Raw genomic sequence first — 144,179 nt, 5'->3', positions numbered from 1 at the left:
GTTTCTGGGTCCCCGGTCGCGACTTTGAAAATTTGATATGAATTATCCAGAATGAATTAGGAGTCATGGCATATATGTGCAGATTCCTTTTTGAGTCTAGTTTCATTAGAAATAAACGGCACCAGTATTAAAGCCCTGTACAGGGAGATATTCAAGTTGTAACGCGCGAAGGTCAGTGTAGTTGACCTCTATAACATGGGTGACTTTAACTAATAAACTGTACCAATTGGCCCGACCAAAAATTCTAGATATAAATCCATGGAATAATATATGAGTCTAAATTCAGGGAAAATTTACGGAATCAGTTTCTGAGTTTTGAAACTCGAGATATGATTTTTAAATGACAGTGATGCAGTTTTCCAGCTGTCTGAAATGCCAAATTGGTCGATACTTTAAGAGGACTTGGCTCGTTAACCCCTCGTGTCCGACACCGGCGATGGTCTCGGGTTCGGGGTGTTACAATTTTATTGGTATCAGAGCTATGGTTTAGTTGATTCTAGGACTACCGTGATATGTTTGGGGTCTAGCTATACATGCCATTAAATGATGAATTGATAGTGTGGTGATTTCTGACAATTTGACTTTGTGTTTGTTTATAGCAATGGATCCCGATCCCAACCGAGCAATAGCTGATGATGTGGAGAGTGTGGCGCCTGCTCCCGCGCAAGGGACAGCGCCGACGGACTCTCAACCTATGGCCAGCAATCCGAATGATGAGGCTAGGCAAGCCTTTTATAGTGTGATGAATGATTGGTTCAACCAATACATTCGAACTAACACGGCTGTTCCACAACCTCCATTCCCGACTAATGCAACCCCCGCACCTACAATACCTCCAGAATCGACCAAATAAGGTCAAGTAAGCCCCCAGTCGACAGGATTCGAAAACATGGGGCCACTGAGTTTAAAGCTACGGATGATGACGATGCCGAGCAAGCTGAATTTTGGTTAGACAACACTATCCGGTGCTCGATGAGCTATCTTGTACACCGATGAGTGCTTAAAGTGTACCATCTCCTTGCTACGCGATTCCGCCTACTATTGGTGGAGTACTCTGACTTCTGTGGTGCCTAGAGAGCAAGTGACTTGGGAGTTCTTTCAAACCGAGTTCCGAAAAAAGTATATCAGTTAGAGATTCATCGACCAAAAGCGAAAGGAATTTCTTGATCTTAAGCAAGGCTCTATGTCGCCATCGACTCACGAACGAAAATTTGTGAGGCTTAGCCGGTACACGCGAGAATGCATTTCGTCCGAAGCTATTATGTGTAAACGCTTCGAGGATGGGCTGAATGATGATATAAGGATGTTCGTTGGCATTCTCGAAATACGAGAGTTCGTAGTACTTGTTGAGCGAGCTTGTAAAGCCGAAGAGCTTAGAAAGGAGAAACAAAAGTTGATGTGGGAACCAGGAGAATTTGAAAAAGGTCCTCGGAAAGTCTCTTCAACAGCATCGAAGAGATTTCGAGATGATGTGAGCCGGTCTAGAGGCGCCGGGCTTTTCTAGACGAGATCGCGGTCGACCCCTGTGACCACACGAGTCACTTCGATCGCCGATGGCGGAAATGATCGCCGAGAGAGAGCGAGTGTCTCGCATTGTGGCAAATGGCATTCGGGAGCTGTAGGTTCCGTGATCGCTCTGCTATAAGTGTGGATCGGCCGACCACTTTATCAAGGACGCCCGAGGTTGCTTGAACAAAATGTAAGTCAAAGTGGAAACCCGGTGCTACCATCGCCGAGGTAGGCCATCCAGGAATGCGGGCAATGCTAGTGGCGGTCGAGAGGGTCGAGAGATGCTACAACAAGACACGAGGCTCGTGGTCCCGCTAAGACTTATGCCATACGCAAGACGCGAGGATCTTTGCCTCACCGGATGTTATTACCGGTACTTTCACTCTTTTCGATACTAATGTGATTGCTTTGATTGACCCTGGTTCTACTCATTCTTATATATGTGAAACCTTAGCATCCAGTAAGACTTTGCCTATTGAGTCTACTGAGTTTGTAATTCGGGTGTCAAACCCCTTGGGTCATTACGTGCTTGTCAACAAAGTGTGCAAGAAAAGTCCCCTAGTATTCCGAGGTTCTTGTTTTCCGGCGGACTTGATGCTTTTGCCGTTCGATGAATTCGACGTTATTCTTGGTTTGGATTGGTTGACCATGCACGATGCGATTGTAAATTGCAAAAGCAAGACTATCAATTTGAGGTGCGCGAATAACGAGATAATTCGGGTTGAGTCTACGGACTTAAAGGGGTTGCCAGCTGTAATATCAGCAATGTTGGCCTAGAAATATGTAAGAAAAGGGCGCGAAGCGTACCTTGCGTATGTGCTCGATGACAAGGAGTCAGAAAAGAAACCCGAATCTGTGCGGTGGTTTGTGAATACCGGATGTTTTCCTTGAAGAATTGCGGGTTTACCACTGTTCGGAAATAGAGTTTGGCATCGAATTGGTACTGGTACCACTCCAATTTCGATAGCTCGTATCGTATGGCACCAACGGAATTAAAGGAGTTGAAAGCTCGATTGCAAGAATTGGTGGATAGAGGTTTTGCTCGCTTGAGTTTTTCGCCTTGGGTGCGCCGGTGTTGTTTGTGAAAAGAAGGATGGAACCATGAGGTTGTGCATCGACTATCGTCGACTTAATAAAGCGACGATAAAGAACAAATATCCGTTACAGCGATCGATGACTTGTTCGATCAACTGAAGGAGCCTCGGTGTTCTCGAAAATAGATTTGAGATCGGGCTATTATCAATTGCGAATTCGAGATTCGACGTACCCAAGGCGCCTTGAGCGAGATATGGTCACTACGAGTTCCTAGTGATGCCGTTTGGGCTTCCTAATGCCCTGCGGTATTTATGGATTTAATGAATCGGATCTTCGACCATATTTGGATTGGTTCGTAGTCGTGTTCATTGATGACATCTCGGTCTATTCAAGAAATGAGACCGAACATCTTTGAACACCGAGGTTAGTCTTGCAAATTTTACGGGATAAGCAATTATATGCTAAGTTCAACAAGTGTGAGTTACGGTAAGAGAGGTTAGCTTCTTGGGGCATGTGATATCTGCATCGGGTATTCGAGTCGACCGAACAAAATTTCAGCCATACTTAACTGGAAGCCTCGAGAAATATTACCGAGGTTCGAGCTTTTTGGGGCTGGCGGTTATTACCGACGATTTGTAAAGGTTTCTCAACGATAGCCACGCCAATGACGGCTTACTCCAAAAGGATGTAAGATTGAATGGTGGAGAAATGTCGAAAAGTTTCGATCAACTGAAAACTTATTTGACTAAAGCCCCAATTCTAGTGCAACCCGAATCGGCAAAGAGTTTGTCATCTATAGTGACGCCTCCCTACTTGGGTTAGGTTGTGTGTTGATGCAAGAAGGTCGAGTTGTGGCCTGTGCGTCGAGGCAATTAAAGCCACATGAGAAAAATTATCCGACCCATGATCTCGAATTGGTCGCCATCGTATTCGCCTTTAAAGATTTGGCGACATTACTTATTTGGTGAGAAGTGCCATGTGTATTCGGATCACAAAAGTCTCAAATATTTGATGACTCAAAGAGACTTAAATCTGCGACAAAGACGTTGGCTCGAGCTGTTAAAGGATTATGAGCTGGTCATTGACTATCACCCGGAAAGGCGAATGTGGTTGCGGATGCCTTGAGTCGTAAATCATTATTCGCTTCTGAGCGATGAATGTGCACTTGTCCGTTCGATCCGACAATGTGTTAGTAGCTGAATTGAAAGCCAAACCATTATTGATACATCAAATTTGTGAAGCTCGAGAAAGTCGACGATGAGTTGGTTGCAAAACGGGTGAGTGTGTTCGAACAAGGAATCGGAGTTTTGGATCGATGATGACGATTGTTTGAGGTTGAGAGTCGTCTGTGTGTTCCAAAGAATTGAAACTTATTTCGATATCTGAACGAAGCCCATTGTAGCCGAATGGCAATCCACCCGGGGAGTACGAAGATGTACAACGATTTGAAACGTCGGTTTCGGTGGTATGGTATGAAACGAGACATCTCCGACTTTGTTTCGAGGTGTTTAATATGTTAACAAGTGAAAGCGGAACATCAAGTGCCTTCAGGATTACTTCAGCCGATCACGATACCCGAGTGGAAATGGGATCGAGTCACAATGGACTTCGTATCCGGACTGCCATTGTCAGTGAGTAAGAAGGATGCGATTTGGGTCGTTGTAGATAGATTGACTAAGTCGGCTCACTTTGTCCCTGTACGTACGGACTTTCCAATGGACAAACTAGCCGAACTGTACGTTTCTCAGATTGTGAGATTAGAGGGGGTGCCTATTTCCATCGTGTCGGATAGAGATCAGAGATTTACCTCGCGATTTTGGAAGAAGTTGCAAGAAGCTTTGGGTACCAAGCTACATTTCAGCACCGCTTTTCACCCCCAAACCGATGGTCAATCCGAGTAGATAATTCAGATACTTGAGGATATGTTAAGATGTTGCATCCTCGAGTTCAGTGGCTCATGGGAACGATATTTGCCTTTGATTGAATTCGCTTACAACAATAGTTTTCAATCAAGTATTAAGATGGCACCCTACGAGGCTTTGTACAGTCGTAAATGCCGTACACCATTGTTTTGGTGAGCTCGGTGAAAGCAAAATTTTCGGTGGATTTGATTAGAGATCTTTGAGCAGAAAGTGAAAGTAATCCGTGAAAGTCGAAGATAGCCTCCGATCGAAGTAAGTCGACGCGGATCTGAAACGTAAAGACATCGAATATCAGGTGGGAGATAAAGTGTTTCTCAAGGTTTAACCTTGGAAAAAGATACTCAGATTCGGCCGTAAGGGCAAGTTGAGCCCGAGGTTCATTGGGCCTTATGAGATATCCGAGCGAGTCGGTCCAGATGCATATCGTTTGATTTTGCCCCCTGAAATTGAAAAGATTCACGATGTCTTTCATGTTTCGGTGCTTCGACGCTATAGATCTGATCCGTCGCACGTAATTAGTCCATCAGAGGTTGAAATTCAAGCCAATATGAGTTATGAGGAAGAACCGATTCGTATCTTAGCACGTGAAGTGAAAGAGTTGCGAAACAAGCAGGTTCCGCTAGTGAAAGTGTTATGGCTCAAACACGGGATAGAAGAAGCTACTTGGGAAACTGAGAACTCTATGAAAGAGCGATACCCAAACCTATTTACCGGTAAGATTTTCGGGGACGAAAATTTCTTAAGTGGGGGAGAGTTGTGACAGCCCAAAATTGACCCTAGTCGGAATGTGGTCTCGGGACCACAAAACCGAGGCATAAAAATAATTTAAAATTTATTTTGATGCCTATAATATGTGTGTGCTCATGTGTGACATTTTTGATGTTTCGATTTAGAGTTATAAAGGTAAATTTCACTAGAAAGGACCTAGTAGTAAACTTTGAAAGTATGATGGGAGATGTGTGATGACTAATTGATCATGCATGCAAAAATAAAGGATTTGCATGTCAAATTTCCCCAAAGGAAGCTTAGTGGCCGGCCATGACATGGTTTATGGGCAAAGAAAACATGTTGAAACATGTTTTGTTAATGCATGATGTATTAAATGATAAAAAATTAATGATGTTGGATGAGAAACAAAAAAATCAAAAAAATTGCTCATCCTTTCCCCCCATTGCCGTGTAACTAAGAAAGAAAAACAAAAAATTTGTTCATCTTTTTCCCTCCTTCCTTTGGCGAAAATCCTAAGAGGAAGAAGAGATTTTGCTTCATTTTCTTTGTTTAGAAGAGATCTAGAAGGAGATTTGGCTAAACTTGCATCAAGATTAAGGTATGTATGAGGTTGTGACATGAGATTCATGCATGTTTTAGTTGCTAACTTGATGTTCATGTTAGCCATGGTTCAAATCCTTGTTATGCCATGGAAATGGTATTTGGCCAAAGTTGATATTGTATTAAAGCCATTGCATGCTAAAAGTGAAGCTTGTTGATGATGCATGTAATGATGGATTGACTACTCTTGAAATTTCTTTTTAGTATTCTTGAGTGGGGCATTGAGTCCTTTGTTTAACCATGACCAAAAATTGAAAGGGTGTGATGTGTGATGTATTCGGCCATGGTAGGCACATGAGCATGGTTTATGCTTCTTGCATGATAGTTAAAATTTATGTTTTGAAGGGTTATGAACACCTTGAATTTCGGCCTTGCACCTATATGTGTATATATGTTTGCACATGATGATTTGGTTATGAAATAAGTGATAAATATGTTTGTTTAAAGAAGAAATTGTTGAAGAATGTTTGAGAAACTTGCATGTACATTCGGCCTAGTACATATATGGTGTGAAAAACCTTGAAATTTATTGTTGATTGGTGCAAGTATGACTAAGTATAATCGGCCATATGAGTGCTTGATGCTATGTTAAAATTTTTGAGCTCAAGTATGTGAATGTAAGTGTAAAAGCGGCATTATAAGGGCTAAGTACCTTGGATTCCCTTTGATATTCAAACGACTAAAACGATTTATTTGTTAACATAAAGCTCAAGAGCTTAGAGGGCCACGATTGGATAAAGGGAAGGAAAAAGTGACCGAATAGCCGTTGAAGCCGTTCGACAACATCCGAAGTAAGTCTTCAAGAAATGACCCTACTCGAATTATGTGAAATGAAATATGGATGTGTAATGATTATTGATATATGTGTGTATGAGTATTTGAATGATACCGGGCTAAGTCCGAAGGCGATTATGCTAGTGATATGTTTGAGCCTTAGTGTGAAAATGAAACATGGATGTGTAATGATTATTGATGTATGTGTGCATGAGCAATTTAATGATATCCGGGCTAAGTCCCAAGACATTTATGCTAGTAATTATTTCGAGTTAAGACCGAAGGCAATTGTGCTAGTGACTACATCGGGCTAAGACCAAGGCATTCGTGCAAGTTGTTAAATCCGGGCTAATACCGAAGGCATTTGTGCAAGTCGTTGTATCCGGGCTAAGACCGAAGGCATTCGTGCATGTGGTTATATCCGGTTGTATTCGAAGAAGCTTGGGCTGAAGGTGGCGTTGGTTGCTGTAATAAATTTAATTAATGCGCTCGAAAAGCCCAAAGGATAAGGTATGTTTACATGTGCATTGAAAAAGTCGATATGTTTGAGTAACATTCGTTCAATCGACTAACGAATTTTCAGCTATTGAATTGGTTGATATCTTGTGAAAGTATATAATGATGAAGTGTGAAGTAAGTATGATTATGTGAATGTGTATTAATGAAATGATTCATTTGGCTATGTGAATGTAATGCTTTAGTTAAAGCCGATTTCATTGCTTGAGACTTACTAAGCATAAAATGCTTACTCCGTTGCTTTGGCTCTCTGTTTTATAGATTTTGCTCGTTAGCGATCGGATACGGGATCATTGAAGTTGAAGTCATCCACACTATCAAAGCCCCATTTTGGTATAATTTTGGTTGAACTTTGAAATGGCATGTATAGGACTACCCTTGTTGGTTCAAATATGTTGTGATGTACATGTGTACGGCCATGCGAAAATGGCTCGTAAAAGTGAAGTACGAACTTAGACCATTTGTGATTTGTATATATATATGGTTTCATGATGTGATTATGGATTGGAAATGGGAGTGTCGGTCACATGATCAGCCATTGGAATGGCTAAAAATGATCATAGGTGAACCTATGTGTGGCAAGACTAGTTGGTTCATGGAGACTACAAAATAGGTAAGACCTACCTTAAAAACAGATGCTGCCAGCTGCAGTGACGTGAATGTGAAAAATCACCAAAATTTTTAGGGATGGTATTAAATAGTGAAAGAATTATGTAATCAAACCTTGATGAATCTACTTTCATATGAAAGTAACGAAATGATCATATGAACAGTATACCGAGAGATATTGAAGTTCTCGTGAGACAGGGCCAGAATGGTTTCTGGGTCCCCTGTCGCGACTTTGAAAATTTACTATGAATTATCCAGAACGAATTAGGAGTCATGCCATATATGTGCAGATTCCTTTTTGAGTCTAGTTTCATTAGAAATAAATGACACCAGTATTAAAGCCCTGTACAGGGAGATATTCAAGTTGTAACGCGCGAAGGTCTGTGTAGTCGACCTCTGTAACATGGGTGACTTTAACTAATAAACTGTACCAATTGGCCCGACCAAAAATTCTAGAAATAAATCCATGGAAGCATATATGAGTCTAAATTCAGGGAAAATTTACGGAATCAGGTTCCGAGTTTTGAAACTCGAGATATGATTTTTAAGGCGACAGTGATGCAGTTTTTCAGCCTGTCTGGAAATGCCAAATTGGTCAGTACTTTAAGAGGACTTGGCTCGTTAACCCCTCGTGTCCGACACCGGCGATGGTCTCGGGTTCGGGGTGTTACAATCATAACTTTTCAATAACTTCAGCCACTGTCGTTGTCTCAAGTTAAATTCTTTTTGAGTTTTCAAATATTTCAGGCTTTTGTGATTCATATATATATATAACGTTTCTCATAGTATAAATAGTGTCACCAAATCTTCAAAGCAAAAACAATTCCTCTGTAACATGGGTGACTTTAACTAATAAACTGTACCAATTGGCCCGACCAAAAATTCTAGAAATAAATCCATGGAAGCATATATGAGTCTAAATTCAGGAAAATTTACGAATCAGTTTCGAGTTTTGAAACTCGAGATATGATTTTAAGACGACAGTGATGCAGTTTTCAGCCTGTCTGAAATGCCAAATTGGTCGATACTTTAAGAGGACTTGGCTCGTTAACCCTCGTGTCGACACGGCGATGGTCTCGGGTTCGGGGTGTTACAATCATAACTTTTCAATAACTTCAGCCACTGTCGTTGTCTCAAGTTAAATTCTTTTTGAGTTATCAAATATTTCAGGCTTTTGTGATTCATATATATATATAACGTTTCTCATAGTATACATAGTGTCACCAAATCTTCAAAGCAAAAACAATTGCAACCAATTCTAGATCATGAGTTGGGTAGTTTCTCTCTTATGGCTTAAACTAGTTTCAAAACTCGGAAACTGGTTTCGTAAATTTTCCCTGAATTTAGACTCATATATCCATCCATGGATTTATTTCTAGAATTTTTGGTCGGGCCAATTGGTACAGTTTATTAGTTAAAGTCACCCATGTTACAGGGATCGACTGCTCTGACCTTCGCGAGGTATAACTTGAATATCTCTCTGTACAGGGCTTTAATGCTGGTGCCGTTTGTTTCTAATGAAACTAGACTCAAAATGGAATCTGTACATATAAGGTATGTCTCCTAATTCTTTTTGGATAATTTATAGTAAATTTTTAAAGTTGCGACAGGGAACCCAGAAACCGTTCTGGCCCTGTCTCACCATAGCTTTAATATCTCTTAACATGTAACTCCTATGACCATTTCGTTTCTTCCGTATGAAAATACACTCATCAAGGTTCATTTACATAGCTTATTCACTATTTAATTCCATTCCTACGAATTTTGGTGATTTTCACATTCACGTCACTGCAGCTGGCAGCATCTGTTTTAAGGTAGGTCTTACCTATTTGGTAGTCCCCATGAACCAACTAGTCTTGCCATACATAGGTTCATATATGATCATTTTAACCATGCCAATGGCTGATCATGTGACCAACATTCCCATTTCCAATCCATAGCCACATCATGACACCAAATATATACATACAAACCACAAATAGTCTAAGTTCATGCTTCCTTTTTCGAGCCATTTTCGCATGGTCGTACATATATACATCACAACATATTTAACCAACAAGGGTAGTCCTATACATGCCATCTCAAGTTCAACCAAAATTTATACCAAAATGGAGGCTTGATAGTGTGGATGACTTCGACTTCAACGATCCCAAATCCGATTGCTTCGAGCGAAATCTAGAAAAGCGAGAGCCAAAGCAACGGGTAAGCATTTTATGCTTAGTAAGTCTCAAGGAATATAATCAACTCTAATTACAGCAATACATTCACATAGCCAAATGCATCATTTCATTAATACACATTCTTACTTCACACTTCATCATTATATAATTTCACAAAGTATCAATCAATTCAATAACTGAAATTCATTAGTCGATTGAGCGAATGTTGCTCAAACATGTCGACTTTCCAATGCACATATAAACGTACCTCATTCTTTGGGCTTTTCGAGTGTACTCATTGAATTTATTACAGCAACCAACACTCACCTCCAGCCCAAGATTCTTGAATATAACCGGATATAACCATGTGCACAAATGCCTTCGGTCTTAGCCGGATAGAATGTCTCGCATTTAATGCCTTCGGTTTTAGCCGGATGTAGCCACTAGCACAATTGCCTTGGGTCTTAACCGGATATAATTTCCAGCATAATTGTCTTGGATTTAGCCGGATATCATTCAATTTCCATGAACACATACATCAATTATCATTGGACATACATATTTCATTTTCAGTTACTAAGGCTCAAACGCAATTATAGTCACAAGCATATTCGCCTTCGGGACTTAGCAGGGTATCATTCAATTTCTCATACACACATAAATCAATAATCATACACATCCATACTTCATCTCACATAATTCAAGTAAGGTCACTTCTTGAGGACTTACCTCGGATGTTGTCGAACGGCTTTTTCGGCTATTCGATCACTTTCTCCTTCCCTTGTCCAATTGTGGCCCTCTAAGCTCTTGAGCTAATTCAAACAAATTCAATTTATTAAAACCTCATTGTGCTAACTTATGGCGAATATGACAAGGAGTTTAAATGGTCATATGGCCACCCTTTAGCTTGAATACACAATGGTCATGCACATTTTATACTACATCAAGCAATTCAATACAATTTATTCGAGCATCAAGGAAATGCTAAGGCCTTCAATAGGCTACCCAAGGCCGAATATTCATGTACATGTTGAGGTCAATTTTGCACTTAATACCTCACAAAAACAGCATGCATTTTACTAGTTAATGCTTTGCACATTGTGGCCCAAAACTTATAATATAGCATCAAGCACTTATATGTGTGCTAGGCCGAATTGTGCTTGCAATTTCACAAGCATTCTTCCACATCTTCTTCTTTAAACCAATATATTCATCACTTAGTTCATAACCAAAACATCATGTGCAAACATATATATATACATATATGAGCATGGCCGAATTTCAAGGTGTCCATAGCCATCCAAAACACAAATTTTAACTAACATGCAAGAAGCATGAACCATGCTCATGAATGCATCATGGCCGAATATGACAATCATGCCCCTTTTCAACTTCAATCATGGTTAAACAAAAAGAAAACTCAAAATCTTACTCAAGAGTAGACAATCCATCATTGCATGCATCATCATCAAGCTTCACACTTAGCATGCAATGGCTTTATCACCATAACATCTTTGGCCAAATGCCATTTTCATGGCATAACAAAGATTTGAGCCATGGCTAACATGCACATCAAATTAGCAACCAAAACATGCATGAAACTCCCAACACAACCTCATACATACCTTACTCTTGTTGCAAGTTTAGCCAAATTTCCTTCTAGATCTCTTCTAAACAAAGAAAATGAAGCAAAAATCCTTCCTTTTCCTTAGTATTTTCGGCCAAAGAAGAGAAAAATAGGTGAACAAAATTTTTTCTTTGCTTCTCTTTCACTCACGGCAAAAGGGGGAAGGATGAGCAAATTTTGATTTTTTGTTTCTCTTCCTACATGCTTAATTTTTTTATCATTTATCACATCATGCATTAACAAAACATGTCATAACATGTTTTCCTTGCCCATATTCCCTTGTCATGGCGGCCACTATACCATCTTTGGGAAATTTGACATGCAAATCCCTTATTTTTGCATGCATGCTCAACTAGTCATCACACATTTCCCATCATACTTTCAAAGTTTACTACTAGGTCCTTTCTAGTGAAATTCACATTTATAATTCTAAATTGAAACATCAAAATGTCATACACAATTTAACACATATCATAGGCATCAAAATAAATTTTTAATTATTTTTATGCCTCGGTTTTGTGGTCCCGAAACCACATTCCGACTAGGGTCAATTTTGGGCCGTCACAACTCTCCCCCACTTAAGAAATTTTCGTCCCCGAAAATCTTACCGGTAAATAGGTTTGGATATCGCTCTTTCATAGAATTCTCAGTCTCCCAAGTAGCTTCTTCTATCCCGTGCTTGAGCCATAACACTTTCACTAGCGGAACCCGCTTGTTTCGCAACTTTTTCACTTCTCGTGATAGGATACGAATCGGTTCTTCCTCATAACTCATATTAGCTTGAATTTCAATTTCTGATGGACTAATCACGTGCGATGGATCGGATCTATAGCGTCGAAGCATTGAAACGTGAAAGACATCGTGAACCTTTTTGAGTTCAGGGGGCAAAATCAAGCGATATGCCATCGACCAACTCGCCTCGATATCTCATATGGCCCAATGAACCTCAGCTCAACTTGCCCTTACTACCGAACTCGAGTATCTTTTTCCAAGGCGATACCTTGAGAAACACTTTATCACCCACCTGATACTCGATATCCTTACGCTTCAGATCCGCGTACAACTTCTGACGATCGGAGGCTATCTTCAGACTTTCACGGATTACTTTCACTTTCTGTTCAGTATCTCTAATCAAATCCACCCCGAAAATCTTGTTTTCACCAAGCTCAGTCCAAAACAATGGTGTACGGCATTTACGACCGTACAAAGCCTCGTAGGGTGCCATCTTAATACTTGATTGAAAGTCGTTGTTATAAGCGAATTCAATCAACGGCAAATACCGCTCCCATGAACCACTAAACTCGAGGACGCAACATCTTAACATATCCTCAAGTATCTGAATTATCCGCCGGATTGACCATCGGTTTGGGGTGAAAGGCGGTGCTGAAATGCAACTTGGTACCCAAAGCTTCTTGCAACTTTTTCCAAAATCGTGAGGTAAATCTCGGATCTCTATCCGACACGATGGAAATAGGCAACCCGTAATCTCACAATCGAGAAACGTACAATTCGGCTAATTTGTCCATTGAAAAATCCTGACGACGGGGACAAAGTGAGCCGACTTAGTCAATCTATCAACCACGACCCAAACCGCATCCTTCTTACTTGTCGACAATGGCGGTCCCGATACAAAGTCCATTGTGACTCGATCCCATTTCCACTCGGGTATCGTGATTGGTCAAGTAATCTCAAGGCACCGATGTTCCGCTTTCACTTGTTGACATATTAAACATCTCGAAACAAAGTCGGAGATGTCTCGCTTCATACCATGCCACCAAAACCGACGTTTCAAATCATTGTACATCTTCGTACTCCCCGGGTGGATTACCATTCGGCTACAATGGGCTTCATTCAGAATTATCGAAATGAGTTCCGAATTCTTTGGAACACACAGACGACTTTTGAACCTCAAACAATCGTCATCGTCGATTTGAAATTCCGAGTCCTTGTTCGGAACACACTCAGCCCGTTTTGCAGCCAACTCGTCGTCGACTTTCTGAGCTTCTCGAATTTGATGTATCAATAGTGGTTTGGCTTTCAATTCAGCTACTAACACACTATCGGATTGGACGGACAAGTGCACGCTCATCGTCAGAAAGCTTAATAATGATTTACGACTCAAGGCATCCGCAACCACATTCGCCTTTCCCGGGTGATAGTCAATGATCAGCTCATAATCCTTTAACAGCTCGAGCCAACGTCTTTGTCGCAGATTTAAGTCTCTTTGGGTCATCAGATATTTGAGACTTTTGTGATCCGAGTATACATGGCACCTTTCACCAAATAAGTAATGTCGCCAAATCTTTAAGGCGAATACGATGGCGGCCAATTCGAGATCATGAGTCGGATAATTTTTCTCATGTGGCTTTAATCGCCTCGACGATAGGCCACAACTCGACCTTCTTGCATTAATACGCAACCTAACCCAAGTAGAGAGGCGTCGCTATAGATGACAAACTCCTTGTCGGACTCGGGTTGCACTAGAATTGGGGCTTCATCAAATAAGTTTTCGTTGATCGAAACTTTTTGGCATTTCTCCGTCCATTCGAACTTAACATCCTTTTGGAGTAGCTTCATCATCGGCGTGGCTATCGTTGAGAAGCCTTTTACAAATCGTCGGTAATAACCGGCAAGCCCCAAAAAGCTCCGAACCTCAGTAATATTTCTCGGAGGCTTCCAATTAAGTATGGCTGAAATTTTATTCGGTCGACTCGAATACCGATGCGATACCACATGACCCAAGAAGCTAACCTCTCTTAACCGTAACTCACACTTGTGAACTTAGCATATAATTGCTTATCCCGTAAAATTTGCAAAGACTAACCGCAGTGTTCAAGATGTTCGGTCTCATTTCTTGAATAGACCAAGATGTCGTCAATGAACACGACTACTTAATCGATCCAAATATGGTCTAAAGATCCGATTCATTAAATCCATAAATACCGTGAGGGCATTAGTGAGCCCAAACGGCATCACTAGGAACTCATAGTGACCATATCTCGCTCAAGGCGTCTTGGGTACGTCCGAATCTCGGATTCGCAATTGATAATAGCCCGATCTCAAATCTATTTTCGAGAACACCGAGGCTCCCTTCAGTTGATCGAACAAGTCATCAATACGTGGCAACGGATATTTGTTCTTTATCGTCGCTTATTAAGTCGACGATAGTCGATGCACAACCGCATGGTTCCATCCTTCTTCTTCACGAACAATCTTGGCGCACCCAAGGCTTAAAAACTCAAGCGAGCAAAACCTCTATCCACCAATTCTTGCAATCGAGCTTTCAACTCCTTTAATTCGTTGGTGCCATATGATACGGAGCTATCGAAATTGAGTGGTACCGGTACCAATTCGATGCCAAATTCTATTTCCGAACAGTGGTAAACCCGCAATTCTTGGGAAAACATCCGGTATTCACAAACCACGGGCACAGATTCGGGTTTCTTTTCTCGATTCCTTGTCATCGAAAGCACGACGCAAGGTACGCTTCGCACCCTTTTCTTACATATTTCGGGCCAACATCGGCGATATTACGGTGGCAACCCTTTAAGTCCAGTAGACTCAACCCGAATTATTTCATTATTCGCAAGACCTCAAATCGATAGTCTTGCTCTTGCAATTTACAACCGCATCGTGCATGGTCAACCAATCCAAACCAAGAATAACGTCGAACTCATCGAACGGCAAAAGCATCAAGTCCGCCGGAAAACAAGAACCTCGGAACACTAGGGGACTTTTCTTGCACACTTTGTTGACAAGCACGTAATGACCCAAGGGTTTGACACCGAATTACAAACTCAAGAGACTCAATAGGCAAAGTCTTCTTTGGATGCTAAGGTTTCACATATATATGAATGAGTAGAACCAGGTCAATCAAAGCAATCACATTTGTATTGAAAAGAGTGAAAGTACCGGTAATGACATCCGAGAGGCAAGATCCTCACGCATGCGCAGATGGCATAAGTCCTCAGAGAGCACGAGCCTCGGATCCGATGGTAGCATCTCTAGATCCTCTCGACCGCCAACGACATTGCCCATATTTCTAGGTGGCCTACCTCGGCAAATGGTAGCACCCGGGTTTCCACTCGACTCACATTCTGCTCAAGCATCCTCGGGCAATCCTTCATAAAGTGGTCGGCCGATCCACACTTATAGCGAGGAGCGATCACGAAACCAACAGCTCCCGAATGCCATTTGCCACAATGTGGACACTCGCCTCTCTCGGCAATCATTTCCACCATGGCGATCAAGTGACTCGTGTGGTCACAGGGGTCGATCGCGTCCTCGCCTAGAAAAGCCCAAACGCTCTAGACCGGCTCGCATCATCTCGAAATCTCTTCGATGCTTGTTGAAGAGACTTTCCGAGGACCTCTTTCGAATTCTCCGGTTCCCACATCAGCTTTTTGTTTCTCCTTTCTAAGCTCTTGACTTTACAAGCTCGCTCAACAAGTACTACGAACTCTCGTATCTCGAGAATGCCAACAAACATCCTTATATCATCATTCAGCCCATCCTCAAGCGTTTATACATAATAGCGGACGAAATGCATTCTCGCAGCATCGGCTAAGCCTCACAAACTTTCGTTCAGTAGTTGGTAACGGACATAGAATCTTGCTTAAGATCAAGAAATTCCTCCGCTTTTGGTCGATGAATCTCGACCGATATACTTTTTTGAACTCGGTTTGAAAGAATTCCCAAGTCACTTGCTCTCTAGGCACCACAGAAGTCAGAGTACTCCACCAATAGTAGGCGGACTCACGTAGCAAGGAGATGGTACACTTTAAGCACTCATCGGTGTACAGGATAGCTCATCGAGCACCCGGATAGTGTTATCCAACCAAAATTCAGCTCGCTTCGGCATCATCATCATCCGTAGCCTTAAATTCAATGGCCCCATGTTTTGAATCCTATCGATCGGGGCTTACTTGACCTTATTTGGTCAGTCACCGGAGGTATTGTAGGTGCGGGGTGCATTTGTCGGGAATGGAGGTTGTGGAACACCGTGTTAGTTCGAATGTATTGATTAAACCATTCGCTCATCACACTATAAAAGGCTTGCCTAGCCTCGTCATTCGGATTGCTGGCCATAGGTTGAGAGTCCTTGGCGCTGTCCCTTGCGCGAGCAGCGCCACACTCTCCACATCATCAGCTATCGCTTCGGTTGGGATCGGGATCCATTGCTATAAACAAACACAAAGTCAAATTGTCGAAATCACCACACTATCGATTCATCATTTAATGGCATGTATAGCTAGACCCCAAACACATCACGGTAGTCCTAGAATCGACTAAACCGTGGCTCGATACCAATAAAATTGTAACACCCGAACCCGAGACCATCGCCGTGTCGGACACGAGGGGTTAACAAGCCAAGTTCACTTGTTTTGCCCATCCATTTGACATTTCCAGTCAGGCTGGAAAACTGCGTCACTGTCGCCTTAAAAATCATATCTCGAGTTTCAAAACTCGGAAACTGGTTTCGTAAATTTTCCCTGAATTTAGACTCATATATCCATCCATGGATTTATTTCTAGAATTTTTTGTCTGGCCAATTGGTACAGTTTATTAGTTAAAGTCACCCATGTTACAGGGATCGACTGCTCTGACCTTCGCGAGGTATAACTTGAATATCTCCCTATACAGGGCTTTAATGCTGGTTCCGTTTGTTTCTAATGAAACTAGACTCAAAATGGAATCTGTTCATATAAGGTATGTCTCATAATTATTTTTGGATAATTTATAGTAAATTTTTAAAGTTGCGACAGGGAACCCAGAAACCGTTCTGGCCCTGTCTCACCATAGCTTTAATATCTCTTAACATGTAACTCCTATGACCATTTCGTTTCTTCCGTATGAAAATAGACTCATCAAGGTTCATTTACATAGCTTATTCACTATTTAATTCCATTCCTACGAATTTTGGTGATTTTTAACATTCACGTCACTGCAGCTGGCAGCATCTGTTTTTAAGGTAGGTCTTACCTATTTGGTAGTCCCCATGAACCAACTAGTCTTGCCATACATAGGTTCATATATGATCATTTTAACCATGCCAATGGCTGATCATGTGACCAACATTCCCATTTCCAATCCATAGCCACATCATGGCACCAAATATATACATACAAACCACAAATAGTCTAAGTTCATGCTTCCTTTTTCGAGCCATTTTCGCATGGCCGTACATATATACATCACAACATATTTAACCAACAAGGGTAGTCCTATACATGCCATCTCAAGTTCAACCAAAATTTATACCAAAATGGAGGCTTGATAGTGTGGATGACTTCGACTTCAACGATCCCAAATCCGATTGCTTGAGCGAAATCTAGAAAACCGAGAGCCAAAGCAACGGGTAAGCATTTTTATGCTTAGTAAGTCTCAAGGAATATAATCAACTCTAATTACAGCAATACATTCACATAGCCAAATGCATCATTTCATTAATACACATTCTTACTTCATACTTCATCATTATATAATTTCACAAAGTATCAATCAATTCAATAACTGAAATTCATTAGTCGATTGAGCGAATGTTGCTCAAACATGTCGACTTTCCAATGCACATATAAACGTACCTCATTCTTTGGGCTTTTCGAGTGTACTCATTGAATTTATTACAGCAACCAACACTCACCTCCAGCCCAAGATTCTTGAATATAACCGGATATAACCATGTGCACAAATGCCTTCGGTCTTAGCCCGGATAGAATGTCTCGCATTTAATGCCTTCGGTTTTAGCCCGGATGTAGCCACTAGCACAATTGCCTTCGGGTCTTAACCCGGATATAATTTCCAGCATAATTGTCTTCGGGATTTAGCCCGGATATCATTCAATTTCCCATGAACACATACATCAATTATCATTGGACATACATATTTCATTTTCAGTTACTAAGGCTCAAACGCAATTATAGTCACAAGCATATTCGCCGGGACTTAGCCGGGTATCATTCAATTTCTCATACACACATAAATCAATAATCATACACATCCATACTTCATCTCACATAATTCAAGTAAGGTCACTTCTTGAGGACTTACCTCGGATGTTGTCGAACGGCTTTTTCGGCTATTCGATCACTTTCTCCTTCCCTTGTCCGCCAGGCCCTCTAAGCTCTTGAGCTAATTCAAACAAATTCAATTTATTAAAACCTCATTGTGCTAGCTTATGGCGAATATGACAAGGAGTTTAAATGGTCATATGGCCACCCTTTAGCTTGAATACACAATGGTCATGCACATTTTATACTACATCAAGCAATTCAATACAATTTATTCGAGCATCAAGGAAATGCTAAGGCCTTCAATAGGCTACCCAAGGCGAATATTCATGTACATGTTGAGGTCAATTTTGCACTTAATACCTCACAAAACAGCATGCATTTTACTAGTTAATGCTTTGCACATTGTGGCCCAAAACTTATAATATAGCATCAAGCACTTATATGTGTGCTAGGTCAATTGTGATTGCAATTTCACAAGCATTCTTCCACATCTTCTTCTTTAAACCAATATATTCATCACTTAGTTCATAACCAAAACATCATGTGCAAACATATATATATACATATATGAGCATGGCGAATTTCAAGGTGTCCATAGCCATCCAAAACACAAATTTTAACTAACATGCAAGAAGCATGAACCATGCTCATGAATGCATCATGGCGAATATGACAATCATGCCCTTTTCAACTTCAATCATGGTTAAACAAAAGAAAACTCAAAATCTTACTCAAGAGTAGACAATCCATCATTGCATGCATCATCATCAAGCTTCACACTTAGCATGCAATGGCTTTATCACCATAACAACTTTGGCCAAATGCCATTTTCATGGCATAACAAAGATTTGAGCCATGGCTAACATGCACATCAAATTAGCAACCAAAACATGCATGAAACTCCCAACACAACCTCATACATACCTTACTCTTGTTGCAAGTTTAGCCAAATTTCCTTCTAGATCTCTTCTAAACAAAGAAAATGAAGCAAAAATCCTTCCTTTTTCCTTAGTATTTTCGGCCAAAGAAGAGAAAAATAGGTGAACAAAATTTTTTTCTTTGCTTCTCTTTCACTCACGGCAAAAAGGGGGAAGGATGAGCAAATTTTGATTTTTTTGTTTCTCTTCCTACATGCTTAATTTTTTATCATTTATCACATCATGCATTAACAAAACATGTCATAACATGTTTTCCTTGCCCATATTCCCTTGTCATGGCCGCCACTATACCATCTTTGGGGAAATTTGACATGCAAATCCTTTATTTTTGCATGCATGCTCAACTAGTCATCACACATTTCCCCATCATACTTTCAAAGTTTACTACTAGGTCCTTTCTAGTGAAATTCACATTTATAATTCTAAATTGAAACATCAAAATGTCATACACAATTTAACACATATCATAGGCATCAAAATAAATTTTAATTATTTTTATGCCTCGGTTTTGTGGTCCCGAAACCACATTCCGACTAGGGTCAATTTTGGCCGTCACAACTCTCCCCACTTAAGAAATTTTCGTCCCCAAAATCTTACCGTAAATAGGTTTGGATATCGCTCTTTCATAGAATTCTCGGTCTCCCAAGTAGCTTCTTCTATCCTGCTTGAGCCGTAACACTTTCACTAGCGGAACCCGCTTGTTTCGCAACTTTTTCACTTTCGTGATAGGATACGAATCGGTTCTTCCTCATAACTCATATTAGCTTGAATTTCAATTTCGATGGACTAATCACGTGCGATGGATCGGATCTATAGCGTCGAAGCATTGAAACGTGAAAGACATCGTGAACCTTTTGAGTTCGGGGCAAAATCAGCGATATGCCACCGACCGACTCGCTCGATATCTCATATGGCCCAATGAACCCCGGCTCAACTTGCCCTTACGGTAGAACTCGAGTATCTTTTTCCAAGGCGATACCTTGAGAAACACTTTATCACCCACCGATACTCGATATCCTTACGCTTCAGATCCGCTGACGACTTCGACGATCGGAGGCTATCTTCGACTTTCACGGATTACTTTCACTTTCGCTCAAAGATCTCTAATCAAATCCACCCCAAAATCTTGTTTTCACCAAGCTCATCCAAAACAATGGTGTACGGCATTTACGATCGTACAAAGCCTCGTAGGTGCCATCTTAATACTTGATTGAAAGCTATTGTTATAAGCGAATTCAATCAACGGCAAATACCGCTCCCATGAACCACTAAACTCGAGGACGCAACATCTTAACATATCCTCAAGTATCCGAATTATCCGCCGGATTGACCATCGGTTTGGGGTGAAAGGCGGTCTTTGAAATGCAACTTGGTACCCAAAGCTTCTTGCAACTTTTTCCAAAATCGTGAGGTAAATCTCGGATCTCTATCCCACACGATGGAAATAGGCACCCGTGTAATCTCACAATCGAGAACGTACAATTCGCTAATTTGTCCATTGAAAAATCCGTACGCACGGGGACAAAGTGAGCCGACTTAGTCAATCTATCAACCACGACCCAAACCGCATCCTTCTTACTTGTCGACAATGGCGGTCCGGATACAAAGTCCATTGTGACTCGATCCCATTTCCACTCGGGTATCGTGATTGGTCAAGTAATCTCAAGGCACTCGATGTTCCGCTTTCACTTGTTGACATATTAAACATCTCAAACAAAGTCGGAGATGTCTCGCTTCATACCATGCCACCAAAACCGACGTTTCAAATCATTGTACATCTTCGTACTCCCGGTGGATTGCCATTCGCTACAATGGGCTTCATTGAATTATCGAAATGAGTTCAATTCTTTGGAACACACAGACGACTTTTGAACCTCAAACAATCGTCATCGTCGATTTGAAATTCGAGTCCTTGTTCGAACACACTCGGCCCGCTTTTGCGACCAACTCGTCGTCGACTTTCTCGAGCTTCTCGAATTTGATGTATCAATAGTGGTTTGGCTTTCAATTCAGCTACTAACACACTATCGGATTGGATGAGATAAGTGCACGCTCATCGTCAGAAGTTAATAATGATTTACGACTCAAGGCATCCGCAACCACATTCGCCTTTCCGGGTGATAGTCAATGATCACTCATAATCCTTTAACACTCGAGCCAACGTCTTTGTCGCATGATTTAAGTCTCTTTGGGTCATCGATATTTGAGACTTTTGTGATCCGAGTATACATGGCACCTTTCACCAAATAAGTAATGTCGCCAAATCTTTAAAGGCGAATACGATGGCGCCAATTCGAGATCATGAGTCGGATAATTTTTCTCATGTGGCTTTAATCGCCTCGACGATAGGCCACAACTCGACCTTCTTGCATTAATACGCAACCTAACCCAAGTAGAGAGGCGTCGCTATAGATGACAAACTCCTTGCGGACTCGGGTTGCACTAGAATTGGGGCTTCACCAAATAAGTTTTCATTGATCGAAACTTTTTGGCATTTCTCCATCCATTCGAACTTAACATCCTTTTGGAGTAGCCGTCATCAGCGTGGCTATCGTTGAGAAGCCTTTTACAAATCGTCGGTAATAACCTAAGCAAGCCCCAAAAAGCTCCGAACCTCAAGAATATTTCTGAGGCTTCCAATTAAGTATGGCTGAAATTTTATTCTGCCGACTCGAATACCCGATGCAGATACCACATGACCCAAGAAGCTAACCTCTCTTAACCGTAACTCACACTTGCTTGAACTTAGCATATAATTGCTTATCCCGTAAAATTTGCAGCACTAACCGCAGTGTTCAAAGATGTTCGGTCTCATTTCTTGAATAGACCAAGATGTCGTCAATGAACACGACTACGAATCGATCCAAATATGGTCTAAAGATCCGATTCATTAAATCCATAAATACCGCAGGGCATTAGTGAGCCCAAACGGTATCACTAGGAACTCATAGTGACCATATCTCGCTCAAGGCGTCTTTGGGTACGTCCAATCTCGGATTCGCAATTGATAATATCCCGATCTCAAATCTATTTTCGAGAACACCGAGGCTCCTTCAGCTTGATCGAACAAGTCATCAATACGTGGCAACGGATATTTGTTCTTTATCGCCGCTTATTAAGTCGACGATAGTCGATGCACACCGCATGGTTCCATTCTTCTTCTTCACGAACAATATCGGGCGCACCCTAAGGCGAAAAACTCAAGTGAGCAAAACCTCTATCCACCAATTCTTGCAATCGAGCTTTCAACTCCTTTAATTCCGTTGGTGCCATATGATACGGAGCTATCGAAATTGGAGTGGTACCAGTACCAATTCGATGCCAAATTCTATTTCCGAATAGGTGGTAAACCCGCAATTCTTGGAAAACATCCGGTATTCACAAACCACGGCACAGATTCGGTTTCTTTTCGATTCCTTGTCATCGAAAGCACGTCACAAGGTACGCCGCACCCTTTTCTTACATATTTCGGGCCAACATCACGATATTACGGTGGCAACCCTTTAAGTCCAGAGACTCAACCCGAATTATTTCATTATTCGCGCACCTCAAATCGATAGTCTTGCTCTTGCAATTTACAACCGCATCGTGCATGGTCAACCAATCCAAACCAAGAATAACGTCTGTGACATGCCCAAAATAGACCCTAATAGTAATGTGGTTTGGGACCACAAAACCGAGGCATAACAATAATTTAAAATTTATTTGATGCCTATAATATGTGAGTATTCATGTATGACATTTTTTGATGATTGATTTAGTGTTATAAAGGTGAATTTCACTAGAAAGGACTGTGTGAGAAAATTTAGAATTGAGATAGGCAAATGTGGAAGTGGCCTATTGATGCACACTAGGAAATGTTGTCCTTGCATGTCAAATTCCCCAAATTTGACTATAGTGGCCGACCATGGTGATGAATATGGGCAAAGAAAACATGTTTCAAACATGTTTTGCTAGTGGTGCATGTTAGAAATAATAAAATAAGAGTATGAAAAAAAAAGGAAAAAAAAGTGTTCATCTTTCACCATTGCTCTTGGCCGAATGTCCTAAGGAAAGAAAAGAAAATTTTGCTCATCCATTTTCACTCCTTGGCCGAAAATACTAAGGAAAAAGGGGAGGATTTTTGCTTCATGCTTGGTTTGGAAGAGATCTAGAAGGAGATTTGGCTAAGTTTGCATCAAGATTAAGGTATGTATGAGGTTGTGTTAGGGTTTCATGCATGTCTTGGTTGCTAACTTGATGTGCATGTTAGCCATGGCTCAAATCTTTGTTATGCCATGGAAATGGTATTTGGCCAAAGTTGTTATGGTGTTAATGCCATTGCATGCTAAATATCAAGCTTGATAATGATTCATGTGATGGTAGATTGAGGGTTCTTAGATTTTCTTTTAGCATTTTTGAATGAGATACTAAGTTCTTTGTTTAACCATGACCAAATTGAAACGGTATGGTGTTGTGGTATTCGGCCATGTTGTATCCATAAATATGATTCATGCATGTTGTATGGTGAGTAAGATTTAAGCTTTGGATATGTGTGTATATTTGGATATAAGCCACTTGAGAATTCGGCCATTGCACCTACATGAATATATGTTTGCACATGATGAATTGGTATGACATGTATACTATTTTGAGGTGTCTATTTGCTTGTGATGTTGTTTCGGTTATGAAATAAAGGAGAGATGTGTATAGAACTACAATATGTAATGCGTTAATTAGGAAAATGTATGCTGTTTTTTTTGTGTAGTATAAGGTGTAAAATTTGCCTCCACATAGACATGCATATTCGGCCAAAGGAAGTAGATTGGCGTGCATGTATTCGGTTAGAGGCAACCATATTGAAGCCTTATCTTGGCTTAGATTGTTGACCAAATGAGTAATAAGTGAGGATGGTTGCCGAATATACAAATATACATATGCATGTGTAATTGAACTATAAATGTATAGCAAGATGATTAAACTAGTTTATTTATCTATTAAGCCCGAGAAGTTAAAGAAGGAGAAACAAGCAAGGGCAAAGCCAAGGACATCGAGTAGCCGGGTCGAAACCGTTATACTCAACACAAGGTAAGTCCTTAAGCACTTGTTGTGAGAACTCCTTGATAGATATTTTCTGAGTGATTCTCCTATTTATTATTATGATTATATGTACAAATTGAATTTAGTAAGTTGCTTTACCATGATGAATTGACATAAGGCGCAATGTGTGCAAAGACCATATGGCACTATGTGTGCGATTTACTATGGCACTATGTGTGCGATTTACTATGGCACTATGTGTGCGATTCACTATGGCACTATGTGTGCGATTCACTATGGCACTATGTGTGCGATTCACTATGGCACTATGTGTGCGATTTACTATGGCACTATGTGTGCGATTCACTATGGCACTATGTGTGCGATTTACTATGGCACTATGTGTGCGATTTACTATGGCACTATATGTGCGATTTGCTATAGCACTATGTGTGCGATTTGCTATAGTCACATTCGGTTGTGGAAATAAATTGTGCATGAACGAGGTAAGTGATTGAGTTACTAACTAAATATCGAATTGGGATTGTACGGTGTACGCATAAAATTATCTAGTGCATTGTTGTTCCAACTTGAGGAAACGGATTCAATCGATTGGGCTGACTTGTCGCTTGATTTGGTTGAAGGATTGGGCATGAGATCGAACCAAAAATCTTAGAAATTGCAGTATAGTTTGATATGGCTGGAAACATCTATTTTGTATTATTTGATTATTCACTTATGATTGTTATTGTTGATGGTAGAGTAGTGCTTACAACTTCATCGAGTTATGTACTCATTTGGTGTGCTTATTTGTTGTTTATTTAGGTTCTTGATCCATTTTATGTGTTTCGGGACTGTCATCGAAGTCATCACACCGCCTAGCGACTTTTTGGTATCTTCTTCTTAGATGGTTTAAGAAAACATTTCGGCATGTATAGGCTATTATGTTTTGTTTGAACTCGGTATGTAAATATTGCCTAGCCATGCGAAAATGGCTTATGAATGTTTTGAGCATAATCTTATAATTATTTGGTATGTATATGCTCATTAAGAGGCATGGAAGTGTTTGGCAATGACCAGCCATTAGAATGGGTCATCATGCTTATATTTTGGACCATATATGAAAAAGGGTGGTTGAATCATAGAGACTATGTGTTAGAGAAAGTCTATCCTAGAATATGATGCTGGCAGCAACAGTGACGTGGATGTGAAAAATCACTAAAAATAGTAGGAATAGAATTAAATAGTGAATAAATTATGTAAATGAACCTTGATGAGTCTATTTTCATACGGAGGAAACGAAACGGTTATATGAGTTGTATGTTGAGAGATATTTGGGTTTTAGTGGAACAGGGCCAGAACGGTTTCTGGATTCCCTGCTCGGACTTTGAAAATTCATTATAAATTAACCAGAAATAATTAGGAGTCATACCATATATGTATGAATTCCTCTTTGAGTCTAGTTTCTATAGAAACAAACGGTACCAGTATTGAAGTCCTGCACAGGGAGTTATTTGAGTTGTAACGCGCGAAGGTCAGTGTAGTCGGCCCCTGTAACACGGGTGACTTTAACTAATAAACTGTACCAATTGGCCCAACCAAAATTCTAGAAAAAATCTGTAGACGGAAATGTGAGTCTAGTTCCAGAAAAAATTACAAAACTGATTTTCGAGTTCTAAAACTCAAGTTATGATTTTTGAAGCGACTAGTACACAGATTGGCAGCTTGTCTGGAACTTTTCAATAAGTGGTTTGAAGTCCGTTAACACCTCGTGTTCGACTCGTGACGGTCTCGGTTCGGGTGTTACAATTTTATTGGTATCGAGCCATGGTTTAGTCGGTTCTAGGACTACCATGGCACGTATGAGTCTAGCTATACATGCCTTAATGTTAATGTTTAAACGTGTGATGACTTCTGACGGTTAAAATGTTTTTTTTGTTTTGATTAGTAAATGGATCCCGAAGTAGAGAGAACCTTGGCGGATGACGTCGAAAGTGTAGCGGCTGCTCCTGCACAAGGGACGCCGCCTGTTGAACCTCAGCCATCTGCGAATAATCAAGGTGAGGGGGCTAAACAAGCCTTCTTTACCATGATGAATGAGTGGGTCGCGCAATATGCCCGAACGATCACTTTCTCCTTCCCCTTCCAATTGTGGCCTCTAAGCTCTTGAGCTAATTCAAACAAATTCAATTTATTAAACCTCATTGTGCTAACTTATGGCCAATATGACAAGGAGTTTAAATGGTCATATGGCCACCCTTTAGCTTGAATACACAATGGTCATGCACATTTTATACTACATCAAGCAATTCAATACAATTTATTCGAGCATCAAGGAAATGCTAAGGCCTTCAATAGGCTACCCAATGAATATTCATGTACATGTTGAGGTCAATTTTGCACTTAATACCCACAAAAACAGCATGCATTTTACTAGTTAATGCTTTGCACATTGTGGCCCAAAACTTATAATATAGCATCAAGCACTTATATGTAAGTAGGTAATTGTGCTTGCAATTTCACAAGCATTCTTCCACATCTTCTTCTTTAAACCAATATATTCATCACTTAGTTCATAACCAAAACATCATGTGCAAACATATATATATACATATATGAGCATGGTCAATTTCAAGGTGTCCATAGCCATCCAAAACACAAATTTTAACTAACATGCAAGAAGCATGAACCATGCTCATGAATGCATCATGGCCGAATATGACAATCATGCCCTTTCAACTTCAATCATGTTAAACAAAAAGAAAACTCAAAATCTTACTCAAGAGTAGACAATCCATCATTGCATGCATCATCATCAAGCTTCACACTTAGCATGCAATGGCTTTATCACCATAACATCTTGGCCAAATGCCATTTTCATGGCATAACAAAGATTTGAGCCATGGCAATATGCACATCAAATTAGCAACTAAAACATGCATGAAACTCCCAACACAACCTCATACATACCTTACTCTTGTTGCAAGTTTAGCCAAATTTCCTTCTAGATCTCTTCTAAACAAAGAAAATGAAGCAAAAATCCTTCCTTTTCCTTAGTATTTTCGGCCAAAGAAGAGAAAATAGGTGAACAAAATTTTTTTTGCTTCTCTTTCACTCACGCGCAAAAAAGGATGAGCAAATTTTGATTTTTTTTGTTTCTCTTCCTACATGCTTAATTTTTTTATCATTTATCACATCATGCATTAACAAAACATGTCATAACATGTTTTCCTCCCATATTCCCTTGTCAGCGCCACTATACCATCTTTGGGGAAATTTGACATGCAAATCCCTTATTTTTGCATGCATGCTCAACTAGTCATCATCACACATTTCCCATCATACTTTCAAAGTTTACTACTAGGTCCTTTCTAGTGAAATTCACATTTATAATTCTAAATTGAAACATCAAAATGTCATACAATTTAATGACATATCATAGGCATCAAAATAAATTTTTAATTATTTTATGCCCTCGTTTTTGTGGTCCCGAAACCACATTCCCACTAGGGTCAATTTTGGGCCGTCACAACTCTCCCCACTTAAGAAATTTTCGTCCCCAAAATCTTACCCAGAATAGGTTGGATATCGCTTTCATAGAATTCTCGCCTCCCAAGTAGCTTCTTCTATCCCGCTTGAGCCATAACACTTTCACTAGCTGAACCCGCTTGTTTCGCGAACTTTTTCACTTCTCGTGATAGGATACGAATCGGTTCTTCCTCATAACTCATATTAGCTTGAATTTCAATTTCATGGACTAATCACGTATGATGGATCGGATCTATAAGTCGAAGCATTGAAACGTGAAAGACATCGTGAACCTTTTTGAGTTCAAAGCAAAATCGATATGCCATCGACCAACTCGCCTCGATATCTCATATGTTTAATGAACCTCAAATCAACTTGCCTCTACGGCTTAACCTCGAGTATCTTTTCCAAGGCGATACCTTGAGAAACACTTTATCACCCACCGACTCGATATCTCTCACGCTTCGATCCATAAGTATAACTTCTCGACGATCGGAGGCTATCTTCAGACTTTCACGGATTACTTTCACTTTCTGCTCAAGATCTCTAATCAAATCCACCCCGAAAATCTTGTTTTCAAAGCTCATCCAAAACAATGGTGTACGGCATTTACGACCGCATAAAGCCTCGTGAGGGTGCCATCTTAATACTTGATTGAAAGTCGTTGTTATAAGTTAATTCAATCAACTGCAAATACCGCTCCCATGAACCACTAAACTCGAGGACGCAACATCTTAACATATCCTCAAGTATTCAATTATCCGCCGGATTGACCATCGGTTGGTGGGGAAAAGCGGGCTGAAATGCAACTTGGTACCCAAAGCTTCTGCAACTTTTTCCAAAATCGTGAGGTAAATCTCGGATCTCTATCCGACACGATGGAAATAGGCAACCCGTAATCTCAATAATCGAGAAACGCATAATTCGCTAATTTGTCCATTGAAAATCCACACGCACGGGGACAAAGTGAGCCGACTTAGTCAATCTATCAACCACGCCCAAACCGCATCCTTCTTACTTCACGACAATGGCGTTCCGACATAAAGTCCATTGTGACTCGATCCCATTTCCACTGGGTATCGTGATTGGTCAAGTAATCCAAGGCACTCGATGTTCCGCTTTCACTTGTTGACATATTAAACATCTCAAACAAAGCTCTGAGATGTCTCGCTTCATACCATGCCACCAAAACCCGACGTTTCAAATCATTGTACATCTTCAGACTCCCGTGGATTACCATTCGCTACAATGGGCTTCATTCAGAATTATCGAAATGAGTTCAATTCTTTGGAACACACGACGACTTTTTGAACCTCAAACAATCACATCGCCGATTTGAAATTCGAGTCCTTGGAACACACTCACCCGCTTTGTACCAACTCGTCGTCGACTTTTCCGAAGCTTCTCAATTTGATGTATCAATAGTGGTTTGGCTTTCAATTCAGCTACTAACACACTATCGGATTGGGATGCATAAGTGCACGCTCATCGCCAGAAGCTTAATAATGATTTACGACTCAAGGCATCCGCAACCACATTCGCTTTCCCGGGTGATAGTCAATGATCACCATAATCCTTAACAACTCGAGCCAACGCCTTGTCGCAGATTTAAGTCTCTTTGGGTCATCGATATTTGAGACTTTGTGATCCGAGTATACATGGCACCTTTCACCAATAAGTAATGTCGCCAATCTTAAGTAATACGATATGCTGCCAATTCGAGATCATGAGTCGGATAATTTTTCTCATGGCTTTAATCGCTTCTCGACGATAGGCCACAACTCGACCTTCTTGCGCATTAATCGCTAACCCAACCCAAGTAGAGAGGCTATAGATGACAAACTCCTTGTCGACTCGGGTGCACTAGAATTGGGGCTTCACCAAATAAGTCATTGATCTAAACTTTTTGGCATTTCTCCGCCCATTCGAACTTAACATCCTTTTGGAGAAGCCATCATCAAGGCTATCGTTGAGAAGCCTTTACAAATCGTCGGTAATAACCGCAAGCCCCAAAAGCTCCTAACCTCAATATTTCTGAGGCTTCCAATTAGTATGGCTGAAATTTTATTCTGCCCACTGAATAATTCGATGAATACCACATGACCCAAGAAGCTAACCTCTCTTAACCGTAACTCACATCTGTCAACTTAGCATATAATTGCTTATCCAAAATTTGCAAAGACTAACCGCAGTGTTCAAAGATGTTCGGTCTCATTTCTTGAATAGACCAAGATGTCGCTAATGAATTTACTGAATCGATCCAAATATGGTCTAAAGATCCGATTCATTAAATCCATAAATACCGTAGGGCATTAGTGAGCCCAAACGGCATCACTAGGAACTCAGTGACCATATCTCGTCAAGGCGCCTTAGTACGTCTCAATCTCGATTCGCAATTGATAATAGCCCGATCTCAAATCTATTTTCGAGAACACCGAGGCTCCCTTCATTGATCGAACAAGTCATCAATACGTGGCAACGGATATTTGTTCTTTATCGCTTATTGTTCGACGATAGTCGATGCACGTACCGCATGGTTCCATCCTTCTTCTTCACGAACAATACCGGCGCACCCCAAGGCTAAAAAACTCGGCGAAAGCAAAACCTCTATCCACCAATTCTTAAATCGAGCTCAACTCCTTTAATTCACTGCTATATGATACGGAGCTATCAAATTGAGTGGTACCGAGTACCAATTCGATGCCAAATTCTATTTCCAATGTGGTAAACCCAATTCTTCGGAAAACATCCGGTATTCACAAACCACGGCACAGATTCGGTTTTTTTCCGATTCCTTGTCATCGACGACGCAAGGTACGCCGCACCTTTTCTACATATTTCGGGCCAACATCATTGATATTATAAATGGCAACCCTTTAAGTCCGTAGACTCAACCCTAATTATTTCATTATTCGCACTCAAATCGATAGTCTTGCTCTGCAATTTACAACCGCATCGCATGGTCAACCAATCCAAACCAAGAATAACGTCGAACTCATCGAACGGCAAAAGCATCAAGTCCGGGCGAAAACAAGAACCCTAACAACACTGGGACTTTTCTGCACACTGTTGACAAGAACGTAATGACCCAAGGGTTCCATAAATATGATTCATGCATGTTGTATGGTGAGTAAGATTTAAGCTTTGGATATGTGTGTATATTTGGATATAAGCCACTTGAGAATTCGCCATTGCACCTACATGAATATATGTTTGCACATGATGAATTGGTATGACATGTATACTATTTTGAGGTGTCTATTTGCTTGTGATGTTGTTTGGTTATGAAATAAAGAGAGATGTGTATAGAACTACAATATGTAATGCGTTAATTAGGAAAATGTATGCTGTTTTTTTTGTGTAGTATAAGGTGTAAAATTTGCCTCCACATAGACATGCATATTCGGCCAAAGGAAGTAGATTGGCGTGCATGTATTCGGTTAGAGGCAACCATATTGAAGCCTTATCTTGGCTTAGATTGTTGACCAAATGAGTAATAAGTGAGGATGGTTGCCGAATATACAAATATACATATGCATGTGTAATTGAACTATAAATGTATAGCAAGATGATTAAACTAGTTTATTTATCTATTAAGCAGAAGTTAAAGAAGGAGAAACAAGCAAGGGCAAAGCCAAGGACATCGAGTAGCGGGTTGAAACCGTTATACTCAACACAAGGTAAGTCCTTAAGCACTTGTTGTGAGAACTCCTTGGATAGATATTTTTCGGAGTGATTCTCCTATTTATTATTATGATTATATGTACAAATTGAATTTAGTAAGTTGCTTTACCATGATGAATTGACATAAGGCGCAATGTGTGCAAAGACCATATGGCACTATGTGTGCGATTTACTATGGCACTATGTGTGCGATTTACTATGGCACTATGTGTGCGATTCACTATGGCACTATGTGTGCGATTCACTATGGCACTATGTGTGCGATTCACTATGGCACTATGTGTGCGATTCACTATGGCACTATGTGTGCGATTTACTATGGCACTATGTGTGCGATTCACTATGGCACTATGTGTGCGATTTACTATGGCACTATGTGTGCGATTTACTATGGCACTATGTGTGCGATTTGCTATAGCACTATGTGTGCGATTTGCTATAGTCACATTCGGTTGTGGAAATAAATTGTGCATGAACGAGGTAAGTGATTGAGTTACTAACTAAATATCGAATTGGGATTGTACGGTGTACGCATAAAATTATCTAGTGCATTGTTGTTCCAACTTGAGGAAAGCGGATTCAATCGATTGGGCTGACTTGTCGTTTGATTTGGTTGAAGGATTGGGCATGAGATCGAACCAAAATCTTAGAAATTGCAGTATAGTTTGATATGGCTGGAAACATCTATTTTGTATTATTTGATTATTCACTTATGATTGTTATTGTTGATGGTAGAGTAGTGCTTACGACTTCTCGAGTTATGTACTCATTTGGTGTGCTTATTTGTTGTTTATTTAGGTTCTTGATCCATTTTGCGTGCTCGGGACTGTCATCGAAGTCATCACACCGTCTAGCGACTTTTTGGTATCTTCTTCTTAGATGGTTTAAGAAAACATTTTGGCATGTATAGGCTATTATGTTTTGTTTGAACTCGTAAGTAAAATATTGCCTAGCCATGCGAAAATGGCTTATGAATGTTTTGAGCATAATCTTATAATTATTTGGTATGTATATGCTCATTAAGAGGCATGGAAGTGTTTGGCAATGACCAGCCATTAGAATGGGTCATCATGCTTATATTTTGGACCATATATGAAAAAGGGTGGTTGAATCATAGAGACTATGTGTTAGAGAAAGTCTATCCTAGAATATGATGCTGGCAGCAACAGTGACGTGGATGTGAAAAATCACTAAAAATAGTAGGAATAGAATTAAATAGTGAATAAATTATGTAAATGAACCTTGATGAGTCTATTTTCATACGGAGGAAACGAAACGGTTATATGAGTTGTATGTTGAGAGATATTTGGGTTTTAGTGGAACAGGGCCAGAACGGTTTCTGGATTCCCTGCTCGGACTTTGAAAATTCATTATAAATTAACCAGAAATAATTAGGAGTCATACCATATATGTATGAATTCCTCTTTGAGTCTAGTTTCTATAGAAACAAACGGTACCAGTATTGAAGTCCTGCACAGGGAGTTATTTGAGTTGTAACGCGCGAAGGTCAGTGTAGTCGGCCCCTGTAACACGGGTGACTTTAACTAATAAACTGTACCAATTGGCCCAACCAAAAATTCTAGAAAAAAATCTGTAGACGGAAATGTGAGTCTAGTTCCAGAAAAAAATTACAAAACTGATTTTCGAGTTCTAAAACTCAAGTTATGATTTTTGAAGCGACTAGTACACAGATTGGCAGCTTGTCTGGAACTTTTCAATAAGTGGTTTGAAGTCTGTTAACACCTCGTGTTCGACTCCGGCGACGGTCTCGGTTCGGGGTGTTACAACGTCGAACTCATCGAACGGCAAAAGCATCAAGTCCGCCGGAAAACAAGAACCTCGGAACACTAGGGGACTTTTCTTGCACACTTTGTTGACAAGCACGTAATGACCCAAGGGTTTGACACCAATTACAAACTCGAGAGACTCAATAGGCAAAGTCTTCTTTGGATGCTAAGGTTTCACATATATATGAATGAGTAGAACCAGGGTCAATCAAAGCAATCACATTTGTATTGAAAAGAGTGAAAGTATCGGTAATGACATCGAGAGGCAGCATCCTCACGTGCGCCAGATGGCATAAGTCCTTACAGAGCACGAGCCTCAGATCCGATGGTAGCATCTCTAGATCCTCTCGACCGCCATCGACATTGCCCATATTTCTAGGTGGCCTACCTCGGCGATGGTAGCACCGGGTTTCCACTCGACTCACATTCTGTTCAAGCATCCTCGGGCAATCCTTCATAAAGTGGTCGGCCGATCCACACTTATAGGGAGCGATCACGAAACCAACAGCTCCCGAATGCCATTTGCCACAATGCGGACACTCCGTCCCTCTCGGCGATCATTTCCACCATCGGCGATCGAAGTGACTCGTGTGGTCACAGGGGTCGATCGCGTCCTCGTCTAGAAAAGCCCAAACGCCTCTAGACCGGCTCGCATCATCTCGAAATCTCTTCGATGCTTGTTGAAGAGACTTTCCGAGGACCTCTTTCGAATTCTCCGGTTCCCACATCAGCTTTTTGTTTCTCCTTTCTAAGCTCTTTGACTTTACAAGCTCGCTCAACAAGTACTACGAACTCTCGTATCTCGAGAATGCCAACAAACATCCTTATATCATCATTCAGCCCATCCTCGGCGTTTTTACATAATAGCCGGACGAAATGCATTCTCAGCGTCTGGCTAAGCCTCACAAACTTTCGTTCGTAGTCGGTAACGGACATAGAACCTTGCTTAAGATCAAGAAATTCCCTCCGCTTTTGGTCGATGAATCTCGATCGATATACTTTTTTTGAACTCGGTTTGAAAGAATTCCCAAGTCACTTGCTCTCTAGGCACCATGTAAGTCGAGTACTCCACCAATAGTAGGTGACTCACGTAAAGGAGATGGTACACTTTAAGCACTCATCGGGTGTGTACAGGATAGCTCATCGAGCACCGGATAGTGTTATCCAACCAAAATTCAGCTCGCTTCGGCATCATCATCATCCGTAGCCTTAAATTCAGTGGCCCCATGTTTTGAATCCTATCGATCGGGGCTTACTTGACCTTATTTGGTCAGTCACCGGAGGTATTGTAGGTCGGGGGTGCATTTGTCGGGAATGGAGGTTGTGGAACAGCCGTGTTAGTTCGAATGTATTGATTAAACCATTCGTTCATCACACTATAAAAGGCTTGCCTAGCCTCGTCATTCGGATTGCTGGCCATAGGTTGAGAGTCCGCCGGCGCTGTCCCTTGCGGAGGAGCGGCGCCACACTCTCCACATCATCAGCTATCGCTTTCGGTTGGGATCGGGATCCATTGCTATAAACAAACACAAAGTCAAATTGTCAGAAATCACCACACTATCGATTCATCATTTAATGGCATGTATAGCTAGACCCCAAACACATCACGGTAGTCCTAGAATCGACTAAACCGTGGCTCTGATACCAATAAATTGTAACACCCTCAACCCGAGACCATCGCCGTGTCGGACACGAGGGTTAACAAGCCAAGTTCACTTGTTTTGCCCATCCATTTGACATTTCCAGTCAGGCTGGAAAACTGCGTCACTGTCGCCTTAAAAATCATATCTCGAGTTTCAAAACTCGGAAACTGGTTTCATAAATTTTCCCTGAATTTAGACTCATATATCCATCCATGGATTTATTTCTAGAATTTTTGGTCTGGCCAATTGGTACAGTTTATTAGTTAAAGTCACCCATGTTACAGGGATCGACTGCTCTGACCTTCGCGAGGTATAACTTGAATATCTCTCTGTACAGGGATTTAATGCTGGTGCCGTTTGTTTCTAATGAAACTAGACTCAAAATGGAATCTGTACATATAAAATATGTCTCCTAATTATTTTTGGATAATTTATAGTAAATTTTTAAAGTTTCGACAGGGAACCCAGAAACCGTTCTGGCCCTGTCTCACCATAGCTTTAATATCTCTTAACATGTAACTCCTATGACCATTTAGTTTCTTCCGTATGAAAATAGACTCATCAAGGTTCATTTACATAGCTTATTCACTATTTAATTCCATTCCTACGAATTTTGGTGATTTTTCACATTCACGTCACTGCAGCTGGCAGCATCTGTTTTTAAGGTAGGTCTTACCTATTTGGTAGTCCCCATGAACCAACTAGTCTTGCCATACATAGGTTCATATATGATCATTTTAACCATGCCAATGGCTGATCATGTGACCAACATTCCCATTTCCAATCCATAGCCACATCATGACACCAAATATATACATACAAACCACAAATAGTCTAAGTTCATGCTTCCTTTTTCGAGCCATTTTCGCATGGCCGTATATATATACATCACAACATATTTAACCAACAAGGGTAGTCCTATACATGCCATCTCAAGTTCAACCAAAATTTATACCAAAATGGAGGCTTGATAGTGTGGATGACTTCGACTTCAACGATCCCAAATCCGATTGCTTCGAGTTTAAATCTAGAAAACCGAGAGCCAAAGCAACGGGTAAGCATTTTTATGCTTAGTAAGTCTCAAGGAATATAATCAACTCTAATTACAGCAATACATTCACATAGCCAAATGCATCATTTCATTAATACACATTCTTACTTCACACTTCATCATTATATAATTTCACAAAGTATCAATCAATTCAATAACTGAAATTCATTAGTCGATTGAGCGAATGTTGCTCAAACATGTCGACTTTCCAATGCACATATAAACGCATTCTCATTCTTTGGGCTTTTCGAGTGTACTCATTGAATTTATTACAGCAACCAACACTCACCTCCAGCCCAAGATTCTTCGAATATAACCGGATATAACCATGTGCACAAATGCCTTCGGTCTTAGCCCGGATAGAATGTCTCGCAAGAATGCCTTCGGTTTTAGCCCGGATGTAGCCACTAGCACAATTGCCTTCGGTCTTAACCCGGATATAATTTCCAGCATAATTGTCTTCGGATTTAGCCGGATATCATTCAATTTCCCATGAACACATACATCAATTATCATTGGACATACATATTTCATTTTCGTTACTAAGGCTCAAACGCAATTATAGTCACAAGCATATTCGCCTTCGGGACTTAGCCCGGGTATCATTCAATTTCTCATACACACATAAATCAATAATCATACACATCCATACTTCATCTCACATAATTCAAGTAAGGTCACTTCTTGAGGACTTACCTCGGATGTTGTCGAACGGCTTTTTCGGCTATTCGATCACTTTCTCCTTCCCCTTGTCCAATTGTGGCCCTCTAAGCTCTTGAGCTAATTCAAACAAATTCAATTTATTAAAACCTCATTGTGCTAGCTTATGGCCGAATATGACAAGGAGTTTAAATGGTCATATGGCCACCCTTTAGCTTGAATACACAATGGTCATGCACATTTTATACTACATCAAGCAATTCAATACAATTTATTCGAGCATCAAGGAAATGCTAAGGCCTTCAATAGGCTACCCAAGGCCGAATATTCATGTACATGTTGAGGTCAATTTTGCACTTAATACCTCACAAAACAACATGCATTTTACTAGTTAATGCTTTGCACATTGTGGCCCAAAACTTATAATATAGCATCAAGCACTTATATGTGTGCTAGGCCGAATTGTGCTTGCAATTTCACAAGCATTCTTCCACATCTTCTTCTTTAAACCAATATATTCATCACTTAGTTCATAACCAAAACATCATGTGCAAACATATATATATACATATATGAGCATGGTCAATTTCAAGGTGTCCATAGCCATCCAAAACACAAATTTTAACTAACATGCAAGAAGCATGAACCATGCTCATGAATGCATCATGGCGAATATGACAATCATGCCCTTTTCAACTTCAATCATGGTTAAACAAAAGAAAACTCAAAATCTTACTCAAGAGTAGACAATCCATCATTGCATGCATCATCATCAAGCTTCACACTTAGCATGCAATGGCTTTATCACCATAACAACTTTGGCCAAATGCCATTTTCATGGCATAACAAAGATTTGAGCCATGGCTAACATGCACATCAAATTAGCAACCAAAACATGCATGAAACTCCCAACACAACCTCATACATACCTTACTCTTGTTGCAAGTTTAGCCAAATTTCCTTCTAGATCTCTTCTAAACAAAGAAAATGAAGCAAAAATCCTTCCTTTTTCCTTAGTATTTTCGGCCAAAGAAGAGAAAAATAGGTGAACAAAATTTTTTTCTTTGCTTCTCTTTCACTCACGGCAAAAAGGGGGGGAAGGATGAGCAAATTTTTGATTTTTTTTGTTTCTCTTCCTACATGCTTAATTTTTTTATCATTTATCACATCATGCATTAACAAAACATGTCATAACATGTTTTCCTTGCCCATATTCCCTTGTCATGGCCGGCCACTATACCATCTTTGGGGAAATTTGACATGCAAATCCCTTATTTTTTGCATGCATGCTCAACTAGTCATCACACATTTCCCCATCATACTTTCAAAGTTTACTACTAGGTCCTTTCTAGTGAAATTCACATTTATAATTCTAAATTGAAACATCAAAATGTCATACACAATTTAACACATATCATAGGCATCAAAATAAATTTTTAATTATTTTTATGCCTCGGTTTTGTGGTCCCGAAACCACATTCCGACTAGGGTCAATTTTGGGCCGTCACAACTCTCCCCCACTTAAGAAATTTTCGTCCCCGAAAATCTTACCGGTAAATAGGTTTGGATATCGCTCTTTCATAGAATTCTCAGTCTCCCAAGTAGCTTCTTCTATCCCGTGCTTGAGCCGTAACACTTTCACTAGCGGAACCCGCTTGTTTCGCAACTTTTTCACTTCTCGTGATAGGATACGAATCGGTTCTTCCTCATAACTCATATTAGCTTGAATTTCAATTTCGATGGACTAATCACGTGCGATGGATCGGATCTATAGCGTCAAGCATTGAAACGTGAAAGACATCGTGAACCTTTTGAGTTCGGGGCAAAATCAAGCGATATGCCACCGACCGACTCGCTCGATATCTCATATGGCCCAATGAACCTCGGCTCAACTTGCCCTTACTACCGAACTCGAGTATCTTTTTCCAAGGCGATACCTTGAGAAACACTTTATCACCCACCGATACTCGATATCCTTACGCTCAGATCCGCTGCACGACTTCGACGATCGGAGGCTATCTTCAGACTTTCACGGATTACTTTCACTTTCTGCTCAAGATCTCTAATCAAATCCACCGAAAATCTTGTTTTCACCAAGCTCATCAAAACAATGGTGTACGGCATTTACGACCGCACAAAGCCTCGTAGGTGCCATCTTAATACTTGATTGAAAGCTATTGTTATAAGCGAATTCAATCAACGGCAAATACCGCTCCCATGAACCACTAAACTCGAGGACGCAACATCTTAACATATCCTCAAGTATCCGAATTATCCGCCGGATTGACCATCGGTTTGGGGTGAAAGGCGGTCTTGAAATGCAACTTGGTACCCAAAGCTTCTTGCAACTTTTTCCAAAATCGTGAGGTAAATCTCGGATCTCTATCCGACACGATGGAAATAGGCACCCGTGTAATCTCACAACTGAGAACGCATAATTCGGCTAATTTGTCCATTGAAAAATCCAGACGCACGGGGACAAAGTGAGCCGACTTAGTCAATCTATCAACCACGACCCAAACCGCATCCTTCTTACTTGTCGACAATGGCGGTCCGGATACAAAGTCCATTGTGACTCGATCCCATTTCCACTCGGGTATCGTGATTGGTCAAGTAACTCAAGGCACCGATGTTCCGCTTTCACTTGTTGACATATTAAACATCTCAAAACAAAGTCGGAGATGTCTCGCTTCATACCATGCCACCAAAACCGACGTTTCAAATCATTGTACATCTTCGTACTCCCGGGTGGATTGCCATTCGCTACAATGGGCTTCATTCGAATTATCGAAATGAGTTCAATTCTTTGGAACACATGACGACTTTTGAACCTCAAACAATCGTCATCATCGATTTGAAATTCGAGTCCTTGTTCGAACACACTCGGCCGCTTTTGCAGCCAACTCGTCGTCGACTTTCTCGAGCTTCTCGAATTTGATGTATCAATAGTGGTTTGGCTTTCAATTCAGCTACTAACACACTATCGGATTGGATGGACAAGTGCACGCTCATCGTCAGAAGCTTAATAATGATTTACGACTCAAGGCATCCGCAACCACATTCGCCTTTCCGGGTGATAGTCAATGATCACTCATAATCCTTTAATACTCGAGCCAACGTCTTTGTCGCAGATTTAAGTCTCTTTGGGTCATCGATATTTGAGACTTTTGTGATCCGAGTATACATGGCACCTTTCACCAAATAAGTAATGTCGCCAAATCTTTAAGGCGAATACGATGGCGGCCAATTCGAGATCATGAGTCGGATAATTTTTCTCATGTGGCTTTAATCGCCTCGACGACAGGCCACAACTCGACCTTCTTGCATTAATACGCAACCTAACCCAAGTAGAGAGGCGTCGCTATAGATGACAAACTCCTTGCGGACTCGGGTTGCACTAGAATTGGGGCTTCACCAAATAAGTTTTCATTGATCGAAACTTTTTGGCATTTCTCCAAATCCATTCAACTTAACATCCTTTTGGAGAAGCCGTCATCGGCGTGGCTATCGTTGAGAAGCCTTTACAAATCGTCGGTAATAACCTAAGAAGCCCCAAAAGCTCGAACCTCAAGAATATTTCTGAGGCTTCCAATTAAGTATGGCTGAAATTTTATTCGGTCGACTCGAATACCGGCTGCAGATACCACATGACCCAAGAAGCTAACCTCTCTTAACCGTAACTCACACTTCTTGAACTTAGCATATAATTGCTTATCCCGTAAAATTTGCAAAGACTAACCGCAGGTGTTCAAAGATGTTCGGTCTCATTTCTTGAATAGACCAAGATGTCATCAATGAACACGACTACTTAATCGATCCAAATATGGTCTAAAGATCCGATTCATTAAATCCATAAATACCATAGGGCATTAGTGAGCCCAAACGGCATCACTAGGAACTCATAGTGACCATATCTCGCTCAAGGCGTCTTGGGTACGTCCGAATCTCGGATTCGCAATTGATAATAGCCCGATCTCAAATCTATTTTCGAGAACACCGAGGCTCCTTCAGCTTGATCGAACAAGTCATCAATACGTGGCAACGGATATTTGTTCTTTATCGTCGCTTATTAAGTCGATGATAGTCGATGCACGTACCGCATGGTTCCATCCTTCTTCTTCACGAACAATACTTGGCGCACCCCAAGGCGAAAAACTCAAGCGAGCAAAACCTCTATCCACCAATTCTTGCAACCGAGCTTTCAACTCCTTTAATTCGTTGGTGCCATATGATACGGAGCTATCGAAATTGAGTGGTACCGGTACCAATTCGATGCCAAATTCTATTTCCGAACAGTGGTAAACCCGCAATTCTTTGGGAAAACATCCGGTATTCACAAACCACGGGCACAGATTCGGGTTTCTTTTTCGATTCCTTGTCATCGAAAGCACGACGCAAGGTACGCTTCGCACCCTTTTCTTACATATTTCGGGCCAACATCGCGATATTACATTGGCAACCCCTTTAAGTCCAGTAGACTCAACCCGAATTATTTCATTATTCGCGCACCTCAAATCGATAGTCTTGCTCTTGCAATTTACAACCGCATCGTGCATGGTCAACCAATCCAAACCAAGAATAACGTCGAACTCATCGAACGACAAAAGCATCAAGTCCGCCGGAAAACAAGAACCTCGGAACACTAGGGACTTTTCTTGCACACTTTGTTGACAAGCACGTAATGACCCAAGGGTTTGACACCGAATTACAAACTCAGAGACTCAATAGGCAAAGTCTTCTGGATGCTAAGGTTTCACATATATATGAATGAGTAGAACCGTGGTCAATCAAAGCAATCACATTTGTATTGAAAAGAGTGAAAGTACCAGTAATGACATCCGAGAGGCAAGATCCTCACGCATGCAGATGGCATAAGTCCTTGCAGAGCACGAGCCTCGATCCGATGGTAGCATCTCTAGATCCTCTCGACCGCCACCGACATTGCCCATAATTCTAGGTGGCCTACCTCGAGCAAATGGTAGCACCGGGTTTCCACTCGACTCACATTCTGCTCAAGCATCCTCGGGCAATCCTTCATAAAGTGGTCGGCCGATCCACACTTATAGCAGAGCGATCACGAAACCAACAGCTCCCCGAATGCCATTTGCCACAATGTGGACACTCCGCCTCTCTCGGCGATCATTTCCACCATGGCGATCAAGTGACTCGTGTGGTCACAGGGGTCGATCGCGTCCTCGCCTAGAAAAGCCCAAACGCTCTAGACCGGCTCAGATCATCTCGAAATCTCTTCGATGCTTGTTGAAGAGACTTTCCGAGGACCTCTTCGAATTCTCCAGTTCCCACATCAGCTTTTTGTTTCTCCTTTCTAAGCTCTTCGCTTTACAAGCTCGCTCAACAAGTACTACGAACTCTCGATCTCGAGAATGCCAACAAACATCCTTATATCATCATTCAGCCCATCCTCGAAGCGTTTACACATAATAGCTTCGGACGAAATGCATTCTCGCAGCGTCTGGCTAAGCCTCACAAACTTTCGCTCAGAGTCGGTAACGGACATAGAACCTTGCTTAAGATCAAGAAATTCCCTCCGCTTTTGGTCGATGAATCTCGATCGATATACTTTTTTCGAACTCGGTTTGAAAGAATTCCCAAGTCACTTGCTCTCTAGGCACCACGAAGTCGAGTACTCCACCAATAGTAGGCGGACTCACGTAGCAAGGAGATGGTACACTTTAAGCACTCATCGGTGTACAGGATAGCTCATCGAGCACCGGATAGTGTTATCCAACCAAAATTCAGCTCGCTTCGGCATCATCATCATCCGTAGCCTTAAATTCAGTGGCCCCATGTTTTGAATCCTATCGATTGGGGCTTACTTGACCTTATTTGGTCAGTCACCGGAGGTATTGTAGGTGCAGGGGGTGCATTTGTCGGGAATGGAGGTTGTGGAACAGCCGTGTTAGTTCGAATGTATTGATTAAACCATTCGTTCATCACACTATAAAAGGCTTGCCTAGCCTCGTCATTCGGATTGCTGGCCATAGGTTGAGAGTCCGCCGGCGCTGTCCCTTGCGCGGGAGCAGGCGCCACACTCTCCACATCATCAGCTATCGCTCGGTTGGGATCGGGATCCATTGCTATAAACAAACACAAAGTCAAATTGTCAGAAATCACCACACTATCGATTCATCATTTAATGGCATGTATAGCTAGACCCCAAACACATCACGGTAGTCCTAGAATCGACTAAACCGTGGCTCTGATACCAATAAAATTGTAACACCCCGAACCCGAGACCATCGCCGGTGTCGGACACGAGGGGTTAACAAGCCAAGTTCACTTGTTTTGCCCATCCATTTGACATTTCCAGTCAGGCTGGAAAACTGCATCACTGTCGCCTTAAAAATCATATCTCGAGTTTCAAAACTCGGAAACTGGTTTCGTAAATTTTCCCTGAATTTAGACTCATATATCCATCCATGGATTTATTTCTAGAATTTTTGGTCTGGCCAATTGGTACAGTTTATTAGTTAAAGTCACCCATGTTACAGGGATCGACTGCTCTGACCTTCGCGAGGTATAACTTGAATATCTCTCTGTACAGGGCTTTAATTCTGGTGCCGTTTGTTTCTAATGAAACTAGACTCAAAATTGAATCTGTACATATAAGGTATGTCTCCTAATTCTTTTTGGATAATTTATAGTAAATTTTTAAAGTTTCGACAGGGAACCCAGAAACCGTTCTGGCCCTGTCTCACCATAGCTTTAATATCTCTTAACATGTAACTCCTATGACCATTTCGTTTCTTCCGTATGAAAATAGACTCATCAAGGTTCATTTACATAGCTTATTCACTATTTAATTCAATTCCTACGAATTTTGGTGATTTTTCACATTCACGTCACTGCAGCTGGCAGCATCTGTTTTTAAGGTAGGTCTTACCTATTTGGTAGTCCCCATGAACCAACTAGTCTTGCCATACATAGGTTCATATATGATCATTTTAACCATGCCAATGGCTGATCATGTGACCAACATTCCCATTTCCAATTCATAGCCACATCATGACACCAAATATATACATACAAACCACAAATAGTCTAAGTTCATGCTTCCTTTTTGAGCCATTTTCGCATGGCCGTATATATATACATCACAACATATTTAACCAACAAGGGGTAGTCCTATACATGCCATCTCAAGTTCAACCAAAAATTTATACCAAAATGGAGGCTTGATAGTGTGGATGACTTCGACTTCAACGATCCCAAATCCGATTGCTTCGAGCGAAATCTAGAAAACCGAGAGCCAAAGCAACGGGTAAGCATTTTATGCTTAGTAAGTCTCAAGGAATATAATCAACTCTCATTACAGCAATACATTCACATAGCCAAATGCATCATTTCATTAATACACATTCTTACTTCACACTTCATCATTATATAATTTCACAAAGTATCAATCAATTCAATAACTGAAATTCATTAGTCGATTGAGCGAATGTTGCTCAAACATGTCGACTTTCCAATGCACATATAAACGTACCTCATTCTTTGGGCTTTTCGAGTGTACTCATTGAATTTATTACAGCAACCAACACTCACCTCCAGCCCAAGATTCTTCGGAATATAACCGGATATAACCATGTGCACAAATGCCTTCGGGTCTTAGCCCGGATAGAATGTCTCGCACGAATGCCTTCGGGTTTTAGCCCGGATGTAGCCACTAGCACAATTGCCTTCGGGTCTTAACCCGGATATAATTTCCAGCATAATTGTCTTCGGGATTTAGCCCGGATATCATTCAATTTCCCATGAACACATACATCAATTATCATTGGACATACATATTTCATTTTCGTTACTAAGGCTCAAACGCAATTATAGTCACAAGCATATTCGCTTCGGACTTAGCCCGGGTATCATTCAATTTCTCATACACACATAAATCAATAATCATACACATCCATACTTCATCTCACATAATTCAAGTAAGGTCACTTCTTGAGGACTTACCTCGGATGTTGTCGAACGGCTTTTTCGGCTATTCGATCACTTTCTCCTTCCCCTTGTCCAATTGTGGCCCTCTAAGCTCTTGAGCTAATTCAAACAAATTCAATTTATTAAAACCTCATTGTGCTAGCTTATGGCGAATATGACAAGGAGTTTAAATGGTCATATGGCCACCCTTTAGCTTGAATACACAATGGTCATGCACATTTTATACTACATCAAGCAATTCAATACAATTTATTCGAGCATCAAGGAAATGCTAAGGCCTTCAATAGGCTACCCAAGGCCGAATATTCATGTACATGTTGAGGTCAATTTTGCACTTAATACCTCACAAAAACAGCATGCATTTTACTAGTTAATGCTTTGCACATTGTGGCCCAAAACTTATAATATAGCATCAAGCACTTATATGTGTGCTAGGTCAATTGTGCTTGCAATTTCACAAGCATTCTTCCACATCTTCTTCTTTAAACCAATATATTCATCACTTAGTTCATAACCAAAACATCATGTGCAAACATATATATATACATATATGAGCATGGCGAATTTCAAGGTGTCCATAGCCATCCAAAACACAAATTTTAACTAACATGCAAGAAGCATGAACCATGCTCATGAATGCATCATGGCCGAATATGACAATCATGCCCTTTTCAACTTCAATCATGGTTAAACAAAAGAAAACTCAAAATCTTACTCAAGAGTAGACAATCCATCATTGCATGCATCATCATCAAGCTTCACACTTAGCATGCAATGGCTTTATCACCATAACAACTTTGGCCAAATGCCATTTTCATGGCATAACAAAGATTTGAGCCATGGCTAACATGCACATCAAATTAGCAACCAAAACATGCATGAAACTCCCAACACAACCTCATACATACCTTACTCTTGTTGCAAGTTTAGCCAAATTTCCTTCTAGATCTCTTCTAAACAAAGAAAATGAAGCAAAAATCCTTCCTTTTCCTTAGTATTTTCGTCCAAAGAAGAGAAAATAGGTGAACAAAATTTTTTCTTTGCTTCTCTTTCACTCACGGCAAAAGGGGGAAGGATGAGCAAATTTTTAATTTTTTTTTGTTTCTCTTCCTACATGCTTAATTTTTTTTATCATTTATCACATCATGCATTAACAAAACATGTCATAACATGTTTTCCTTGCCCATATTCCCTTGTCATGGCCGGCCACTATCCATCTTTGGGGAAATTTGACATGCAAATCCCTTATTTTTTGCATGCATGCTCAACTAGTCATCACACATTTCCCCATCATACTTTCAAAGTTTACTACTAGGTCCTTTCTAGTGAAATTCACATTTATAATTCTAAATTGAAACATCAAAATGTCATACACAATTTAACACATATCATAGGCATCAAAATAAATTTTTAATTATTTTTATGCCTCGGTTTTGTGGTCCCGAAACCACATTCCGACTAGGGTCAATTTTGGGCTGTCACATTGGCCATTCGGCCTTATCACACATATGCATGCTCACATTCATCACATTGGCCATTCGGCCTTATCACATATATGCATGTTCACATTCATCACATTGGCCATTCGGCCTTATCTCATATATACACATTCACATTCATCACATAAAATCCTAAATCAAAATATAAATTTTCATGTATCCACATCACAATTATCCAAATATACTTCACATACCACATATACTATCATGTATACACTTTGTCTTGGCCGAATCTACATCAATCATTTTCCAATGAATAATTCAATTTCACGCCATACTATCATTTCATATTCAAATACTCATAAACTTACAATTTCACAAATTTTAATATCAAAGATCCATCTAACACTCATATATCGTTTTACAATATGACGATTTAGAATTCACGTATGGGTTTAATCAATAGCTTATGAGCAACTAAAACAAGTTTTATCCATGTTTACAACAAAATCACATATCCACTACGAGCTGTTTTCCTGAGCAATAGTCACTAAATTAGTTATAACTGGAGCTACAAAACTCCAAATCACTTGCCGTTAATTTTCCCTGAATATAAACTCAGATATCTTCCATCCATAAAATTTCCAGAATTTTAGGTTTGGCCAATCAATACCAGATTTTTCTTAAAGTTTCCCTGTTTCTTTGTTTGACTAATCGACCACTCTTCACTTGAATCAAATTTTTCATTGTACGAATTCAAAATATGTTCTATTTGATTTCATTTGAAACTAGACTCATTAAGGAGTCTAAGCATATGATTTTCTAATGATTTTCTAAAAAGTAAGCAGGGGTTTTGAGTCATTCGATAATGTCCCACACAACTTTAAATATCTCTTTATAGGAAATTTCTTTGCTTACACGGTCTCTTTTATAAGAAACTAGACTAACTAAGCTTTGATTACATATTTTATTCAGCCTATAATTCCACACCAACAATTTATAGTGATTTTCTAAAATCACGTTATCTTGCTGTCCAAAGCAAATTATTACAATTTGCTCTTAAATTTCCAAGTCCAAACACTTATGAACTTACCATTTGAGTTTAAGACATATCATGGCCACATCATATCTTATTAAATCAACTCATTATGTCCTATTATGATTGAATTTACTCAACGTTTAATCACTTAAAACTTACCTCGGATGTGGTCGAACAATTTCGGCGGCTATTCGATCACTTTTTCCTTTCCCTTATCCAACTGTGGTCCTCTAAGCTCTTGAGCTAATTCAAACAAATTTAACTTATTAAAGTCTCATTATGCTAGCTTATGGCCGAATATGACAAGGAGTTTGATAGGTCATATGGCCACCTTTAGCTCAAATACAAAATGGTCATACGCATTTTTAATCACATTGAGCAATTTAATACAATTAATCTAACATTTCCTCATGTGCACTTTTATGACCTAATATCAATTAACTAAGCACTTAACAAATTCTCCTTGAGCCGATTATCTAAGTCAAGATAAAGACATCAATATGCTTGCCCCTAACTGAATACATGCAACTCCAATCTATCTCATGTGGCCGAATATGCATGTCTATGTTGAGGCCAATATATGCTTAATACTTCCTACAATTATGGTTACTTGTATTGACTACATACCATTTTGTTTCAAATTCAAAACTCGGCTAATACACATATATGCATTAGTAATCAAATGCTAACATTTGCACTTCACCTTACTACCATTTCTCATCCAAATAACATGAGCAACAACCATTTTTCTCTTCTACTTCCTACCATGGCCGAATGCACCAAGACACCATACCATTTCAATTTTGGTCATGGTTTAAACAAAGAACTTAATGTCTAACTCAAAAAAAATGCTAAAAGAAAATCCAAGAGTCATCAATCCACCATCACATGTATCATTACAAAGCTTCACATTTAGCATGCAAATGACATCAACACAAATCCACCTTAGCAAACTTAGCTCATCATCATCACATAGCAAAGATTTAAACCATGGGCTAGGTAGAACTCAAGCTAACAACTAAAAACATGCATGAATCTCATGGAACAACATCAAACATACCTCCTCCTAAAACACCAACCAACCGAACATGAAGTAAGAAGACTCCTTTCTTCTTCTTTTGATTTTTCGGTCAAGAAGAACAAGGAGGATGAAGCCTTTTTTTTTCTTCTAGGTACGGCACAATAGGGAACAACCACACACATTTTTTTTTTGTTTCTCCTACTACTAACACTAATATTTTATTGCCCATGTTCTTTATTTTATTATTCCTAACATAAAGCATTAACCCAACATGTTTATGACATGTTTTAGCCATAACATTTTGTCCACCCTCATGCTCATGGCCGCCACTACTAATTGGGGGGGGGGGAAATTGACATGCAAGTCCACCCTTTTGATTTCATGCACTAATTGATCCTTATAGATTAACCTATCACATTTCAAAAGTGTCACACATAAGTCCTATTGACTAAATTCACATGCAATTTACTAAATCGAAGCTTAAAACTTTCACACATTCATATTCACATATTTTAGACAATAAATATCATATTCAAATAATTTGGTGACTCGGTTTAGCGGTCCCGAAACCGCTTTTCGACTAGGGTCACTTTAGGGCTGTCACATTCAGTGGATACTTATGACATATTAAATTAACTAACACACTCTAACCTAGTGGATTTGTAACTTGACCATCAAACTCAGTTGACTTGATAGGTAAATTCTTATCCATTACTAATGTAGTACAAATATACGAGTGAGTTGACCCAGGGTCAATGAATGCATATACAACAACATCAAAGAGATAGAATATACAAGCAATAACGTTAGGCACGACAACTTCCTCTCTAGCTCAAATAACATATGTCCGTACAGTGCTTGAACTTCAGATCGAAAAGCTGTACCTTTGGTTCGATTGCGATTTGCACCCATATTACTGCTCTGACCAAGACGTTTACCTTTCTGAGGTGCCAATATCTATTTATCACATTGCTCTTCATTGTCTACTGCTACTCTTGGACAATTCTGCAAAAAAATGATTAGTTGAGCCACATTTTTTAACACGCACCCAGTTCAGTTCTGCATTCATTGGTGTAAATTTTTTGTAATGTTTACAAATCAACTTAGGATTATTTCAAACACTTCCTACACTATTGACATGCTTAACTGGATTTTTAGAATAATGTTGTATTGATTTGTTTCTACCTAGAAACTTAGATGCTGAAGTGTCATGATTAAACTCTTCTTTTGTTTTATTTTACGACGGTGCAGAGAATGACTTAGAAAAGCCTCTTTTGTTAAATTACCAAGCTTTCATTCTATTTGCTTTTTATTATTTAAACTTCTTCCATATTTTGAGCCAGATTAAATAGAACTACAAACTGTCAAATTTCTGTCCCTCTAATCATCATTCTAATTTTGTCATTTAAACCATCTTCAAAACGGATACCCATTTCTTCCACATTTGTCACAATTTCCCAAGCATAGTTGTTGAGGTGTAGAAACTCTTTCTTGTATTTAGCTACTGATTTATTCCATTGCTTTAACTCAAGAAATTCTTTCTTTTCTGATCCAGGTATCATTTGTTGACATACTTCTTTTTAAATTTAGACTTGAAAAAGTCCAAGTTAATTTTCCCTCAAGACTCTGTTGATAATGTTGACCACGGTTGTAATCTGTGTCCTTAAGTAAAGACACAACACATCAAAGATAATCACTAGGAGAACAGGCCCTTTCATCAAAGACTCATTGAATATATTCGATCCAATACTCACTTTAGCGGATCATCTTTCGCTCTACCGGAACTCTTTAGCACCACATTTTCCAACAACGCGTCTTAGTTGTTTGGGGTAGTGGAGGTATCACAGAAGGTACAATAGGGGGTGGAGGTTGTTGAGCAACTAAGTTGGCTCGCATAAATTCCATGAACCATTGACCCATTAAACCGAAGAAAATGTTTTTAACCTCAATTTTAAACATTTGTGGAAATGTTAAACTATGACTTGCTACTTGTTCATTAGTCGAGATATTACTATTCACTTCATTAGTCTTAAGACTCTAACAAGATCTTAAAAATCTATAAGAAAATTAAGGGTTAGATTAGATCAATAATATCACACTATCACAGGTTTATATGGCATGTAATTTCTACACCTCAAACATGCTATGTTTAGCCCAGGAACGACTAAATTGTAGATTTGATACCACTAAATGTAACATCCTTAACCTATTTTCATCACCAAATTAGGGTTACAAAGTATTACTGTATAATTCAGAACATCTCAATTCAAATTGAAATAATTATACAAATTTCTATTATCATTCAATAACTATTTTAAATCAAGTAGGAAATACATTTATGGACCTTAAATCGAGCGTATAGGGCCCTAAAAATAACTTGAAAATAATTAGGGTCATTTTGGTCGTGTGGCTACTTCACACTCCGTGTACATTGGTTGCATAACTAACTATGCCCATGTAATATAAGGTTACATGGTCGTGCGGCTAGACTGTGTAACTTACTATGACTGTAGCTCAGGGTCACACGACCGTGTCACTAGGCCATGTAAATCTTTGTGCCTGTGTGGACCAACCTACACTGAAAACAAATACTGCACACGACTTTGTGAGCAGGTTGTGTATGACACACGATCGTATGACAGCCCATATGTCCCTTAAAAAGTTTGCTAAATAAAACACATTTTCATCCAAAACTTAGGCACCAAGTGAAATCACAACCAACCACATTCATATATTAAAAACACAGTTAACAAGCCTAAAACATTCATCTTAAGTGCCTAACCAATGTGCCCTCATTGACACCACAATTCAAACACCTAACAATGCACAACCAAAGCTATGTTTCATGTCAAAAGCATTCACAAAGTAGTTTGCATTTAATCTCATAAACTAACTTACATTCAAGTCAAAACTTACCCTTTCTCTACTCATTCATTCATATTCATATGTACCACAACTAAAGCACCTATATAAGGTTTACACCAAGTGCCCAAATAGCATAACAATACTATGAACATACAATGTCTAGAACATGATCACATATAACTATTGCAAACTATAAAAATCACTTCATCCATCTAAACATTACCATATATATGTGTAACGCTCGGGTTTGTGTAAGTGTGCATAGTCGTTATCAAGTAATAAGTAAATATCTAGTTATCGTCTCGATAGGGATTGTATTCGTGCTAAGTCACTCAATTATAAAAATACTATTAACAACTTGGTAAATAGATAAAATTACGTAAAATTAATCTAGATGCAATGATCCCTAATGTGATTTATCCTAACATGCAGCTATATGAATGAAATAGATTTTAGCAAAATTAACACAATAAACAACAATTATAACTTAAATAACCTAGGACAATTACTTTAATTAAAATCAAATTATTATCAACATGCTTATCAATATTCAGAAAAACATTCCATGGCAACTTGATCTTTCATGAGTTTGGAAACCACATTAGGTCCTTTAGGAATCTTTTACTTAGTAAATACGCATTTTTGATCCTTATTTACTAAGGTTTTCTTAGTATTCGTATGCGAGGTAATGAGGACGTGTTAGGTTTGAAACAGTTTAATCACACAAATTGAAAAACTATGCAGATAACAGAGCCTGGTTAGGGTTGTTATGTAACCTGCAATATAATCGGGTTAGGATCTAAATTGAGCATGCACATTTCAATTATTTGTCCATTAGCCATTGTCCGTTAGGATCACTCACTAATTCAGGTGCATTTCAATCACGTATGAACGAAATATAGACTTGATTTTAATTGAAAACATGATCGATTGAGGCAGAAACATTATAAGCATGAATCAAATAATTATTATTTAGTCAAAGCAATCATCCTAACTTAAATAAAATTAAGCTATCATTGTTGTAAACAAGAACAGTAAACACATAGCAAACATTTTTTATTTAAGTTAAAGAAAAGAAAGATTAAACCCAAATTAAAGTGGCTGTCACCTAAGACTCTGACTGACGAGGGCTCCTTCGTTCCTTCGCTTTGCTCCTTTGCTGATGGTTCTCTGAGGCAGCCAACCAATGGCTCTTTAAGAGGATAAGTTGCTAAAAATCCTTATGCAAAGATGATGATAGGCATGAGGGAGAAAGAAAGCTAAGAGAGTTAAGGGAAGAGAGAATGATGAATGAGTGAGGGATGATAGATAAGTGAGAAATAGGGTCTTATTTATAGGGGAGGCAAGATAGCTAGTTTGCTAAAAATAAGAGTGCCCATCATTTGAAACTTCAGCCAAGAGTGGTCGGCCATGATTTGTGGGACTGTGGCTGATTTTTTCTTGATTTAAATGCCACAATTTCATCAGGATCAAGACTCGGTCAATTACAAATCTCTAGGTAAATCGTTGATTTCTTCAACTCTTCAAGGACCTTGTGTGATTAAACCAAAATTTGATTTATGAACATCCACATGCAGCCAAATTTTGGGTTGACTTGGTCCTCCATTTGGATGGTTTTGTAATCAACATAAAGCTCTCAGACCTGTCCAACAATAGTAGATAATTTAGAGGACCAAAGAATATAATTTAACCACTTTAATTAATCAATTTACTTAATTAATTAAGACCCAATTTGTTAATGAAATATATTAAAATAAATTATTAAATATAACTTTATATTTTATTCTTTAACTTAATCATGCATGGCCCACTGTATAGCTTGAAAATATAATATGCCTAAATTAATATAAAAGAAACCATTTTCGCATGAAAACTATATAATAAAGCATAAAATCAAATTTTAATAATTTCTATGTCCCAATTTCTTATTTTCATATATTTCATTAACTTATTAAACAATTACTTGGTTTTAATAATGAATTTAAGTAAAATCCTATATATTTTTTACATTTACGCACCCCCAAACTTAAATCATTGCTCATCCCGAGTAATGCTCATGCACAGCACAAGGTTGCTAAAGCAAAATTGCTAAAAGTGTAAGCAGCATCAACCCTTGCCCCATAATCATGTATTAATAAATTCATACTCATAGATCTTCTTTAGTAACAAGAAAATCATACGCAAACATTTTGAAAATTTTATACCAAGTTTTAAGATATGACAACATGAATCATAGTATGTATATATGTCACAGTCATAGATAATATTCTTCATTCAACATAATTTCTCCTCAATCAAGCAAAACAATCATAAGGCTTATTTATGATCTTCATATGTTGAACTTAGTACTTTCTCTACACTAATGTAAGTGACATAATCATCAAATCCATAGGTCTTTTATAAGGTTATAATGGGGCTCGGCTAGAGGTAAGGTTTTAAGAAATACGACATTTCGATTTCAAAATCTTAACCTTTAACTTTGTATTGGATTTCTCAAAATTCCACCTTTTTCTTTAAGTGATCCCTTGGAATACCCCTAAACTTATTTTGAACTCATGCTCGTACATTTTTCTTTGGGGAAATTAAGCAAACTTTTCTTTGTTCTCTTTTTTTTTTTATAAGCATGAGCACATACATCCTGTAACGGCCAAAATCCCAAAAACCTTGTTAAAATTGTTTTTCATGTGTTGTGGCATGAAAGTATGTCTACTTTAGTGGTTTAGTACTCTGGGAGTATCTAGGAAGCCAGGGGTTCAAGCCTTGGCTTGAGCAAATGTTTTCTTTTTAAGGTTAAACCCCTACTTTTGGTCAGTATGGTTATATGCAGAACTTGTTTAAAGCATGACAAAGTGAGCATGCTAGCCTAGTGGTAAGGGGCGTGTTATTACAGCTATGAGACTTGTGTTCAAGTCCTGCTGCACGCAAAGGGTGTTTATTTTGCTACTATGCCTTGTAAGTGACTGAATGGTGGTGGGACTCCGATTTAGTGGGTAGTTGGAGTGTTTGAGGAAAGGTGGTGTGTGTGGCCGAATGTTAGGGGAGTTTGAAGGGGTTTGAACTGGTCGGTTATGGGATATGTTGAGTGATTTTGGGAGAAAATTTAGGGTGGTTGAGAGGTGTGTGAGTAGTGTGCCGAATATGGAAAATCCTTGGTACTAATTCAGTCTGTGGCATTGATTGTTAAAATTATCTGGGTTTCCTCTCTTCTCATTTATACCGCTAGGTTATTTTGGAGTTTTTCTTCTGTTGTTATCTGTTTGTGCCGATTAGGCAATTTTTTTCTCCCCATTCGGTATCGAAATAATTCTGCTTCACTTTCATTCTAACTTTTCCAAACACTCTTCTCCTCTTTTCTATTTCTCTGATTCTTTTCCTTTTCACGTGGCTACTTAGACAAACACCTATCTCATATCTCTCTCTTTTTGCTTCCGATGGTGGCGAGTGCTCACTGATCTTTTTGGGCTCGGGCACTCATGTCTTCTACTCTCCCTCAATTGTTCTTTGTTGGCTGAATACTGGTAAAGAATCCCTGTCTTCATTTTGTTGTTTCCCTTTCGAGTTTCTCTTTCTGAACATCATTGTTTTATCTCTTTCTTAATACCGATTACCCCTCCTTCTTCTATTTACTCTTTCAGTTTAATTCTCATTTTCGATTTGGAGAACGTTACGATATTGATTTGTATTTAGTTCTATCATTGTGGTAAGCAGTATAGAGTTGTTATAAAGATTCTTATGTTACTTTACAACAGGTGATATAGGTGGTATGAAAATGCAGTAGAGACTATATTATATTTCATATTTGGATGTATTAACAAAAAGGGGTTGTGGTTTCTATAGGTGGTGTTTGAGGTTGTTTTGGCACATCTCCAAAAAGCCAATGGGTTGATTACAGTTTGTTTTGGTAAGAAAATACGTTAGATCTAGGACTTCGTTAGTTGTTTAAAGACAGAAATCAAGTAACTAAATAGGTGTTATGTTGATTTGGTTCAAGTACAAGAGCATTAGGAGCAAGGTTCACTTCAAATGCTTCAGGCGTGTGAACACTGCTATTAGATGTAAAATTGCTAAGGTTGAAAAGCCAAAAAGCTGAAAGACTAAAAAGTTGAAAAGTGGGTAGACGACACCACACGGGCGTGTAGGTGCTGTGTGGCAGGCCGTGTATCAAAACATGGCCGTGTGGTCGATAAGATGGCCATGAGCGTTTTCATGGGTCGAAACGAAATTGGGCCACTTTGGGAGAAACTGGGCTGTGTAGGCCTAATAGGCTGGGGCCCCATACGGAAAAATCGCACAAAGTGCAGTAGATTGTGGGCCAGGTTGTGTAAACTACACGATGAAGGCCATTTTTGGGCTAAGTGGGCCATATGGAAGTTTGGGCCCATATGGGCCCGCAATATGGGTTGAAGGCCCATTATTACTGTTTGACTATTAAGGTTGCATGGGTCGCCTAAGACGACAGTGGACCAACTGTTGGGTCGGTGAGTATACTTAGACCCTATACTAATGAAATGACCATTATACCCTTATGGGCAAATTGGTGAAACACCCCAGTATTATGTATGATTGTTTTTGAGCATGACATTTCTGCATACACGTATGATATTATGTTACATTACATGGGGTCGGATAGATGATTTTGGAGGAAGTGTACTAAAAGGCTACGAGTCAATTGTTTGGCACTCTATTGCAAATCTGTTTTAGTACCAAAATCAGTATGACTTGGTGTGTAGGGTTGCATTGGTGGATTTTATCCCCACATGGTGTGTAGGGCTAGTACGGAGATGGTGTGTGGCGGTTGGATTGGGTAGGATTCTTTGTTTGCATACTGTACTGAAATGGGTTTAGGCCTAGACTGATATTGTTACTAAAAAGGGTGAGGCCCCAACTAGAACTAACGGGCTTAGGCCCATTGTGTTTACTCAAATTGTTTGTTATTTTGGGATTTCACACACTAAGTTTTCGTAAACTCACCCATCTCTGTTGTGCGTAAGGTGAAATCCCCAAGCTTAGACGGATCAAGGTGATGAAGGACTCGAAGGTGGTCTCACCATAGTAAATTTATTTAATATACTTAATTTAGATTTCATTTGGTATTGGGTTTTTGTTATGTAATAAGGCATTTTAAAGCTTATTTTAATTTGGGGTATTTAATTACTTTAATTTTTGCCTGTTTGTAATAGGACTCATATTTTTAAGAAAGTACAAACCAATGATTTTTTTTCTGAAATCATCACGCTTACGCCATATGTTTTAAAAGCTTCCGCAACAAACACTGTTTTAAAATTGAGAAACTAGTGTAATTAATATTTTTCTTAAATAACTTGAGTTTTCACAAGGAACTAGTCATCCTAACCTTTTATTTGGAGTGCAAAGAAGTTTTTATGAAAAATGGATTTTTGTCAATTTGTGTTTTGAAAAACACTCCAATGTCACATCACAGATTCAGCCATAACGTCTAGGCTGGGTTTGGGGTGCTACACAACTTCTGAAATTTTCCTCAAATGTCTTTTACCAAGACAAATTTAGTTAAGACGAGTGCACAAAATTAGGATAACTTCAAAAGATGGAGATATGGCTTGTAATGTAGGTTCATTGCAATAAATAGGCATTTTAAGCTTAAAATTATAGTTTCGAGGGTCTAATATCATAAGGTGGGCTTGAAAAGGCTCAAATGATCCAAAGAAAATGGTGCCTATGTCATATTAGATTTTTATGTCTCCTAGGTTTTCGCCTCAAGAAAGTTACTAAGTCAATTCTAAAGATATAAACCTTCATGTATGTCTAATCTCAAAAGAAACTAAGTTTTCATGGCAAACATTACCTAAGACTAAGATCATATAAATATTCCTTTCTTCGTGATAACATACAATCACTTAGATAAAATCATCATTCATGCTTGCATACAAGCTATCTCATTAACAAAAAATTTCTCTAAACATTCATTTATTAAAACATACTCATGAAAGAAATGATTGAAACATACTTGAAAATTTTAAAGATTTTGAGCTAGTATTTGCCTTACCCCCTTAAAAAGAAGCAATGTGCTCACTGCAAGGACAAAGTAATGATTGAAAACTGAACACCAGGTAGGGTTTAAAATAAAGAGAGGTGTAAGACTGCTTAAATACCAAGTCTTTCCTCATAATCCAATCCTTGACTTGTTCATTCCCATTACCACATCAATTAGTCTTTTTTCTTTTTAAAGAAGCATTTATTCATGCTTGCTATGTTTTATTTTGCAGAAAGTAAATCCTAGTTGCTAAAGAAATAAATTCCTAAAGACCTAAAATAAATATAAAAAGACAAGAATCCCCTTTTTATTTTTCTAACTCATCCCCCTTGTCTTCTTTAGCTCCTTCTCCGCTTGTATAATCAGTATCTTCCAACCATGTCACAAAGATAGCATCTGGGAAGTCAGGAAGAAAAGTGTTAGAGATATTCTTAAAAGTATTTCAAATAGAATCATCTCTAATTTTTTCATATTTCCAGTAAGTTTGTTGTTGATTGTGCATGAACTTGTACATATCCATCAAAATTGACAACTCTGATTTCCTTGAAGTACTTGCAGAAGTTGGCATGGGAGTTGTATATTCAGGTTCAACACTTAGCTTGACTGATTCCTCTTCTGGCTCAACCCTTGGTTTAGAGTTTTCAGATCCTTCAACTGGTTTAGGACTGTTTGATTCCTTATCAAATTCTTCTTCTTCAGTGTCTGTAACTAATTTAGTTTCAGTTTCATTTGTTGACTCTTCAGAATCTGGCTCAGTTGGTTCATTTTGCTCACCTTGATTCAGCTCATGCACCTTCTCTAGTAACCTTTCAAGATCATGACTTGTAATCCACCCTTGGACATATCACCCCTTCAAATTTGCTTGTGCTTTAACATGGGCCCTTAAGCAAAGTAAAGTGATTAATGATGGGAAATAAGCACTTCCTGTCTTCTTTTTAGCACAGTCATAAATCTCCTTGAGAATAATTTTCCTAACATTAATGGACTTTTCTGTCAAGATTGCATATAACAAGAGTATTCGTTCTATTGAGATGGTGGAACTATGTGAGATAGGCATAAAACTGTAGTGAACAAAATAAAATTATACCTTTGCTACTGGTTTTAGGTATCCCCTTCGGCAAGAATGGCTCCCATACTTTCTTATAATCCATTGAGATCTTGGATATGTCACAACATCAAGCACTTGTTGAAGAAAATCCCAATTGATATTATTCATCATAGGGTAGTACTCATTTTCTTCAACATCAGGTAAGTTAAACAAATCATTGATGGACTTAGAAGTAAGAGGTACCTTTTTATTCCAAACGATGACCTTAGTAGCATCTTATGTGGTCAAACTTGCATAAAACTTTTATACTAGTTAATCATCGAGAAGTGAACGAGAATCACAAAATCGTTCCCACTTAAGAGTGTTGATTGTCTTTCTAATTGGCACAGCGACAACCATCAAATCATTACTCCTAAAATAAAATCCTTTTTCCGGCATCATAGGTTGATGCTTGAAAATTGAATCAAATCTCTCTTTTATTCTTCATCAATCACAATTGGGTTTTCAGAAGTAGTCTTTGATGATCTATTCTTTTGCGAGACATGGTATTTTCCTGAAAATTTATTCTTCATCAATCAAATATGTTTGTTTGAATTATGACCCTTTGGACCTAAATTTGGTACGCATATATATTGGAAGTTAGAACCATTTGGTTATGGTTAGTTTTGTGTCATTTATATGGTTTTGATACATAAGAGAAGTGGTTCAAATGGCAAAGTTATTTTGTTATGGTATGAATCTAAATTGTTAAGGTTGGTATGTGTCAAAAGCGGTATGTTTATGAATCTAAATTGGTAAGGTTGGTATGTTTCAAAAGCTGTATGTTTTGGTATGGAAACAAGTTAGTTGCTAAATTGTTAAATATGCACATGTTTAAGTATGTTTAATGTGTGTGATTGAGGTGCCTTTATGGCATATTGGTTGAATGAAAATTGGTCATTTTATGTATAGTTGAACATGTTTCGATACCTTGGTCATATGTGGAAATAGCTTGTCTAGGTATGCTTGAATTAGGTGAAAGAAATGGCTTGAATTTGACCTATTTCTTCTTCACATAGCCTAAGCACTGGCGTGTGTCTCAGTCGTGTATGAAAAATGGCCACATAACAGGGCCGTGTGTCCCCTGTAGGTTTTTAAAGGTTGTATTTCGAGAGTTACACGGCCTAGCACACGAACGTTTGGCTTGGCCATGTGACCCAAGTCAGAGAGTTCTATGGGCACGGACAAGAGATGGAATGCAGCTGTGTATCCCTAATTCGAATGTCCACACGACCTGAGACACGGGCATGCGTCTCAGCCATGTGAGTCACAGGACTTAGCCACACGGCCGTGTAACCCCTATGGTGTGAATTGTTCTGCCTTTTTCCATGAAGTTGTAAAATTGTCAATTAGTCTCGAATCATTTCTAAAGTGTTTCTATGGCTTCAAGGGCTTCTAAAAGGGACATTGTGTATAAGTTTGATTGATTATTACCATGATTTATGAAATGTTTGAAATAAAATGTTTGAAGCTTTTAAGTTTTTGATAATGCTCTGTAACCCTATTCCAATGACAGATACAAGTTAAAGGTGTTACAAAATGTGTCATGATCACCTTCACTTCTAGATTCTAACCTCGACAAGTTATCAGCCACTTGATTCTCAGTCCCTTTTCGATCTTTAATTTCCATGTCAAACTCTTGCAGCAAAAGTATCTGCCTAATCAACATCAACTTAGCATCTTTTTTGCTCATTAGATACTTAATAGTAGAGTGATTTTTGTATACTATGACCTTTATACTAGCTAGATAAGAACGAAATTTATTGAACGCGAACACCACGGCCAATAACGTTTTTTCTGTGGTGGTGTAGTTGCGCTTCCTTAAAGTTCTACTAACATAATATATTTCCCGTAGTATTTTGTCTTTCCTTTACCCCAACACTGTTACCACAACATAATTGCTAGTGTCACATAAGAGTTCAAAAGGTAATGTCTATTCCGGAGCTACTACAATTGGTGTTGCTATAAGTTTCTGTTTTAACTCTTTAAAGGCTACCAAAAAATGTTCATCAAAATTGAAAGGTCTATTTTGCTCCAACAAAGTGCACAAGGGTTTAGATATCTTCGAAAAATCCTTAATGAATATTTTATAAAAATCTACATGATTTAAAAAACTTCTAATGCCCTTGATAGGTGGGAGGTGCAAATTTCTCTATCACTTCAATTTTTGCTCCATCCACTTCAATTCCTTTATGATATCCAATGCCTCAGGACAATTCCTTCACGAATAATGAAGTGGCATTTTTCACAGTGGCACATGACCAACTTTAGGTTTTTCAAACAATCCTCAAAATCATTCCAAAACATAAAAAATTCATCCATGAAGACTTCAAGAAAATTTTCAACCATGTCAGAGAATATGGTCATCAAATAATGTTGAAAAGTTGCCGAGGCATTATATAACTTGAACGGCATCCGTTTGAATACAAAAGTACCATATGGACATGTGAAAGTTTTCTTCTCTTGGTCATTAGGGGCTATGGCAATCTAGTTATATCTTGAATAACCATAAAAAAAATTAGAAAGCTTTCCCAGCTAATCTATCCAACATTTGATCAATGAATGGTAGGGAAAATGGTCATTCCTAGTTGCCTTGTTAAGCTAGCGATAATCCATACATACTCTCTATCTTGTGATAGTGGGAGTTGTTATAAGCTCATTATTATCATTACTTTCCACTATGACCCCTCCTTTCTTGGGTACACATTGTACAGGACTCACCTATGAGCTGTCTGAAATCAGGTAAATAATTTCAGCATGAAGCCACTTAATAATCTCTTTCTTGTCAACTTCTTTCATGATTGGATTCAGTCTTCATTAATGTTCAATGGAATTGCTAAGGCAATCTTCAAACAAATTCTTGTGCATGTATAATGTAGGGCTAATTCCCTTTATATTAGCCCAGGTCCAACCCAATGCTTTCTTAAATCATCGAAGAACTTCTAACAATTTTTCCTTTTGCTCGGGTGTTAGCTCCGTAGAAATTACTACCGGCAAAGTATTATTGTTGCCCAAATATGCATACATCAAATGCTGCAGCAAAGGTTTTAACTCCAATGTAGGAGGTTCCTTTATAGAAGGTTTAGGAGGATTGAATGATCGATTTGATAAATATAAGGATTCAATCTTCTTCCGTGGTCTATCCACTATCTGCTTGGCTTCCATAAATTCACCAAATTCCTTAAAACTTATTGTATCACTTTGCTCAAGTAAGTCCTCGTCATTGTCAAAATTGTTGTGGGCATTCATCATTAACATCAGCACATTTCAAACCATTAAATACATTGAAGGTAACTTGCTGATCATTTACCTTCATGGTTAGCTTGCCTTTTTGTACATTAATTAAAGTCTTGCCAGTAGCAAGAAAACGTCTTCCAAGAATAACTGGCACATCTTGGTCAGCTTCAACTTCTAAAACAAGGAAATCTGTTGGAAAGATAAATTTATCTACCCTTACCAACACATCTTTAATTTTACATTCTGGATGCGCATAGGATTGATCAATCAATTGAGGTCTTACTTTTCCAATTCTTAGCTTCTTGAAAATAGACATAGACATTAGATTTATACTCGCTCCTAGATCACATAACACCTCACCAATATAGTGATTTCCAATTGAACAAGGGATAGTGAAACTATCTAGGTCCTTCAACTTCGAAGGTAGTTTATTCATCAACATTGTTGTGCACCCTTTAGAGAGAGCTACAGTCTCAAATTCTCCCGATCTATTTTTTTACAATAAATCTTTAATAAATTTCATGCAATTAGGCATTTGCTCTAAAGCTTCAACTAGTGGTATGTTGATATGGAGTTGCTTCAATACATCCAAAAATCTTTTAAACTAAATATCATGTTTAGAATTATGAAATCACTAAGGAAAAGGTAGAGGTGGTCATCCTTTAGGTTGCTGATATTGTTTTTCCGTGGCATTCTTGTTCACAACGTGATCTGATCATGCCAGAACATTTTACCGTACACACTTTTTAGGTTTAGAATGTTTTTTAGATGACTCTCGGATCTTTACCTGGTCGTTATTCGAGTTATCCTCTCATGCCGTGGCATCTTGAGCAACGTCATCAAGCTGAGTTATGCTTTTAAGAGTTATAGCCTTGCATTGTTCCTTCTCTTGTGATCTCAAATTCTCGATATCACTTGACAATGCTCATTGTGGTCTTGAATTCAAAGCATTCACTATTTACCCTACTTGATTATCAAGAGTTCGGAGGAATTTAGTTTGACTCTGAATTACAACATCATTTTTAGCCATATATTCATTCAACAAAACTTGAATGGATGATGATGATGCTGATGCCTGACTTTGTTGAACATTTTGCCTCCGCATAGGATGATTATAACCAGCCGGTGCACTGTTGGCATTCTGTCTTACAGCACTGTTAAAATTTCCCACACCTTGTTTATTCCAACAGAAGGTCAGATACTACTTCCACCCTAGATTGTAGGTGTTGGAATAGGGGTTATTATTTTGGTTATAATTACCCATGTAGTATACAGATACTGGATTTGATGGGCATTCACTAAACACAAGATCCTCACCATAATAAACACACGATAGCTCAGCTACTTTCATCTCCTAAACCATAGTGGGTTTTTTCATTGTTTTAATCATATTAGGCAAAGAAGATACATGGGTCATCAACGAAGTGATTGCATCCACTCCATAGTACCAACAAATTGCCTTGCCGCGCCTAGCTCTTGTTGTCGATATTGACAATCATTATTTACAATCTTTTCCAAAATCTCATAAGTTTCGTTATAAGATTTATCCAACAAGTTGCCATTGGTGGAAGCATCAACTACCATCCTTGTATGTGCATTCAACCTATTATAGAATATCTCCATCTAAGTCCAGTGTTGAAATCCATGCATCGGACATTTTGAATTAAATCTTTAAATCATTCCTAAGCTTTATATAGTGTTTCATCCTTCAATTTTTGAAAAGATGTGGTGTCATTTCTAAGCTTGGCATTCATATTTTGAGGATTATATTGTAGGAAAACATCCGGAAAAGAGCGATGCATGATGCCACTATTCTTGATGGTAGAGTATTCACCATGCTCTCACACGATCTCTTAAAGAATATGAAAACATTTGAAGTTGAAGAGCATATTCAGAACACCATGTTGTCTAAACAAGTCACAAACATCTAAAAAGACTTAAATGCGTCTTGGATCTTGATGGGTAACCTACCAAAATGTTCTCTTGTTTGCAACATCTGGAACATTACTGATTTTAGTTCAAACTGTTGAGCTTGTATTTGTGGTATGACTATCCTAGGATTAAGATCATCCTAAATTGACACAATATGCTTTTCAATTGATCTATCTAGGTCATCTATCACTCTATGAACATGAGGATCAGCATCTTGACCATTCAGATTATCACTAATACCAGGTATCACCCTACGAATAAGAGGATTAACATCTTAACAATTTGGATTATCATTGAGACCAGGGTCATTCTCAGTCCTAGCCATTTTTCACAATTCTTTTTGCCTTCTTTGTAAAGTTCTCTTGATCTCTGGGTCAAAAGGATACAATTTGTAGTAGAAGTCCCTCTTCTCATGCACTAATAGTGAACCTGTAGAAATTAAATTAAACCAAGTTAGATAAAACTAATGGAATTAAGTAAAATAACCAAACCAAATTGCACCAAATTGTTGATCTTTGTTAACAGCGCTAAAAACTTGTCGCGTGTAAAATGATATGCAAATTGTCCAAGTATACATGTCGAATCAAGTAATAAAGTGATACGTGAGATAGTCTCCACAGGGATCGGATTAGGTATAAGAGTGGTCAAGTTATTATAATGAATTATGATTATTGTTATGGAAAAACCAAGTTAAGTACGCTATGGTAATTTAAAATAATAAGGATTTGTCCGAAGTGAATACTAACTAATACTGGAAAATGCTAAGGCAAAGCAAGAATGACAATGCAATGGCAATTACGACAGTAATTACATGAATAATTTGTGAGCGAATAAGTAAATAACTAAGAATGTAATGGAAAAGGTACTATGGCAAAGGATAGAAGGTCTATGATGTAGATTAAGAAGGATGGGATTACTAAGAATCTTCCCTTACTTTTAGTAATGCCTCAGTAAAATCTTAAGTAATCTACTACTCAAAAGAGACCTCAAGTTCTTTTGGAAGTTAGATCTCAGGTTACCTGGCCTGTGTCTATAGGCCTTAGCACAGTACCCTGTACTATTTTGTCTTCATTCTATACAAATATTGCTCTATGTCCAGAGTTTACTACACAATTTGATCGAATGTCTGCTTGTATCTTTCAATTTCAGTCCAACTAATCCAACCTTTTCTAAATTAGATTCAGTTTATGAGCATACTGCACACTTGTCTATATCTAGAGAATGTACGCATACAATTGGGAAATTAAAACAATTGAATGAAACTGTAGATTAAATCGAATATATGCTTCAACTATTAAAGAAAGTAAAAGTTTTCATCATGTAATCCCAACCTTATGAGATTTAGCTCATGGGTTGGCAATTAAAGTTTAAGTTCAAAATAACACCCAACATCGTTTCGATCAATTCAATTCACGGGAGAACAAATTAAGAAATAACAAAAGAACTTAGGAAGATTGTTGTCACCAAGTCAGTCCTCAATCCAGTAGTATAGTGTCTTGTGGTGGCTAAGGGAGACTGCTTTTGGTCTCCTCTTCCCATCTCTACTCAGCCACTACCCTCTATTGTTGCCTCCGGATCTCCACACCTTTAGGGTTTCCTCCTTTGGATTTTTATAAGTTTTTCTTCCTAGGGTAACTCTAATAGCCCACAATATCTTCTCCTCTTTTTTAGGTAGATTTTTTTGGTGCAAGTAGAGTTGGACTGAAACTAGTCTATGATGAATGTTGACTCGGTCATATTCCTTTATTTCTTTCTCCACATTATGCACCTACCAAACTACCAATCACAACCATTCCTCATGTAATTAAAGGTATCTAACAAGTAAAAATAGTCCAAGCTCCTAATGCAAGGGTAAAAATACTAATAAAATGTCCTAAAATGAAACTAAATATACCCAGCTACAAGAAATTAGCTAGGTCTAAGGGCATGAAATATAGCTCTTTTCAAGAGTTATCATTGCGAAACAAAGGATTGTCACATGGAACGTTAACTGTAGCTGGCGCTAGTGGATCTTGCATTTGATGCTACAGCTGCTGTCAGTGATTCCTTCAAATTATTGTTTCTGGATATGTGATTGCTACAATAGGCGTGCATCTACTACACGTCGTGCACCAAACCCAGAGAGAAAAGATTAGTAATATTAAAACAAGATGAAATCGTATCTATAACTAGAAAATTGCCTAATTATTCTTTTGGAATATGGAAATTAAAATCAATCCAGTAATGTTGCCTCCCCAGTAACGACGCGAACAGCTTGACCACCTCTAGATGTACTAACATCAAGAGTGTGAATATTGCAATAAAATAGAGAGTTATAAGGCAATATCTACAAGTATACGAGTTGAGCTATAATATAGATTTTACAATGAAGTAGATGAGTACTCCGAGGATTGTACCCTAGGGAGGCGAGTACTAAATCAATCTTAACCTAAACAATTATAGATCTAATTAATACTTTATGTCAATTATAGTACGAGAGTAAAATAAGAAATATCTTTTGGGTTTGTAAAATAATAAAATAAAATAACATAAACAAGAATTAAAATTGCAAGAGATAGAGATAGATAAAGAGAATCAAACTCGAGGATAGGTGATTTGTTCATTTCGCAATCCCAATTAATTGTCGCCTTAGGTTCCTTGTCAATCAACTAGTCGCTACTGTAGTGGGATCTTCGATCTTCCACTAACATAACGAGTCAGTAAGAACTACTTATCTTTCGACCTCATAGCGCAGACTGGCTTTGAGTAAAGGTGTTCACGAATGGACAATACCAATTTTGGGTTAATTCCCACCTTGATAACTTCCAAGGTTGTTGGGCCTAGGGTTTGTTTCATGTTCCTTCTTTTGCAAATAGTTGATTTGTTGTGTACCCTTACGAAATTGTTAAGAGATCATACCTCCAGTCATAAATCCCCTATAGTAGAATTAGTTCCTCATTGCTTTCATAAACAACATGGAAGGAATGGAAGAATTAATCATAGGGAATGAATTGAAATAGAGAGCTTAAGAAAGCCTGATTGATAATGATGAATAGAGAAAATCCACAGATATTGATCTCATTTACAATTAGATTCTTGAAGAAAACAAATACAATAAAATTATAAAAACCTATGAAAGCAAGAGAACAAATCTAAAACCAAAGAAAGAATAAAAGCTAATGGAATGTTGTTTATAACGTGTTCAAGAGAGTTCTATTTATAGCCTTCAGGAAGCCGTTGTCTGTAGCCCTATGCTAGCTGACATTCCCGAGCTTTAGGTTTGATTTTGCAAACCAAAATGCCTTTGCTTCATGTTTTGATCTCGTCATTGAGTCGATGTCCCGACACACCAGGACTTGTGTCACGACATAGCAGCCAGTCTACTCCTCTATAGCCATCTTCAGGGGTATGTCACGAAACCATCAGCCTCTATCGCAAGATTAAAGGCAGTCTCTGACTTTCATTATTTTGCTCTCTATGCTGTGACATAAGATCTCCTATTGGTCTCTTACACACTTAGAAAGTATGTTACCTCTCCCTTAGGCCTCATTTGGCCCTTAAGGTTAATAAAAGATTCAATGTGTATATTTTATTGAATGTAAAAAACTAAAGAAACTAAATTAAACCATAATGAAAATGCTTCTATTCAAGCTCCTTAAACATGGAAACTAGTTTAATTTGCTACACCAAATTACAGTAGATCAACTTCATGAAGTTTACTCCAGAACCTAGATGTGAATCTTGGGTCTCAATCTGAAATAATAGATATTGGCACTCTATGAAATTTGACGATCTCAGACACATATAACTTAGCTAATTTTTCAAGCGAAGAATCTGTTCTGACTGAAATAAAATGAGCAAATTTCGTCAATCTATTGACAATAACCCAGATCAAATCTTTCTTTCTCGGTGATACAGGTAATCCGAATACAAAATCCACCATGACTTGCTCCCACTTCAATTCGGAATCATGTCTTTGTAATAATCTAGACGAGACACGATGCTCGACTTTTACTTGCTGACAAATTAGGAATTTAGCTACAAACTTAGAAATTTTGCGTTTCATGCTCGGCCACCTATACATCTATTTCAAATCACGAAACATTTTCGTACTAGCTGAATGAATAGAGTATGTACTACTGTAAGCTTCAGAAAAAATATCTCATTTCAATTCGAAATTATTCGAAACACACAGTCTCTTGTGAAAGTACAATATACCATCAGCATCAATACTGAACCTATTCTCATTTAGTTGTTAACTTTGGGTCATCATTGTGCAACTCCTTAATTCGCTGAAGAAATAATGGTCTAGCTTTTAATTCTACCAAAATAGAACCATCCATATTTAAAGTTAATTGAGCATTCAATGCTCTCAAAGCAAACTATGATTTCTAACTAAGTGTGTCAGCAACCACGTAAGCCTTTCTCAGGTGATAGTTTATTACTAGATCATTGTGACAGCCCAAAATTGACCCTAGTCGGAATGTGGTCTCGGGACCACAAAACCGAGGCATAAAAATAATTTAAAATTTATTTTGATGCCTATAATATGTGTGTGCTCATGTGTGACATTTTTGATGTTTTGATTTAGAGTTATAAAGGTAAATTTCACTAGAAAGGACCTAGTAGTAAACTTTGAAAGTATGATGGGGAGATGTGTGATGACTAATTGATCATGCATGCAAAATAAAGGATTTGCATGTCAAATTTCCCCAAAGGAAGCTTAGTGCCGGCCATGACATGGTTTATGGGCAAAAAAACATGTTGAAACATGTTTTGTTAATGCATGATGTATTAAATGATAAAAAATTAATGATGTTGGATGAGAAACAAAAAAATCAAAAAATTGCTCATCCTTTCCCCCATTCTGCGTGTAACTAAGAAAAAAACAAAAAAATTGTTCATCTTTTTCCTCCTTCCTTTGGCGAAAATTCTAAGAGGAAGAAGAGATTTTGCTTCATTTTCTTTGTTTAGAAGAGATCTAGAAGGAGATTTGGCTAAACTTGCATCAAGATTAAGGTATGTATGAGGTTGTGTCATGAGATTCATGCATGTTTTAGTTGCTAACTTGATGTTCATGTTAGCCATGGTTCAAATCCTTGTTATGCCATGGAAATGGTATTTGGCCAAAGTTGATATTGTATTAAAGCCATTGCATGCTAAAAGTGAAGCTTGTTGATGATGCATGTAATGATGGATTGACTACTCTTGAAATTTCTTTTTAGTATTCTTGAGTGGGGCATTGAGTCCTTTGTTTAACCATGACCAAAAATTGAAAGGGTGTGATGTGTGATGTATTCGCCATGGTAGGCACATGAGCTTGGTTTATGCTTCTTGCATGATAGTTAAAATTTATGTTTTGAAGGGTTATGAACACCTTGAATTTCGGCCTTGCACCTATATGTGTATATATGTTTGCACATGATGATTTGGTTATGAAATAAGTGATAAATATGTTTGTTTAAAGAAGAAATTGTTGAAGAATGTTTGAGAAACTTGCATGTACATTCGCCTAGTACATATATGGTGTGAAAAACCTTGAAATTTATTGTTGATTGGTGCAAGTATGACTAAGTATAATCGGCCATATGAGTGCTTGATGCTATGTTAAAATTTTTGAGCTCAAGTATGTGAATGTAAGTGTGTGCGGCCTTATAAGGGCTAAGTACCTTGGATTCCCCTTTGATATTCAAACGACTAAAACGATTTATTTGTTAACATAAAGCTCAAGAGCTTAGAGGGCCACGATTGGATAAAGGGAAGGAAAAAGTGACCGAATAGCCGTTGAAGCCGTTCGACAACATCCGAAGTAAGTCTTCAAGAAATGACCCTACTCGAATTATGTGAAATGAAATATGGATGTGAAATGATTATTGATATATGTGTGTATGAGTATTTGAATGATACCCGGGCTAAGTCCCGAAGGCGATTATGCTAGTGATATGTTTGAGCCTTAGTAACGAAAATGAAACATGGATGTGTAATGATTATTGATGTATGTGTGCATGAGCAATTTAATGATATCGGGCTAAGTCCAAGACATTTATGCTAGTAATTATATCCGGTTAAGCCCAAGGCAATTGTGCTAGTGACTACATCCGGCTAAGACCAAGGCATTCGTGCAAGTTGTTAAATCCGGGCTAATACCGAAGGCATTTGTGCAAGTCGTTGTATCCGGGCTAAGACCAAGGCATTCGTGCATGTGGTTATATCCGGTTGTATTCAAGAAGCTTGGGCTGAAGGTGAGCGTTGGTTGCTGTAATAAATTTAATTAGTACGCTCGAAAAGCCCAAAGGATAAGGTATGTTTACATGTGCATTGAAAAAGTCGATATGTTTGAGTAACATTCGTTCAATCGACTAACGAATTTTCAGCTATTGAATTGGTTGATATCTTGTGAAAGTATATAATGATGAAGTGTGAAGTAAGTATGATTATGTGAATGTGTATTAATGAAATGATTCATTTGGCTATGTGATTGTAATGCTTTAGTTAAAGCCGATTTCATTGCTTGAGACTTACTAAGCATAAAAATGCTTACTCCGTTGCTTTGGCTCTCTGTTTTATAGATTTTGCTTGTTAGCGATCGGATACGGGATCATTGAAGTCGAAGTCATCCACACTATCAAAGCCCCCATTTTGGTATAATTTTGATTGAACTTTGAAATGGCATGTATAGGACTACCCCTTGTTGGTTCAAATATGTTGTGATGTACATGTGTACGGCCATGCGAAGATGGCTCGTAAAAGTGAAGTACGAACTTAGACCATTTGTGATTTGTATATATATATGGTTTCATGATGTAATTATGGATTGGAAATGGGAGTGTCGGTCACATGATCAGCCATTGAATGGCTAAAATGATCATAGGTGAACCTATGTGTGGCAAGACTAGTTGGTTCATGGAGACTACAAAATAGGTAAGACCTACCTTAAAAACAGATGCTGCCAGCTGCAGTGACGTGAATGTGAAAAATCACCAAAATTTTTAGGGATGGTATTAAATAGTGAAAGAATTATGTAATCAAACCTTGATGAATCTACTTTCATATGAAAGTAACGAAATGATCATATGAACAGTCTACCGAGAGATATTGAAGTTCTCGTGAGACAGGGCCAGAACGGTTTCTGGGTCCCCTGTCGCGACTTTGAAAATTTACTATGAATTATCCAGAATGAATTAGGAGTCATGCCATATATTTGCAGATTCCTTTTTGAGTCTAGTTTCATTAGAAATAAATGGCACCAGTATTAAAGCCCTGTACAGGGAGATATTCAAGTTGTAACGCGCGAAGGTCAGTGTAGTCGACCTCTGTAACATGGGTGACTTTCACTAATAAACTGTACCAATTGGCCTGACCAAAAATTCTAGAAATAAATCCATGGAAGAATATATGAGTCTAAATTCAGGGAAAATTTACGGAATCAGTTTCCGAGTTTTGAAACTCGAGATATGATTTTTAAGGCGACAGTGATGCAGTTTTCCAGCCTGTCTGGAAATGCCAAATTGGTCAGTACTTTAAGAGGACTTGGCTCGTTAACCCCTCGTGTCCAACACCGGCGATGGTCTCGGGTTCGGGGTCTTACAATTTTATTGGTATCAGAGCTACGGTTTAGTCGATTCTAGGACTACCGTGATATGTTTGGGGTCTAGCTATACATGCCATTAAATGATGAATTGATAGTGTGGTGATTTCTGACAATTTGACTTTGTGTTTGTTTATAGCAATGGATCCCGATCCCAACCGAGCAATAGCTGATGATGTGGAGAGTGTGGCGCCTGCTCCCGCGCAAGGGACAACGCCGGCGGACTCTCAACCTATGGCCAGCAATCCGAATGATGAGGCTAGGCAAGCCTTTTATAGTGTGATGAATGATTGGTTCAACCAATACATTCGAACTAACACGACTGTTCCACAACCTCCATTCCCGACTAATGCAACCCCCGCACCTACAATACCTCCGGTAACTGACCAAATAAGGTCAAGTAAGCCCCCAGTCGACAGGATTCGAAAACATGGGGCCACTGAGTTTAAAGCTACGGATGATGACGATGCCGAGCAAGCTGAATTTTGGTTAGACAACACTATCCGGGTGCTCGATGAGCTATCTTGTACACCCGATGAGTGCTTAAAGTGTACCATCTCCTTGCTACGCGATTCCGCCTACTATTGGTGGAGTACTCTGACTTCTGTAGTGCCTAGAGAGCAAGTGACTTGGGAGTTCTTTCAAACCGAGTTCCGAAAAAAGTATATCAGTCAGAGATTTATCGACCAAAAGCGAAAGGAATTTCTTGATCTTAAGCAAGGCTCTATGTCGCCATCGACTACGAACGAAAATTTGTAAGGCTTAGCCAGACGCAGCGAGAATGCATTTCGTCCAAGCTATTATGTGTAAACGCCGAGGATGGGCTGAATGATGATATAAGGATGTTCGTTGGCATTCTCGAAATACGAGAGTTCGTAGTACTTGTTGAGCGAGCTTGTAAAGTCAAGAGCTTAGAAAGGAGAAACAAAAGTTGATGTGGGAACCGGAGAATTTGAAAAAGGTCCTCGGAAAGTCTCTTCAACAGCATCAAGAGATTTCGAGATGATGTGAGCCGGTCTAGAGGCGCTTCGGGCTTTCTAGACGAGATCGCGGTCGACCCCTGTGACCACACGAGTCACTTCGATCGCTAGTGGTGGAAATGATCGCGAGAGAGAGCAGAGTGTCTGCATTGTGGCAAATGGCATTCGGGAACTCAGAGGTTCCGTGATCGCCTCTGCTATAAGTGTGGATCGCCGACCACTTTATCAAGGACTACCCGAGGTTGCTTGAACAAAATGTAAGTCAAAGTGGAAACCGGGTGCTACCATCGCCGAGGAGGCCATCCAGAATGCGGGCAATGCTAGTGGCGGTCGAGAGGGTCGAGAGATGCTACAACAAGACCCGAGGCTCGTGCTCTGCTAAGACTTATGCCATACGCGACGCGAGGATCTTCGCCTCACCGATGTTATTACCGGTACTTTCACTCATTTTGATACTAATGTGATTGCTTTGATTGACCCGGTTCTACTCATTCTTATATATGTGAAACCTTAGCATCCAAGAAGACTTTGCCTATTGAGTCTCTCGAGTTTGTAATTCGGTGTCAAACCCTTGGGTCATTACGTGCTTGTCAACAAAGTGTGCAAGAAAAGTCCCTAGTATTCCGAGGTTCTTGTTTTCCGGCGGACTTGATGCTTTTGCCGTTCGATGAATTTGACGTTATTCTTGGTTTGGATTGGTTGACCATGCACGATGCGGTTGTAAATTGCAAAAGCAAGACTATCAATTTGAGGTGCGCGAATAACGAGATAATTCGGGTTGAGTCTACGGACTTAAAGGGGTTGCCAGCTGTAATATCAGCAATGTTGGCCTAGAAATATGTAAGAAAAGGGCGTGAAGCGTACCTTGCGTATGTGCTCGATGACAAGGATTCAGAAAAGAAACCCGAATCTGTGCCAGTGGTTTGTGAATACCCGGATGTTTTCCTTGAAGAATTGCGGGTTTACCACTGTTCGGAAATAGAGTTTGGCATCGAATTGGTACGGTACCACTCCAATTCGATAGCTCCGTATCGTATGGCACCAACGGAATTAAAGGAGTTGAAAGCTCGGTTGCAAGAATTGGTGGATAAAGGTTTTGCTCACCGAGTTTTTTGCCTTGGGTGCGCCGGTGTTGTTTGTGAAAAGAAGGATGGAATCATGAGGCGTGCATCGACTATCGTCGACTTAATAAAGCGACGATAAAGAACAAATATCCGCTATCACAGATCGATGACTTGTTCGATCAATGAAGGGAGCCTCATTGTTCTCGAAAATAGATTTGAGATCGGGCTATTATCAATTGTGAATTCGAGATTCTGACGTACCCAAGACTGCCTTCAGAATGAGATATGGTCACTACGAGTTCCTAGTGATGCCGTTTGGGCTTACTAATGCCCCTGCGGTATTTATGGATTTAATGAATTGGATCTTCAGACCATATTTGGATTGGTTCGTAGTCGTGTTCATTGATGACATCTCGGTCTATTCAAGAAATGAGACCGAACATCTTTGAAACACGAGGTTAGTGCTGCAAATTTTACGGGATAAGCAATTATATGCTAAGTTCAGCAAATGTGAGTTCTGGTTAAGAGAGGTTAGCTTCTTGGGACATGTGATATCTGCATCGGGTATTCGAGTCGACCCAAACAAAATTTCAGCCATACTTAACTGGAAGCCTCTGAGAAATATTACCGAGGTTCGGAGCTTTTTGGGGCTGGCCGGTTATTACCGACGATTTGTAAAAGGTTTCTCAACGATAGCCACGCCAATGCCGAAGCTACTCCAAAAGGATGTAAGATTCGAATGGTCGGAGAAATGTCAGAAAAGTTTCGATCAACTGAAAACTTATTTGACTAAAGCCCCAATTCTAGTGCAACCCGAATCTGGCAAAGAGTTTGTCATCTATAGTGACGCCTCCCTACTTGGGTTAGGTTGTGTGTTGATGCAAGAAGGTCGAGTTGTGGCCTATCGCCGAGGCAATTAAAGCCACATGAGAAAAATTATCCGACCCATGATCTCGAATTGGCTGCCATCGTATTCGCCTTAAAGATTTGGCGACATTACTTATTTGGTGAGAAGTGCCATGTGTATTCAGATCACAAAAGTCTCAAATATTTGATGACTCAAAGAGACTTAAATCTGCGACAAAGACGTTGGCTCGAGCTGTTAAAGGATTATGAGCTAGTCATTGACTATCACCCGGGAAAGGCGAATGTGGTTGCGGATGCCTTGAGTCGTAAATCATTATTCGCTTTACGAGCGATGAATGTGCACTTGTCCGTTCGATCCGACAATGTGTTAGTAGCTGAATTGAAAGCCAAACCATTATTGATACATCAAATTTGTGAAGCTCAGAAAGTCGACGATGAGTTGGTTGCAAAACGAAATTTGGTGTGTTCAACAAGGAATCGAGTTTCAGATCGATGATGACGATTGTTTGAGGTTCAGGAGTCGTCTGTGTGTTCCAAAGAATTTGGAACTTATTTCGATAATACTAAACGAAGCCCATTGTAGCCGAATGGCAATCCACCCGGGGAGTACGAAGATGTACAACGATTTGAAACGTCGGTTTTGGTGGCATGGTATGAAACGAGACATCTTCGACTTTGTTTCGAGGTGTTTAATATGTCAACAAGTGAAAGCGGAACATCAAGTGCCTTGAGATTACTTCACCGATCACGATACCCGAGTGGAAATGGGATCGAGTCACAATGGACTTCGATCCGGACCGCCATTGTCGTGAGTAAGAAGGATGCGATTTGGGTCATTGTAGATAGATTGACTAAGTCGGCTCACTTTGTCCCGTGACGCACGGACTTTCCAATGGACAAACTAGTCGAACTGTACGTTTCTCAGATTGTGAGATTACACGGGGTGCCTATTTCCATCGTGTCGGATAGAGATCCGAGATTTACCTCGCGATTTTGGAAGAAGTTGCAAGAAGCTTTGGGTACCAAGCTACATTTCAGCACCGCTTTTCACCCCCAAACCGATGGTCAATCCGAGCGGATAATTCATATACTTGAGGATATGTTAAGATGTTGCATCCTCGAGTTCAGTGGCTCATGGGACCGATATTTGCCTTTGATTGAATTCGCTTACAACAATAGTTTTCAATCAAGTATTAAGATGGCACCCTACGAGGCTTTGTACGGTCGTAAATGCCGTACACCATTGTTTTGGACTGAGCTCGGTGAAAGCAAAATTTTCGGGGTGGATTTGATTAGAGATGCTGAACAGAAAGTGAAAGTAATCCGTGAAAGTCTGAAGATAGCCTCCGATCGCCAGAAGTCGTACGCGGATCTGAAACTTAAAGACATCGAATATCAGGTGGGAGATAAAGTGTTTCTCAAGGTTTCACCTTGGAAAAAGATACTCAGATTCGGCCGTAAGGGCAAGTTGAGCCCGAGGTTCATTGGGCCTTATGAGATATCCGAGCGAGTCGGTCCAGCTTGCATATCGTTTGATTTTGCCCCCGAACTTGAAAAGATTCACGATGTCTTTCATGTTTCGATGCTTGACGCTATAGATCGATCCGTCGCACGTAATTAGTCCATCGAGGTTGAAATTCAAGCCAATATGAGTTATGAGGAAGAACCGATTCGTATCCTAGCACGTGAAGTGAAAGAGTTGCGAAACAAGCGTGTTCCGCTAGTGAAAGTGTTATGGCTCAAACACGGGATAGAAGAAGCTACTTGGGAAACCGAGAACTCTATGAAAGAGCGATATCCAACCCTATTCTGGTAAGATTTTCGGGACGAAAATTTCTTAAGTGGGGAGAGTTGTGACAGCCCAAAATTGACCCTAGTCGAATGTGGTCTCGGGACCACAAAACCGAGGCATAAAAATAATTTAAAATCTATTTTGATGCCTATAATATGTGTGTGCTCATGTGTGACATTTTTGATGTTTCGATTTAGAGTTATAAAGGTAAATTTCACTAGAAAGGACCTAGTAGTAAACTTTGAAAGTATGATGGGGAGATGTGTGATGACTAATTGATCATGCATGCAAAAATAAAGGATTTGCAAGTCAAATTTCCCCAAAGGAAGCTTAGTGGCCGGCCATGACATGGTTTATGGGCAAAAAAACATGTTGAAACATGTTTTGTTAATGCATGATGTATTAAATGATAAAAAATTAATGATGTTGGATGAGAAACAAAAAAATCAAAAAATTGCTCATCCTTCCCCCATTTGCCGTGTAACTAAGAAAGAAAAACAAAAAATTTGTTCATCTTTTCCCTCCTTCCTTTGGCCGAAAATTCTAAGAGGAAGAAGAGATTTTTGCTTCATTTTCTTTGTTTAGAAGAGATCTAGAAGGAGATTTGGCTAAACTTGCATCAAGATTAAGGTATGTATGAGGTTGTGTCATGAGATTCATGCATGTTTTAGTTGCTAACTTGATGTTCATGTTAGCCATGGTTCAAATCCTTGTTATGCCATGGAAATGGTATTTGGCCAAAGTTGATATTGTATTAAAGCCATTGCATGCTAAAAGTGAAGCTTGTTGATGATGCATATAATGATGGATTGACTACTCTTGAAATTTCTTTTTAGTATTCTTGAGTGGGGCATTGAGTCCTTTGTTTAACCATGACCAAAAATTGAAAGGGTGTGATGTGTGATGTATTCGCCATGGTAGGCACATGAGCATGGTTTATGCTTCTTGCATGATAGTTAAAATTTATGTTTTGAAGGGTTATGAACACCTTGAATTTCGACCTTGCACCTATATGTGTATATATGTTTGCACATGATGATTTGGTTATGAAATAAGTGATAAATATGTTTGTTTAAAGAAGAAATTGTTGAAGAATGTTTGAGAAACTTGCATGTACATTCGCCTAGTACATATATGGTGTGAAAAACCTTGAAATTTATTGTTGATTGGTGCAAGTATGACTAAGTATAATCGGCCATATGAGTGCTTGATGCTATGTTAAAATTTTTGAGCTCAAGTATGTGAATGTAAGTGTGTGCGGCCTTATAAGGGCTAAGTACCTTGGATTCCCTTTGATATTCAAATGACTAAAACGATTTATTTGTTAACATAAAGCTCAAGAGCTTAGAGGGCCACGATTGGATAAAGGGAAGGAAAAAGTGACCGAATAGCCGTTGAAGTTGTTCGACAACATCCAAGTAAGTCTTCAAGAAATGACCCTACTCGAATTATGTGAAATGAAATATGGATGTGAAATGATTATTGATATATGTGTGTATGAGTATTTGAATGATACCGGGCTAAGTCCGAAGGCGATTATGCTAGTGATATGTTTGAGCCTTAGTAACGAAAATGAAACATGGATGTGTAATGATTATTGATGTATGTGTGCATGAGCAATTTAATGATATCGGGCTAAGTCCCAAGACATTTATGCTAGTAATTATATCCGGTTAAGACCAAGGCAATTGTGCTAGTGACTACATCCGGCTAAGACCAAGGCATTCGTGCAAGTTGTTAAATCGGGCTAATACCAAGGCATTTGTGCAAGTCGTTGTATCGGGCTAAGACCAAGGCATTCGTGCATGTGGTTATATCCGGTTGTATTCAAGAAGCTTGGGCTGAAGGTGGCGTTGGTTGCTGTAATAAATTTAATTAGTACGCTCGAAAAGCCCAAAGGATAAGGTATGTTTACATGTGCATTGAAAAAGTCGATATGTTTGAGTAACATTCGTTCAATCGACTAACGAATTTTCAGCTATTGAATTGGTTGATATCTTGTGAAAGTATATAATGATGAAGTGTGAAGTAAGTATGACTATGTGAATGTGTATTAATGAAATGATTCATTTGGCTATGTGAATGTAATGCTTTAGTTAAAGCCGATTTCATTGCTTGAGACTTACTAAGCAAAAAAATGCTTACTCCGTTGCTTTGGCTCTCTGTTTTATAGATTTTGCTCGTTAGCGATCGGATACGGGATCATTGAAGTTGAAGTCATCCACACTATCAAAGCCCCCATTTTGGTATAATTTTGGTTGAACTTTGAAATGGCATGTATAGGACTACCCCTTGTTGGTTCAAATATGTTGTGATGTACACGTGTACGGCCGTGCGAAAATGGCTCGTAAAAGTGAAGTACGAACTTAGACCATTTGTGATTTGTATATATATATGGTTTCATGATGTGATTATGGATTGGAAATGGGAGTGTCGGTCACATGATCATCCATTGGAATGGCTAAAAATGATCATAGGTGAACCTATGTGTGGCAAGACTAGTTGGTTCATGGAGACTACAAAATAGGTAAGACCTACCTTAAAAACAGATGCTGCCAGCTGCAGTGACGTGAATGTGAAAAATCACCAAAATTTTTAGGGATGGTATTAAATAGTGAAAGAATTATGTAATCAAACCTTGATGAATCTACTTTCATATGAAAGTAACGAAATGATCATATGAACAGTATACCGAGAGATATTGAAGTTCTCGTGAGACAGGGCCAGAATGGTTTCTGGGTCCCCTGTCGCGACTTTGAAAATTTACTATGAATTATCCAGAATGAATTAGGAGTCATGCAATATATGTGCAGATTCCTTTTTGAGTCTAGTTTCATTAGAAAGAAATGGCAGCAGTATTAAAGACCTGTACAGGGAGATATTCAAGTTGTAACGCGCGAAGGTCAGTGTAGTCGACCTCTGTAACATGGGTGACTTTAACTAATAAACTGTACCAATTGGCCTGACCAAAAATTCTAGAAATAAATCCATGGAAGCATATATGAGTCTAAATTCAGGGAAAATTTACGGAATCAGTTTCCGAGTTTTGAAACTCGAGATATGATTTTTAAGGCGACAGTGATGCAGTTTTTCAGCCTGTCTGGAATTGCCAAATTGGTCAGTACTTTAAGAGGACTTGGCTCGTTAACCCTCGTGTCCGACACCGGCGATGGTCTCGAGTTCGGGTGTTACAATTTTATTGGTATCGAGCTACGGTTTAGTCGATTCTAGGACTACCGTGATATGTTTGGGGTCTAGCTATACATGCCATTAAATGATGAATTGATAGTGTGGTGATTTCGACAATTTGACTTTGTGTTTGTTTATAGCAATGGATCCGATCCCAACCGAGCAATAGCTGATGATGTGAAGAGTGTGGTGCTGCTCCCGCAAGGGACAGCGCATGGCGGACTCTCAACCTATGGCCAGCAATCCGAATGATGAGGCTAGGCAAGCCTTTTATAGTGTGATGAATGATTGGTTCAACCAATACATTCGAACTAACACTACTGTTCCACAACCTCCATTCCCGACTAATGCAACCCCGCACCTACAATACCTCCGTAACCGACCAAATAAGGTCAAGTAAGCCCCCAGTTGACAGGATTCGAAAACATGGGGCCACTGAGTTTAAAGCTACGGATGATGACGATGCCGAGCAAGCTGAATTTTGGTTGGACAACACTATCCGGGTGCTCGATGAGCTATCTTGTACACCCGATGAGTGCTTAAAGTGTACCATCTCCTTGCTACGCGATTCCGCCTACTATTGGTGGAGTACTCTGACTTATGTGGTGCCTAGAGAGCAAGTGACTTGGGAGTTCTTTCAAATCGAGTTCCGAAAAAAGTATATCAGTCAGAGATTCATCGACCAAAAGCGAAAGGAATTTCTTGATCTTAAGCAAGGCTCTATGTCAGTTACCGACTACGAACGAAAATTTGTGAGGCTTAGCCGTTACGCGCGAGAATGCATTTCGTCCGAAGCTATTATGTATAAACACTTCGAGGATGGGCTGAATGATGATATAAGGATGTTCGTTGGCATTCTCGAAATACGAGAGTTCGTAGTACTTGTTGAGCGAGCTTGTAAAGTCAAGAGCTTAGAAAGGAGAAACAAAAAGTTGATGTGGGAACCGGAGAATTTGAAAAGGTCCTCGGAAAGTCTCTTCAACAGCATCGAAGAGATTTCGAGATGATGTGAGCCGGTCTAGAGGCGCCGGGCTTTTCTAGACGAGATCGCGGTCGACCCCTATGACCACACGAGTCACTTGATCGCTAGTGGTGGAAATGATCGCCGAGATAGAGCGGAGTATCGCATTGTGGCAAATGGCATTCGGGAGTCTGAGGTTCCGTGATCGCTCTGCTATAAGTGTGGATCGGCCGACCACTTTATCAAGGATCGCCCGAGGTTGCTTGAACAAAATGTAAGTCAAAGTGGAAACCCGGGTGCTACCACTGCCCGAGGTAGGCCATCCAGGAATGCGGGCAATGCTAGTGGCGGTCAGAGAGGGTCGAGAGATGCTACAACAAGACCCGAGGCTTGTGCTCCTGCTAGGACTTATGCCATACGCGCATGCGAGGATGCTGCCTCACCAGATGTTATTACCGGTACTTTCACTCTTTTCGATACTAATGTGATTGCTTTGATTGACCCTGGTTCTACTCATTCTTATATATGTGAAACCTTAGCATCCAAAGAAGACTTTGCCTATTGAGTCTCATCGAGTTTGTAATTCGGTGTCAAACCCTTGGGTCATTATGTGCTTGTCAACAAAGTGTGCAAGAAAAGTCCCCTAGTATTCCGAGGTTCTTGATTTCTGGCGGACTTGATGCTTTTGCCGTTCGATGAATTCGACGTTATTCTTGGTTTTGATTGGTTGACCATGCACGATGCGGTTGTAAATTGCAAAAGCAAGACTATCGATTTGAGGTGCACGAATAACGAGATAATTCGGGTTGAGTCTACGGACTTAAAGGGGTTGCCGGTATGTAATATCGCAATGTTGGCCCGAAATATGTAAGAAAAGGCGTGAAGCGTACCTTGCGTATGTGCTCGATGACAAGGAGTCGAAAAGAAACCCGAATCTGTGCGGTGGTTTGTGAATACCGGATGTTTTCCTCAAGAATTGCGGGTTTACCACTGTTCGGGAAATAGAGTTTGGCATCGAATTGGTACCTGGTACCACTCCAATTTCGATAGCTCCGTATTGTATGGCACCAACGGAATTAAAGGAGTTGAAAGCTCAGTTGCAAGAATTGGTGGATAGAGGTTTTGCTCGCCCGAGTTTTTCTCCTTGGGGTGCGCTAGTGTTGTTTGTGAAAAAGAAGGATGGAACCATGAGGCTGTGCATCGACTATCGTCAGCTTAATAAAGCGGCGATAAAGAACAAATATCCGTTATCACAGATCGATGACTTGTTCGATCAACTGAAGGAACCTCGGTGTTCTCGAAAATAGATTTGAGATCGGGCTATTATCAATTGCGAATTCGAGATTGGACGTACCCAAGACCGCCTTGAGCGAGATATGGTCACTACGAGTTCCTAGTGATGCCGTTTGGGCTTACTAATGCCCCTGCGGTATTTATGGATTTAATGAATCGGATCTTCAGACCATATTTGGATTGGTTCGTAGTCGTGTTCATTGATGACATCTCGGTCTATTCAAGAAATGAGACCAAACATACTGAACACCTGAGGTTAGTGCTGCAAATTTTACGGGATAAGCAATTATATGCTAAGTTCAGCAAGTGTGAGTTCTGGTTAAGAGAGGTTAGCTTCTTGGGGCATGTGATATCTGCATCGGGTATTCGAGTCGACCCGAACAAAATTTCAGCCATACTTAACTGGAAGCCTCTGAGAAATATTACCGAGGTTCGGAGCTTTTTGGGGCTGGCCGGTTATTACCGATGATTTGTAAAAGGTTTCTCAACGATAGCCACGCCAATGCCGAAGCTACTCCAAAAGGATGTAAGATTCGAATGGTCGGAGAAATGTCAGAAAAGTTTCGATCAACTGAAAACTTATTTGACTAAAGCCCCAATTCTAGTGCAACCCGAATCTGGCAAAGAGTTTGTCATCTATAGTGACGCCTCCCTACTTGGGTTAGGTTGTGTGTTGATGCAAGAAGGTCGAGTTGTGGCCTATGCGTCGAGGCAATTAAAGCCACATGAGAAAAATTATCCGACCCATGATCTCGAATTGGCTGCCATCGTATTCGCCTTAAAGATTTGGCGACATTACTTATTTGGTGAGAAGTGCCATGTGTATTCGGATCACAAAAGTCTCAAATATTTGATGACTCAAAGAGACTTAAATCTGCGACAAAGACGTTGGCTCGAGTGTTAAAGGATTATGAGCTGGTCATTGACTATCACCCGGAAAGGCGAATATGGTTGCGGATGCCTTGAGTCGTAAATCATTATTCGCTTCTGAGCGATGAATGTGCACTTGTCCGATTCGATCCGACAATGTGTTAGTAGCTGAATTGAAAGCCAAACCATTATTGATACATCAAATTTGTGAAGCTCGAAAGTCGACGATGAGTTGGTTGCAAAACGGGTGAGTGTGTTCGAACAAGGAATCGGAGTTTCAGATCGATGATGACGATTGTTTGAGGTTCAGAGTCGTATGTGTGTTCCAAAGAATTGAACTTATTTCGATATCTTGAACGAAGCCCATTGTAGCCGAATGGCAATCCGCCGGGAGTACGAAGATGTACAACGATTTGAAACGTCGGTTTGGTGCCATGGTATGAAACGAGACATCTCCGACTTTGTTTCGAGGTGTTTAATATGTCAACAATTGAAAGCGGAACATCAAGTGCCTTGAGATTACTTCACCGATCACGATACCCGAGTGGAAATGGGATCGAGTCACAATGGACTTCGATCCGGACCGCCATTGTCGGTGAGTAAGAAGGATGCGATTTGGGTCGTTGTAGATAGATTGACTAAGTCGGCTCACTTTGTCCCCGTGACGCACGGACTTTCCAATGGACAAACTAGCCGAATCAGACGCTTCTCAGTTGTGAGATTACACGGGTGCCTATTTCCATCGTGTCGGATAGAGATCCGAGATTTACCTCACGATTTTGGAAGAAGTTGCAAGAAGCTTTGGGTACCAAGCTACATTTCAGCACCGCCACCCCAAACCGATGGTCAATCCGAGCGGATAATTCAGATACTTGAGGATATGTTAAGATGTTGCATCCTCGAGTTCAGTGGCTCATGGGAACGATATTTGCCTTTGATTGAATTCGCTTACAACAATAGTTTTCAATCAAGTATTAAGATGGCACCCTACGAGGCTTTGTACGGTCGTAAATGCCGTACACCATTGTTTTGGACTGAGCTCGGTGAATGCAAAATTTTCGGGGTGGATTTGATTAGAGATGCTGAACAGAAAGTGAAAGTAATCCGTGAAAGTTTGAAGATAGCCTCCGATCGCCAGAAGTCGTACGCGGATCTGAAACGTAAAGACATCGAATATCAGGTGGGAGATAAAGTGTTTCTCAAGGTTTCACCTTGGAAAAAGATACTCAGATTCAGCCGTAAGGGCAAGTTGAGCCCGAGGTTCATTGGGCCTTATGAGATATCCGAGCGAGTCAGTCCAGTTGCATATCGTTTGATTTTGCCCCCTGAAATTGAAAAGATTCACGATGTCTTTCATGTTTCGATGCTTTGATGCTATAGATCTGATCCGTCGGACGTAATTAATCCATCAGAGGTTGAAATTCAAGCCAATATAAGTTATGAGGAAGAACCGATTCGTATCCTAGCACGTGAAGTGAAAGAGTTGCGAAACAAGCAGGTTCCGCTAGTGAAAGTGTTATGGCTCAAACACGGGATAGAAGAAGCTACTTGGGAAACTGAGAACTCTATGAAAGAGCGATACCCAAACCTATTTACCGGTAAGATTTTCGGGGACGAAAATTTCTTAAGTGGAGGAGAGTTGTGACAGCCCAAAATTGACCCTAGTCGGAATGTGGTCTCGGGACTACAAAATCGAGGCATAAAAATAATTTAAAATTTATTTTGATGCCTATAATATGTGTGTGCTCATGTGTGACATTTTTGATGTTTCGATTTAGAGTTATAAAGGTAAATTTCACTAGAAAGGACCTAGTAGTAAACTTTGAAAGTATGATGGGGAGATGTGTGATGACTAATTGATCATGCATGCAAAAATAAAGGATTTGCAAGTCAAATTTCCCCAAAGGAAGCTTAGTGGCCGGCCATGACATGGTTTATGGGCAAAGAAAACATGTTGAAACATGTTTTGTTAATGCATGATGTATTAAATGATAAAAAAATTAATGATGTTGGATGAGAAACAAAAAAAAAATCAAAAAAATTGCTCATCCTTTCCCCCCCCATTGCCGTGTAACTAAGAAAGAAAAACAAAAAAAATTGTTCATCTTTTTCCCTCCTTCCTTTGGCGAAAATTCTAAGAGGAAGAAGAGATTTTGCTTCATTTTCTTTGTTTAGAAGAGATCTAGAAGGAGATTTGGCTAAACTTGCATCAAGATTAAGGTATGTATGAGGTTGTGTCATGAGATTCATGCATGTTTTAGTTGCTAACTTGTTGTTCATGTTAGCCATGGTTCAAATCCTTGTTATGCCATAGAAATGGTATTTGGCCAAAGTTGATATTGTATTAAAGCCATTGCATGCTAAAAGTGAAGCTTGTTGATGATGCATGTAATGATGGATTGACTACTCTTGAAATTTCTTTTTAGTATTCTTGAGTGGGGCATTGAGTCCTTTGTTTAACCATGACCAAAAATTGAAAGGGTGTGATGTGTGATGTATTCGGCCATGGTAGGCACATGAGCATGGTTTATGCTTCTTGCATGATAGTTAAAATTTATGTTTTGAAGGGTTATGAACACCTTGAATTTCGCCTTGCACCTATATGTGTATATATGTTTGCACATGATGATTTGGTTATGAAATAAGTGATAAATATGTTTGTTTAAAGAAGAAATTGTTGAAGAATGTTTGAGAAACTTGCATGTACATTCGCCTAGTACATATATGGTGTGAAAAACCTTGAAATTTATTGTTGATTGGTGCAAGTATGACTAAGTATAATCGGCCATATGAGTGCTTGATGCTATGTTAAAATTTTTGAGCTCAAGTATGTGAATGTAAGTGTGTGCGGCCTTATAAGGGCTAAGTACCTTGGATTCCCCTTTGATATTCAAACGACTAAAACAATTTATTTGTTAACATAAAGCTCAAGAGCTTAGAGGGCCATGATTGGATAAAGGAAGGAAAAAGTGACCGAATAGCCGTTGAAGCCGTTCGACAACATCCGAAGTAAGTCTTCAAGAAATGACCCTACTCGAATTATGTGAAATGAAATATGGATGTGTAATGATTATTGATATATGTGTGTATGAGTATTTGAATGATACCCGGGCTAAGTCCCGAAGGCGATTATGCTAGTGATATTTTGAGCCTTAGTAACGAAAATGAAACATGGATGTGTAATGATTATTGATGTATGTGTGCATGAGCAATTTAATGATATCCGGCTAAGTCCCAAGACATTTATGCTAGTAATTATATCCGGTTAAGACCAAGGCAATTGTGCTAGTGACTACATCCGGGCTAAGACCCAAGGCATTCGTGCAAGTTGTTAAATCCGGGCTAATACCAAGGCATTTGTGCAAGTCGTTGTATCCGGGCTAAGACCGAAGGCATTCGTGCATGTGGTTATATCCGGTTGTATTCAAGAAGCTTGGGCTGAAGGTGAGCGTTGGTTGCTGTAATAAATTTAATTAGTGCGCTCGAAAAGCCCAAAGGATAAGGTATGTTTACATGTGCATTGAAAAAGTCGATATGTTTGAGTAACATTCGTTCAATCGACTAACTAATTTTCAGCTATTGAATTGGTTGATATCTTGTGAAAGTATATAATGATGAAGTGTGAAGTAAGTATGATTATGTGAATGTGTATTAATGAAATGATTCATTTGGCTATGTGAATGTAATGCTTTAGTTAAAGCCGATTTCATTGCTTGAGACTTACTAAGCATAAAATGCTTACTCGTTGCTTTGGCTCTCTGTTTTATAGATTTTGCTCGTTAGCAATCGGATACGGGATCATTGAAGTCGAAGTCATCCACACTATCAAAGCCCCCATTTTGGTATAATTTTGGTTGAACTTTGAAATGGCATGTATAGGACTACCCTTGTTGGTTCAAATATGTTGTGATGTACATGTGTACGGCCATGCGAAAATGGCTCATAAAAGTGAAGTACTGAACTTAGACCATTTGTGATTTGTATATATATATGGTTTCATGATGTGATTATGGATTGGAAATGGGAGTGTTGGTCACATGATCAGCCATTGGAATGGCTAAAATGATCATAGGTGAACCTATGTGTGGCAAGACTAGTTGGTTCATGGAGACTACAAAATAGGTAAGACCTACCTTAAAAACAGATGCTGCCAGCTGCAGTGACGTGAATGTGAAAAATCACCAAAATTTATAGGGATGGTATTAAATAGTGAAAGAATTATGTAATCAAACCTTGATGAATCTACTTTCATATGAACGTAACGAAATGATCATATGAACAGTATACCGAGAGATATTGAAGTTCTCGTGAGACAGGGCCAGAACAGTTTCTGGGTCCCCTGTCGCAAATTTGAAAATTTACTATGAATTATCCAGAATGAATTAGGAGTCATGCCATATATGTGCAGATTCCTTTTTGAGTCTAGTTTCATTAGAAACAAATGGAACCAGTATTAAAGCTCTGTACAGGGAGATATTCAAGTTATAACGCGCGAAGGTCAGTGTAGTCGACCTCTGTAACATGGGTGACTTTAACTAATAAACTGTACCAATTGGCCTGACCAAAAATTCTAGAAATAAATCCATGGAAGTATATATGAGTATAAATTCAGGGAAAATTTACGGAATCAGTTTCTGAGTTTTGAAACTCGAGATATGATTTTTAAGGCGACAGTGATGCAGTTTTCCAGCCTGTCTGGAAATGCCAAATTGGTCGGTACTTTAAGAGGACTTGGCTCGTTAACCCCTCGTGTCCGACACCGGCGATGGTCTCGGGTTCGGGGTGTTACAATCATAAATTTTCAATAACTTCAGCCACTGTCGTTGTCTCATGTTAAATTCTTTTTGAGTTATCAAATATTTCAGGCTTTTGTGATTCATATATATATATATAACGTTTCTCATAGTATAAATAGTGTCACCAAATCTTCAAAGCAAAAACAATTGCAACCAATTCTAGATCATGAGTTGGGTAGTTTCTCTCTTATGGCTTAAACTAGTGAGAAGCATATCCAATTACTTTCCCAGCTTGCATCAACACACAACCCAATTCGCTGAGTGATGCATCACTGTAAACAACATATTTTTTCTCAGATTAAGGCTAAGTCAATACTAGAGCTTCTGTTAACATGTTTTTTAGCTAATCAAAACTCTATTGGCATTTATCAGACCAAATGAACTCAATATTTTTTTCTGAAACAACTTGGTCATTAGTGAAGAAATAACAGAAGAATTCTTTACAAAATGACGATAATAACCTACTAAGTCCAGAAAACTTCGTACCTCTAAAATATTTTTTTGAGCTTTCTAGTTAACAATGGCAGAAATTTTACTCGGATCAGCATGAATCCCATCTGCAGTAATAACATGACCAAGAAATCCTACCTCGCAATGCCAAAACTCACATTTACTAAACTTTGCGTACGATTGTTTCTCACGTAAATATGTAGCACAATTCTTAAATGCTGAGCATGCTCGGATTCTATTTTAGAATAGATCAATATATCATCAATAACTACAACAAAAAATTTATCCAAATGAGGCTAGAAAACCTGATTTATCAAATCCATAAATGCAACAAGGAATTAGTTAATTCGAAAGGCATTAACAAAAACTCACAATGACCATAACGAGTTACGAAAGCAGTTTTTGGCATGTCACAATCCTTTGCTCGCATCTAATAATATCTAGATCCGAGATCTATTTTCAAAAACATGGCTTGATAATTCAACTAATCAAATAAATTGTCAATCTGAGGCAAAGGATGTTTATTCTTTATTGTAACCTTATTTAGCGAGCTTAATCAATAAAAAATCTTAACGACCCGTCTTTCTTTTTTCATAAATATTACAGGAGCACCCCAAGGAGATACATTTGGCCGGATAAAACCTCTGTCTATCAATTCTTGCAATATACTTTAAGTTCCTTCAATTCAGCTGATGCTATTCGATACGACGAGATCGATATTGGAGTAGTTCCAATTGTCAAATCAATTACAAATTCAACTTCACGCTCTGAAGGCAATCCCGACAACTCTTTAGGAAACACATCTATAAATTCTTTTACAATTGGTACCTAATCCAGCTTCAACTCTTAATCTTGTGTATCAAGTATATAAGCCAGAAATGCCTCATAACCATTACAAATCAGTGTCGGTGTCAAAATAGCTGAAATAACTCTGGTAACATTGTTTGATCTATCTGATTCAAGTGAAATAATTTCACCTATTTGACATTTCAAATCAATTCATTTCAATATATAGTTTACTACCATGTCATGTAATGTCAATCAATCCATTCTCAGAAAATTATCAAGTTACCAAAAGGGTAGAAACATCAAATCAGTAGAAAATTCATAGCCCTGAACTTTCAGTGTAACACCCCTATCCCGTAACCGTCGCCGGAATAGGTAAGGGGCATTACCGGACTTGTAACTCATGTCGAATAGTAAAATTTTGAACTTTTCTTGAAATAAAGATCATTCATTTAAATAAGTACTAAGCACTGACCAGGATAAAATTTAAACTTCTAAGTAAACATTCAAAAGATGCCATTTTCGCATGGCTTATATACATTAACCAAAAATATTCTTCCGCCACTAGTCTATTCTATACATGCCATAAAATAATTCTAAACATAACAAGTAACAAGCGTTGGATAGTGATAGTGTGACTAGTTCTTGACGATCCCGAGCTTGTAACCAAGAATGAGATCTATAAAACAGAGAAAACAAAGCAAACGGAGTATGCATTACGATGCTTAGTAAGTTTTAAGCAGTGTCAACAGATAACAATCAAATTATAACATAGTTTTTTGTATTTTTATTTCACTCTTCCTTCGGGCATACCATCCCTTTACCGAATATGCACATCTCATCATATACAATAGGCAGATAAACTTTCACATAAAAGTGAGCTCATGTGACATAGATATATTGTATGATTTCACATAACCTCTCACACTGATCCGATGTCACATAATCATAGGAATAGTCTCATAGATTGCTCTCGTATGCATCACATAACTACCTTATGATTTAGTTCAAATCAAGCTCACATATAAACTTGGAGTACATACCTGTTTAACCTTTCGCATTGAATATATTTATAAGCAATTCTTATTACGAAGTCTTATAGCTTTAACCTCTACTCGGATTATCGGCAAGTCCTTTAGCTCAGACGAAATCTCCACATGTAGTTATCGGGTCTTACCCGGACAAAATCTCCACACGTAGTCATCGAGTCTTACCTGGACATAATCTCTACACGTAGTCATCGGGTCTTACCCGGAATATATTTCCAAGTTTCATGTACATTTAATCACATGTTACAACATTCACATCGACTGTCATATTCGTAATTCATTTGCCTCATCAAATATCTAATAATACACACCTTTCACATTTGGTCATTCGGCCACAATATACGCACATCGCCTACGTATTTCACACTAGCCATTCGGCTTTACCACATATACATATCTCATATATATATTTCACATTGACCATTCGGCTTTACCACGTATGCATATCTCATATTCATCACATTGGCCATTCGGCCTTATCACACATATGCATGCTCACATTCATCACATTGGCCATTCGGCCTTATCACATATATGCATGTTCACATTCATCACATTGGCCATTCGGCCTTATCACACATATGCATGCTCACATTCATCACATTGGCCATTCGGCCTTATCACATATATGCATGTTCACATTCATCACATTGGCCATTCGGCCTTATCTCATATAGACACATTCACATTCATCACATAAAATCCTAAATCAAAATATAAATTTTCATGTATCCACATCACAATTATCCAAATATACTTCACATACCACATATACTATCATGTATACACTTTGTCTTGGCCGAATCTACATCAATCATTTTCCAATGAATAATTCAATTTCACGCCATACTATCATTTCATATTCAAATACTCATAAACTTACAATTTCACAAATTTTAATATCAAAGATCCATCTAACACTCATATATCGTTTTACAATATCACGATTTAGAATTCACGTATGGGTTTAATCAATAGCTTATGAGCAACTAAAACAAGTTTTATCCATGTTTACAACAAAATCACATATCCACTACGAGCTGTTTTCCTGAGCAATAGTCACTAAATTAGTTATAACTGGAGCTACAAAACTCCAAATCACTTGCCGCTAATTTTCCCTGAATATAAACTCGTATATCTTCCATCCATAAAATTTCCAGAATTTTAGGTTTGGCCAATCAATACCAGATTTTTCTTAAAGTTTCCCTGTTTCCTTTGTTTGACTAATCGACCACTCTTCACTTCGAATCAAATTTTTCATTGTACAGAATTCAAAATATGTTCTATTTGATTTCATTTGAAACTAGACTCATTAAGGAGTCTAAGCATATGATTTTCTAATGATTTTCTAAAAAGTAATCAGGGATTTTGAGTCATTCGACATCGTCCCACACAACTTTAAATATCTCTTTATAGGAAATTTCTTTGCTTACACGGTCTCTTTTATAAGAAACTAGACTAACTAAGCTTTGATTACATATTTTATTCAGCCTATAATTCCACACCAACAATTTATAGTGATTTTCTAAAATCACGTTATCTCTCTTGTCCAAAGCAAATTATTATAATTTGCTCTTAAATTTCAAGTCCAAACACTTATGAACTTACCATTTGAGTTTAAGACATATCATGGCCACATCATATCTTATTAAATCAACTCATTATGTCCTATTATGATTGAATTTACTCAACGTTTAATCACTTAAAACTTACCTCGGATGTGGTCGAACAATTTTTGTGGCTATTCGATCACTTTTTCCTTTCCCTTATCCAACTGTGGTCCTCTAAGCTCTTGAGCTAATTCAAACAAATTTAACTTATTAAAGTCTCATTATGCTAGCTTATGGCCGAATATGACAAGGAGTTTGATAGGTCATATGGCCACCTTTATCTCAAATACAAAATGGTCATACGCATTTTTAATCACATTGAGCAATTTAATACAATTAATCTAACATTTCCTCATGTGCACTTTTATGACCTAATATCAATTAACTAAGCACTTAACAAATTCTCCTTGAGCCGATTATCTAAGTCAAGATAAAGACATCAATATGCTTGCCCCTAATTGAATACATGCAACTCCAATCTATCTCATGTGGCCGAATATGCATGTCTATGTTGAGGCCAATATATGCTTAATACTTCCTACAATTATGGTTACTTGTATTGACTACATACCATTTTGTTTCAAATTCAAAACTCGGCTAATACACATATATGCATTAGTAATCAAATACTAACATTTGCACTTCACCTTACTACCATTTCTCATCCAAATAACATGAGCAACAACCATTTTTCTCTTCTACTTCCTACCATGGCCGAATGCACCAAGACACCATACCATTTCAATTTTGGTCATGGTTTAAACAAAGAACTTAATGTCTAACTCAAAAAAAATGCTAAAAGAAAATCCAAGAGTCATCAATCCACCATCACATGTATCATTACAAAGCTTCACATTTAGCATGCAAATGACATCAACACAAATCCACCTTAGCCGAAACTTAGCTCATCATCATCACATAGCAAAGATTTAAACCATGGGCTAGGTAGAACTCAAGCTAACAACTAAAAACATGCATGAATCTCATGGAACAACATCAAACATACCTCCTCCTAAAACACCAACCAACCGAACATGAAGTAAGAAGACTCCTTTCTTCTTCTTTTGATTTTTCGGTCAAGAAGAACAAAGAGGATGAAGCCTTTTTTTTTTCTTCTAGGTACGGCACAATAGGGGAACAACCACACACATTTTTTTTTTGTTTCTCCTACTACTAACACTAATATTTTATTGCCCATGTTCTTTATTTTATTATTCCTAACATAAAGCATTAACCCAACATGTTTATGACATGTTTTAGCCATAACATTTTGTCCGCCCTCATGCTCATGGCCGGCCACTACTAATTGGGGGGGAAATTGACATGCAAGTCCACCCTTTTGATTTCATGCACTAATTGATCCTTATAGATTAACCTATCACATTTCAAAAGTGTCACACATAAGTCCTATTGACTAAATTCACATGCAATTTACTAAATCGAAGCTTAAAACTTTCACACATTCATATTCACATATTTTAGACAATAAATATCATATTCAAATAATTTGGTGACTCGGTTTAGTGGTCCCGAAACCGCTTTTCGACTAGGGTCACTTTAAGGCTGTCACATTCAGTGGATACTTATGACATATTAAATTAACTAACACACTCTAACCTAGTGGATTTGTAACTTGACCATCAAACTCAGTTGACTTGATAGGTTGTGACAGCCCAAAATTGACCCTAGTCGGAAGGTGGTCTCGGGACCACAAAACCGAGGCATAAAAATAATTAAAAATTTATTTTGATGCCTATAATATGTGTGTGATCATGTATGACATTTTATGATGATTGATTTAGTGTTATAAGGGTGAATTCCACAAGAAAGGACTTAGTAATGAACTTTGAAAGTATGATAGGAAATGTGTGATGACTAATTAAAGCATGCATGCAAAATAATGGACTTGCATGTCAAATTCCCTTTATAGGTGGTGGCCGGCCATGACAAGGAGGATGGGCTAAACATGTCATGAAACATGTTTTGTTGGTGCATTAGGGTGAAATAATAAACAAAGGTGTATGGGTGATAAAAAATGAAAAAAATGTGTGTGAGTGTGGTAATCCCCCATTGCCGTGAGTTGTAGAGAAGGAAAGAAAAAATTTTGTTCATCCTTTCTTTGAGCCAAAACTAAGGAAGAAGGAGGATTTTTGCTTCATGCTTGGTTTGGAAGAGATCTAGAAGGAGATTTGGCTAAGTTTGCATCAAGATTAAGGTATGTATGAGGTTGTGTTAGGAGTTTCATGCATGTTTTGGTTGCTAACTTGATGTGCATGTTAGCCATGGCTCAAATCTTTGTTAAGCCATGGAAATGGTATTTGGCCAAAGTTGTTATGGTGATAAAGCCATTGCATGCTAAGTGTGAAGCTTGATGATGATGCATGCAATGATGGATTGTCTACTCTTGAGTAAGATTTTGAGCTTTCTTTTGTTTTATCATGATTGAAGTTGAAAAGGAGCATGATTGTCATATTCGCCATGATGCATTCATGAGCATGGTTCATGCTTCTTGCATGTTAGTTAAAATTTGTGTTTTGGATGGCTATGGACACCTTGAAATTCGCCATGCTCATATATGTATATATATGTTTGCACATGATGTTTTGGTTATGAAGGAAGTGATGAATAAGTTTGTTTAAAGAAGAAGATGTTGAAGAATAATTGTGAAATTGTAAGCACATTCTGCCTAGCACACATATGAGTGCTTGATGCTATATTGTAAGTTTTGAGCTACAATATGCAAAGCATTAACTAGTAAAATGCATGCTGTTTTTGTGTGGTATTAAGTGCATAATTGGCCTCAACATGGACAAGTATATTCGGCCTTGGGTAGCCTATTGAAGGCCTTAGCTCTTCCTTGATGCTCGAATAAATTGTATTGAATTGCTTGATGTAGTATAAAATGTGCATGACCATTGTGTATTCAAGCTAAAGGGTGGCCATATGACCATTTAAATTCCTTGTCATATTCGCCATAAGCTAGCACAATGAGGTTTTGATAAGTTGAATTTGTTTGAATTAGCTCAAGAGCTAAGAGGGCCACAATTGGACAAGGGAAGGAAAAAGTAATCGAATAGCCGTAAAAGCCGCTCGACAACATCCGAGGTAAGTCCTCAAGAAGTGACCTTACTTGAATTATGTGGAATGAAATATGGATGTATTGATTATTGATTTATGTGTATGAGTATTGAATGATACCCGGCTAAGTCCCAAGGCGATTATGTTAGTGATTATAATTGTGTTTGAGCCTTAGTAACGAAAATAAATATGTATGTCCAATGATTATTGATGTATGTGTGCATGAGAAATTGAATGATATCCGGCTAAGCCCAAGACAATTATGCTGGAAATTATAACCGGGTTAAGACCAAGGCAATTGTGCTAGTGGCTACATCCGGCTATGACCAAGGCATTCGTATGAAGTCATTCTATCCGGGCTAAGACCAAGGCATTTGTGCAAATCGTGATATCCGGGTTAAGTCCGTGAGGCCTTGGTGCGGGTTACCATAACCGGCTATGTCCCAAGGCGATTGATCGAGTAGCGACATCCGGTTAAACTCCGAAGGTATGTGATTTGAAAATTATAAGCTTGCTGGAAAATTTCAGCTAATGCACTTGTGAAATTTCCCAATGACAAGGTAAGTGCGGTGTGTGCTTATGCGCTAGGAGTAAGAGCGTGTGAATATCCGCTCCTATGATGGAACGAGTTATCGGCCTTAATGAAGCCGTTATTTGTGTATGAACATAAGAGTTGGGATGGTGAAGTAAGTATGATTATGTGAATGTGCATTAATGAAATGATGCATTTAACTATGTGAATGTATTGCTGTAATTAGAGTTGATTATATTCCTTGAGACTTACTAAGCATAAAATGCTTACTCCGCGCTTTGCTCTCGCAGTTTTCTAGATTTCGCCGATAGCAATCGGATTCGGGATCGTTGAAGTCGAAGTCATCCACACTATCAAGCCCCCATTTTGGTATAAATTCTTGGTTGAACTTGAAATGGCATGTATAGGACTACCCTTGTTGGTTTAAATATGTTATGATGTATATGTATACGGCCATGCGAAAATGGCTCGTAATAGTGAAGTATCAACTTAAACTATTTGCGGTTTGTATATATATATATGGTGTCATGATGTGACTATGAATTGAAATGGGAATGTTGGTCACATGATCAGCCATTGGCATGGTTAAAATGATCATATGTGGACCTATGTAAGGCAAGACTAGTTGGTTCATGGAGACTACAAAATAGGTAAGACCTACCTTAAAAACAGATGCTGCCAGCTGCAGTAACGTGAATGTGAAAAATCACCAAAATTTGTAGGAATGGTATTAAATAGTGAATCAGCTATGTAAATGAACATTGATGAGTCTATTTTCATATGGAAGAAACGAAATGGTCATAGGAGTTACATGTTAAGAGATATTAAAGCTATTGTGAGACAGGGCCAGAACGGTTTCTGGGTTCCTGTCGCAACTTTAAAATTTACTATAAATTATCCAGAAATAATTAGGAGACATACCTTATATGTACAGATTCCATTTTGAGTCTAGTTTCATTAGAAACAAACGGAACCAGCATTAAAGCCCTGTACAGAGAGATATTCAAGTTATACCGCGCAAAGGTCAGAGCAGTCGATCCCTGTAACATGGGTGACTTTAACTAATAAACTGTACCAATTGGCCCGACCAAAAATTCTAGAAATAAATCCATGGATGGATATATGAGTCTAAATTCAGGGAAAATTTACGAAACCAGTTTCCGAGTTTTGAAACTCGAGATATGATTTTTAAGGCGACAGTGACGCAGTTTTTCCAGCCTGACTGGAAATGCCCAATGGATGGGCAAAACAAGTGAACTTGGCTTGCTAACCCCTCGTGTCCGACACCAGCGATGGTCTCGGGTTCGGGGTGTTACATAGGTAAATTCTTATCCATTACTAATGTAGTACAAATATACGAGTGAGTTGACCCAAGGTCAATGAATGCATATACAACAACATCAAAGAGATAGAATATACAAGCAATAACGTTAGGCACGACAACTTCCTCTCTAGCTCAAATAACATATGTCCGTACAGGTGCTTGAACTTCAGATCGGGCAACTGTACCTTTGGTTCGATTGCGATTTGCACCCATATTACTGCTCTGACCAAGACGTTTACCTTTCTGAGGTGCCAATATCTATTTATCACATTGCTCTTCATTGTCTACTGCTACTCTTGGACAATTCTGCAAAAAAATGATTAGTTGAGCCACATTTTTTAACACGCACCCAGTTCAGTTCTGCATTCATTGGTGTAAATTTTTTGTAATGTTTACAAATCAACTTAGGATTATTTCAAACACTTCCTACACTATTGACATGCTTAACTGGATTTTTAGAATAATGTTGTATTGATTTGTTTCTACCTAGAAACTTAGATGCTGAAGTGTCATGATTAAACTCTTCTTTTGTTTAATTTTACGACGGTGCAGAGAATGACTTAGAAAAGCCTCTTTTGTTAAATTACCAAGCTTTCATTCTATTTGCTTTTTATTATTTAAACTTCTTCCATATTTTGAGCCAGATTAAATAGAACTACAAACTGTCAAATTTCTGTCCCTCTAATCATCATTCTAATTTTTTCATTTAAACCATCTTCAAAACGGATACCCATTTCTTCCACATTTGTCACAATTTCCCAAGCATAGTTGTTGAGGTGTAGAAACTCTTTCTTGTATTCAGCTACTGATTTATTCCATTGCTTTAACTCAAGAAATTCTTTCTTTTCTGATCCAGGTATCATTTGTTGACATACTTCTTTTTAAATTTAGACTTGAAAAAGTCCAAGTTAATTTTTCCCCTCAGTACTACTGCTGATAATGTTGACCACCAGTTGTAATCTGTGTCCTTAAGTAAAGACACAACACATCAAAGATAATCACTAGGAGAACAGGCCCTTTCATCAAAGACTCGCTGAATATATTCGATCCAATACTCAGCTTTAGCCAGATCATCTTTCGCTCTACCCCGGAACTCTTTAGCACCACATTTTCCAACAACGCGTCTTAGTTGTTTGGGGTAGTGGAGGTATCACAGGAGGTACAATAGGGGGTGGAGGTTGTTGAGCAACTAAGTTGGCTCGCATAAATTCCATGAACCATTGACCCATTAAACCGAAGAAAATGTTTTTAACCTCAATTTTAAACATTTGTGGAAATGGTAAACTATGACTTGCTACTTGTTCATTAGTCGAGATATTACTATTCACTTCATTAGTCTTAATACGATCAGACTCTAACAAGATCTTAAAAATCTATAAGAAAATTAAGGGTTAGATTAGATCAATAATATCACACTATCACAGGTTTATATGGCATGTAATTTCTACACCTCAAACATGCTATGTTTAGCCCAGGAACGACTAAATTGTAGATTTGATACCACTAAATGTAACATCCTTAACCTATTTTCATCACCAAATTAGGGTTACAAAGTATTACTGTATAATTCAGAACATCTCAATTCAAATTGAAATAATTATACAAATTTCTATTATCATTCAATAACTATTTTAAATCAAGTAGGAAATACATTTATGGACCTTAAATCGAGCGTATAGGGCCCTAAAAATAACTTGAAAATAATTAGGGGTCATTTTGGCTATGTGGCTACTTCACACTCCCGTGTACATTGGTTGCATAACTAACTATGCCCATGTAATATAAGGTTACATGGTCGTGCGGCTAGACTGTGTAACTTACTATGACTGTAGCTCAGGGTCACACGACCGTGTCACTAGGCCATGTAAATCTTTGTGCCTGTGTGGACCAACCTACACTGAAAACAAATACTGCACACGACTTTGTGAGCAGGTTGTGTATGACACACGATCGTATGACAGCCCATATGTCCCTTAAAAAGTTTGCTAAATAAAACACATTTTCATCCAAAACTTAGGCACCAAGTGAAATCACAACCAACCACTTTCATATATTAAAAACACAGTTAACAAGCCTAAAACATTCATCTTAAGTGCCTAACCAATGTGCCCTCATTGACACCACAATTCAAACACCTAACAATGCACAACCAAAGCTATGTTTCATGTCAAAAGCATTCACAAAGTAGTTTGCATTTAATCTCATAAACTAACTTACATTCAAGTCAAAACTTACCCTTTCTCTAGTCATTCATTCATATTCATATGTACCACAACTAAAGCACCTATATAAGGTTTACACCAAGTGCCCAAATAGCATAACAATACTATGAACATACAATGTCTAGAACATGATCACATATAACTATTGCAAACTATAAAACTCACTTCATCCATCTAAACATTACCATATATATGTGTAACGCTCGGGTTTGTGTAAGTGTGCATAGTCGTTATCAAGTAATAAGTAAGTATCTAGTTATCGTCTCGATAGGGATTGTATTCATGCTAAGTCACTCAATTATAAAAATACTATTAACAACTTGGTAAATAGATAAAATTACGTAAAATTAATCTAGATGCAATGATCCCTAATGTGATTTATCCTAACATGCAGCTATATGAATGAAATAGATTTTAGCAAAATTAACACAATAAACAACAATTATAACTTAAATAACCTAGGACAATTACTTTAATTAAACTCAAATTATTATCAACATGCTTATCAATATTCAGAAAAACATTCCATGGCAACTTGATCTTTTATGAGTTTGGAAACCACATTAGGTCCTTTAGGAATCTTTTACTTAGTAAATATGCATTTTACTGATCCTTATTTACTAAGGTTTTCTTAGTATTCGTGCGAGGTAACAGGGACGTGTTAGGTTTGAAACAGTTTAATCACACAAATTGAAAAACTATGCAGATAACAGAGCCTGGTTAGGGTTGTTATGTAACCTGCAATATAATCGGGTTAGGATCTAAATTGAGCATGCACATTTCAATTATTTGTCCATTAGCCATTGTCTGGTTAGGATCACTCAGCTAATTCAGGTGCATTTCAATCACGTATGAACGAAATATAGACTTGATTTTAATTGAAAACATGATCGATTGAGGCAGAAACATTATAAGCATGAATCAAATAATTATTATTTAGTCAAAGCAATCATCCTAACTTAAATAAAATTAAGCTATCATTGTTGTAAACAAGAACAGTAAACACATAGCAAACATTTTTTATTTAAGTTAAAGAAAAGAAAGATTAAACCCAAATTAAAGTGGCTGTCACCTAAGACTCTGACTGACGAGGGCTCCTTCGTTCCTTCGCTTTGCTCCTTTGTTGATGGTTCTCTCGAGGCAGCCAACCAATGGCTCTTTAAGAGGATAAGTTGCTAAAATCCTTATGCAAAGATGATGATAGGCATGAGGAGAAAGAAAGCTAAGAGAGTTAAGGGAAGAGAGAATGATGAATGAGTGAGGATGATAGATAAGTGAGAAATAGGGTCTTATTTATAGGGAGGCAAGATAGCTAGTTTGCTAAAAATAAGAGTGCCCATCATTTGAAACTTCAGCCAAGAGTGGTCGGCCATGATTTGTGGGACTGTGGCTGATTTTTTCTTGATTTAAATGCCACAATTTCATCGGGATCAAGACTCGGTCAATTACAAATCTCTAGGTAAATCATTGATTTCTTCAACTCTTCAAGGACCTTGTGTGATTAAACCAAAATTTGATTTATGAACATCCACATGCAGCCAAATTTTGGGTTGACTTGGTCCTCCATTTGGATGGTTTTGTAATCAACATAAAGCTCTCGACACGTCCAACAATAGTAGATAATTTAGAGGACCAAAGAATATAATTTAACCACTTTAATTAATCAATTTACTTAATTAATTAAGACCCAATTTGTTAATGAAATATATTAAAATAAATTATTAAATATAACTTTATATTTTATTCTTTAACTTAATCATGCATGGCCCATTGTATAGCTTGAAAATATAATATGCCTAAATTAATATAAAAGAAACCATTTTCGCTTGAAAACTATATAATAAAGCATAAAATCAAATTTTAATAATTTCTATGTCCCAATTTCTTATTTTCATATATTTCATTAACTTATTAAACAATTACTTGGTTTTAATAATGAATTTAAGTAAAAATCCTATATATTTTTCTGTTTACGCACCCCCAAACTTAAATCATTGCTCATCCCGAGTAATGCTCATGCACAGCACAAGGTTGCTAAAGCAAAATTGCTAAAAGTGTAAGCAGCATCAACTCTTGCCCCATAATCATGTATTAATAAATTCATACTCATAGATCTTCTTTAGTAACAAGAAAATCATACGCAAACATTTTGAAAATTTTATACCAAGTTTTAAGATATGACAACATGAATCATAGTATGTATATATGTCACAGTCATAGATAATATTCTTCATTCAACATAATTTCTCCTCAATCAAGCAAAACAATCATAAGGCTTATTTATGATCTTCATATGTTGAACTTAGTACTTTCTCTCCACTAATGTAAGTGACATAATCATCAAATCCATAGGTCTTTTATAAGGTTATAATGGGGCTCGGCTAGAGGTAAGGTTTTAAGAAATACGACATTTCGATTTCAAAATCTTAACCTTTAACTTTGTATTGGATTTCTCAAAATTCCACCTTTTTCTTTAAGTGATCCCTTGGAATACCCCTAAACTTATTTTGAACTCATGCTCGTACATTTTTCTTTGGGGAAATTAAGCAAACTTTTCTTTGTTCTCTTTTTTTTTTATAAGCATGAGCACATACATCCTGTAACGGCCAAAATCCCAAAAACCTTGTTACAATTGTTTTTCATGTGTTGTGGCATGAAAGTATGTCTACTTTAGTGGTTTAGTACTCTGGGAGTATCTAGGAAGCCAGGGGTTCAAGCCTTGGCTTGAGCAAATGTTTTCTTTTTAAGGTTAAACCCCTACTTTTAGTCAGTATGGTTATATGCAGAACTTGTTTAAAGCATGACAAAGTGAGCATGCTAGCCTAGTGGTAAGGGGCGTGTTATTACAGCTATGAGACTTGTGTTCAAGTCCTGCTGCATGCAAAGGGTGTTTATTTTGCTACTGTGCCTTGTAAGTGACTGAATGGTGGTGGGACTCTGATTTAGTGGGTAGTTGGAGTGTTTGAGGAAAGGTGGTGTGTGTGGCGAATGTTGGGGAGTTTGAAGGGGTTTGAACTGGTCGGTTATGGGATATGTTGAGTGATTTTGGGAGAAAATTTAGGGTGGTTGAGAGGTGTGTGAGTAGTGTGCCGAATATGGAAAATCCTTGGTACCAATTCAGTCTGTGGCATTGATTGTTAAAATTATCTGGGTTTCCTCTCTTCTCATTTCTGCCGCTAGGTTGTTTTGGAGTTTTTCTTCTGTTGTTATCTGTTTGTGCCGATTAGGCAATTTTTTTCTCCCCATTCAGTATCGAAATAATTCTGCTTCACTTTCATTCTAACTTTTCCAAACACTCTTCTCCTCTTTTCTATTTCTCTGATTCTTTTCCTTTTCACGTGGCTACTTAGACAAACACCTATCTCATATCTCTCTCTTTTTGCTTCCGATGGTGGCAAGTGCTCACTGATCTTTTTGGGCTCGGGCACTCATGTCTTCTACTCTCCCTCAATTGTTCTTTGTTGGCTGAATACTGGTAAAGAATCCCTGTCTTCATTTTGTTGTTTCCCTTTCGAGTTTCTCTTTCTGAACATCATTGTTTTATCTCTTTCTTAATACCGATTACCCCTCCTTCTTCTATTTACTCTTTCAGTTTAATTCTCATTTTCGATTTGGAGAACGTTACGATATTGATTTGTATTCGGTTCTATCATTGTAGTAAGCAGATAGAGTTGTTATAAAGATTCTTATGTTACTTTACAATGGTGATATAGGTGGTATGAAAATGCAAGAGAGACTATATTATATTTCATATTTGGATGTATTAACAAAAAGGGGTTGTGGTTTCTATAGGTGGTGTTTGAGGTTGTTTTGGCACGTCTCCAAAAAGCCAATGGGTTGATTACAGTTTGTTTTGGTAAGAAAATACGTTAGATCTGGGACTTCGTTAGTTGTTTAAAGACAGAAATCAAGTAACTAAATAGGTGTTATGTTGATTTGGTTCAGGTACAAGAGCATTAGGAGCAAGGTTCACTTCAAATGCTTCAGGCGTGTGAACACTGCTATTAGATGTAAAATTGCTAAGGTTGAAAAGCCAAAAAGCTGAAAGACTAAAAAGTTGAAAAGTGGGTAGACGACACCACACGCAGTGTGGGGTGTGTGTGTGGCAGGCCGTGTATCAAAACATGGCCGTGTGGTCGATAAGATGGCCATGAGCGTTTTCATGGGTCGAAACGAAATTGGGCCACTTTAGGCGAAACTGGGCTGTGTAGGCCTAATAGGCTGGGGCCCCATACGAAAAAATCGCACAAAGTGCAGTAGATTGTGGGCCAAGTTGTGTAAACTACACGATGAAGGCCATTTTTGGGCTAAGTGGGCCATATGGAAGTATGGGCCCATATGGGCCCGCAATATGGGTTGAAGGCCCATTATCACTGTTTGACTATTAAGGTTGCATGGGTCGCCTAAGACGACAGTGGACCAACTGTTGGGTCAGTGAGTATACTTAGACCCTATACTAATGAAATGACCATTATACCCTTGCGGGGCAAATTGACTGAAACACCCCAGTATTATGTATGATTGTTTTTGAGCATGACATTTCTGCATACACGTATGATATTATGTTACATTACATGGGGTCGGATAGATGATTTTGGAGGAAGTGTACTAAAAGGCTACGAGTCAATTGCTGGTAGCTCTATTGCAAATACTGTTTTAGTACCAAAATCAGTATGACTTGGTGTGTAGGGTTGCATTGGTGGATTTTATCCCCACATGGTGTGTAGGGCTAGTACGGAGATGGTGTGTGGCGGTTGGATTGGGTAGGATTCTTTGTTTGCATACTGTACTGAAATGGGTTTAGGCCTAGACTGATATTGTTACTAAAAAGGGGCTGAGGCCCCAACTAGAACTAACGGGCTTAGGCCCAGATTGTGTTTACTCAAATTGTTTGTTATTTTGGGATTTCACACACTAAGTTTTCGTAAACTCACCCATCTGTTGTCTGTGCAGGAAATCCCCAAGCTTAGACGGATCAAGGTGACGAAGGACTCGAAGGTGGTCACTCACCATAGTAAATTTATTTAATATACTTAATTTAGATTTTATTTGGGTTTTTGTTATGTAATAAGGCATTTTAAAGCTTATTTTAATTTGGGGTATTTAATTACTTTAATTTTTGCCTGTTTGTAATAGGACTCATATTTTTAAGAAAGCACAAACCAATGATTTTTTTTCTGAAATCATCACGCTTACGCCATATGTTTTAAAAGCTTCCGCAACAAACACTGTTTTAAAATTGAGAAACTAGTGTAATTAATATTTTTCTTAAATAACTTGAGTTTTCACAAGGAACTAGTCATCCTAACCTTTTATTTGGAGTGCAAAGAAGTTTTTATGAAAAATGGATTTTTGTCAATTTGTGTTTTGAAAAACACTCCAATGTCACATCACAGATTCAGCCTTAACGTCTAGGCTGGGTTTGGGGTGTTACACAACTTCTGAAATTTTCCTCAAATGTCTTTCACCAAGACAAATTTAGTTAAGATGAGTGCACAAAATTAGGATAACTTCAAAAGATGGAGATATGGCTTGTAATGTAGGTTCATTGCAATAAATAGGCATTTTAAGCTTAAAATTATAGTTTCGAGGGTCTAATATCATAAGGTGGGCTTGAAAAGGCTCAAATGATCCAAAGAAAATGGTGCCTATATCATATTAGATTTTTATGTCTCCTAGGATTTCGCCTCAAGAAAGTTACTAAGTCAATTCTAAAGATATAAACCTTCATGCATGTCTAATCTCAAAAGAAACTAAGTTTTCATGGCAAACATTACCTAAGACTAAGATCATATAAATATTCCTTTCTTCGTGATAACATACAATCACTTAGATAAAATCATCATTCATGCTTGCATACAAGCTATCTCATTAACAAAAAATTTCTCTAAACATTCATTTATTAAAACATACTCATGAAGAAATGATTGAAACATACTTGAAAATTTTAAAGATTTTGAGCTAGTATTTGCCTTACCCCTTAAAAAGAAGCAATGTGCTCACCGCAAGGACAAAGTAATGATTGAAAACTGAACACCGGTAGGGTTTAAAATAAAGAGAGGTGTAAGATCGCTTAAATACCAAGTCTTTCCTCATAATCCAATCCTTGACTTGTTCATTCCCATTACCACATCAATTAGTCTTTTTCTTTTTAAAGAAGCATTTATTCATGCTTGCTATGTTTTATTTTGCGAAAGTAAATCCTAGTTGCTAAAGAAATAAATTCCTAAAGACCTAAAATAAATATAAAAGACAAGAATCCCCCTTTTATTTTTCTAACTCATCCCCTTGTCTTCTTTAGCTCCTTCTCCGCTTGTATAATCAGTATCTTCCAACCATGTCACAAAGATAGCATCTGGGAAGTCGGGAAGAAAAGTGTTAGAGATATTCTTAAAAGTATTTGAATAGAATCATCTCTAATTTTTCATATTTCCAGAAGTTTGTTGTTGATTGTGCATGAACTTGTACATATCCATCAAAATTGACAACTCGATTTCCTTGAAGTACTTGCGAAGTTGGCATGGCAGTTGTATATTCAGTTCAACACTTAGCTTGACTGATTCCTCTTCCGCTCAACCCTTGGTTTAGGGTTTTCAGATCCTTCAACCTGGTTTAGGACTGTTTGATTCCTTATCAAATTCTTCTTCTTGATGTTCAGAACTAATTTAGTTTCAGTTTCATTTGTTGACTCTTTGAATCTGCTCGGTTGGTTCATTTTGCTCACCTTGATTCAGCTCATGCACCTTCTCTAGTAACCTTTCAAGATCATGACTTGTAATCCACCCTTGGACATATCACCCTTCAAATTTGCTTGTGCTTTAACATGGGCCCTTAAGCAAAGTAAAGTGATTAATGATGGAAATAAGCACTTCTGTCTTCTTTTAGCACGTCATAAATCTCCTTGAGAATAATTTTCCTAACATTAATGGACTTTTCTGTCAAGATTGCATATAACAAGAGTATTCGTTCTATCGAGATGGTGGAACTATGTGAGATAGGCATAAAACTGTAGTGAACAAAATAAAATTATACCTTTGCTACTGGTTTTAGGTATCCCCTTCGGCAAGAATGGCTCCCATACTTTCTTATAATCCATTGAGATCTCGGATATGTCACAACATCAAGCACTTGTTGAAGAAAATCCCAATTGATATTATTCATCATAGGGTAGTACTCATTTTCTTCAACATCAGGTAAGTTAAACAAATCATTGATGGACTTAGAAGTAAGAGGTACCTTTTTATTCCAAACGATGACCTTAGTAGCATCTTATGTGGTCAAACTTGCATAAAACTTTTAGACTAGTTAATCATCGAGAAGTGAACGAGAATCACAAAATCGTTCCCACTTAAGAGTGTTGATTGTCTTTCTAATTGGCACAGCGACAACCATCAAATCATTACTCCTAAAATAAAATCCTTTTTCCGGCATCATAGGTTGATGCTTGAAAATTGAATCAAATCTCTCTTTTATTCTTCATCAATCACAATTGGGTTTTCAGAAGTAGTCTTTGATGATCTATTCTTTTGCGAGACATGGTATTTTCCTGAAAATTTAGCAAAGTTCTGCTTACAGGGGAAGAAGAGAAATCAGCAAGTGGGTAGGATTTGCTTCGGTGAACCTTGCAACGACGAAGAGGTTGCAACGGTGATAGCGGCTACATGCGATAGTGACGTTGATGCTCCGGTGATTCTCTTGTGGCGGCACTAGGTGGTTTTGGAAAAAGAAAAGAAATGGGCTAGGGGTTTCTTTTGGGATTTGAGCCTAGCGGCACAAGAAGGAAGTTTAGGGATTTTTAGGTTTAAGCAAGTTGTTTTAAGGGATATAAAAATTAGTAAAATGAAGACGGGTATAGGGAAAACTAGGGCAACATTTAGCAAAAATTTATCTACATTAAGGGCAGCAAGCAATGGAAGTGGCGGCAATAGGTGTGGAATTTTCCCTCCTATTTGCTGTCTTCGGCCACAAATTCAAACTATATTTACAAACTTATTCAACAAATAGAAACTTATTAGTACTTGGGCCAAATTTGACCTCCTTTATTAATATAAACATTTTTTAAATTAAACAAAATAAATTAAACTAGAAAAAAAAACATTTTAAATCTTAATTAGAAAATTTCTTCTTAACAAATTACATTAAATTAATTCCTAGGAAAGTTTGGAGGGGTCACAGCGGTCCTGCTTAAGTTCCAATCTCCTTAGATAGAATTAATTAAATGTACTAAATTACAAAAATAAATTTTAATTATTTATTTATTTACAAAATGAGTTTATAAAAAATCAAGGGTCTGTTAATTTGAACAAGGATTCAACTTGCTCAACGTCACCATCCTAATAATGCTTGAGACGTTGACCATTAACTTTAAACGTACCTCCATAATTATCATATATTTCAATAGCTCCGTAAGAATAAACTCGATAGATGGTATAAGGTCCTTTCCATCGGGATTTCAACTTCCCAGGAAATAACTTCAGCCTTGAATTAAACAACAAAACCTTCTGGCATTCTTTAAACTCGCAAGGTCGTATATGACTATCATGCCGTCTTTTTTATCTTTCTTTACATATTTTGGCATTCTCATAGGAAAACAACCTCAACTCTTCCAGCTCATCTAGTTGTAACAACCTTCACTCACAGGTTGCTTAAGATCAAAATTCAACTTCTTCAAAGCCCAGTGAGCTCTATTCTCCAACTCTAATGGGTAATGGCATGCCTTCCCAAAAACTAACTGATAAGGAGTCATTCCTAATGGTGTCTTAAATGCTGTTCGATAGGCCCATAATACATCATCGAGCCTTCGAGACCAATCTTTTCTACTAGGGCATACTATCTTTTCAAGGATACCTTTGATTTCACGGTTCACTCTTTCAACTTCCCCATTAGATTGAGGGTGATAGGCAGTAGCAACCTTATGCTTCACATTATATTTGTCAAGCAACCACTTAAGCCATTTGTTCACAAAGTGACAACCTTCATCACTAATAATAGCTCTTGGTGTCCCAAATCGTGTAAACAGATGCTTTTGTATGAATCGCATGACTACCTTATCATCATTTGTAGGGTATGCTCCAGCTTCAACCCACTTAGATACGTAGTCCATAGCAACTAAGATGTAATTGTTCCCATATAAAGAAGGAAACGTGCCTAAGAAGTCAATGCCTCATACGTCGAATAACTCAATCTCCAAAATATTTGTTAAGGGCATATCATTCCTCCGTGATATATTTTCAGTTCTTTGACAACTATCGCAGTTCTTCACATAAATATAAGAATCTTTAAATAGTGTAGGCCAAAAGAAACCTGCTTGCAAAATCTTTGTTGCAGTTCGTGCACCACCAAAGTGTCCCTCACTTGGAGATGAATAGCAATGACATAAGATCTCAGCAATCTCACTTTCAGCTACACATTTTGGATTATATTATCTGCACATTGTTTAAACAATAATAGGTCCTCCCAAAAATAATACCGACTATCATGATGGAATTTCTTCCTTTGTTGGTATGTCATTTCTTGAGGAATTATTCCACTTGCAAGATAATTGGCAAAATCAGCAAACCAAGGTGTTTCATGAATTTGACTCAGCTCAAATAAGTGCTCATCTGGGAAATTCTCGTTGAAAGGCACATGTGATCGAGTTACCTCATCTTGTTCCAACCTTGACAGATGATTAGCTACTTGATTTTCAATACCTTTTCAATCTTGGATCTCAATTCTTGGAGTAAAAGTATCCAACGAATTAGCCTCAGTTTCGTATATTTCTTCGTGAGCAAGTATTTAATGGCTGCATGGTCAGTAAATACTGTAACTTTGGTACGTATAAGATATGAGAGGAATTTGTCAAAAGCAAAAACTATTGTAACATCCTGAATTTGGGGCCTAGAAGAGTTGGGTTTTGAGTCTGGGATTCGAATAGAAGAAAACCTGAATAATTAGGAAGTTTTAAATATTATCGTTTCAGAAAAAAAAAATATTAGTTGTAATGCCTTGATTTTCGGGATTTTTTGGGTTTTTGTGATTTTTAGTAAATCTTGAAATTTTCATGTTCTAAATATTGGAATTATGTTTAAATGTGTTAGTAGACCTTTAGAAGGCCCAAGACTAAGCTAAACACGGTAAAATATCAAGGTGGGATTTTTAAGTGAATAGGAGATTTGGTTAAGTGGGCTTTTAAGAAGAACTGCGTAAGTTATGACACAAATGAGCCTTTGGTAACGTGGCTAAGTGACGCCATGTAACACCCCGAACCCGAGACCATCGCCGGTGTCGGACACGAGGGGTTAACAAGCCAAATCCACATATTTCGCCCACCAATTGACATTTCCAGTCAGGCTGGAAAACTGCATCACTGTCGCCTTAAAAATCATATCTCGAGTTTCAAAACTCGGAAACTGGTTTCGTAAATTTTCCCTGAATTTATACTCATATATCCATCCATGTATTTATTTCTAGAATTTTTGGTTGGGCCAATTGGTACAGTTTATTAGTTAAAGTCACCCATGTTACAGGGATCGACTGCTCTGACCTCCGCGCGTTTCAACTTGAATATCTCTCTGTACAGGGATTTAATACTGGTGCCGTTTGTTTCTAATGAAACTAGACTCAAAATTGAATCTTTACATATAAGGCATGACTCCTAATTCTTTCTTGATAATTTATATTAAATTTTTAAAGTTGCGACAGGGGACCCAGAAACCGTTCTGGCCCTGTCTCACAATAGCTTTAATATCTCTTAACATGTGATCCTATGACCGTTTCGTTTCTTCCATATGAAAGTAGACTCATCAAGGTTCATTTACATAGCTTATTCACTATTTAATACCACTCCTACAAATTTTGGTGATTTTTCACATTCACGTCACTGCAGCTGGCAGCATCTGTTTTTAAGGTAGGTCTTACCTATTTTGTAGTCTCCATGAACCAACTAGTCTTGCCATACATAGGTTCACATATGATCATTTTAACCATACCAATGGCTGATCATGTGACCAACACTCCCATTTCCAATCCATAATCACATCATGACACCATATATATATATACAAACCGCAAATAGTCTAAGTTCGTACTTCACTTTTACGAGCCATTTTCGCATGGCCGTACACATATACATCACAACATATTTGAACCAACAAGGGGTAGTCCTATACATGCCATTTCAAAGTTCAACCAAAAATTTATACCAAAATGGAGGCTTTGGTAGTGTAGATGACTTCGACTTTAATGATCCCGAATCCGATTGCTATCGAGCAAAATCTATAAAACAGAGAGCCAAAGCAACGGGGTAAGCATTTTTATGCTTAGTAAGTCTCAAGGAATAAAATCAGCTTTAATTAAAGCAATACATTCACATAGCCAAATGCATCATTTCATTAATACACATTCACATAATCATTCTTACTTCACACTTCATCATTATATACTTTCACAAGGTATCAACCAATTCAATAGCTGAAATTCGTTAGTCGATTGAGCGAATGTTGCTCAAGCATGTCGACTTTTCCAATGCACATATAATCATACCTTATTCTTTGGGCTTTTCGAGCGTACTAATGGAATTTATTACAGCAGCCAACACTCACCTCCAGCCCAAGCTTCTTCGGAATACAACCGGATATAACCACGTGCACGAATGCCTTCGGGTCTTAGCCCGGATAGAACGACTCGCACGAATGCCTTCTGGTCTTAGCCCGGATGTAGCCACTAGCACAATTGCCTTCGGGTCTTAACCCGGATATAATTTCCAGCATAAATGTCGTCAGGACTTAGCCCGGATATCATTCAATTGCTCATGCACACATACATCAATAATCATTAGACATTCATGTTTCATTTTCGTTACTAAGGCTCAAACACAAATGTAATCACTAGCATAATCGCCTTCGGGACTTAGCCCGGGTATCATTCAAATACTCATACACACATAAATCAATAATCATTACACATCCATATTTCATTTCACATAATTCAAGTAGGGTCACTTCTTGAGGACTTACCTCGGATGTTGTCGAACGGCTTTTACGGCTATTCGATCACTTTTTCCTTCCCCTTATCCAATTGTGGCCCTCTAAGCTCTTGAGCTAATTCAAACAAATTCAATTTATTAAAACCTCATTATGCTAGCTTATGGCCGAACATGACAAGGAGTTTAAATGGTCATATGGCCACCCTTTAGCTTGAATACACAATGGTCATGCACATTTTATACTACATCAAGCAATTCAATACAATTCATTCAAGCATCAAGGAAAAGCTAAGGCCATCAATAGGCTACCTAAGGCCGAATATACTTGTCCAATTTGAGGCCAATTATACACTTAATACCACACAAAAACAACATGCATTTTACTAGTTAATGTTTTACATATTGTGGCTTAATACTTATAATATAGCATCAAGCACTCATATGGCCGATTATACTTAGTCATACTTGCACCAAATCAACAATAAATTCCAAGATTTCCACATCATATGTGTACTAGGCCGAATGTACTTGCAATTTCACAAACATTCTTCAACATTTTCTTCTTTAAACAAACATATTCATCACTTACTTCATAACCAAAACATCATGTGCAAACATATATATACATATATGTGCATGGCCGAATTTCAAGGTGTCCCTAGCCATCCAAAACACAAATTTTAACTAACATGCAAGAAGCATGAACCATGCTCATGAATGCATCATGGCCGAATACATCACAATCATGCCCCTTTTCAACTTCAATCATGGTTAAACAAAAAGAAAACTCAATGTCTTACTCAAGATGGCTACAAAGAAATTTCAAGAGTAGACAATCCATCATTGCATGCATCATCATCAAGCTTCACACTTAGCATGCAATGGCTTTATCACAATATCAACTTTGACCAAATACCACTTCCATGGCATAACAAGGATTTGAACCATGGCTAACATGAACATCAAGTTGGCAACTAAAACATGCATGAATCTCATGACACAACCTCATACATACCTTAATCTTGGTGCAAGTTTAGCCAAATCTCCTTCTAGATCTCTTCTAAACAAATAAAATGAAGCAAAACTCTCTTCTTCCCCTTAGTATTTTCGGCCAAAAAGGAGAGAACAAGGATGAACAAAAATTTTTTGTTTTCCTTCTTAGTTGCACGGCAATGGGGGGGGAATGCTACACTCTCACACACATTTTTTTTTTGTTTCTCTTCCCACATCTAATTATTAATCATTTCTTTCATGCTCCATTAACAAAACATGTTTCAACATGTTTTCTTTGCCCATAACCCATGTCATGGCCGCCACCACCTATAAAGGGGAATTTGACATGCAAGTCCATTATTTTGCATGCATGCTTTAATTAGTCATCACACATTTCCTATCGTACTTTCAAAGTTCACTACTAAGTCCTTTCTAGTGGAATTCACCTTTATAACACTAAATCAATCATCAAAAAATGTCATACATGAGCATACACATATTATAGGCATCAAAATAAATTTTGAATTATTTTTATGCCTCGGTTTTGTGGTCCCGAAACCACATTCCGACTAGGGTCAATTTTGGGCTGTCACAACTCTCCCCCACTTAAGAAATTTTCGTCCCCGAAAATCTTACCGGTAAATAGGGTTGGGTATCGCTCTTTCATAGAGTTCTCGGTTTCCCAAGTAGCTTCTTCTTTCCGTGCTTGAGCCATAACACCTTCACTAGCGGAACCCGCTTGTTTCGCAAATCTTTCACTTCCGTGATAGGATACGAATCGGTTCTTCCTCATAACTCATATTGGCTTGAATTTCAACTTCGATGGACTAATCACGTGCGATGGATTAGATCTATAGCGTCAAGCATCGAAACATGAAAGACATCGTGAACCTTTTCGAGTTCGGGGACAAAATCAAACGATATGCCACTGGACCGACTCGCCGGATATCTCATATGGCCCAATGAACCTCGGGCTCAACTTGCCCTTACGGCCAAATCGAGTATCTTTTTCCAAGCGATACCTTGAGAAACACTTTATCTCCCACCGATACTCGATGTCCTTATGCTTCAGATCCGCGACGACTTCTCGACGATCGGAGGCTATCTTCGACTTTCACGGATTACTTTCACTTTCTGCTCAGCATCTCTAATCAAATCCACCGAAAATTTTGCTTTCACCGAGCTCGGTCCAAAACAATGGTGTACGGCATTTACGACCATACAAAGCCTCGTAGGGTGCCATCTTAATACTTGATTGAAAGCTGTTGTTGTGTTTAATTCAATCATCGGCAAATACCGCTCCCATGAACCACTAAACTCGAGGACGCAACATCTCAACATATCCTCAAGTATCCGAATTATCCGCCGGATTGACCATCGGTTTGGGGGTGAAAGGCGGTGCTGAAATGCAACTTGGTACCCAAAGCTTCTTGCAACTTTTTCCAAAATCGCGAGGTAAACCTTGGATCTCTATCCGACACGATGGAAATAGGCGCCCCGTGCAATCTCACAATCTGAGAATCGTACAGTTCGGCTAGTTTGTCCATTGAAAAGTCCGTACGTACGGGGACAAAGTGAGCCGACTTAGTCAATCTATCTACAACGACCCAAACAGCATCCTTCTTACTCGCTGACAAGGGCAATCCGGATACAAAGTCCATTGTGACTCGATCCCATTTCCACTCGAGTATCGTGATTGGCTGAAGTAATCCTGAAGGCACTTGATGTTCCGCTTTCACTTGTTGACATATTAAGCATCTCGAAACAAAGTCGGATATGTCTCGTTTCATACCATGCCACCTAAACCGACGTTTCAAATCGTTGTACATCTTCGTACTCCCCGGGTGGATTGCCATTCGGCTACAATGGGCTTCGTTCAAAATTATCGAAATGAGTTCCGAATCCTTTGGAACACACAGACGACCTTTGAACCTTAAACAATCGTCATCATCGATTTGAAACTCCGAGTCCTTGTTCGGAGTACACTCAGCTCATTTTGCAGCCAACTCGTCGTCGACTTTCTGAGCTTCTCGAATTTGATGCATCAATAGTGGTTTGGCTTTCAATTCAGCTACTAACACACTGTCGGATCAAACAGACAAGTGCACATTCATCGTCAGAAGTGAATAATGATTTACGATTCAAGGCATCCGCAACCACATTCGCCTTTCCGGTGATAGTCAATGACCAGCTCATAATCCTTTAACAGCTCGAGCCAACGTCTTTGTCGCAGATTTAAGTCTCTTTGGGTCATCAAATATTTGAGACTTTTGTGATCCGAGTACATGGCACTTCTCACCAAATAAGTAATGTCGCCAAATCTTTAAGGCAAATACGATGGCGCCTAATTCGAGATCATGGGTCGGATAATTTTTCTCGTGTGGCTTTAATTGCCTCGACGATAGGCCACAACTCGACCTTCTTGCATCAATACGCAACCTAACCCAAGGAGGGAGGCGTCACTATAGATGACAAACTCTTTGCCGATTCGGGTTGCACTAGAATTGGGGCTCCGTCAAATAAGTTTTCATTGATCGAAACTTTTCGACATTTCTCCGTCCATTCGAACTTAACATCCTTTTGGAGTAACCGTCATCGGCGTGGCTATCGTTGAGAAACCTTTACAAATCGTCGGTAATAACCGCAAGCCCCAAAAAGCTCGAACCTCAATAATATTTCTGAGGCTTCCAATTAAGTATGGCTGAAATTTTATTCGGTCGACTCGAATACCCGATGAGATACCACATGACCCAAGAAGCTAACCTCTCTTAACCGAACTCACACTTGCTTGAACTTAGCATGTAATTGCTTAGCCCAGTAAAATTTGCAGCACTAACCTCGTGTGTTCAAGATGTTCGGTCTCATTTCTTGAATAGACCAAGATGTCATCAATGAACACGACTACGAATCGATCCAGATATGGTCTGAAGATCCGATTCATTAAATCCATAAATACCGCAGGGGCATTAGTAAGCCCAAACGGCATCACTAGGAACTCATAGTGACCATATCTCATTCTGAAGGCAGTCTTGGGCACGTCCGAATCTCGGATTCGCAATTGATAATAGCCCGATCTCAAATCTATTTTCGAGAACACTGAGGCTCCCTTCAGTTGATCGAACAAGTCATCGATACGTGGTAACGGATATTTGTTCTTTATCGTCGCTTTATTAAGCTGACGATAGTCGATGCACAGCCGCATGGTTCCATCCTTCTTTTTCACAAACAACATTGGCGCACCCAAGGCGAAAAACTCGGCGAGCAAAACCTCTATCCACCAATTCTTGCAACCGAGCTTTCAACTCCTTTAATTTCATTGGCGCCATACGATACGGAGCTATCGAAATTGGAGTGGTACCAGTACCAATTCGATGCCAAATTCTATTTCCGAACAGTGGTAAACTCGGCAATTCTTGTGGAAAACATCCGGTATTCACAAACCACGGCACAGATTCGGGTTTCTTTTCGATTCCTTGTCATCGAGCACATACGCAAGGTACGCTTCACACTCTTTTCTTACATATTTTCGGGCCAACATTGCGATATTACGGTGGCAACCCCTTTAAGTCCGTAGACTCAACCCGAATTATCTCGTTATTCGCAAGACCTCAAATCGATAGTCTTGCTTTTGCAATTTACAACCACATCGTGCATGGTCAACCAATCCAAACCAAGAATAACGTCAATTCATCGAATGGCAAAAGCATCAAGTCCATTGGAAAACAAGAACCTCGAACACTAGGGGACTTTTCTTGCACACTTTGTTGACAAGCACGTAATGACCCAAGGGTTTGACACCGAATTACAAACTCAGAGACTCAATAGGCAAAGTCTTCTTTGGATGCTAAGGTTTACATATATAAGAATGAGTAGAACCAGGGTCAATCAAAGCAATCACATTAGTGTTGAAAAGAGTGAAAGTACCGGTAATGACATCCGGAGAGGCAGCATCCTCGCGCGCGGCGTATGGCATAAGTCCTAGCAGAGCCCGAGCCTCGGATCGATGGTAGCATCTCTAGATCCTCTCGACCGCCACTAACATTGCCCACATTTCTAGGTGGCCTACCTCGGCGATGGTAGCACCCGGTTTCCACTCTGACTTACATTTTGTTCAAGCAACCCCGAGCAATCCTTCATAAGGTGGTCGGCCGATCCGCACTTATAGCAGGAGCGATCACGGAACCAACAGCTCCCCGAATGCCATTTGCCACAATGCAGACACTCCACCCTCTCTCGCGATCATTTCCACCATCGGCGATCAAGTGACTCGTGTGGTCACAGGGGTCGATCGCGTCCTCGTCTAGAAAAGCCCGTAGCGCCTCTAGACCGGCTCACATCATCTCGAAATCTCTTCGATACTGTTGAAGAGACTTTCCGACGACCTTTTCGAATTCTCTAGTTCCCACATCAACTTTTTGTTTCTCTTTTCTAAGCTCTTGACTTTACAAGCTCGATCAACAAGTACTACGAACTCTCGTATTTCGAGAATGCCAACGAACATCCTTATATCATCATTCAGCCCATCCTCAAGCGTTTACATAATAGCTTCGGACGAAATGCATTCTCGCAGATCGGCTAAGCCTCACAAATTTTCGTTCATAGTCGATGAATCGACATAGAACCTTGCTTAAGATCAAGAAATTCCTTCGCTTTTGGTCGATGAATCTCGACTAATATACTTTTTCGAACTCGGTTTGAAAGAATTCCCAAGTCACTTGCTCTCTAGGCACCACGAAGTCGAGTACTCCACCAATAGTAGGTAGAATCACGTAGCAAGGAGATGGTACACTTTAAGCACTCATCGGTGTACAAGATAGCTCATCGAGGACCCGGATAGTGTTGTCCAACCAAAATTCAGCTCGCTTCGGCATCATCATCATCCGTAGCTTTAAATTCAGTGGCCCCATGTTTTGAATCTCGCCGATTGGGGCTTACTTGACCTTATTTGGTCGGCCACGGAGGTATTGTAGGTCTGGGGTTGCATTTTTCGGGAATGGAGGTTGTGGAACAGTAGTGTTAGTTCGAATGTATTGGTTAAACCAATCATTCATCACACTATAAAAGGCTTGCCTAGCCTCATCATTCGGATTGCTGGCCATAGGTTGAGAGTCCGCCGGCTGTCCCTTGCTTGGAGCAGCGCCACACTCTCCACATCATCAGCTATCGCTTCGGTTGGGATCGGGATCCATTACTATAAACAAACACAAAGTCAAATTGACAGAAATCACCACACTATCTATTCATCATTTAATGGCATGTATAGCTAGACCCCAAACACATCACAGTAGTCCTAGAATCGACTAAACCGTGGCTCTGATTCCAATAAAATTGTAACACCCCGAACCCGAGACCATCGCCGGTGTCGGACACGAGAGGTTAACAAGCCAAATCCACATATTTCGCCCACCAATTGACATATCCAGTCAGGCTGGAAAACTGCGTCACTGTCGCCTTAAAAATCATATCTCAAGTTTCAAAACTCGAAAACTGGTTTCGTAAATTTTCCCTGAATTTAGACTCATATATCCATCCATGGATTTATTTCTAGAATTTTTGGTTGGGCCAATTGGTACAGTTTATTAGTTAAAGTCACCCATGTTACAGGGATCGACTGCTCTGACCTCCGCGCGTTACAACTTGAATATCTCTCTGTACAGGGCTTTAATACTGGTGCCGTTTGTTTCTAATGAAACTATACTCAAAATGGAATCTGTAAATATAAGGCATGACTCCTAATTCTTTCTGGATAATTTATAGTAAATTTTTAAAGTTGCAATAGGGGACCCAGAAACCGTTCTGGCCCTGTCTCACAATAGCTTTAATATCTCTTAACATGTGACTCCTATGACCGTTTCGTTTCTTCCATATGAAAGTAGACTCATCAAGGTTCATTTACATAGCTTATTCACTATTTAATACCACTCCTACAAATTTTGGTGATTTTTCACATTCACGTCACTGCAGCTGGCAGCATCTGTTTTAAGGTAGGTCTTACCTATTTTGTAGTCTCCATGAACCAACTAGTCTTGCCATACATAGGTTCACATATGATCATTTTAACCATACCAATGGCTGATCATGTGACCAACACTCCCATTTCCAATCCATAATCACATCATGACACCATATATATATATACAAACCGCAAATAGTCTAAGTTCGTACTTCACTTTTACGAGCCATTTTCGCATGCCGTATACATATACATCACAACATATTTGAACCAACAAGGGTAGTCCTATACATGCCATTTCAAAGTTCAACCAAAATTTATACCAAAATGGAGGCTTTGATAGTGTAGATGACTTCGACTTTAATGATCCCGAATCCGATTGCTATCGAGTAAAATCTATAAAACAGAGAGCCAAAGCAACGGGTAAGCATTTTTATGCTTAGTAAGTCTCAAGGAATAAAATCAGCTTTAATTAAAGCAATACATTCACATAGCCAAATGCATCATTTCATTAATACACATTCACATAATCATTCTTACTTCACACTTCATCATTATATACTTTCACAAGGTATCAACCAATTCAATAGCTGAAATTGTTAGTCGATTGAGCGAATGTTGCTCAAGCATGTCGACTTTTCCAATGCACATATAATCATACCTTATTCTTTGGGCTTTTCGAGCGTACTAATGGAATTTATTACAGCAGCCAACACTCACCTCCAGCCCAAGGTTCTTCGGAATACAACTGGATATAACCACGTGCACGAATGCCTTGGTCTTAGCCGGATAGAACGACTCGCACGAATGCCTTCGGGTCTTAGCCCGGATGTAGCCACTAGCACAATTGCCTTCAAGTCTTAACCCGGATACAATTTCCAGCATAAATGTCGTCGGGACTTAGCCCGGATATCATTCAATTGCTCATGCACACATACATCAATAATCATTAGACATTCATGTTTCATTTTCGTTACTAAGGCTCAAACACAAATGTAATCGCTAGCATAATCGCCTTCGGGACTTAGCCCGGGTATCATTCAAATACTCATACACACATAAATCAATAATCATTACACATCCATATTTCATTTCACATAATTCAAGTAGGGTCACTTCTTGAGGACTTACCTCGGATGTTGCCGAACGGCTTTTACGGCTATTCGATCACTTTTTCCTTCCCCTTGTCCAATTGTGGCCCTCTAAGCTCTTGAGCTAATTCAAACAAATTCAATTTATTAAAACCTCATTATGCTAGCTTATGGCCGAACATGACAAGGAGTTTAAATGGTCATATGGCCACCCTTTAGCTTGAATACACAATGGTCATGCACATTTTATACTACATCAAGCAATTCAATACAATTCATTCAAGCATCAAGGAAAAGCTAAGGCCATCAATAGGCTACCTAAGGCCGAATATACTTGTCCAATTTGAGGCCAATTATACACTTAATACCACACAAAACAGCATGCATTTTACTAGTTAATGTTTTACATATTGTGGCTCAATACTTATAATATAGCATCAAGCACTCATATGGCCGATTATACTTAGTCATACTTGCACCAAATCAACAATAAATTCCAAGATTTCCACATCATATGTGTACTAGGCCGAATGTACTTGCAATTTCACAAACATTCTTCAACATTTTCTTCTTTAAACAAACATATTCATCACTTACTTCATAACCAAAACATCATGTGCAAACATATATATACATATATGTGCATGGCCGAATTTCAAGGTGTCCCTAGCCATCCAAAACACAAATTTTAACTAACATGCAAGAAGCATGAACCATGCTCATGAATGCATCATGGCCGAATACATCACAATCATGCCCCTTTCAACTTCAATCATGGTTAAACAAAAGAAAACTTAATGTCTTACTCAAGATGGCTACAAAGAAATTTCAAGAGTAGACAATCCATCATTGCATGCATCATCATCAAGCTTCACACTTAGCATGCAATGGCTTTATCACAATATCAACTTTGACCAAATACCACTTCCATGGCATAACAAGGATTTGAACCATGGCTAACATGAACATCAAGTTGGCAACTAAAACATGCATGAATCTCATGACACAACCTCATACATACCTTAATCTTGGTGCAAGTTTAGCCAAATCTCCTTCTAGATCTCTTCTAAACAAATAAAATGAAGCAAAATCTCTTCTTCCCTTAGTATTTTCGGCCAAAAGGAGAGAACAAGGATGAACAAAAATTTTCTGTTTTCCTTCTTAGTTGCACGGCAATGGGGGGGGAATGCTACACTCTCACACACATTTTTTTTTTTTGTTTCTCTTCCCACATCTAATTATTAATCATTTCTTTCATGCTCCATTAACAAAACATGTTTCAACATGTTTTTTTGCCCATAACCCATGTCATGGCGGCCACCACCTATAAAGGGGAATTTGACATGCAAGTCCATTATTTTGCATGCATGCTTTAATTAGTCATCACACATTTCCCTATCGTACTTTCAAAGTTCACTACTAAGTCCTTTCTAGTGGAATTCACCTTTATAACACTAAATCAATCATCAAAAAATGTCATACATGAGCATACACATATTATAGGCATCAAAATAAATTTTGAATTATTTTTATGCCTCGGTTTTGTGGTCCCGAAACCACATTCCGACTAGGGTCAATTTTGGACTGTCACACGCCACTAGGGAGCTATGAAGGTGGCGTGTAAGTGTTGGGGGAAGACCTGGGTTCAATTCCCTTTGTTGGCAAATAGATGCATTTTTTTTTTAGTACAGGAGGGGTAAGTGTTGGAGTTCAGGTGGATTCTGCTAGAGGAGAGTTGGATCAGTTTAACTGCTTGGATTAAGGAGTGATAAGGGGAGAGATTTAAGGGATTGGGATGAGGCTAGGAGTTAGCCGAATGGGGGGAATTGAAGAGGGAAAATCGGCAGGGGGATTATGAGGGTAGTATTTCGGCACTTAGGGTATTGTTGGTGCCGTTTTCTTCTGCTTTTACACCTTAGGATTGTTCTTTTCTCTCTTTTTCCTCTCTAGCCGAAACTACCACCTCCCCTATTCTTCTTCTTCTATTTTTTCTTCTTCAAACTATTCATCATACCTACTATTCATCAACACTTTTGCCGAATCCATAAAAGCCGAAATCCTGTGATCACTGCTTGTGCCGATTTCTTCAAAGCCAGGTTCTCCTATGTTCTTTTGCTTTTATTAATTTACAAATTATCTTTTCTTAATCACGGATTCTGATCGCAATTCTACTTCAAGGTTGTAGCCCGCATTATCATCTCCTTCATCACACAAAAGCAAAAACCATAGAATTGGGGGCTTATAGCGAAACTTCAAAACTCGGGAGTCGAGTTTTACCATCGTTTGAAAGATAAATCGCACTGATTGCGTGGAGATCAAAAAGGAGTAAGGGGTAAGTGTTCATCATCTCAGATCTGGTTATATTTTACAAAGTTAGGAAAAGCCGAAGTCCCTAAAATATAGAGAGGCTGTCGAATTGGGCATGTGGCTCTAAAGGTTTTTAACTGACGTTTTTTGTCAATGACTAGAGTCTTCTTAAGCGTTGAATTAAAGGCGTGGTTCATTGGAGCAATCACATTCAGAGCTAGCTATCGATTTTGGCAAAAAGGTAAGGTTTCGAAGGCTTTTTAGGGATATGGTTTGATCATAGATAAGTAAGTTTTGGGGGTTTAGTGATTATGGTTTGTAAATAAGAACTATGCTAATCAATTGTAGGACATCGGAAGTGATCTCAGTAGCAGTCGTCGCGAATCAGGTGTGTACCGAACACCCTTTCTTAGTTCAATTCGGCAAAAGCCGAAATGCCGAAATTCCGGCATTTCATGGTCATGTGAGTATGCGAATGCTCTCAAGTCATAGAATGATTGTTAGATCTGGCACCGCAAGGTGGTAAGCACGTTCGCGTGACGTTTTAGCGTATTTCGGAAAAAGGGCTCGATGGGCAAAAACGGGCCCAATGGGCTTACGGACCAATATGGGTAAGAGATGGGCAAATTAGCACATTAGGTAGATGGTGGAATCAAATTGCATAAAACGATAAAATTACTAAATTAGCTTGTGCAAGAGCGTAGATCACGAAATTACCCTAAAGAGCACAATTAAAATTACCCTAAAGAGCAAAATTACCGATATACCCCTAGGGTTTTAAATTGGTGAACCGCTTGATTGATTACTACTGTATTTTGCATGATATGCATTTATTAATATCTGTTGCATGGGATTGGGGTATTAATGGAGGAAGTATCGAAAGTGGTTCATCCACGTCTTGGAGGCTTTGCCTCAATCGACTGAATTTGAGTGGCGCTTCGCAACTGTGGTGTGTGTAGAAATTTGGGTGGGTTGAGATATTCCCACATGGTGTGTAGGGTTGGTGCAGGGGTAGTGTAGCGGTTGGTGGGTTGAGTAGTGTCCCAGATGGGCTTGCATTCATTATTACTTGTTGTTACTCATGTTATCGAACGGGCCTATGGGCCACACTTGTTATGTAAAAAGGGCTAAGGCCTTGCATCAGATTCGAAAAGGGCTTGACCCTCTGTGTATTGTTATCTGAATAGGGCTTAGGCCCAATGGGCTCGAGCTGAATTGGGCTTTGGATGGGTTTCAGATACACCGAGTTTTCCCAAACTCACCCCTTCCTCTTCCATCCTTGCGGTGAGCCCTAGAATTGGTGGACTTGGAGTCAAGGGATTCAGAGTGGCCATGAAGATTGATTGACGATTTTAAATAAGTTTAGCCTTTAATTTGGATTATTTTATTTTTATCATGCTTAAAGTTGTAATAAGGCCGCTCTTTTTAATTACTTATATTTTGGGGATTATTAAACTGGCTAGCACTAGGGTTCGTTTATAAAATCTACTTGTTTTTAAAAAGATCACGATGACGCGCAAAGTTTCCGCAAAGTAAATGTTTTCCCAAGAAAAATAAATATTTTAAGCAAACGATTTGCAACCTTAATCATTTTCTTAAGCTAGTCATAATCAAACGGTTTTCTCAAAATTATACGAGATGTTAGAGTGTGGCAATGGCGGTGTGCATGTCTAGGATTGGATCCGAAGAGAGCTTGGTACTTAAGCAGTCCGACGGACTCACCTCCTCTTCTTTCTAGTTTCCTACCTGGTGCGCAGCTTCCATTCACTTTAACTTACTTTTAAAAGTGTCTTTTACAACACCAACTCAGCTTTTCCAAACTAAGTGTTTTGAACGCATCAATGTGGCGCATCAGATCCGGTCATAACATCCAGGCCGGGTTTGGGGTGTTACAACTATAGCAAATAGTTCCTTTTCAGTTACCATATAACTAAGTTCGGCTCCCGTCAAAGTTCTACTTGAATAGTAAATGGTGTGGTACACTTTATTTTTTCTTTGACCTATCATAGCTCCAACTGAATAATCACTTGCATTGCATATCAACTCAAAAGGTGTGCTCCAATCGGGTGTAATGATTATTGGGGCTAAGATTAACCATTTTTCAGCACTTCAAAAGCTTTTAAACATACTTTGTTGAAATCAAATATTGTATCTTTCTCTAACAACAAACACAACAGTTTAAAAAGTTTTTGAGAAATTTGTGATAAACCTTCGGTAAAAACCGTCATGGCCTAAGAAACTTCTAACTCCTTTCACATTCATTGGGGCTGGTAATCTTTCAATTACGTTCACCTTTGCTTTGTCTACTTTAATTCCTTTCTTTGAAATTCTATGCCCTAAGACAATCCCTTCCTTAACCATAAAATGACATTTCTCCCAGTTAAGGATAGGATTCGTTTCTTCACATCTCATCAGTACCTTAGCCAAGTTACTCAAACAAATATCATAAGTGTTACCAAAAACAGAAAAATCATCCATGAAAACCTCAACAAAATTTTCAACTATATCAGTGAATATTGCCATCATGGATCGTTGAAAGGTTGCAGGTGCATTGCATAAACCAAAAGGCATTCGCCTAAAAGCAAACGTACCGTACGAACAAGTAAAGGTTGTTTTATGTTGGTCTTCTAAAGCTACAACTATTTCGTTATATCCCGAATAACCATCTAAAAAACAATAGAATTCATTACTTGCCAGCTGATCTAACATCTGATCCATAAAAGGAAACGGAAAGTGGTCCTTCTGAGTGGCTTTATTTAGCTTTCTGTAGTCAACACAAATTCTCCAGCCAGTAACAGTTCTTGTTAGGATCAATTCGTTACGCTCATTCTTAACAATCGTAATTCCACCTTTTTTGGTACACACTGCACCGGACTTACGCATGAATTATCTGAAATAGGATAGATGATTCCTGCATCTAGCCATTTGATCACTTCCTTTCTCAGAACATCCTTCATAATAGGATTGAGCTTCCTTTGCCCATCAATACGAGCTTTTTCACCTTCCTCTATAATAATTTTATACATGCAAAATGAAGGGCTTATACCTCGAATATTAGCTATGGTCCAACGAATTGCATTCTCAAATTTCTTTAGAATAGAAATTATTTGCTCCTCTTGATCTTTTGTCAATTCTGCTGAAATAATCACATGCAAAGTGGAACAGTCACCTAAATAAATGTATTTCAAATGGGAAGGAACTACCTTTAGTTCGAGCGTAGGTGGTTCTTTGATTGACAATTTGGGTTGCACAAATTCTCTGACTTCCAACTCTAATGGTTCAAATCATATGGATTGAATAAAATTTCTCAGATTGGCTTTCACCAGAACCATATTTTTTTTCACTTTCTTCATCCTCCAAAGGGTCAAACCCTAAGGCTTTCTCTAATGGATCTTTTTCAAAATTACTTTCCATAGAAATTAAGGTGTCTATCTCTTTCATAAATGAACACTCTTTTGTCCAATCGGGAAATTTCATTGCTTTAAGAATGTTAAAAGTTACCTGATCATCTTGAACTTGCATGGTGAGTTTGCCTATCTGCACATCAATTAACGTTCTTTTCGTGTCTAGGAAAGGTCTCCCAAGGATAATTGGCACTTCGTTAACTACTTCAAAATCTAGAATAATGAAATTAGCAGGAAAAATAAATTTATCTACTATTACCAAAACATCCTCGACCTTCCCTTCGGGGTATACTACAGATCAATCCGCTAGCTAAAGCGTCACAGTTGTTGGTCTTACATCTCCTCTCCCTAGCATCTTGAAACTAGACTTAGGCATCAAGTTGATACTTGCTGCTAAGTCACACAAAGCTTTACCAATAGTAAGATTCACCAATGTTACAGGATATCGTAAAGCTTTTTGGACCTTTCAATTTTGGTGGCAGCTTGTTCTGCAGGAATGTACTGCACTCCTTTGTCAAGGCGACAGTCTCATACTCACTCAATTGTTTCTTCTTGGATAGTACATCCTTCATAAACTTCACATAATTTGACATCTTTTCTAAAGCCTCCACCAATGGAATATTGATGTGTAATTGCTTCAGAACATCCAAAAAATTCTTAAATTGTTCCTCTTGTTTTTGCTTGTGCTGCTACAATCTTTGCGGATATGGAGGTGATGGAACTTTCGGTTGAACTGGACAACTCTTCTGAGTAGGTAAATCTGCATCCAAAGAAGATGCTAAAGTATCTGAATTCACTAAGTTAGGATTTACCTTGCCAGTCTTTGCATATTATGGTTCCTTTGGTGTTGGAATTTCAACAGCTGGTTGATTCTTTTTAACGGGCTTATCTTCGACCTCAATCAATCGGTGTTCTAGAATTTTACCACTTTGCAATGCCACTACCTTAATATGTTCTTTACCCAAATTTCTTGGATTCTCAGTATCGCTTAGCAAGGTTTTTTGTGGTTTATTACAAAGCTCCATAGCTAATTGACCCATTTGGTTTTCCAAAATTTTCAGTGTTGCTGCTTCGCTTTTGATCAAAACGTCATTTTTTGCCATGTACGCTTTCAAAAAGTTCTCCAAACTATTTGATGCCTCAGCTTGAGGAGGTTTTGGAGCTTACTGATTAAACCCTTGAGTTTGGTTGAGTCTATGCTGCATAAAGTTGTTGTTTGGTCTATTTCCTTGGTTACTCTAAGAAAAGTTGGGGTCATTACGCCATGAAGGTTTATAGAAGTTGGACTGGGGTCCTTGTCCACTCCTATTTTGGTGTTGGTTCCCCACATAGTACACTGGCTCAGGATTCAATGGGCAATTCTCGAATGAATGACCTTCCCCACATTACACACAAGAAACTACTTCAAATGGACTTAGTGGCTGAGCTGCAAAATTATTAGCACTATTAGCGGTAAACTGCTTTAACATAGAGGAAATAGGTGATACCTAAGCTGATAACGAAGTGAGAGCATCAACTTCATGAACTCCAGTTATACGTCTTCTTGAAGCTGTTCGATTTGTTGGCCATTGATATTTGTTGCCGCGATCCTCTCGATGATCTCATAAGGCTCATTATAAGTCTTAGACAAAATTTCACCATTCGTAGAAGCATCTACCATCAATCTTGTTTGTGCATTGAGACCATTATAGAATGTCTCCAACCAGATACAATGAGGAATCCCATGATGAGGACACTTATGAAGTAAATTCTTGAATCGCTCTCAAGCCTCATATAAAGACTCGTCATTCAATTGTCAGAAGGTAGTGATCTCATTCCTCAACTTAGCGTTTTTTCTAGGCGGGAAATACTTAACCAAAAATCTCTCTGCTAATTCTTGCCATGTAGATATGGAACTTGGTGGCAATGAATTGAGCCATGCTCATGCTCGATCTCACAACGAGTATGGAAACAACTTTAGCCTTAGTGCGTCTTCAGTCACACCGGCTAGCTTGAATGAATCACTCACCTCCATAAACAATGAAAGGTGGAGATGTGGATCTTCTGTGGGCATACACTAAATTGGCCCACCGTCTGGAGCATTTGAAACATCACTGGTTTCAATTTGAATTGGGCTACCTCAATATCTGGCCTTCTAATTCCTGGATTTAACTCATTGAAAAGCGGCACAGCATATTGTCTGATGCATTGATCCTTATCATCGGCAATGAGGATGGGATTTCATACATGATCACCTTCATTACCTTGGTCTTGATTCTGATTTCCAAGGTCCATCTTGACATGTCTTTGAGTTGTTCGTTCACGTCTTATTTGTCTGAAAATTTGCTCAATTTCAGGGTCTACTGGGAGTAAATTGATAATTCGATCTATGCTCATAAACACCTGAAAAGAAAATCACAAAATTAAAAAGAAAAAGTTTGTATTGTTAGAAATAACCAAATTGAAAATAAATAATTTCACAAAGAATGACTATGGCAACAGTGGACAATCCTCGGCAACGGCCCCAAAAACTTGTAACGCTTGAGTTTGTGCAAGTGTACACAGTCGTTATCAAGTAATAAGTAAGTATTGAGTTATCGTCTCCACAGGGATTATATTCGTGGTAAGTCACTCAATTATAAAATATTATTAACAACTTGGTAAACAGAAACACAATTTGATTTGGAAGTATTGATTAAAATTATGTAAAATTAATCTAGATGCAATGATCCCTATTGTGATTTATCCTAACATGCAACTATAACAACAATTATAACATAAATAAGCTAGGACAATTACTTTAATTAAACTCAATTTATTATCAACATGCTTATCAATATTCAGAAAAACATTCCATGGCAACTCGATCTTTCATGAGTTTGGAAACCATATTAGGTCCTTTCAGAATCATTTACTTAGTAAATATGCACTTTACTAATCCTTATTTACTAAGGGTTTCTTAGTATTCATACGAGGTAACAGGGACGTGTTAGGTTTGAAATAGTTTAATCACACAAATCTAAAAACTATGCAGATAATAGAGCCTGGTTAGGGTTGTTATGTAACCTGCAATTTAATCGGGTTAAGATCTAAATTGAGCATGCACATTTCAATTATGTGTCCATTAGTCGTCGTCTGGTTAGGATCGCTCAGCTAATTCAGGTGCATTTCAATCACGTATGAACAAAATATAGACTTGATTTTAATTTAAAACATGATCGATTGAGGCACAAAGATTATAAGCATGAATCAAATAATAATTATTTAATCAAAGCAATCAGCCTAACTTAAATAAAATTAAGCTATCACTGTTGTAAACAAGAACGGTAAACATATAGCAAACATTCTTGAATTAAGTTAAAGAAAAGAAAGATCAAACCCAAATCAAAGTGTCTGTCACCTAAGACTTTGACTGACGAGGGCTCCTTCGTTCCTTCACTTTGCTCCTTTGCTGATGGTTCTCCGAGGTGGCCAACCAAGGGCTCTATAAAAGGCTAATTTTCTAAAAATCCTCATGCAAAGATGATAACAGGCGTGAGGGGGAAAGAAACCTAAGAGAGTTAAGAGAGGAGAGAATGATGAATGAGTGAGGGATGATGGATAAGTGAGAAATGGGGTCTTATTTATAGGTGAGGCAAGGGAGCTAGTTTGCTAAAAATATGAGTGTCCATAATTTGAAACTTCATCCAGGAGTGGTCAACCATGATTTGTGGGAGTGTGGCTGATTTTTTCTTTATTTAAGTGCCACAACATCATCAGGATCAGGACTCGGTCAATTGCAAATCTCCGGGTAAATCTCCGATTTCTTCAACTCTTCAATGACCTTATGTAATTAAACCAAACTTTGATTTATGAACATCCACATGCAACCGAATTTTGGGTTGACTTGGTCCTCCATTTGGATGGTTTTGTAATCAACATAAAGCTATCAGACCTGTCCAACAATAGCAGATAATTTAGAGGACCAAAGAATATAATTTAACCACTTTAATTAATCAATTTACTTAATTAATTAAAGCCCAATTTCTTAATGAAATATATTAAAATAAATTATTAAATATAAGTTTATATTTTATTCTTTAATTCAATCATGCATGGCCCACTTTATAGCTTGAAATTATAATATGCTCAAATTAATATAAAATAAGTCATTTTCGCATGAAAACTATATAATAAAACATAAATTCACATTTTAATAATTTTTGTGTCCCATTTTCATATATTTCATATATTTCATTAACTTATTAAACAATTACTTGGTTTTAACAATGAATTTAAGTAAAAAGGTGATAAATTACATAGGAAAAATCCTATATATTTTTCCGTTTACAATATGATACAATCAAAAGTATATACAATTTCACCTATTACATGCCACATAAACCAAAAGTAAACTTCCAAAAACTACCGAAAGATATCCGGATAGTGTGATTTCTTCAAGTTGATCCGATTTTCCGATTTCCACAAAACGCTATCTACAAGGAAATAAGATAAATAACACGAGTAAGCTACTATAGAGCTTCGTAAGTTCAATGGTTAAAACAATTAACCTGTCGAAACAAACTTAATAGATTTAATAACAATAATAATAGACAGTACTTCCTAATCAACCATGAGCACAAATAGGTGAGATTATATTCTATCATATATGAGTTACAGAATAATATTATCGTATAATTTCAATCCAAAACCAAGTCCCAATCCTATCGGGATATTCATAAATAACCTTTATACAATCCATTAACAAGAGATTTAACACTGGAAATGTTGCACGTTGAACGATATAATTGATACGAGTACACAGTTATCCACCTGAAACATGCCAAGAGCACAAATGAGCCAATTCAACCGAGAATAGGCCTGGGCACTAAGTGGCAAGCCCTAAAGCTTTATCCGCCTCTGGTAACATGCCAGAATCATTGTAATATACTCGACAATTTGCAACAAATGTTGAACCTTGATATATTTAGTGTATAGACACAAATTAGGAATTATAGCCTCATCACATATAGATCCTGTACAGTGCACATTATATCCTATTGGCATGCCGATAGTACTCCATCCTACACTCATCCGGCCTAAGAAATATCCTCACTTAACAATGTTCCAATAATTTACCCATTCAATTTATACTAATTACATTAAACATTCGGCAACCAATTTCACATTCGATATATATTTCAAATTAAATTAAACTAAACAGAATGAACTTACCTGGGCTAAACTGCAATAATGGTAAAAGTTCAGGGACTAGTTCACAACCTTCCCTTTTCCTCGATATCAACTTGTTTTTGATCTATAATATAATTTTATTTCAATTATTAACCTCAATTTCATATACTATTCAATTTAATACATGTGACTTCTTATTTATAATTTTGCACATTTCCCCAACTATTTACACTTTATTCAATTTGGTCATTAAGACCAAAATAAGTCTATTCCGCACAATTGAACTTTAAACACATGGAACTTAATTTTTAACTATTCTAGAACAACCCTAAATTTTTAAATTTTTCAAGAAAAACCATGTCCATTTTAATTTATTTTCAATTTAATCATTAAACATAAAAATTGATAAAAATCACTTTTCAAACTAGATCGTAATTATCATGAAGCTTCATGCTCAAGAACTAACATTAAGAATACTTCAATAACATCAATGGAAATTTTTCTAAACTTTGACAAATTCACAAATTAATCCCTAAACTAGCTAGATATCAAGACAACAATTATAGAATACAAAATTCATGAATAATAAGTCAAGAAAATACTCACATACATGGAAGAGAAACAAAGCCGAAACTTCAAGGTCTAATATGCTGTTTCGGTTCTCAAATAGGTAAATGGAGAAAATGAATACTATTTTCTTTTTTTTATTACTTTAATGTTAAATTTCATAATAGTTTAACCTATAATTTCAATTATACTATTATGACTGAGCACTAACTTTAAGAATGGCCTAATTGCCTTTGAAATCCTTGTAATAATGTTTTCACATCATTAAACTCCAATAAACTATTATAAGTTAACTTTTACACTTTTTACAAATTAATCCTATTTACTTAATTAACTATTTAATGTTAAAATTTCTTAACCAAAATTTAATACAACACCAATGACCCTGTAAATATTAAATAATTAATATTTACGGACTAACACGACAAAATTGTGGTTCCAAAACCACTATTTTTGACACCACTGAAAAACGAGTTGTTACACCTAATGTACAATAAGTCACGAAATCTTGTCCATTTAAGGTGGCTATTAAAACTCGTGGACTTTAAAGAAGCGAGTGAACTCAATTGGGGGTTAGTTGTATTGGCGACATTGTATTGGGAGATGTGTCGGGTGACAGAACCACATAAAACTAAAATCGGTGGTTGCATGCTACTCTTGCAATCAATGGTGTGGTACTAGTTGCCATTTTTACGTCCTCGAGTGGACTAGCCTTAAACATTCCCACTCGTAACAAGGTAAAATTCATTAGATAATATATTTACCATAATAAAATTATTTAAATTTTAAATTGTTGTGTTAACATATTATTCCAATAGGTGGAACCATGGGCCGACTTTTGTGGGATTACCGAAGGAGCTTCAAGATATATGGCTTTTGTTAGATCAGCAATCGAAAGCAGAGGTATGTATTTTTTAAAATTTTGATTATATAATATTAACTTAGTTGATTTAAAAATTATTAGTATATATATAACAAAAAAATTTATTATTTTAATTGTAATGCCCTCGACCCAACTCGATCTACCGGATTTGAATCTCAGGTGTTATACCTTATACAGTTGTAACTTGAAATTTCTATCTTTTATTCATCTATGTAATCGTCTATCGGTAAGTGTAATAGAATCTTTTATTGCATACATTATATGATTTTATTTACATATCAAAATAATAATTTTTTGTCGACTTCTATTCTGTCTCTTATGTTGTTGAGTACATATTGGGTTGCTACCTAATGAACTTATGCCTAGACTTGAATACACCATTTCCTTTCCTCTGTATGCATAATAGCCCAGCGCACCGTTCCTTAGGTGTAACCCTGGCATCATCTCTCGGTGCATATTCCTTTACAGACCTAAAAATAGAAACAACTTTTGTAAGACATAAAAACTTAATGAGCTAAACCTTAGAATTCTTTTTTATTCATTCTACGTTGTATGTTATTTTGCACATTCTTGAGGTATTTCTTGACCTTTCTTCCCTCTTTGGCAGGTACATTACTAAGGCAATCATCATTCTTTCCTCAAAATCATTTCCCTTCTCTTGAACATACTATAGTTAAAATCTATTTACCTTCTATATATCTTTCCTTAAATCGTATCTTTACATAGTCCTTAAACTCTTCATTTACCTTATTATCAGAATTAATATCATAATCCATACTTACTAGTCTTTTCATTATCTTCGAGCGAGGTAGACTACGACTAATACTTGGCTCAGAATTTACCCAGATCTTCCTTACTTCAACGAACTCTCTATGCTTACTTTTAATTCATACATGTACCTCGCCACATACTCTGGTGCACACTAGCTTTTCTATTCATCCCTTGTAACTTTACAGGGTTTGCCACTCATTCGGTGTCTAGCCAAAGGCGTTTCAAATGGTAATCATGAGATCTATTCTTTAGATTTCACCACAAAGGTGTTCCTTTCCAAAGATAACCACAGAAGCTTTCCTTTCAGATTCTCACTACATAGGCATCCTTTTAATAGAGTTTGCCATAAGGCTTTCATTTAACTAATATAACAACAAATGCATCCTTTTAACAGAGATAGCCATAAAGGCGTCCTTTTAACAGTGATAGCCATAAAGGCATCCTTTTAACAAAGATACCAAAAAGGCGTCCTTTAACAAAGATCGCCATAAAGAATTCCTTTTAACGGAGATCGCCACAAAGACTTCTTTTTAATGGAGATCACCACAAAAACTTCATTTTAACAGAGATCGCCGCAAAGGCTCCCTTGAATAGAGATAGCTACAAAGGCTTCCTTTCAGAGATAGCCACAAAGGCTTCCTTTTAACAGAGTTTGCTACAAAGGCTTCCTTTAACAGAGATAGCCACAAAGGCTCACTTTTATAGAAATGGCAACAAAGGCACTTCTTTATGTTGCGCCACAAAGGTGCCTTCTTGCAGACTACAAAAAAAGTATTCCTTATTAGAGATATGGCACAAAGGCTCACTTTTATGAAAATTAGTGTCTCTAACGATAGAGATTCGCCTAAAGTCACCGTCGTGAGGTTTGCCCCTCATCGCTGGTACTCATCCAACCGTCCTTTAAATCTTTTCCATATGATGCTATTGCCCAACCATGGTCTTACATTATATGTTCTTTAGAATGCCATGGACTATTCCTTTTAGAAATTCGTGCTTTTAGTCCCAACAGACCCTTTTAGAGAACTCCGGAGATAGACAAAAACATTCCATGCAAACTCATACTTAACAGACTCATTCACATTGGACTTACTCATGACAGACTTGTTCATATCCTTAAAGCACTTTACCATACTTATTTTACCTCGTTAAACCGAGCTGCTCCTTAACAACTTAATATGTAAAGTTGTAGATTTTACCTTATCAAGAGGCACCTTAGAGCCTAGATCCATATATTTAACTCATCTTAAAGTATAAGAGAAAGTCCCTCCATTTCTGTAACACCCCAAACCCAGCCCAAACGTCATGACCGAATCCGATGATGTCACATTGAAGTGTTTTTCAAAAAAACTCGTCCTCTAAAACCCCCTTCTTTAACTAGCCTCTTTGTATAGTTTGAAAAGCCGATTTAAAGCCTTATTGCCCATTGATAATGTGGGATTTGTACTTTAAAAGGTTGCTTTTATTAAAGCATTATTAACTTTGTAAACAGTTTGATATTCGCGGAAGTTTTAAAAACGAGTTACGTATTTGTGGCAGTTTTAAAAACGTTTGTCTTTTAAAAACTCGTTTTTTTTCTATTGCTAGCAGTTGTAAATCACAAATAAATTTGAGTAAAATACCAAAATAAAAAATAAACCCGAGAGGCCTTATTACATAATGAAAAACATAAAATAAAACCTTAATTATAAATTTAAAAGAAAACTAAGTGGAGTGGCCACATTGAGTCCTCCGTCGCATCAATCCGTCTAAGTTTGGGGATTTCTTGCACCATTAACAGATGGGTGAGTTACAAAAACTCAGTGTGTGCTATCTCATAATAGAAATCAATCAGAGTAAACACAATTTGGGCCTAAGCCTTTTCAGACTCAATTAGGACTTTAGCCCTTTTTAGTAACAGTAACAGTATCAGTAGGGCCTAAGCCCATTACAGTATCATTACAGTATGCAATCAGAAAGTCTTACCCAATCCAGCCTTTACACACCATCTCCATACCAACCTTACACACCATGTGGGGATAAAATCGACCCACTCGTCCCTACACTCCAAGTACCACCGGTTGCGGTACTAGAACAATATTTACAGCAGAGCTGCCAGTAATAGGCTTATAGCCTTTCAGTACACTTCCTCCTAAATCAAATATCCCACCCCATGCAATGCAACATAATATAAATGTATATACAGTACAAATGGCATGATCAAACAGTCATACATCACATAGGGGTATATCAGTCATTTATAAATATAAGGGCCTAGCTACGCTTACCAGTCCAACAGTAGGTCCACAGCCATCTTGGGCGACCCGTGCAACTTTAATAGATAATTAGTAAAAATGGGCCCACGACCCATATTGTGGGTCCACACGTTCATATGGCCCACATAGCCCAAAAATAGCCTTAGTCGTGTGGTTTACACAGTCTACCCAATATTTACCACACTTATGTGCAATTTTCTCGTGTGGGACCCACAGGCCCATTGGGCCTACACAGGCCAATTCTATTTCGGCCCATGAAATCACTCATGGCCATCTCGTCGATCACACAGCCATGTTTTGTCACACGGCCTACCACACGGGTGACCACACGTCCGTGTGGTGTCGACAATCCCACTTTTCAGCTTTTTAGCTTTTGCCATTTTACGACTAATGACAGTATTACACACACCTATTATGAAATTGTAGCCGAAGTACTTTTGAGATCAAAGCACCAACTAGTAACTGCAGAACCTCCTCTAATACCAATGGATTTGCTTCAAAGTCAACCTTAAACCAAAGAACAAGCGACTGATTAATAATAATCTAAACCCTCAGTACAATACACAACTTACCAACCTTCAACCGACACTTACCGAGGGTGGAAAGATCACTTGTAGAGAAAGAAAGGAATCGTCCTACGCTCCCACTATTGATTCCGCACTCCTAGCATCATTTGCCAGAACATAGGTGTTAGATGAAAATCATCAAGGCAGAATTGAGGAAGAGTGAGAAGGTTACAGTCGGTCACAATGAAAATAAAAAGAAGAAGAAGTTAAAACTTTTGAGAAGCAGACCAACCAATAATAGGCCAAGATCTAAGCCTAGAAGTCACTCAAATTGAAAAATGGGGTATTCGATTTTAGCAAGAGAAAAACAAAGGATATTAGGGTTCAGCCAACACAATAGAAAAAGAAGAATCAAAGGGAAAAGAAGTGCTTACTCAGGTAATCGGCCAACTTGAGAAAGAGGAGAAGGCAAAATTGGTTGAAAAGAAGAAGATAGGGGAAAGTAGCATTCAGTTAAGAACAAGGGGAAATCGGTGGCACTCTTGGGGACCTTTGAGGGACTACCTAAGACCAAAAAAAGAAAGAACGCAAAACAAGCTGCTTGAAAACCTGAAAAGCAAGGAGAGGATTTGGCACCCATCTAGACTATGACCAAGATTATTGACAAAATGAACACCTATTCGGTCAACAACCTAACACCTACCCCTCAACACCTCTACCAAAACCGAAACTCTGTGTGCCATCAGTTCAAATTTGGCACAACCACTTTCGAACAATTCAAATTCCCTAATTTTCTCCTCAATTTCCTCCCATCCACAATTTCTAACACCTGAAATCCCCCATCCATCTCTTCAGATTCGACTAACAACAACCTCATTCAAATCTGTTCAAACTCTTGGTGTTTCGGTCAAACACAACTTCCTCTCATAGCCATCAGTAAAAAAGATCTCCATTTTCACAAGCAGGGGTTCGAAACTCAAACCACTAGCACACTCTACACGCCACTATCCACTAGACCAGCAGGCCCATTTTGTCATGTTTTTACCAAAATAAACTTATAACCCTACTAGCCAAAGATAGGGGTTTTATCCTTAAAAAGCAAAATTTTTGTGGAAGCCAAGGCTTGAACCCATGACTTCCCAAACACTTCCAGAGCAAACAACCACTAAGCTAGACATACTTTCATGTCACAAACACACAAAAATAATTTTATTAGGGATTTGAGGTGTTACAATTTCTCCCCCTTTATAAATAGAGATTACTTTTTGAAGAAAAAGGAAAAGGTCCCCCATTTCTTATCTGGGTTACCTTCATATTTTACATTTGTACCTATGGATATTTGACTCATGTCCCAGTCCCTACAATCCACCAGATAAATGCTTGAAAAATGTAAAAAGACATGTACAAGAATACATATATTTACATAACATACCCTTAGAACTTAATCCATCTTTTGTCCTTATTCATTACGTTAGAGCGTAGCTAGTATCTTAACTTATCACACTTGGCATGTCATGCTTTCTTGGCGATGGCCCTATTATCAAGTTTACTTAGTACCTTACTAGACTTCTTTTTTTATACTAATAATTTATTCCTTTCTAAGGCAATTTCCTGCCACAATTCACTATTGGTTACGCACCTAGTTATTACACCAAAAGCACCAATGGGGTGGATAAAACTTCACCATTTGAAGTAACACTTAGTTTACTTATTAAGTTCACAACTCGCCCAAATACTAGTCGTTACCCTACTTTCAATGAAATCTTGTTCAAGCATCATCGTCTGAAACTTAGCTTAAAGGAGTATTTCACCTATCTTAAACACTTAACCCAAGTCTTTATTGAAACTTGTTGATTGTGACATCAGTCATTGGGTGGTCTTATCCAAATATACAATTTCCAAGAAAAGTAATCAAGTACCTATGTTTTGTCCTTAACTATCTCAGTTCTCATTTGGTTGGTTCTTGACTATTGTTCCTTCCATCTTAGTTGGCTCAAAGCCAACCATATAGGATACTTAACATTGCTGACATAAACTCGCATCATAAAGATTGTTTTCCTTATCTATAATGGAGTCTACCCACTATATGTGCCATCACATCTTTTAGGCAAATCCTTTATTAATAGACACAGTTCTTGATCACTATGTGCCAACCCAGTGTTTGCCAACCTCAAGGCATCACAAGCGTGCTCAAAGGGTTCCTATACTTGTTTTAGTTCTAACACTATACATATTTAAAACATATTTCACCTGTCTTATTTCTTTAAACAATATCCAACACTAAGGCTTTGTCGGGCGGAGTGTTACATTAATATAGTTTGAATAGATGACATACTCCGATCTAAAATTGAAGGATGCATTCTATCTGAATTTTTTGTAAATCCCAACATTTGGCACGTGAAGGTGCCAATGGTAGTGTATGCTACGGTGGAGATGCACAAGTTGGATAGAGTGTTGTGGCAGTTCGGGTTTAGGCAAACAATTCTACTAACACCCCATGGCATCTAAAATCTATACCATATCAACTTCTATGGGAGAACGGATGAGCATTAGCTATATTCCATAAAGAATATATCAACCTTTGGAGTAATAGGTATAAGGTTTTACTTACTTGTGAGGCCATTATCACTTTGGAGTTAGCCGACGATATAGAGTACATGCCATGCTTTACACACCTTGGCAAGCTATATTTGTTAGCGGAAGAGGTGAGGCTAGGCAATCGCATAAGAGGAGGCCACGATGAGAGCCTAGGCATTCAAGGTCTAGAGTAACTGTTGAGGCATGTCTATCGTCTACACCAACACAGGAACTAAAACCGATGGCCACCACACCCTCGGTCAATATGGCTCGACTTATTATAGTGCTTTCACTAAACTTGTCATTTTTACACAAGCACCACATCTTGCATCACATTTTTCTATTTCTACATCGATGCTAGGTTTTATTTTTTGACCTTTTTCCCTAACATATTACACGTCAATGGCATCGATGTGTCAAATCACGATGATTCCGATGATGACATATAGACAACCTATGTTTGGAGCTTTGACCAGAAGTCCGATCATTCTGCCATCGGTGTGTGTGACACAATATAGTTATACACTTACACTGATGCTATCGCAAACACCTTCGGAATCATTGTTCTACCAAGGTGGACCATCTTTGCAACCACCTATTCCTAGAATGAAGAATACACAATGGCAACTGAGGAGAAACTGATAACAATCAACTAAAGGTAAAGAAGATGACAGGTCGAGTCCAAAATCTGTACCTGAGCGTAAATGTAACGGCAAAGGCGAGGAGGTCGATATACAGCTTGAACCAAGAAGAAATCTGACTAGCAATCAGCAACCACCTCGATGTGGAACATTGTAACAGCCCAAACCTGACCTAGACATTATGACCGAATCTTGAGGGTTATATTCTCTAATCATTTTACAAATTCAACATTAATTCATTTCAACCACGGTGCATGTGTGTTTTCAAAACCATTCGTTTACCACCAGTTGAATAAATTTAAAACCTTATTAATAGCTTAATTATTTTTCAAAAAACTCATTTTGATTATTTGGATTTGTAGCGAAAAACTTCAGAGTTGTCAATCTTGGAAACAGTGATTTCAGTATGTGAAAACGCAAATATTTTCATTTTAGTGAAAACAAATTATTAAAGTTCAACAACTAGTCTAAAACCAAAAATAATCTCTAGATAATTATCCAGCAGTCTAAAAAGTCCAAGAATAATCGTGAAATCAAACTGAACCGTACAATGAGAGAATGACCAATCTAAGCCCCAAACACTGCCCAATCCTAAGTTTGAGGGTTACTTAAAAAGATTAATAAATTGAGTGAGCTAGAAAGCCCAGTGTGCAACTTGGTCTACATGCATAACAGATAACAAAGTTTAATTACAATTTTCAGCAGAACAAAATTGATATAGAAGCATGACATGTATATCGATGCAAAACATCCTTCTTAATAAAAAAAATGAACACTATACTTACACAAAAACTTACCACTATCTCTGGAATTCCAAATCACACATACCAATCAACAAAATTAGAGAGTAGGGATGACATAAGACAAAATAATAGCAAAATAGACGTAAAGGCGATAAAGAGGAAAAAATAAGGGGTTGTTTTGAGAAAAGCTAGAAGAACACAGGAAATAGAAAAGATAGTGAGAAAAAAAAGTTAACGGATGAGGTTTTCTGTAACAAAAGAAAAAAATGGAAATTAGGGATTGAGGGAAAGAGGGGGATGACGAAGGAAAAGTTTGATGGGATAACTCTAAATTTTATTAAAAAAACTATCCACATCCCATTAGTTGTTATCATAATCAGATTTTTCTCAAAGTTTAAGTTTAACCAAAATTTTGACAACTTGAACGGCCATCAAGCCATGAGCAAAAGTAATTTCACTTTGAATACACAGGATTCGAACATGAGACCTAAGGGTAAGCTAAAGCCTTACCACTAAACCAACAGGATTATTTTTACCAACAATTAATCAAAAATTAAAGATAACCCTTACGAACCAAATCAAATGTGGAATCAAAATTAATAAAGAAATTCCTAAGGAAAGGGAATGAAACACAAGTCCTCCAACACAAAACCAAACACTTAACTGTTGAACCAAATCAAATTACTTGGTAAAATTTATCAATTCAAAACTAAGAAATATTGAGCATTACACGCATATTTTGATCGAGGACATGAATGATTTATTTTTTTGTACTTCTCAAGTAAATTTTAATTGTTTAGCTAAGTTATAGTCGATAATATTGTATCGATATTGTATATGAAATGTTTTTAAATAAATATTGTTTTTGCATCAAAATTGGTTGTCGTTGTCATTTTATATTATTAAATCAAGTCTGCACAGGAAAAATGGAACAAAATTGTATATTGTATTATTTTCTGTAGTATAATAAAAACACGTGTTTACAAATTACAAAAAAAAATATGAATGGAAAAAATCAACAAATAGATTTTGGTTCAAAAATTAAAAAATTGGTTAATGAGGTGTTGTCATTATACTATCCTGTCGATGTGGACATGACGGCATTGTATGCCCTGGGTTCCTACACCACCCGCATAACCTTGATTGGTTTGTCTTCTCCAGAATATCCATGTTGTCACATATCTGAGTTGATGTCAGTTGACCTCTTGGTTTGTGATGCAATGATCTACTAGGTAACAATTTGAATGGAGCACTCGATATTGGCTTCTACATACTTTCATCTGGGACTGGTGGAAGTATGTTTCTCCACACATTATATAAGTGTTCTAGTTTGTACACTTCATCCGCAAAGCTCATATGATCAAAACATACATTGCTAAATGTTGCAATTGCATGAGTGCATGGAAAACAAAGTGCATCAAATCTCCTATAGTCGCAGGTCCATTTTCTCAAGTGTCCATGATACACTCCCCCGACAATACCTTGGTCAGGTCTATTGAACTCCATAACCCGAAACAATATTTCTTCACTAAGTGACACACTGGATGCATACAGTTCACTCATGTTGTAGCCTTCCTAATTTCTTTCAATATGTCCTCGCTACAAACGTGGCTGCCCTTCATCTATCCCACATAGTTTTTCGCTCGCATTGAAAAAAGTTCAGCCAAACGAAAATATTTTTCTTTGACAACCAAGGTTATTGGCAAATGATGCGTTCCCTTCAATATAGAATTGATGCATTCCGCTAAGTTTGCTGTCATATGCCCATATCATAGACCCCTATCATATAATATTGTCTACTGATCGAAGGGTATGTTAGAGAGGTACGCCGCTCTAGCACTATTAATGGCCTGTAAGTTTTCCAGCATTTCATGGAAACAGTGTTTGACAAGCTCGTACCTTATCGAGAAAACTAAATTTTTTATCTATAATTCCCAACATTTGTTGACTGGCTAAATATTAAACAAATGGAATAGTGGCGAATACATACCTATGTTAATCTCTTGTGTGCGCTAAGAGGTAGAATTGTGCTATCTATGGTAGTTCGCTGCAACATTTCTTAGACAATACCTATGGTGTGTGTGGTCCCAAAGGCTTCCCTACCATTCAATTACAGCCATTATTCTAGGTCCCCTGTGGGAGATAACGCTTATATCGGGTTAGGGGTAAACATGTCTCCACAACCTAGACAGAAAGAAATCCCAATTGTCTATCGACTCCTTGACGTTATTGCAAAGGCAAATAGTGGGGTTTTCCAATTGCCATCCTATGCCATAGCTAATAAAAACCGATGGGTATTGAAGCATTACCAAAGTTTATAGTTCAATTACAGTTAATTCATATCATTTACTGTTTATTTCCTAAAATCAATCATAATCAATCATAATGTCCCTTATACAGGTCTTTAAGGCCCAAAATACATATTAGAATTGAGTCAGGACTAAATTAGAATCATAGAAAATTTTTCCCAAAATCTTAAAATTTTTCTTAGGTGTAGCATGTGGTCAGACCATGTGGCTCACACGGCCAATGACACACTCATGTCCCAAGCCGTGTGGACATTCGATGTGAAGCACACGGTCGTGTTCCAGCCCGTGTCCTTACTTGTGTAACTCTCTAACTTAGGTCACATGGCCAGCCACACGCCTGTGTGCTAAACCGTGTGGACGATTTAATTTTCAAAAATTAGCTGCAGGAGTTACACAGCCAGTATACACGCCCATTTATTAGGCCATGTGTCTCACACGACTGAGACACACACCCGTGTCTCTACCCGTGTCCTTAATTTTGAGCATTTTGATTCTCAAATATTATGATGTAGGGGACACACTAATGCTATCTCGTACTCGTTGGATGAATTGGGCCGTTTGTATTCTCAATCGTAAAATTAAGAAGTATAGGTTAAGTTCTTGAAAGGGGTTGGAAACGAACAATTTGGCTTGAAAACAAAGAGGTTAAGTATTTAGAGATGGTAAAAAATAGGCTCGATTTAAGACTAAAGAAAGAACCAATATTATATGGTAATATTGACCCGAATCTTATAATAGCTCTTAATTCGAAATTGGTGTTGAAAGTTTAGCTGTGACCCACTATCTATGAGAGATAATAACCAAATGGTATTGGTTAAACGCCACACTCGTGAGAGAGATAAGTTTACAAAGGATACAGAATTGACGCCACTAGACTAGCTAGATAAGTCAATTTGAGTCATAAAAGAACAAGGGGAGTTGAACAACTCACAAATAGATTAAAATTCATCAAAGATTCAAAAGTCTGAAATACATGTTTTGAGCTTAAAATTTATAGCTCTACAAAGGTCCAACCGAATGGACAAATTGAGTTCAGCTTAATTGAGCTGATTAACCTTTGAGTTATCCCACATGTCTTTTGAAGTTTTCCAAGCCTTGGTGATGCAAACAACTATGACCATTTGTAATCCCAATCAGGTAGTTCAATTAACTTAAGGAGTGAGTTGAATATGTTGAAGATGATTGGTCAAAATAGTGTGAACAAGTTTAGATGGTTCCGAATGGACATGTAGCTCTTTTATGGTTGCTTGTGGTGCATGAAGGGTCTCCAATGTGAATAGCCGAATTTGGATTGTCCTTGGGTGTGAACACTCAAAGTTGGATGGTCACTTAGTGTAAACATAATTTTTAGCTAAATGAACAAGTGTGAAAACAATTGTGTCCTTTGCAATCCACGAAAGGTTGCATGGAAGAAAGCAACCAACAGCTCCCCCCTTTTAATGCATGTGTTTTCACCTTTAATGCCATCCATTAATCATCCTACAAGACACATTAAACACAACTTAGACATAATTAATTGGTCTGAACTCAAAACATGTATTAAAGATGTCTAAACTAGAACATATTTAAAACATACTATGGCATATTTAAAACCCTTATTTAAAATGTTCAGATTATGACATAGTTAAACTCATATTAATGATGTTTAAATTATGACATAATTAATGAATTTAACTATTTAAACTAAAATAACTATAACCGAATTTATTTGCTTATTCAAGAAAATAAAATGCACAAGTTGAAAAAAACTAAAATTGAGCTAGTTGAGCTTGCAGCAAGTTGCATGGCACGCATGGAGTGCATGTCCTTGATTGATCAATAAACCTCACAACGGCTTCACCCCAAATTCGGTCAATAAGGCCCACAATAGCTTCCTTGAACTTCTTAGCTTGAACTCGAGTAATCGGGCCCTTTGGTATCTCCATGTGTTCTGCAGCAGCTTTGGGTTGGTCTTGGACCATGATCTTATCACACATGGCCAAACCACACGCTTGTGTGCATGGTCGTGTGTCAGACATATTTGAGACACAAGCCTGTGTGTCTGCCCGTGTGGACGAAAATAGGTCATTTTCATGACCACTTTTCTCACCCAAATTATCTTCAACCTACACCAATATGTACATACATATACCAACCAATTGAAGACATTAAAACCAAGCCAATATTAACATTATATAAGATATATAATCACATGTATTCAAACTTACCTATTGTAATGCATATATGCTTTCCATAATTAAATCAAATCATACCAAGCACACATATGTTAACCATATTATAACCTCATATATATATTTTCACTAAACATACTATCATTACCCATTCCAATGGCTAGATTTCAAACAACCACTATATGCCAACATTGGCCAAGTTAACCTATACATGCCATTATATCGAAATAAATTTTCTATTTATACCAAAATGGGCTGAAGGATAGTGTGATGATGCTCCGACCGATTCCAACCTTTAAGAGCTTCTGAGTACTATAAAATAGAGAAAAGAAAACCAAGTAAGCATTTCAAATTAATAGGAATTTAACTTACCATATATTTACATTTAAAATAAGCATACAAAAATGAATCCAAGCAATTTGGCTAATAGCCTAAAACACACAACTTCACCAATCATGTTAGTCAAGTAATTTACATAATACAAAGAACATGGATGAGCTCATCATTTAATGACTTTCATATATATATATATGCTTTCTATATCATTATTCCATATTACATGTATATTTCCATAACAAATCGTTTGAAGTTCAGTTTAGCCATGTCAGAACTTTATCCGTTGAATTTATTTGAAATATCAATGGATACACTCATGTATACACTTAAAGTGTACAAAACTGAAATCCATCAATTCATATCTACGGGTACCCAATTAGCACATTATCAGGAAGCATACTTTTAAGCCATATATCAGGATGTTCATGTGAGCCATGTATCAGGAAGCTTATACGGGCTAAATAGGAAACTCATAAGAGTTTTAATTAGGAAGTTCATTGAGCTTAACAGGTAACTCCGAAGAGTTATTATCAGGGAGCTCCGGATAGCGTAGCAGGGAGTTCAAGGGAGCCATGTTAGGAAGCTCATAAGCACCTATATCAGGATGCTCACAAAAAGCTACATTTGTGTCTGCAATAAATGCTAAATCATAACCAAATCATGTAACAGGACACTCACAAAGAGTTGCGGTAGTGTGCAACACATGCAAGATCATTTCTGATCAGGATGCTCACAGGAACTATATAACAAGACACTTGAGAGGGCTTATAACAAGATTGCTCGTTCGAGCTATATTCTATTCGCAACATTTGCAGGACCACATTCAATATGGGAAATCATCTATCCATCGAATTTCATTATTCAAACGGAACTTCACATTTTCCAAACATTATCGAACATGTGACTACTTCATACATTTATAGCATTTATATAATTCACATAAATGCGTACTGCACTGAATTCAAGCATAAAAATAAACACAATTTAGTTACACAAACTTACCTCGTCACTTGGTTTGTTTATGAAAATCTACTAATCCGATAATTTTTTTTCATCAATCCAACTCAGTATTAGGTCTTTTCGGATCAATATAAATGAATTTATCATCAATTTAATCCATTTCATACTGAATTTAATTAAATTCACATCTTAGTCAAAATTACCATTTTGATCCTATACTTTTCATAAATGACAATTTTATCCCTAGGCTCGGAAAATAAAATTCATGCAATTTAATCCTTATTCCAAGCCTAACCAATTTTTACACATAACATTTACATCACATATATTTCATAAAAATCAGAAATTTTCCATAATTTTAAATCTTTACAATTTAGTTCTAAATCACAATTTCATGAAATTTCACTTTACAAAAGTTGTTTATCTACCAACAACTTTTCATTTTCTACCATAAATTTCAAATTTTTAACATATTCATCCATAGAAAAATTCTATACTTTAATATCTTTTCAAATTGATCCCCAAAATAGATAGATTAAGTTATCCCGATCTCAAAAATATAAAATGACTAAAAACAAGATAAGATTACTTACCCAATTAAGCCAAGAAAGCTTGCTTTCTCTTTCCTAGGGTTTCCATGTATTTGGGGATGAAGATGATATAAAATGATGATATTAAACCTTTATTTAATTTATCATCTCTTAATTTTTATTTAATGGCTAATTACCTTATAAGGACCTCAAATTTTCTTTTTCTAATTTTTCATGGATGATT

At 38.2% G+C, this 144,179-nt stretch overlaps 1 protein-coding gene and 2 non-coding genes across 3 annotated transcripts; 2 read left to right on the top strand and 1 right to left on the bottom strand.

The window, feature by feature from the left end:
* The first annotated feature begins 63,102 nt into the window (after nucleotides 1-63,102).
* On the top strand, nucleotides 63,103-63,208 carry LOC128284520 (small nucleolar RNA R71). Its single transcript, XR_008274945.1, has one exon. It is a non-coding gene; the product is annotated as a small nucleolar RNA R71 (small nucleolar RNA).
* A 326-nt stretch (nucleotides 63,209-63,534) lies between these two features.
* On the bottom strand, nucleotides 63,535-106,928 carry LOC128283888 (uncharacterized). The gene is made up of 4 exons (XM_053021304.1): nucleotides 106,872-106,928; nucleotides 106,454-106,769; nucleotides 63,740-63,824; nucleotides 63,535-63,646 (listed from the first exon to the last, which is right to left on the bottom strand). Exons 1-4 carry the CDS (start codon nucleotides 106,926-106,928, stop codon nucleotides 63,535-63,537), a joined length of 570 nt encoding a protein of 189 aa, XP_052877264.1.
* An 18,328-nt stretch (nucleotides 106,929-125,256) lies between these two features.
* LOC128284500 (small nucleolar RNA R71) lies at nucleotides 125,257-125,363 on the top strand. Its single transcript, XR_008274925.1, has one exon. It is a non-coding gene; the product is annotated as a small nucleolar RNA R71 (small nucleolar RNA).
* Nucleotides 125,364-144,179: the final 18,816 nt, after the last annotated feature.

The sequence above is a fragment of the Gossypium arboreum genome, chromosome 11, assembly GCF_025698485.1.
Source record: "Gossypium arboreum isolate Shixiya-1 chromosome 11, ASM2569848v2, whole genome shotgun sequence".
Taxonomy (NCBI): Eukaryota; Viridiplantae; Streptophyta; class Magnoliopsida; order Malvales; family Malvaceae; genus Gossypium; species Gossypium arboreum.
Note: the sequence above shows the minus strand (reverse complement) of the source record. Positions and strands in the feature narration are given on the sequence as shown.

What these genes read in the sequence shown, in the direction of transcription:
- LOC128283888 (XM_053021304.1), bottom strand. Translation starts at nt 106,928, where the DNA reads ATGGACTACGTATCTAAGTGGGTTGAAGCTGGAGCATACCCTACAAAT. An exon ending in ACCCTACAAATGATGATAAG is followed by an intron (nt 106,770 to 106,871) that starts GTAGTCATGCGA and finishes AAATGGCTTAAG; the next exon opens with TGGTTGCTTGACAAATATAA. An exon ending in AAGAGAACTTTACAAAGAAG is followed by an intron (nt 63,647 to 63,739) that starts GCAAAAAGAATT and finishes TCTTATTCGTAG; the next exon opens with GGTGATACCTGGTATTAGTG.